Genomic DNA, 116,913 nt, shown 5'->3' with positions numbered 1-116,913 from the left:
AGCAAGCAGAATACTGAGAAAACAAAATAGACAAATACCAGGAGAATTCTGGAAGTTATTTTCTTATAAAATCAGGTGTCTTTCTCCACAGCTATTTCCTCCTTGAGCCTGCTGGCTGACAGGAGTTTTTGATATAAAAGCACATGATACAATCTATGCTGTTCCTTACAATCCCATCCCCACTACCCTCTCTCTATTCTAAGAAAAAATATTTGATGTCATATATTTGTGTAATCAGACCTAACCTTCAGAGTTTAACCCGAAATTAAAAATGTACTTTTATGTTGATTTCACAAATCCCTTACAAAGATTTTTAAAGTGAGATGAACTTGTGAGATGCAACTGAAAAATTCCACATATTATAAACTGGTTGGCATTCAGAGTTCAGTAAAAAAACACACAACCAACCATAAAAACAAAACAAACAGGCTGTGGGATGAAAAGGACACACTGCCCAACTGTTAAAATCTGGAAAAGAATGAGTTACAATGTACCAAGTAACAGCCTTCCCCATATCTTCAGTACTATAAATACTGATATGTATTCTATGGACTAACTGTTGTTAGACAACAAGAAAATAGAGACATTTATCTCCCTTTTTAAAAAAAATAATAATGGATTGTGAGTAGAGGCTTTTCTGTTTTTTTTCTGTTAACGAAGATTAAAGAAAGATTGGGTTAGAAAAGAGAAAAACTAAGAATCACTTTGTCACAATGAATTGCTTTTGTTCATCCTACGGAACTCTGCAATCACACTGGTGGAAACCAGGCATTTCAGCTCCACTCATATCAGGGTCTAAAAGGGACTCTGAAGAGATTCCTTCCTGCGAGACAATGGTGACCTCTGTTGTTCCCTGCTGCTGGTACCAGCCACAGTGCCTTCTGGCCTCCTGTCACACCCTGGTTCACTAAGGCGCTCTGACACAAGCTGGCAGTTACCGAGGCAGTACGTGCCCAAGCGATGCATTCTTGTTTCTGGCCAGGAAGGATGTGTCTATTCTGCTTTCCCTTCACTTGGGAAATTTTTCCTTGAGGCTTTCCTCTCAAGAAGCCTCTAGTCTAGCTACCAGGTTTTCCAGCTCATAGCTGTGAATCACTGCTGGAAAGAGCAGTTGAAAACATTTTAAACCACAGTGCTAATAATAGCACCTGCGATTTATTATGAGAAAAAGCTGCAGGTATCATTATAGAGAAGGAAGTTGGAAGAAAGAAGATTCCATTTCTAAAACTGAAGCTTAGATTTTTAACAAGGTGTTAGGTTGCATGAATCTTTGTCTCACCCTAAAATGCATTAAAAAAAAAAGGCATGCTTTCTCACTTCAGTGACCCAGACTTCATAATTCCAGGGGTATTTTCCTTAGCGCAAGAGAAACTTCAGTAATATTTTCTTTTTTTACCTTTTCAAATTACAGACATGAGGATATGAGCTGATGTCATTCGGAAACTGACCCCTCTCTCTCCTGGCAACCTCTCCCAGGCAAAGTTCCCTGCTTTTTCCTTGGATTTCTTCAGACTGATGATCTCCTCCATAATCATCTACTTACAGTCTCTGGAGTGTCTCTATCACAGTGACACATCACTAAAGAAGCTAAACAAATTTAAATCACTGGTAAGGAAGAAGGATGGAGAAAAATAAATGTTCTGTTAGGAAAGAAATCAATTTTTCACCCCCTAGAGCTACCAGTGGCTTAAAAAAAATGGGGAACAAAATTTATGTCAACCGCAAGATTTGTATTCAAATCTGAGCTTTAAATTCTGTTAGCTGATCTGGAATGCCTCACAGAGAGAGAATATTTTTAAACCAAAATTGGCTTCCAAATCCTCTAGAAATAATTTTTGGCTTTTTTTGATGCCATCAAACCTTCAGTGGGTTTGGATGCTGTGATTACTTTTCCTATACATTTAGAAATACATCAAGAGTAGAAAAAGGAGCTAGTCACAAAAGACTTTGGTGTGACTAAAAACATCTCCTGAACATGGGCAGCAAGAAGGAAAAGTTTTGCTCAGGATTACTGATGATGTTAGCCTGTAAAGAACTGAGCACTGCACTGTTTCCTTTCAGGTTTGTGCCAGTAGGGAGCTGGAGGAGCAAGGGGGAAAGGCTCTTCCTTTCTGCCTTGTCTAAAAATGGGCACAGGGTTTCCTTTGTCCAGTCACCTGGGACTTCACCTGATAGGGTTTTTTTACTGAAAGAGGGGAGCAATTTCACAAGTAGCTGCAATGGCACAGTGCAAAAGATCTGTCATACAACAGTTAACAGAAGTTCCTAATGTCCTTGACACATACCCTTGTTAATGCTCATTTATGCCTGAGAACCAAGAAATACCATTTTACAATGTATAAATCTATATGTATGTCGATTCTTGTTAACATGCAGAAAATATATACCAGCAGACTGATAAATCTGTTCCCCAGGGTACAGAGCAAAAATAAATGAAAAATAATAAATTCAAAGTATTTACAGCAGATGGAGCTATACATTTTGCTTTGATCATATGTTATATGATGTTCCAAAATAAAGTGTGGTTTGCCAAGGACTGTGGTAAGCCAGTGGTACTGTCTCACCAAGGAATGGAGTTAGTCGCAGAAGGCATCTCATAAATTGCTGCAATTAGCTCTCCTGGAAATAATCCTTGTAACATCAGTAGAAACAGCAACTCAAGAACAGACTACCACCACATATTGGTGTCATAATAGAGAGCACAGCTCAAGTCAAAGGCTTTGCTCTCTCCACTCGCCAGTTTGAAGGTTCTCCTGCTCCTGCTGGCTTTTGCTTACTGACTGGGTAAAATGAGCCCAGAAGAGAGGATGAAGATTTCAGTTTACACTACCAACAAGAATATGTGTGATGGCTACAGGTTATCCTTAGGAGGTCTGGGCTCCTGCACAACCCAAGTGCATACTCAGTGTGTACACATGTGGAGGGCTCCTTATCTGAAATGAACCACGTGCTTGTCTTTGTTGCTGACAAGATCCAGATGGATCCAGTGTGTTTCTAACACTGCATTGTGCATCATCTTCAAGCTACAATAATTGTGGTTACACAGCAAGGATAAGGAAGATTATTTTTGATTTTCTGTCAGAATTACTTTTATCCCAGAGTAGTTAAAAGAAAACCAGTCCAACAGTTCCTGTCTTACTATGTTTGAATTTGAACTAAACTTTGGATCTCATACCATTGTAAAAGTTTACTCTGCTTCCACACACACTTGCATCCTCCCCAGTACCCTTGCAAATTCCACTAAACACAGTGTCAGTAGCAAAAAAAAAAAAAAAGTAAAACATATAAAAAACCAAAACATATAAAAAACCAAACCAAAACCAAAAAGCAAAGTGTATTTAGAGATTTTAAAGTTTTGGTAATGAAAAGTGGTAGTTGCCTTATCCCTGGAAACATTTGGTCATACTGGACGGGTCTCTGATCAACCTGATTTGATGGAGGTGCTCATGGCAGAGCAAGTAGACTGGATAAGATTTGAAGGTCTCTTCCAGCCCAAACTGTTCTATGATTCCGGAAATCTACATTGCTAACAGGGCTGGACCCAACCCAAATATCCCAAATTCTCAACAGAAGCATGAATATTCTCTTGCTGTGTACACTTAGGTGTGGGGGAGGGTGATCCAATAGGCAAGTACAACTACTGCAGGAGTGGTTAGAAGCGCTTTGAAAACATGTGAGATGATTTGATTTTGTAGAAGGATTAGAGGAATATTTACAAGTCCTAAAGCATGATACCCATGAAACTTTTAGAAGGAAGCATTCCTATACCTTTCTCATATGCCATTTCTTTTCAGTGTGTTTATCCAATTTAGGTATCTATTTCAGGACACACATCATGGGGCTGATTCTGAACTATTGCAACTCTATTGTACTATATTTTCTTTTTCTCATATACTGCAAAGGGAATTAACGTGTAGGGGAAAATACATAGTAAATATGAAATGGTACTGCAGCTAGTAATTTACTAATCCCCAAGTCTAAACATGTATATAGAAACAGTCCAGATAAATAAATTGTAAGAACAGTAAAAAATTAAACACAACTGTTTTTGTAAGCTTTCCTGTGGCTTCCCTTTATAATGCCAGTTTCTATCCATTAATAAATTAGTAATTCTTCCCCTTTATAAAAATTTTAAATCCATTTGTTTGTTGACCAGAAGAAAAGTTTAGATTCTTCCTCCAAAATGAAAAGTCACTTTTTGGGTAAATGGGAAACAATGCACTTTATGAATTTGTAGTCTTTACTGTGGTCTTCTCTCCTAGAATATGCATTTAGTTTCTGGGCATGAAAATGTGTAATAGATACAAAATAATATATATAACAGATACAATATATAATTACCACAATTAATAAATGGAACAAGACAAACCCACAGGTAGCAGATTAGATACAGGAAGCCTGTCCATTTATTTCAAAACTGGAGATTCCGTAAAATAAATTGGAGCTATTCACTAGTAAATACTATTCTTATAACAGCATGACAGTTTCTAAAAACACTTTGTTTACCAGCTATACAGAAGAATTTAGTTCTTTCTCACAAAAATTAGCTTTGATCAACTAGTGCAAACATCCAATACAAGCCCCTGACAGAAAGTATTTAGAAGAAATGTATTTGATAGTACATGAAAATGCATTTCCTTCAGTATATCTGGACACCACTCAAATCCTCCCAGCATTTGTTCTCATTTTAAAAAAATCATCATTCCTCACCACTTGCCAAGGAGAAACATGTATTTTAAATATTACATTCCTTACTTACAGATTATTTATTTAGGATGAAGTCCCCCATTAACTCTTTAGCCATCTAGCACTTTACAGTTTAATCTAGAGAACTTTAACAAGAAAGGTAAAACAGTTTATTCAGCTTTTTACACAGCGGTATACAATAGCACAAGGTGGTATGCCTACTAAAATGTTTTGTTCAAGACAAAAGTACAAGTTGAATTTTTCATTACAGTAAAAATACTTATTTGACTTGTGTAACTTATTTGGCATTAAAATGTGACTGCATTGTTTCTTTCAAGAACTCAGCAGTATATATGTTGAAAGTTACTTGATTCACATCAGACCAGTCATTCTGAGATAAACAAGAGTGATTTTCTGTTACAGTCTTAATAATGGCCATGGACCAAGGACCCCCCTGTACAAACTAGTCCTTGGACACAGCAAATCTATTATGTGAATCAAAGAGATTCCAGGAAGGCCCAGTGGAATTAAGGAAACTATTGAGGAGTAAGATATTACCTGGCCTTAACACAGTAGTGATGACCAGGAACTAGTCTTTCTTGGAATGGTAGGTTATAGTATTTCTTACAAAGGTAAAATTCTTTTTATTGGTCCTTCTAACCTTTTCATGAAGAAAAAAATATTAATCACTTGGGGCCAATTTTATGTTCCAGAGACGCAAACTTAAGACATTTCCGCCCACTATGGAGAGAAGTAACATGGGTCTCATTTTCCAGTATCAGCAGTAGCAGCTGCTTGGAAAGGAATTGTCAAAAGTGCCACTAAGGTGGGAGGAGGTTTTCCATGTCTTACATTTAGTGGAGGAAAGAAATACTTTGATGTTCCACAATTTCAGTTAAAATAACCCTGGAATGACTATGGCACTTGAAAAAATAAGGATTAATTTTTCACCCTTTGTGAGCTCTGGAGTTGTGTGAAGCAATGAGCGAGCAAGATACTGCAGAGAACATGACTTTTCCAGATCATTGAATGCGCATGTATCCCATCCTCCTGCATGAACGGCTTCATGATCTTGGGCTGGAATGGCTGAGGACAAGCCACACTGTGTGTCCTGTTTCTATACAAACCTGGAACGTGAACGGTAAGTCGGGCAGCTGTAAATTTGTGTTATCAAGTGGTGTGCCAGGGGAAGCTATTTACCTGACAAAAACCTGCACAATGCAGAAATACAAAGGATTTTGTGGTTTTTACCTCCATTCAGATCTGCTACCTATTAGCTCAATGGAAACAGCAGGCAACCTATTGTCAGGGTATGAGCTTTCAGCTATAGCAGTTTGGGAACTTCCATGGCCATACCCCAGGCTGAAACCTCACCCTTGTTTTCCAGTTATTTGTTCCCTGCTGCTGTTCTCTTGAAGACAGAAGTAGATGTGAATTTCCTCTCTTTGGAGGGTTGATTCTGCAGAATTTAGGCAAACAAATGCTCTGTGTAAAAGGGAGGTAACTGAAGTGAGTGGTGTATGGTTGGTGTACATTGGATTTGCATGGGCATTGCATAGGCTTCAGCGACTTCCTGGCCTATGTGGTTGATGTTGATTTAAGTGCCCTCAGGGCCAGATCTTGTAGTGTGTGCTTAGCACACAGATGTGTTGCACTGACTTCCACAGAAGTAGAGGAACTGAACACATCACTGGATGCATTCACGTTTGTGCTTGGCAAGAAGGGACTCCCAAGTATTTAAAGCTAGCATAAGTGATAATGCACAATTATAATTATTATTGTGTTAGATGGCTGAATGTGATACCACATACACTGGCCAAATGAATCTCCTAAAGTTTGAATTCTTTGAGGATTAGTGCAGAGAACCCTAAAAACCCCCACTGGGTACAGCATGGTACCCTTGTAAACTCAGTGAAGCACTACTTGAATAAAGAAGTTACAGTCATACTGAACAGGAGTAAACTGGGAGTGTCCAGAAAATGTACAGGATTTAAGTGTGTTTAGATGCCAAATATCAACATGTAGAAATTTCAGCCTCAGGAAGTTTTAATGGAAGAAAGTAGCTCAATCACTCAGTATATCTTGCAACTTTAGCTGAAAGTTTAACATCACAAAATGACATATTGCTATGCAGCTTTAAGAATCACACAAATGTGTTCAATCATTTTCCCTGCTTTTCAGATCTGTTGTTTGTTAAAAGCTCTTCTCCTGTTTGCAGTTTCCAGTTTCAAATGGATGACACAACCAATGCATAGCTTAATGTTCATTCTCATGAGTCATAATTAATAAATAATCGTATCACATACATAGAATTTTACAGGTACTCTTAAAATGGTTTTACAATTCTATTAAATATATAGATAAAATAATCACTGCTATATAAAAAAATCATTTTAAAACAGCTGAACTCTCAAGCTTTGCATAAAATTCTGTAGACACATTCATTACAATCTAGAAACTCAATAAAAATACATTTTAGAGCTCAATCTCTCAAAAATATTCATGGCATTGAAAATTGATTGTCATTTTTTACTGTAGTCTGTGTTTGCCCTGCCTTTGCACTGATAATTTCCTACAATTTGGCAAAAGCTATATTCTGGTCAGTTTGTAGATTATGTGACTGTTTAACTCACTTCTTCAACTCTAAGTCATCTGCCCCATAAATGTTTAGTGGGGTTCTGTCTTTAATGGTGCATCTTTCCTTGCTCTTTCTATAAAATCACAATGAAACACTTTGCAGTTAAGTTACATGACTGCAATGACATTGAACCATCCTATTACATTTGCCACTCAGTCTTTAATGCTGCTTCTGTGAACACCAAACATCCTTTATCCAGTGATCCTCAAGGCACTTCCTGACACTTACACTTCACAATGCTCTGCTAACCACATTTGCTCAAAACCAGCAGGTTGTAGAAATAGTCTTAACAGATCAGTACCTCTGTGTATCCGAATTCAGCTGCCAAATCAATATATCATGTGTGGTCAGTTCAAGCTTAGCATTTTTCAACCCAAGCAAAAGTTCGGCAAAAACTTCTGTATTCAGACAGTGCACATATCTGTTGGAAAATGGGTAGACAATGGATTGCCCACCAGGGTTTAAACCCTCTACTATTGCCAGCCAGCCCCCTGGGCAGCAAGTTAAAATAGGCTTTGCCATAATAAATGTTTTATAATCAAGCTTTTAGGCAATAGCTCAGAATAGGCCACAAACCCCAAAACCAAGCAATGTTTTCAGAACAGGGCCCTTGCATTAAGGAATTGGATCTTGCACTGTGGAAGAAGAGATGCAGTCTCACAAGTCAGTTTAACTGGGGGAAGCTGCTGCTTATGTCAGTCTTTACAGTTCAAGGTAAAGGCAAAACTCTTGAAGAGTTCAGTTTTTTTAAGCACAACTGACAACATCAGTATAATCACTCTTAGTGCTTCACCCTGGGTCTTCTCACCCATGGAATGGCTGGGTAGGGTACACTGCTTCTGTTATAGCACACCCACAACAAAACAAAACCCAAAATTGAAAGCAATGTAATACCAAGTATCATGGAATGGCTTAGTATTTTTTTTTTATCTATTTTGGATGGAAGAAGCAATCTGTCTCTCAATGGGATAGGCTGGAAAATGTACCCCAATTGAAACACTGGTGGAGATGACCAATATAATTGTGGGATGCTGTTTGACATTTAAACTGCTCATTGCAATGTATCAGTCACTCTTCAGTGGCAGGTAACAAAAAAACCCTTGGGGTTTCTCCTTCTCAGACAAAAATACTATGTAATGCCATTTCTGGCATCACCACATTCCCGTTTACCTTTCATTCTTCATGGATGTCAGTTGCTTAGCTAAGACATCCAAAGAGCTCCTCATCCTGATTAATTTTCTTAGGAGGAAGGAAAGAAGAAGGGAGCATAATTGATTGAACAACTTTGATAGCTGTGAAGCCCTAAAAAGAGACTGTAATCCAACTCCAAGTAGCCTCTGCTGAAGATTAATAAACATGGAAGAACCAGAGTACAGATACAAAGGGTCAGAAAAAGTTATCATAAACCAAAGAAGCCTATGAAGAGTGGAACATAATGAAAAGCTGTCAACATTTTGCTCCAAACTAGTGTAGTACACTGGTGCTTGCAGCTATTAAATAGATGCTGTACCCCAGCCTGGTATTCCCTGGTTTTCAGGATAAACATAAAATGTTTCTTTTACTAAATTTTATTCTTTCAGAGGAAAAAGCATTAACCCTTAAACTTTCTATTTTAGTCTACTTCCAGAAAGCACCTTCAAAAATTCTTATTTAGGTTTGCTTTTGGAAGAAAGTATCACTGTCTTCTACAACAAGCACAAACAGGTTTGTGGACCACAAAATCAGCTGACTCAAAATCTTGACTGCTTTTGTGAACAAGATGAAAGAAATGTGGGATTTTTTTAAGCTGATTTAAACCAAATTAATTTGGGACATTTGCATCTCTTCCTCAAGAACAATGGATGTTATTTCTAGGTTCATGGGGTGAATCCAGCTCTAGTCAACAGTGGCAGGACAGAATAGGAAAAATTTCAGCTTTGTTGAAAGGTGTTCAGAATTTTGTCTTCAATGTTAAAATCTCCTGTTATTTCTTACTTCTATTGATTCCTAACTGCAGCTCAGGAGAAAAAATCTCAGGGGGACAAAAAGCTTATGAAGAAGAATGAAGTGTGACGGATGGTTAGAATTGCCCCAGCAGATAACATGACTACAGACAGGTTTTAAATACCTGCAAATAAATTGCTGTATATTTTGATGTATCTTGATCCCAGGTGCAATTAGTTAATCTGAAAAGTTAGCCAGGGTAGAGATACACCTTATGTACAACAAAATATGTAAAACTTATAGCCATTATTTAATTTTCACTCAGTGTAAAATTTTAAAACCCTTCATTTTAGGAAGCACATCGCAGTCACCTTCTGAATTTTCAGATAGAAGCAGCAATGTGATGTTGTCTCATAAAGCACACTATGAAACTAAAAATGTGCCAATGAGAAGTAGTGACTTCACTAAAAATCACATAGAGAGAAGTTACTGCTATGAAATTGAAGACTTCTCTTTTGTCCTATAAAGCATGGATTACACCTTCTCTGGCAAAAATCCTATATGAAATATCCTAAAGTGATCATTGATGTGGACAAAAATTGCAAGAGGCAGAAGTGGCTCAACTGTGCCCATGGATAAGCCACAGGAATCTCTTTAGTCACACTAGGAAGTCAATACTCATTGTCAGCATTTCTCTGTATTTAGTTTTACATCTATAATTTCTTTCTCAATTGAAATGGACACTTAAAAGATATTACTAATTCTTTTACCACACCCTAGAGCTTTAACAGTGGCCTCAGCAAAGCTGGTTACCTATTATTTTTCGTATCTGCAAAAGAGAGCAATCTTTATGCAATCACTTAATAAAAGCAGCAAAGAAATTGAAGCAAGAGCAGACTCAGAAGGACTGAGGTACTTCTAAAAAACTTCAGTTTCTGGCCTGAGATTTCCCATATCAAGTTTCCTAAGAAGTAGCTAGCATGTATGTTCTTCACACGTCTTCATACCCAAATTTTCCTGCCAATCAAACATACCAAAAGGTGCAGGATAAAAATTACTTAAAATTCTAAAAAAATCAAACTTCCCTACCCCAATAAACCCTCAACCTGATTTTGTTGCTCCACTGGATTTGCTGCTAGAACTGTAATCAGTTCCTGATGTGTGTTTCACTACCTGTAGCTCTGCTCTGCCTCCAACTACCTAAAATGGAAAATGTGAAGAAGCATTTCTAGCCTTGCCCTTGCAGGTGGTTAGATCCAGAGGTAAGTCAACAGCATCCCTCTTCCATAGCTATCAGGCCCTACATAAGAAAGTGAAGCCAGAAGAATAATTTTTGAAGACTAGAGCTCTGAATTGTTCATACTTCTACTGATAATTATCTGGTTTTATTTAGCATCTTATAAAGCAAGGCACAAATGTACAAAATCGCATCTACTAAATCAAATAATTTTTATATATATTTACACAATTACCATAATATAAAACGTGCTTTGACACTGTCATAGCACAACAGTAGCGGAATTGAGGACAACCTGATATAATAAACACAAATACCAGGTTCTGGATTTCTGTTTGTGCTTCACCTGAAGGAACATATTCATATGCAGATATGCAAAGCAATCCAGCCACCATCCCTTTATTTTCTACACCTCACACGGATCAAACTTTGTTGCTAAGAAGCTGTGGAAGGAGTAAAAGGCAGTAGACCAGCACCCAAAAGAAAATGACAAAGTAGAATAGCTCTGGCTGCTCAAAAATTGTGATCTCATGAGTTGGTGCTGGAGTCTCACTTGTTTCCAAGTCCGTTTTCTTCCTGAAAATAGGAGAGAATTCAGTAAGAGGCAAGGAAAAGAAGAAACCTTCAGTGTTAATAATTACTGTGAAGATCAGAGGGTGGTCTAAAAGACAGCAGTTTAATGAACCTTTTCAGTCTAGTTAGTTGGAGGGCCCCAGCTAGACTAGGAGGGGCATACTGGGCTTTAACAGTGTGTTCCTTCCAGAGTCAGCATATGTAAGAATCAATCTTCTGAAAACTCAGACAAATTCTCAGGTAGTTTAAGTAAGTGCCATTACAGTACCGCCCTCTGATGTAAGGAGATTTCCACTAGTCAAAAAGATGCCCTTTTATTTTCAGAACAGTAAACATAGCACTGGGCACCACATCTCACACTTCTACTGTTTTGCTTATACACTGGATCTGACTTGATATACTTTCACCAAATCATCTACGTTCAGAGCCTCTCATGCTAGGCACTAGATATTAAACAGAAAAAGCCCAAGGCTTCCAACCAAGAAACCTATCAGCAGTTGGGGGTTTGCAGGACAACTCCAAAATTTAAACTTCACAAATTTCCAGCTGTGGTTCATAAGGGCAAAGGCTGATGGATTCTGCCAGCACCACTGAGCTCTCACAAAGACAAGGAAAGGTCTTATTTAAAAAGGCACAAGATGGTACAATAATTTTCTAATTTTCTAGTACTGTAAGAAAAATATTCCGGTAAACTGGTTTTAATCTACTTTTGAAGAAAAATAGTGTTTTTCTGCTTGGGGACTCCTACTGAATATACACCTGAGTATTACACAAAATATCAGCACATTGTACAACTGATACATCTGAAGCAGCTATTTGTGTATTTTTTTTTTAGTAGAGAGAGAGAGGCCAGTGGATCCTGATAATATTTTGTGTGTTTTCTTCATCTAAATATAGCATCCATTTCACCTAGAATCTCTGAGAGTTACTAAGAGGCAAAACCTAAAGTGATCCTTGTTTCTTAAAGATATTTAGACCCTAATACCAAAGGGATGCATGTGTTCATGACCAGTCACCCTAAGTCTAAACTAAGCGCACATACAAATGACCAAAACTACAGATTCCCAACAGAGGCCAGTCCTCCACTGAAGTAATTGACTTTCCCTGGCACTGATCTCACTAAATATTGTTTTGACAGTCTTCCAAACCTGGAAAGAGTCATCACTGCCAGAGGGCCTAACATTTTAAGTTCTTCCACTCTTCTCTCAGCCTAAGATATTCACCAAGTGGGTAAAATGCTCAGAATCTTGCTTAGACAGCTGAATTTTTCAAGTCAATCAAAAGCACTTTAGTCAAGGGACAGATTGAGCAATAAGGAAATTTTGTATCTTACGCCTATGAGAAATGTGGACTCTGAGCCATTACAGAAGACAGTTGCTACCATTATAATTAATTTCCAGCTCCCTTTGTATCACTGCTAGTAGTACCTAGGAGTTAATGGCTTCCTTGCAAAAGTCAGTCTGAATAAGAAACACTCACCTGATGATTAATGGATTTTCACCTATATCTGTCATCTTCTGCTCGTTTACACCATAGGTTTCCTTAAACAAACCACAAACAGATTAGATAACAAAAATAAAATTCAATTCCCACCACAAAGGTTGTAATTGTGTATTTCATGCAAATTGTATCTAATGTTTGCTCAAATAAAATGAAAGTGTGCTTATAAACATATTTTCTGTCAGCACATCCAGCACTGCAGTCTGGTGCACACACAGAAAAGGGAAAAAGTTGTGAAATAAGATTTTTTTTGCTTTCAACTGCTTTCATCAGTTTAATAAAATTCCCCTTGTTCATATGTATTTCTAGTAGCTCTGACAGTATTGCAAAACTAAAGCATCTGTGTAAAACCTCTCTTTCACTGAGCACTGGTGGCAGCATTTTTTTTTTAATCCAAGATGGTCAGAATTTTATTTTTGTGTTGAAAAAAGGCCATATTCCTGCCCTTGCTCAGCATGCCCAGAATCCTGATGCTGTCCCTTCCTTCTGACTTTAAAAATCCAGACCTCAGCTGTATCGTGTGCTGTCAAGAAGCCAGTGTGAATCATGTCTGTCATTAGGGACGCAGTTTCACGTTACAACTAAAATTCTTTTAGGGTTAGTTGCTGCTACTGATAATATAATACACTGCTACTGTGAGGAAAAGGGAGAGAGCCCACTTTTTCAGAAACAGTGCTCTTCAGGAGACACCCAGCATTTTTACAGGGTTGAGACCAGGGCATCAACATTATAGAGATAATGCAAAAACTAAAAGAAACTGGAGCAGCAAACAAAAGCAGCTTCAAAGAGGCAAAATGTTGCAGCTATACAGGTATGATGAAGTAAGATTTAAAGTTACAACAGATTTAACTGTAGTATGAGGTACTCCTTTGTGAATTTGCTTAACGTTCAGTAAAGGTTAGTATGTTTTTAGGAGAGTTCAGTAAAACTTTGCAACTATTCTAATAATTTTTGTACTAAAATTATTAGAAGTCACAAGACTTTCTTACTGTTAGAGGCTTTTTTACAGTGTGTGAACTTCTGGAGTTTGAGAGAACCAGAGAAACAGCAATAAATAAACGTCCACACTTACCTCCTCAGAATCACTAGGAGAAAACCTTTTTCGGAGATGAATGTTGACATCACTGTCACTGCTACTGTATGTAAAAGCAAAGTTTTAAAATTCATAAAGTTAAGTTTAAAAGAGACACTGCAAATGGATGTGACAGGTTTAAGCTACACAAAACCACAAATATGCATTGCTGCATGTATTAGAATATGGACTGGAATTTATCAGTAACATGATAAAAATGGCTTTGGGAAATTCTGATGCACAATAAAAAATTCATATTCTCAAAAAGGAATATTTTCTAAAAAATTGTATCTGAGAGCATTTTTGCACCTTTGACATCACTGACATTTAACTGAGTGTATACCCAAGTTTTATGGCCATTGATATAAAAAATTGGACTGACAGGGAACAGTAAGCTTGAAGGGGACAACGGGTTTTTCTAAGCAAACTCTCAAATTCATTAGAGTGTTCAAGTGATAAGCATCAAAAAATTACAGTTCATGTCCCGCTAAAATAGATTACCTAAGAATAAATTAGAACATAAGAAAAACCAGAAGTAAATGGAGCAAAATTAACTGAGTGTCTCTTTACTGGGTCTGCCTGGGCTGCAGTGAGATTTCCCCAGAGCAGTGGGCTGGGGCTGGGCAAGATGCTTGGAGGGGACCCAGCCAGGAGATCTGACCCAAACTGACCAAAGGGCAGTGACACTCACACATGTACTTGTTCTTATATCTGTCTTCTGAAGCAACCACTACACCCTGCTTCCCAGGAAGTGGCTTCCCATGCTGATGGAAAGTAGAGAATAAATAAAATTTTTCTAAAAGTCTTCTTCTAATTTGCTTCCACACATGGCCTTTGCCTTTTCATTTAAATGCCTTTACCTTGACCCATGAGTTCTTTATCTTATTTTCTCTCCAACATCTCATTTACTTGTTCATAACAAGAAACAAACATCCAAAAAGTATCTACTGAAATCAGTTAGTGTCATGCTTCCCCATAGTGTAACAATGCACGTGGACTATTTCATCTACGTTACAAAATACTCTCTGTTAGAAAAGCAACTATAACACTTCCATGTTCAAAATGCACTGGGCTTCCGCTTGGGTTTTGTGTGGCAAAGTTTGTGGCACAGTCAAATCAAGTCCCACTGAATCACTTGACATATTTAAAAGAAACACAGGAAGAAGCAAATGAATCTCAAAACTTCTTCCTAAAACAAGACTACAATAAACATCCAATGGACAGGGCAATTTCAAAGGACAGGTTAAGTGTATTTGAGACAAAGTTAATGTGAAATACCTGGTAAATTCCTGGAATTCAGCATTTTCTTCCAGGTCATCTTGTGATAGAGTAGTAGCAGCAACATCTGAGATCTGCAAATCTTCTTCAATCATATTTTTCTCTTCCTCCTTTGGATTACTATTTTCTTCTAGTGTCTTTATGACTGTTGGTAAATCCTCTAAATGGTCTACTATGGCCTGTTGAAATTCAGAAATGTTTTGCTTTAGATGACATGACTGATTCCCCACCCTTCCAAATATCTTAGTGGTGCAGCCCACTCAGACACTCAATTGCAGATAGTATGAGACTGAAAGTCTCACCGAAAAAAAGAAATTAATTTATTTAAGATCTTTTGTGATACATGGAATCAGTTCAACGTACATACATACAGTTGGAAAGTCAGATCTTTCTATTACGAAGTCATGACATGACATGGCGCTTTGAAGCAATCCACTAGACTTTTAAAAATCTACCCCCAATTAGCCCTTCAACTTAACAGCAAACTGACTTCATTTCTGTAGTCAGAGTCAGGACCAAAACATGTTCTAGCAATGTGCATAAGCAACATGTAGAGCAGCATTAAATGGACACTCATTCCTGAAAAATGCTGTCAAAAATTACTGTGCTGGAAAACATGCAAGGCACTTCAAAACTGGTGTCTGCAAGAAGAGATGCAGGAGCAAACTGCCTAAATCAAATACCCCCAAAGTACCCACTTTCTCCTCCTCCAGTGCAGAGAAGCCTTCATTTCACCCATGTAACGTATCCTACTCAAATTGTTTTTGTAGGCAAACTTACTTGGATTGAGACAAAGTTATCATTGCCTGTATCCTTTCTTTAGAAGCAATACTAATTTCTATTAATCTCATAGCAGATTATTAGAAATACCCTGTCTCATGATCTGTTATGCCTAAGGATTATACAGAAACCTCTAACTATTTTAAAACATAATAAAAAGGCGCATTTTTGCTGTACTTTAGGGTAATCTTTTATGCTTAGGGATTACAGAAGCCTCAAATTATTTTAAAACATAATATAAATTCACATTTTTGTAGTGTCATTAGTATTAGGACTTATTTTCTCTTTAATTTCAGATGTTCTCAGGGATCTGCAATTCCATTCATTCCAGTAGGGGGCTGTGGCAAACAGCGTTATGGAACAGGAAATCAAGTACATTTTAAGTATTTCTCCCAAACATTGCAAAATGAAAGCAAATGAAAACTGCTGGAATCTGATGCTAAGTCAATGAAAGCAAATGAAAACTGCTGGAATCTGATGCTAAGTCTACATATATACACAAAGAAGTGCAGTTAATAAAATACCTCAGGATGTTGCGGAATAGTGGAATCTTCATGGTTGGTGGAATCTTCATGGTTGGTGGAATCTTCATCGTTGGTGGAATCTTCATAGTTGGTGGCCTTGTTGCCATCTTCTTCTATTTCTAACTCTTCTGCTAGTAATGGCACTTCTTTTTCATCCGAAGAATTCACGAGACTGCTTGTTTTTGTGGTTTCCTCCTCGCTGTTTTCAGTATCTGTTTCTGATGGAGGGGTACCTAGCTTATTCTCCAAGTCTGGCTCTGGAGCATCTTCCTTGTGGTCCTGTTCTGGTAAGTTCTTGTCATGTAAAACATCTGTTACTGTTTCAGAAGAAGCTCTTTCATTTCCTGTGTCATAACCTTCAATACAAGGCTCAAGGTAAGCATTCAGAACTGCTGATATGGGAACATTATAATGTGGATAATAAAAGAGATCATGGGGAATCACGGATACTTTTGAAGAACTGGATACTACTTCAGTTGCAGATTCAGCTTCATCACAGCTGTCCAGGTCCTCTGGAGTTTTAGGTATATCTGAGAGAGAGTCATCAGATGTTTCCTGCTGTGTAGATAGTTCTTGGCTTTTGAGATTAGAACCATTCAGTGAACAAGGGCTCGTTTCTGTTGTCTCAAGGACAGGTGATTCCTTTGTATGTTCATCTTGTGGAAGTGTCTGTATTTCCTCATTTAGAAGGTGGAGAACGTACTTCTGTGTATCTTCTTGTTTTGATGTATCTTCTGGTAAAAGAATTGAAGACTGGGGTTTGCTGTCTTCTACTTTATTAATAGAATCATCTGTAAGTATACCTGAAGTCCAGGATAATGGACTCAAAGAAGAAGTATTGGCTGAAAGGCTCTTGGTTTCATTGTCATATTCAGTAGGGGTTTCCTTAGTCAGTTCTTCAGAGTATTCTTCAAAAGAGTCAACAGAATTTTTCTGATCTGTCAGAACAGCTGGAGAAAGGTCATAATTTTGTTTCAGTGGATCACCAGAGATGCTCTCTTCACCTGACATGAATTTATCATTTAGAACTTCCCAAGAGGAATTGGATTCAAAACTGACAGGTCCTGCAATTGTCAGTGAGGTAGGCCTTTGAGGCTCCTCTTCAGGTGTTCCCTGTAAATCACCTAACACTTGACTCAGTTTCCCATTACAATTTTCAGAAGTGGTTTCTGATGGGATTCTCTCAGGGATATCATGAATATGGACCTTTGGAGGAGCTGGATGACTCCTCTCATGATTAACAGTATACATGTTTTCTTCATTTTCACTTAAAATCAAGATTTTGCCTTCCTTCTCTGATGGTGTGTCTTTGATGTGGACATATGTGGACTCAATTGGAAGCTCCTTGTCAGGATCTGTAAAGTCTTCCTGTAAGTGATGATACACCATTAGAAGAGAAATTCTAGCTCAGATACCATTTTACATTTCCCAAACACAATGGAAAGAATAAACACCTAGCCTTTCAGTCCATTAACTTATGAATGGCCAATCAATAACTCACTTATTTTGAAATTAGCAAAAATAATTTGGCAAGTCAAGTTCCTTGAACAAAGCTCAATGTCAAGAAGGCAATTGTACAGGAAGATCAGAATGCAGACAAGCCTACTCCTCAATTGTTAATGTATTTATCTTTCCCTGCTGCAACTATGGAGACAACTGACTTGGCTTTTTGACACAATCCCAAAACCTGGGAATAACAACTAATAGATTTATAACAACTCCAATAAATCCACTGTGAAATATATTGATATACCAGATTATTTCCTTCCAACAGACTCTATTAAAAGAAAGGTAGTTTTTAACTTTGTTCATAAAAATGTCAACAAGTCTTAATGTCAACAATCTTATTGCTCATCTAATCTAATAATAATTATTAGATTACTATAATAATTTTAATTCCAATTACTGTAGTAATGCCCACCAATTTTATCAGCTACAAAATATATGCCAACTGTAACCTTCAGTCAAGAAATGAGAGAAAATGCTTGTTTCTCCAAAAGGCCTTTGCCAATTCTTGACACTGTCAACGCTTACTTAATCCTCAATTTTTTTATTTTTGCATCAAAGTCCTGGTCATTTAAACTGCAGTTTATTGAGTGCTTTTTACTGTTGTATTGACAAGATTCAGCTTTTGGTGTCTTGTGTCTCATACCTACTAAATTCAGACTGATCATGGCCCTCAAACTTGAGAAGATAGAAGTAAAAATTAAATTCAAAGTCCAATGAATCATTATAGATAAAGGAATAAACTTCAGCCTTATTTAAAACTGATATAGCAAAGTAGTAGATTCCTATGAAACCAATTCTAACCTCTGAGAGTTACAATTGGATGTAAATGTATAAAAGCACAATTCTACCTAAAGCATTTTAGTAATCAACAATGAAAGCCCATTTCACTGGATTTAACAAAAATGTGAAAAAAATTAAATCCAGGTTTGTTGTTTATTTTAAATAGCTAAAAAGAAACCTAGAAAATAAATCTGACTTTATTACGTACACCAAGGCAAATTAAAGAAATTACACGACATAGCAGTAAACACATACCCCTTCCAGCTCTGGGAAGTGCTCCAGGAATTGTGCCACATATGTCACAATTGACTGTTCATCGGGTGACTCCACCATGATATCTGTGGAGACAGCAGCGAGGGGCTTGAGCACGCACAGCTTTGAAATGCTCTTGCAGAGGAACAGATTGCCAGACATTTATCCTGCCATTATGGGCACAGAAATAACAGCTACAAACACTTCTCGTTTTTTCTGACAGATAAGAGAGATGCTCTTCACTGCTGATGGCACTTGACAGAGTTCTCAACATCCCATTCACATTCATGTTTTCCTATTTCCAAACACATACTGAACCCCGATCAGGGTTCCCTTTTCATTCACTTTTATACTGCCATTCATGCTGTTGTCACTAGACAGTTGGCTGCTGTTGAGTGACAATACAGAGGTTTATTTTTAGCAGGATGGCCCAGTCTTCTAACAGGTGATGAAAATGCAATTTTGCTTTCAATCATGACACCAAGGCCTAGTGCCAGCCTCATAGAGTTCAGTAAAAAGAACGACAAGAAATCCATGTATACATATTTTATATACACATACCCACTTAGGTTTACAGGTATAAATACATGTGTGTATATATGCACTGTAAAGGGAAACTGGGAGATGCAGGTGCATTTGAATGGGTATCTCTCCATTTACCTGGTATGGGAGCCTTGTACAGCTCATCCTGGAAGGCCATTTAGTCTCTGCAGCCTAGGTGTTATAGAACAGTTCTAATGCACTGAGACACCCCTCAGCACAACAATTAACGCCCTCTAAGAGTGCAGATGTCACAAAGCATCTAAGCATGAACAGGACCAGTGTGCATAGCTAAAGCCATGGTAAGATCTTTGACCTCAAGGAGCTTACAAATGACTGGAAGCATACAATTACAAATATGACTGGAAGCATGCAATTACAAGCCACTGACCGTTTTTATTTTTCTTATCAAAAAGCTCAGCACACTGATCCCGTCAGCAGCCTAGTCACTGTGAGGTTTTTGGTATGTATCACAATGCAATGTTCATGAATTCATTGTAGACTGAGGGTTACCTAGCAAAGTTGATGTGTTTACCTTCGGGTTCCAGGAGCCGAGGGACACCCAGTTTATTCTGTGCTATGCTGAAAGCATCCTCCAGGTTTTCTCGTGCTGATTTCTCCAGTGCATGCTTCATGTCTACCAAAGTACAATCTATGGCTTTTATGACGGCTAAGAAAGCAAGGCCACTCCTCCAACTACTTGTGAAGTCCTGGACTGCAACGCCATACCTAAACAGAAGTACATCCATTTTACATGGGTGTTTGTTACAAAATCCAAAGTAAAGGCATCATCATTTTCAGACTCCTGAAAGTTAAAACATAACTTGCTGAGTAGCACTTGCTGAGTAGCACTTGTCATATTTGAGATATTTTTGGATTTCAACATCTAGAAATACATTCAGAAAACACGTGGGTTCACAAACTGAATTGGTGTGGCTAACAGCTGACACCAACCTGCTTGAAGGAAGTAGTTAGTGAAAACAAAGCCCTTAAGAATTCAGCAACCACATTTAGCATTCACAAAACCAAATGTCTCTGTGATTCCTGTTTCTGTTGTTCTCCATCATTTTAATGCCATAGCTTGGGAAAACTTCCAAGATTTAAATATTTAAACACATAAGCATAAATGATTCACATTCCTGTGTACTTGGCCTTCTATAGCAGAAAATCTGCCAAATGCAAATGGTGTCAGCATATGCATAAACCACAAGAGTGTTAGATGCCCAAGGTTTTGGAGGAAAAACAGCCATCACACATGCAATACAGTCCCAAAATAGAAAATTCTGCACAGATCATGAGATAACAGGATTACAATGATGCTATTATGTTTTAAATACTGCAGTTGCAAGAACAATTTTCTTATTAGATCTTTCCAATTTGCACTCTTTGACTGGGCTGAAAAGTCTGTGGCCTTAACTTCTCAGGTCCTCGCTTTCTTTGTACCACCTATTAATAACGACATCAGCATTATTTTGGACTAAAAGTGTACTTCCTCTATGGTCTGCACTGGCAGCAGTGAACTACAGATCTCAATGGGACAAGTTTATCTGCCCAACAAGTACCCTTAGCTTCACTGGAGGTAACCAAGGGATGGTTCACAGGACCAAGTATTCAAGATGTAAATTTTTGTCCTCAACACTAAAAAATTTGTGTTCGAAGGCAAGATATAAATCCAGAGACAAAAAAGCCAAATATTCAGCTAACCAACCTGTTTAAGTAACTTTGACACATGCCCTCTTTAATAAAAACTCTCTGCCAGTCACTACTTCAAATAACAATACATGTAAAATACACTCCAAGCATTTGCATGTGCATGAGACATCTTACACTACAGTTTTTTAACCTGTCAGTAACTCTGCCAGGATAAAGCATTACTACACAAAATGTTTTGGTGAAAAAAACCACTTTTTTATTAAAGAAGAGAGAGATGTCTTGTGCAGTAGAAATCCACTCAAATGTTACAAGTTCAAGAGAAGTGACTTAAGTTTCATCCCCTTCCCCTCTCTAACACTGAGGAAGGAAGGACTCTGGTAGGGGCTCTGTCCTTCAAGGTACTCTGTAGTGCACAGAGAAGCTTCCTCCAGCCTACTCCTTAATTCAAAAGGCTGCTGATAAAGTCTTTCAGTACATTTATTTTTTCAGTTCACTCCCTGGTCATACCTAACTTTTAATCAGCAAAAGATGTCAAAGAGACTGCATGAAAGCTGGGTTTGGGGAGTAGAGAATGATCCTGTTTTAAACAGAACCAAGCAGGTTAGTGCAAGTTAACATTTAACACTCAAACTGTGGAGCCAGCAGTGCCTTCAAGGTCAGATGGCTGCTGTAAACACACGGTCATAGTGAAACACCCCCCTGCAGCGACCCTGTGCTCCCCACCTTCAACAGCAGAAGAAGCCACAGCACATGGTAACACACCAATGGGGCAGGACAGAGAAAAGAGACTCAGCTTCAGAGGGGCAGGTGGCAAGACACTGTTTTGTTCAAGGGTTTGTTAGCTTACTTTCTGGTTTTCCTCTGAACCCAGATTAGAAGGGCCCTGATGGCTTTCCGCTGATCCTTCACTGTAATGGACATGTTTCTCTCCACGCTGGGAGTGCTGGGGGATGTGTCTGATTCTGGACCACTGGGCCCAGAAGACAGGCTGGAGGAGGAGGAGTTCCTGTTGAGATTGCCTGTAAGCTCCTTAATCTGTAATAAAAGGTGAAATACACAGTGTTCTGCTTTATCACTGGCTGCATCGTGTCCTTGTTTTCATGCAAACTTTAAAGAGATCAGTGCCACAGCTGAATTTTAAGTTTTAATTATAAACCTGTTCATTTTAACTTTCAGCTTGTATTTTACAAGCATGACAGCCAGCAGCAGCCCAGGCAACAGAAAGGGCAAGCTCCCAGTTCAGGCCAAACTGTGCAAATTAAACAAAAAGCAAAGAAACATGTCCTTGAAAGAAAAGTTAGTTTAACTGAAATTGTTCTCTTCACAGGAATTGCTTGAGTGAAATATTTTTCATCAAGAAATGGTGACCTGCAGCAGCACTCCTGTCCTTGATCAGCACTGACATTTGAGACTCTGCTGCTTTTGGGTCACCCCCACCCCCGTGCCCTCTGCTGCCAGAGTGGAAGGTTCTGGTCACACCAGCTCTGCCTGCGAGTCTGCCTTGCCAAACTGGTTCTGTGCAGCACTGTGCATCCTCAGGAGCTCAGCCAGGGAGAGAAGCCCCAGTGCAACTTTGAGACCGTGTTTTTAACCTTATAGCCATTTTTAAAATCAGACCAAGAGAATGAAAAGGCCTCACAGTCTTATGAGAGTTGCAGAACCCTCCCTCCATCTCCCTCTGTCCGTTAGAATTTGGGATTGTCTAGAAGGTAATTTTCAAACTATGGGTAGGTTAGAGAGCAGTTTTAATCTCAGCCTGGGGATAAATCAATTTTCAGGCTCAAATACGTGTTATCAGTTCCAGGTCCTTTGAGATCTTTCATATGACCATATATAACAGTTTGGAATTTTTGCTGTGTTGAGTAAGTCTCCAGAGAATAGTGATTCTAAATGGAATTTCCCACCACATTGGACCAAATCCAGTAAAGGTTATTGAAAATAAACTGTGACCTGGAACCATACCCAGGACATTGGTTCAGTTCCAGGGAATCTGGAACAGAACCCTGAGAAGGCACAGGAAAGAAGGGAGAGTAGTAATCTGAAGCTCTAATTCAGGTCCAAGTTAAATGAGGGTTTAAATTGTCTCCAATTTACATCAAAATAGGTCCAATGAAGTAAAATGAAAGCAGCTGCAAGTATAAAATTAGTGTATATTAGGAGGGGAAAAGCTCAGGTTTAGCATGATTAATTATGTTCTTTAGGATTAAAAACCAATTTAAAAATCAGTATTCAGCTGAAATAGATGGATACCATGAAGACTGATTACTTATGGTTAAAGTATTCAAATTTTATTACCTGAAAAAACAAGATTATATTCCATATTAGTCCAAGTACCAAAGAGGAATTTCCATCTGCTATTTCTGCTGCATCAATGCTAACAAGCTTTACCTGTAGGAGAGATCACAAATTCAGAGCCAAATTCAAAGCAGCAAGGTGTATGCAAAAAATGCACTGAGTCTGCTGGATATGTCACTCCTGCCACTGACAGGCCAGCAAAAAAGCAATGCTGCAATCTGTACTCATGAAAATTTGCCCTGATCACAATCACTCTTCTCCCGGAACTCCTATCTGAAATCCCCAGTATAGTCTGCAGAACAGAAGTGAACTCAGTTCTGTATTTTTGGGACTACAAATGCATTTCCTCCGTACAAAAATAGAGGAAGATGGGGTCCCCTCCAGTGGACCCCACTCCTAAAAAGTAGAGAGTAATTTCTCATACAAAAATCTAAAATCCTAGTAAGATCTGCTTCCTTCTTTTTTCTATGCATCTCCTTTCTCCTTCCTCGTCCTGCCTTACACAGCTTGTCACAGAGCTCTGATTAAATCAGTTAGCAACGGATAGGGTTGCCCAATCCAAGCAAACTCCAGACTTTCCCACACTGAGGTTTTTTCCAGCTGATAACACCAGGATGTTATTCTCTTAGACAACACAGATTTGGTTTTGGCAAAGGCCACGGAGGAGGGAGGAAACAAGGAAGCTGTCAGTACTGCACATGGCACCCAGCAGCCCATTTATCTCTGAGAAGTCACGGACACGGTGAATCACTCAGCAGGGCTCTACCCTGCTGCCCCAGCTCCACAGACACTGTCGGGTTCCACCCACTGGGGTTTAATGTCTAACCCTGAAGCTCTTGGCAGCCGAGGCATTTTGCCAACACTTTCATCACCACCCTTCACTAACCGGTTTGGTTAAGCTGAAAAAAGGAAAGCAAAATAACTCTTTATCTAGTGGTTTGCACAACATTTTCAGCTTTAGCAAGAAGACGCCTCTAGTTGTCATATGTGAAGGATCAGATTTCTTGCTAGCTCCAAGGTATTTGGCATGGGAAAACCTTTAGGACTTAGTACATTTGAATAACAGTTTCTCCAATATGGGGAGCAAGTCACATTTATCATTTCACTGTTTAGTGTGAGCTCCGTCCTCTTACTGCTGCTTATGTTTGTCACCCAGCCCAGAAGAGAGACTCAGATAGAAGATACTGACTGCTTACTCTTAAGGGAACAGGAAATCCAGAGGAAAGTAGTTTTTAGCACTGCTAATTAAAAAGCCACCTGCATTTAAGGCTCCTCCTCCCTGGCCTTGCTGATTGAGGACCTAGTGAGGTCCTGGCAACCAGATATGCTTCACCTGCAGCTCTGCCAAATGCTGGTACCAACAGAGAGAAATAATCTCATCTGCCAGTGGGCCTTAGCTGGATTTGGGTAAAAAACATCAACTGGGAAACTGTTAAGAAATATGGGAATATGTAAAATATTTCTTAGCAGTTCTACAGCAGGACGTGTAGACGTACACATTTAGGGCCAGATCAGCCCCTACTGATGGAGGTTCCATAGGGAAGCTGGAACACCTGGAAGTTACTGGACAACTTCTTGACCTTTCACATCCTCTCCTGGGGAAAAAGGCAAAGGGTGTTAAACCTCCCATACCTACAAAGTCACAAGAGATGTGCTGAGACCTCATATCATGCTCATTCCTGCACTGGGGTTTGCAGCAACTCTCCTGCAGCTGCTGCTGGGGAAGGAGCTAAGCTCAGTGCAGGGAAGCCTCAAAGGGACACCAGTTGCTGTTGGAACATCCCATACAAGGCAAGGTTTTGCACACACTGATCCTTCCTGAGCCATAAAGTTTAACCTTGAATCCTTTATAGGAAACAGCCCAATATCTGTTAATTCTTTCTGGAGGATCTAAGGATACCACATATATGAGTTGCTAAATGGTTGGCGCTTCTCTTGACCCCATTACTCTCAACAACACACAGGCCACTTCCACAGGGCTTTGGAACAAACCCATCACAGGAGAAATCGAAGGAATTAATCATTTCCAGCTACAGGGTCTGACCACTTACAACTGTAGGAAGTGATGCTGTGGTGGAATGACCCTGACTATGAGGGAAGTTTTATCCCTGTAAGGCTTTGATTCCTGGAATAATGCATTTATATCATGTTCCCAGTTTCACTTTCTCTTGCTTTTTATTCATGATCAGCTGCTGCAGCAATCAGTTTACCAGATAAATAAATGATTTCCATAAGCGAAAGTATTTCTGAGAAAAGAAAGTCATCTACCATCAGTGTAACTGAAGTAATGCCACTAAGACCCAGATCATAAAAATTACTTGCATTTCTTTTTATATTCTTTTAATATTGGGTTCCTGATCCTTTAATACCATTGAACTTTAACATATAAAATGAGCAAATAATCCTTGCTTTAGACTCTGTAGGTGTTCTTGTTGTGCATTTTTATGTGGCTTTTCAGCCTTGCTGCTAAGGTAAGTCACAGCCTCCTGAGCAGTACACTCCTCTTGCATATATGCAGCATATCAGATTAGCAACAATCACAACTTGCAGCATACACGAAGAGAAAATATTAAGCCCAGTCTTTGAAAATACTCACATTACTGTCCTCCAAGAACTTAAGTGCTTTGGCTATGTTGTTCAAACGAAAAATGCGATGGGTTGAAGATTTGTATTCGTGCATCTGGAAAAAAGAATTGCCACACTGCTTTTAAAGCTAATGGAATCATTCACTGCATCACACACAGATTAAAACACTACAAGCACTGAGGCAAAATAAAGCTAAGGAAATCTATCTATGGAAAATTATTGCCATCTTTTGTGAGCAGTAGAATGCTTCAACTACATGATTGTAGCAAAACAGGGTGAGCAACCAGCTTTCCTGCTCCCCAGATGTTACCACTCTCTTGGACCTGCCACATTGATTATTTATGTAATCACTCCCCAGTCATGTTCAGTCACAGGATCAGGTTTGCCTGAAAATTCATAATAAAAGATTTTCTTTTGTCTTGAATTATATGAAATTATCCTAATTAGGAAGCATGAGCAATTTTAATAGCAGGCACAGGCGGGCGGGAGGCAAAAACCTTCACTTTGGCAGAAATGAAAGATTTTGCATGCCTGTCTCCCTGCAATTCCACTTTGGCCCACTGTTTTTATCCCATATGTGCAGAAACAGCTAACAAGAAATGCAGCCAGCTGACATTACCCCCTTCTCTCACCTTCCCCTGACCTGTGAAAGCATAGCCTAGGGTTTATCATGATATATCTCCCCCTTCAACTCATTTCAAGCCTGGCCCTCAATGCAATCTGTGTGAATGCACAGAGAGACACTGCTACTTCTGCTGCAGCTCTGCCAACCTTCAAGAATATTAAAAAATATTCTTGACTCTGAATGTGCGAGCACAGATTCAGGGGGCAATCCTGCTGCAGGGGATGCAGCTGGTCAGTCACTACAGAGCATCACCAGGTGCATCTGCAGTGGTGAGACAGCTGCTCCTCTTACCCAAGCGTGGTAGCCACACACAGGAGAGCTCTGATGACAAGATTGATGGAGAAAGAAAACATTAAAATCAACTGGGCATTTATATTTGCATTGGGTGTTCCATTTCTGGTATGTGGAACTTTACACAGCTCTTACAAAGAAGGGAGGAGAGAAGTTTCTGATTAGTAAAGCTTTACCCTGCTGATTTAGACCATATTAGTAAGACTAATGAAGCCTGAGTCAGGATACCAGAATGAAACTCAGGTTTCATTAGTCTTACTAATATGATCTAAATCAATGAATTTAAGTCATTGATTCATCTAATCCATGAATGAAACTCAAACCTACAGCAGGCATCAGAAGAGCTACTGAGTGCCATAACCATCTTAGACAAAATAGAAACAGAACTTGGGGATTAAAAAAAAATGATACAGCAAATATGTGTTTTCTTGGTAACATAACTTGGGTAATCTCCAAATGGAATGTGTGAGCATTAAAGTATTAAAGCCTTAAAAACCCTCAGGGATAGGAACATTAACACTGATCACCCACCATTTACACCTCATTGTCATATTTCCTTGAAATCTACATTATAGCTCAGGACACCCTCCTGTAACATAAGGAAATGACAACAAAGTTGCTGAAATTCTTACTACATTATGCAAGAAATGGGCCCAAATTCACCATTATTCCTTGGATATCCAGGCACTGTTGCTTGTAACATACCCAGCTCCTAGGTATGCAGGTTTCCCCCTCTCTGTACATACCAGCTTTTGTCCTGACAGGACTTCCAGGAGTGCCATCAAGATTTTGCCATCTTGTATATCAATAAACAAGTCTTTCACTTTCAAAGGAGGCTTGCACTGTGAAGAAAAGAAACCAGGTAGTTTTTAAAACATTGCTTTTTGATAAAGCATCATAATTTCAGAGAGATGGAAGGAGAATTTTACATGATCCAAGAAGTAAATCATAGCCTGCTGTAAGAAAGAGCTGATTGTTCTTCACATCAGTGGCAATTCTGTCCTATGAATGTTGGAGCTAAAACTGAAATCAGACAAGGACTTACTCCAGATTTCCCATAACAGAATCTAACCCTAAATACCCTGCCTGAGAAATAACCACCCAGGGGTTGGGTGCTGATCCCTCCGACTAAGACACGTCCAGCAGAAGCAAATAGCACCTTGTGCAGAAATAAGCCCATGATCCAGCCAGCCACAATGTCCTTTCTCATGTCAAAGGCTTCTGGTGGTGCCATTCTGTCTCCCAGCATTTTCTAAGTACTTTAAAAAGCAGCTTCTTGTATTGTGTCTCTTTTCTCAGCAAACTCTTCCAAAGGGAACCATCTCCTCGCTTCCCGGCAGTGTTGTTGGATGTGTGCACTTCAAGGCACACAGCCAAGTCAGCTCAGCCCTTAGGGGTAGTCACAGCTGCAGCAATTGAGTCTGTTCAGGTGCCACTCACTCACGTGTCCCTCAAGAGCCCAATCTTTTCATCTTTGGTTGGGCAATACACTTCTGTTCGATTGAGCACTGCTCCTGGCAAACTGGGACCACACATTTTCATCACTGGTCTTTAATCTAGCCAAGAGACTAAACAATGCTCCATGAAAGAGAGCTAAGTGTCTTTCCTTTCAAAATTAAATAACTTATCTGAAAGACTAAAACCCAAACACTTTCTATTTTTTCAGTACTTAAGGCAAGAACAAACAGAGCTCAGAAATTCAGACTACTCCAAATTATCCCATGATCAGCAGAGCCAGATCCTCTCAAGAGATGACCCAATTACGATCACACCGAAAGTTTCCCGAAGAAGTGCAAGAAGACTTCACTGCTGCCTCTGAAAAAAAGAAGCCACTCTGTAAGAAGTGCCTCTGTGAGGATAAAGGCAGAAGACACCTTTCTCAGTGAGTCTCCTCAGGGAATCACCTGAAATTAGAGACAGCTTCAGGGAAGCTGTCATTGTTTACATGGTTATGTTTATCACGCCACTTCCAGGAAATACATTGATAAAGCAAAAAGCTTTCACCCTTTCTCCAGAAAAGCATTTTTATTTGTTGAATCATAGAGGGAAAAAAAAAACTTTATGCACTCAGAGAAAGCCGACCTGCCTGCAAAGGTTCTAAGACTTCATATGGCTGGCACACCAGAATTAACAGCACCCTTTTAGCCTTTTTCAGCCTTTTTCCTTCAGTAAATCAAAGACCTTCTTTGCAGTCACATATTTGACAACCCTTTCTGACAAGTTCCAAACCTGCAGTTAGTTTAAAGCCCTAGAGCCTGATTCACGAAAGCATCATGTAACACTGTCTTCGTTCTGAGAGGCCCTTGGGAGCAATTCCTAGTCAAAACATTTCCAACTAGCCTTATTCTGATTTTCCAGTGAGATTTAAGAGGATCCCTTTATGCCTTCAAAAACACTCACTGCAGAGTAGTGGACTTAAGCAACTATATATGTGATGCTTTTCTTCTAAAACCCCTTTACTGTGTCTGGAATGCAATCACTTCTCAAGAACTACTAAACTGAGAGTCAGCCCAAACCTAGCCCCACTCTGTACTTTTTGAAATTTAACTGCACATACTAAAGCATTGTGAAGCTCAATCACCAGTCTGAGTGGGTCAGGAAGCTGGCCTCATTCCTTGATCCTACACTAAGCATTGCTGCTGTCTCAGTAATATCAGGATTTTTTTTTTTCTCTTTTCAACCTCAACACCAAAAAAAATTCTCTGCATGACAAAGTACTCAGGAGAGGTAGTGCTTATCTACTGTCAATAAGAACAGTATCTTAGGTTTAAGAGGCATACTACGGTGTCATTAAGAAACAATTACAACTTAAAGATACGACGTCCAAACATTAGCTCTCTGATGTAAATTGATATGTGAAGATCCCATCCTATTGCCCCCAATAACATGACTGACAAGGAATTACTGTTTTCCATCTTCAGATCTGGGATGAAGACAGGTTCTGAAGAACAGCTTTCTTTAGCCATGATTCCTTAGATGTTCAAACTTCCAGTTCAGGGAAGAACACAGACATCATCATCTCAGAGCCTCAACCATATTTGATTTTAAGTGGGTGCATTCTATGGGAAAATTCTACCCTCATGGTAACAGGCAATGGCATTAAAGATTTAAATGCACCTGAGATGATGAAAGCCAGTCAAGCCTTCATTGTGCCTGGAAATGAAGTTTAATTAATCCAGAAACAGGCTTTGAGCTTCCACTCATTCTCCGCAAAATGTGCACAGATGTCAACTTTGTTTCCAAAATTTAACTACTTTAGAGGGGTTAACTGCAATCTGTCTATGACTATGTCCTTGTATCCCAATATCAAGACTGTTTGTCAGTTTTACCTTTCCCAAGTGCAGGTTTATCCATCTGGTAAAGGTCCTCTTCTGTACATTTTCGCGTTCGACTAGAAATATCAGAAACAAAAAACAGCAGTTAACTTTCCAGAAGAGGGAAAACAAAACTGATAGTAAATTTCAGAAACTGATGCACAAAAGAGTTAGAATTCATGAGAACTTGGTGAATAAAACAAATATATTCTAAATCAGGAGATATAAGGTCCAGTTTCAGTGTTTTATTCTATTTCTTTGACCAGACATGAGCTGTACGCTTGTAGATGCATTTAAAAGGCAGGAGGAAGGAATTTCTTAGTTTTGCAATCTTCAGTGTTCAGCTTCTGCAAGGTGAACGTTTATGTGCTGGGCGCAGCTCTCCAGTGTTGTCACTCTCTGAGCTTGACACTTCTATGTCAATTTATAAGATTATTGCTCTGACACCCTCATGCAAATTGGGCTGGTGTGGATTCCAATGTATTTGCATGCACAAAGCAACAGGACCAGCACAGCATTTTTGTCTTCATTCTTATGAATGGAAAAGCCTCATGAAATCCCATCTTCCCAGTCTCCTAACTAGTGCATTTAGAATCAAAATTCCAAGTCCCCAGGCTGAAGAACCATTTTATTTATACTGCAATACGACTAGGAGCGCTTGTCCTCGCCAAAACTGTGCTGTACAAACAGCTCTTGGGCCAGCTGAGGAGTTTTTAATCACATCTGCCATTTCCTGAATCCATTTCCATAGTGAACTATGGCAAGAGTGTAAGGGGAATCATATTACTGACCAGCTTTCATTTACCTTCTAATATAAAAGAGTAAACCATATAGTTAATATAAATGAAGTAGACTGTCAAAGCAATATTTCACTTTAAAGACAATTATTCTCAAGTGGTTACCAAGTTTCACTTGAATTAAGGAAATCTGGCAATTTATGGACAAAACCCATTAAAACTAGTTATATGCTAGTATTTCAATTTACTCATAGAGCATATCAAATATATTTTAAAACCACTTTGTGTTTCTTCAGTCCTACAAAAACAGCTAACCTATCTACTGGGAAATCACAGTCTGAAAAAGTCTGGGTTGCTTTTATTGGTCAGACTGATTACAGGCCAAGCAGTAGCTTCTGTAAATCAAATTTTAATATTGCTCTTTTTGATCATTTGAACCAAAGGGTCAGCAGCCTCTAATCATATGTATAACTGTTTTCCTTATTTTGATGCAGTGGAATAGAACTTTTCAACATGAAGTACATCTGTCACTGATGTCCATTCAGGCCTTTTAAGTCGTCTTATTCCATAAAACCTGATTTTCTCCAGGACTGGTTAAAAAAAGTCATTACCCTTTAAGTGCTTTAGAAAACATAGAAAATGCCAAACTAATTATTGCTGTTGGCTTTTCTTTTAAAATGTCTTAGAAGAATGTGCAAAGATTTGAAACAGCTCTCTCCAAGCGAAACTGTAAATTATATTAGGACTCTGGAGTGTCTGTAAAAAACACCCACAGCATTTACCACCTACAAATCTCAAAGTACAATAAACTGAGAGATGTGTCACATATTTCTTGGGCTTTGCTTTCTTCAGCACCTCAGCTTCAGAACTGGGTTTCCATGCACTCACTCCCACAGCCACAGCTGAGCAGCAGAAGTGCTGTGCGTCGCCCAGGGTGCAACGTTGACAATCGAGCTGTTAAAATTAACCTTTGACAGTGGGAGGAGGTTAAGCCAGAGCTGTTCCCAGATATACTTCTTTCTGTTCAAATACAGGTGTACAGAACAGGCAGAGGAGCTAGCAGTAGGCAGCAGGGCCACCCATTAACTTGTCTGAAATGCTGAGGAATGCTTGGATGGGCACTAGTGCCAGGCTTCAGAAAAGAAAAAGGAGACCTTATCAATGGGCTGGATGTACAGATTTCCAGTGTCAACCAAAATCAAAATGGAAACACAGAAAGGTTCACAGAAGCAAATACAGTGTTTTCTGGTCTCATCAGAGGCTTGGTTTTTTGTCATATTTTTCACCAGTCACTTTGGCAACCTTCACTTTCAGTGTAAATAAGGATGCAAAAGAGAGCTGTGTTTATTTACAGATCATCCATAAAACTGAGCACACACTGGCTCCTAATTTTGCTGCAGAATTTCTGCCATGATGCAAATCAGGAGCTGCACATATGCCTCAAAGGATGGGTGAGCCAAGCTGGTATTACTGCTTTGGGAAGCTCACACACCAAACATTAAAAAAAGGCACATTCAAGAAAGCACTTGCATACATAGACAGTATGTTTCTGAGATGAATTTGTCTCTATGGCAAACAGCTTCTTTCCAGGAAGACTGATGACCCCAGAATGGGCACTGTTTGATTCTGTAAAATTCTAAAGCGACAGTAACTGGAATGGGAAGAGGAAAGGAGAGGAAATGTGTTTATAAAATCCCTAAGGCACACAAACCCCTAATGCAGTCCATATGCTCGATGGCAGATTTAATGGGAAAAGTTCAGCACAGGTATTTACTGGTGTGTGCCTTTAACTGCTATTCTGCTCCAGCACTGTGGACCTCCCAGTTTCAGCACAGCCCTCCTCTCCACACAACTTTCATTTAAGACGATTGTAGAGACTCTGTAAACTTTATGCAGTTTCTATAAATTAAATAGAATATTTTTTTCTCCTTCACACCTAATATTATATGAAAGTGAAGAAAATCATTCAAGTCCAAAGTTCCTATACTTACGTGTACAGTTTGCTAAAACTGCACTGTGTTTACTGGGCAGCTGGAGAGCAATAACACTATTATAAAATAATAATTACACCCACCATATGGCTGGCCTGTAAACAAATCCTATACTGGAAAAAAGGATGCCTGCTGTGAGGGTTGAATTGAAAGATGTAATGCTGGAAGGTAAAAAGTCAGGAACTGCCTTTTTGATTCAGCTCAGCTCAGACATTGATATAAGAGAAAGATTTTAGAGACAAATTCTGACCACTCACAGAAGCTGGGTATTCCACACTCTTTCAACTACAAGATGCTTTCACAGGAGGGTGTAAGAGACACAGTGTTTGTGTCAAAGGGCATGGGTAGGGCACTGACAGGCATTAACTGCAATAATTTAGAGGGAAAGAAGCCACTGGAGAAGAAAAAGGTGTACTGTTAGGATTGTGTGTATCCTATTGTATAACCCACACAGCCCCACAGCTGTGTCCTGGAGGACAGCAGAATTTGGCAGAATTTGGCTCAGCCCCAGTAACTGCACCCTAGTCAGTATTCAATATTCACAAAGATGTACTGCTTCATAAAATCTAATTCCTCAAAGAATAAAAACTAATTCCTCAAAGAATAAAACTAAGCTAGTTCAAAAACCACTTGGGCAAAATTCAAGGTTAGGCCGCCAATGCACAAGGGAGTTCTGCTGCTTTCCTGTGTGGCACTATTTCCTTCCCCATCAGTCTAGAAATTCCACAGGCATTTGCTAATGCCATTTCTCCCCCTCCCAAATCTCCTCAAAGGTCACTACTGTTTGCATCACCTGCAGGAAGCCAATCCCTAAGAACCTCTATGTTCACCAGCAAATTGGAGATAGCAAATATTGATTTGCTTCTAAATACTATTTATTCTGTTGTTGTAGAACCAGTTATGAATAATCCTCTGAGGCACACCACCATGGGGCTGGGCACTCCAAGGAACTATGAAACATGGAAGCTGATTTGAGTAGAACACTTGTCAGTGTATAATTACAGTTTCAGGAAACTGCTTGATTTGCATGTATGGATATTACTCCCAAAGCAAAGCAGAAGGTCACTTAAATTTGCTTCCAAACCTATTAGCATTTCATCTAGGATATCATCATCAAATGATGTTAAAACCTTCACAACAGGCCAAGCTGGCTTGGCATTTACAACTTCCCTTCCAGACATCTTGCCAAATTCCAGTTTTGGAATAAGCACAAAATCCAGCTTCCTTCTTTCTACCACAAGCTCAGCCTCTATAGATACCCATGCTATTAACAAGAAGCAGGTTTTCAAGATGGAAATGCAGGTGTTGGCCATCTCACTGTGACAGAGGATGCTTTGACCACTCTTGGTTGCAGAGGCAATAACTTGCCAGGATAATGGCCCCATATTCACTTTGTAAGTACCCAGTGGCCACCACAGAACCAGTTCATAATGTGCCTGGCTCTGGATGTATCCCAGCATTTGCCAATGTCTTTGATCAGGGGAAAATGACACTTCTTATTACACAACAAAAATAGATGGGGAAATGCATGATAATTAAATACTACAGCCTAACTCCAAAGTGGAACGTGGTTCAGACACCCTAAGTCTTGGGAAATGCAAATTCCTCTCCTTCTGCCTTCCTCACCCCCAAACTCACGTTCATAGAGTGAAGCAATCAATCAGTCTCTAATGAACACACACTGAACAAGCCACTTTTGAACTCCAGGCCACTAAATAAAATGAGAACTGGATTTTAAAGTGGGTGTTCCTGCACTGTGACACAGCTTAGGTATTTCTGATTACTAGGCATCATACTAACAAATGTGAATACTCTTCTCTCTGCAAACAGTGTTCACAAAGGAAGCCAGACCGACATCTTAGAAAATAGATTTTACCTAAAAATGCTCATTTGAGATGATGATAGATGCAAGTAATTGCCTATGGGCCAATAAAGCCCATGCCATTAGGGAGAGTGCGTGGTCAGGCACTGGATGCAGGATGCTGATGACAGATCCCGGATACGGGCAGCCCTAGGGAAGGACGGATCCTGGTCTGGGAGACCTTCTACTGTTCAAATACAATACAGGGGACAAAGTTCAGGTGCACAGCCCAAGGACAGAGCACATGCAAGCAACACATCTGGCATGGGGAGGATGATTAAAGGTGTACTGTAACAAAAGGAAAAGGGGGGTGAGCGAGAGAGACTGGGTGTGGGGGTAGCAACTGACAGAAAAAAACTGGAGAGTTTAGGATGAAATGTGAAAAGTAGGGCAGGGAAAAGTGCAATTAAATTTTGTACTTTTGTTTCATGTCATCACAGAGTTACATTAAACACATTGAACTATGAATGCTCAGAGACATAATTTCTATTAAATGTTTTCAAAAGAGGATGAAAAAAGAGCTCAAAACACTCCTCTTGAGTATGTGGTGCAGTCCAGCAACACTGCTCTGTGAATACTCAGTACTAGCACATAAAAATATCCATATTTGTAGGAGTGTGAATTTTAAAGGCATAATCAAAATATAAGAAAAAATTTTAGCCAAATTGCCCACAAAATTAATTTTATAAGCTTATGAATTCCTGTGAATTCTATATTTTCCTTGTACTTAAGAAATCCCCAAACAGCTTAGAAGATTAATATAAATTTTCTGTTTGATCTATACAGGGGTTGAAGGCTTTGTTGTGTACCATATGCCAATTTGATGTAATCTGGAGCACATGAAATATTAAATCTTAAAAGCCCTGGTTTTCTAAAGCAAACATTAACTACACTATATAACATGAGTCTGCTCTCAAGTTACCTCTTATGATCAGGGCCTCTAAGCCCTCCAGATGAAGTTGTTAAGTTAATTGTTTATTGAAACTGACCCATTTATTAGGGTCCTTATTAAATTTCTATGGCAGGTGTTGAAAGCTTGAGGTTTTTTCATTCCATCGAAGTTGCAGAGTCCAAGTCTTATTGGTTCAAAATGCTTTCAAGCTCAGGTTGGTGCTGCAGAACACAAATATTGTAAGATCCCAAGCATTACGTTTTCATTAGCTGCAGCTAAACAGGTTTCTTTTGGACTTCAGTGTCTGGTTATAGCAAAATATTTACTGCTGCAATTGGTATATTAAGATTACATGCACCAGACAAATTCTACAAGATGAATATGAGATTTCTAAAAAACTCTTAGTGCTTCAATCCTCATAATGTCTGAGACAGATGTTTCTCTTGCCAAAGAATTAGATGAATTTACTTGTAAATTCTATTGGGCTTTGGAAGAGAAATCCTACATAAAATATTACTATTAGAGCTGATCAAAATAGCTTCCAATAAGAGGGATTTATATTCTCCCTTGAAAACTAATTTAGTAGTGGCAGATGGTAAAGATTCCCCTCCATGTACCCTTCAATCACAGAGCAAATATCTTTGTTCACATTACTCTTTATATACATGGGAAATGTTATTGAACAGAATAACAAAAATTCTCATTTACATACCAGGAATGTTATGAAACAAAATCTGACAAGGTTAAAAAAGAGAAATGCAATTCTGTTCTGAACACTGAATGAAACAGACACCAGTGCTTACTGTGAAGATTGCTGGACCCAAATAAAGTAGTAACTAGGTTAAATTCAGCAGGTTTGAAATTGATCTAAAAAGTGACTTAAGTGTTGATCCAGCAAGGGGTTTTCAGGCTGTGCAGGACACCTCTTGTGGTTTATTACACACTGTTCAAGGACCAAAATACCTCCTTCTGTGTATGAAATGAAACAGAATTTGCTGTTACCAGCAGGTGCCATTAGGAGAAATGCAACAACAACCAATAATGTTGTGGTTCAAGAGTTGTTCCCAGAGTTCATGATGTTCCAGTGCTGTTTGCTGCACTAGTACTGGCTTCTCCAAATGGTTCACCTCCTGGGACCACTGATGTTTCTTGAAGGGACTGAGGTCCCCAGCTTTGCAGTGGGCAAAACATCCCACCCCTGTCATTGCTGGCATATTGAACTCTGCTTTAAAGCACAATGCTTAACTTCAATTTCAACCTCTTGCACCTTTTCTACCTGCTTTAGTATATGCAGTCAGATTCTCTGTACTTGCTGAAAAGTAAAATCAGGAGCACCCCTCTGAAACTAATGAAATCACAATTGCCAGGTTCATCCAGGCACCCCTTAGCCCTATCTTCTTATCAGTTAGAGAAATGGCTCTTGAATAAAGTTCACATTGACACGGTTTTACCAGCTCAGACCTTTCCTTCCCACATGGAGAAGTATGTCCCACAGCCATATCAGCATCTGCACAAGTATTCTACGTATCACTCCTAAGTGATCCCTGGAAAGATCTCCATTCTTATCTTGTGGGATCTAAAACGAAAAATACATCATCCTCCAGAAACCATCCCACATCCAGCAAGTAAGGGCTAGTCACAGAGTCCAGTCCATTCCATCTCCACTTGGCATTTACCTTTACTTGTTATGGCAAACCTAGAAAGCTTAAACTGTGAAGCATTCCTTATTCTTCACATTTTTTCATTTCTAGAGAGGAAAACAAATCCTTTTGGCTGGTTAACTTTGTTGAGACATCAGAATCTGAAATGCAGTAAGATATTCTGCTATACATCACATCTGACAACAGTGCTAAAGCCTGAATAATTTGAGATGAGCAAAGAAGCCAAACAAAACCCACATTATGTGTCAGGGATATTTCTTGATGTTCAGAATCAGATGAGAACTAGCACGTGCCCAGAGTCCCACTGTTTCCTATATTTGTCAGTTAACAGGTTGGTGTTTAACTGGTTTTTTTTATGCATATGAAACCATTGCAATTAAATCTGTGAGTAGAATGAAGAAAACACAGGAGCAGGGGACTGGCAACACATCCACTTTCCACAGAAGAGTCCCAGGCAGTTTCCTGAGCTTCTTTAGACAAATCAGTCTTTGTCTCAGCCAGGATCTTTAAAGCACCACAGGATGATACAGAAAGGCTGAGAAGACAACTGCCAGAGGCATATCATCTTTGGAATTTGCCTTTACCTGTGGGAAACTTAAAAGAGAGTGGTTTTATTTTCTAAAATGAGGTAAGGAAAAGCAACCATGAATATGTCACAGAACTACCTTGCAAAAGTCCTGGAATCAGAAAGAATTGCTTGTTGGGGTGCTGGTGGCTTCTGAGTTTCTCTTTCTGCTTCCCCCATTGTCCCCAAACAACTCGAGATTACCCGACCAATACATCATCCAAAGCAAGGAATGCTTACAAAGCCTTCTGGACACCACAGCACTAGAAGAGGTTCAGAAGAAAACTTAGTTATCTATTTGCAGAACTGAAAGAGCAGTAGTAAAAGCCAGAAAGAGTAACCCAGTGCAGGGACCTCCAAAACCTAGTGGTGTGCTCAAGAAATGGAGTGGCCTTGTATGGATGTGCAGAATCCAGAGCCATGCTGCCTACTGCCCCTATCTCACTTATTCTTCCTTTTAATGTCTCTTATCAAAGCCAATAAACAGCACAGAAGAAATAGAGTGAGGAGAATGGTAATCAGGTGAATATTAGAGACATGCAGAAATACATGAACTCTAAGAGCAAAAGATTGAAGAGATTTATGGAGATTAATATTTACTAGAGAAAAATCCTCTGGCTTTGGAGGAATCAGCAGACGCTTTGTTCATTGTAGGCCAGACATGTGATCTGAACTAGAGGGTACAAGCCTTTTTTGGAGGGACAGAGAGGAACACAAAACCAAAAACAAGAAGTGAGAGGTGGGAGCTACACTATATAAGGTGCTGTATTGCAGTGCAAGGCAACCAGCATTCAAAAATGGATGAAGGCAGACCATAGGCTGCCAAAGTTAGATTAAAATGGATAAAAAGCTGAACTACAGTAGAAATCCTTTTTAAGATGCATTTTATAAAATGCAAGAGCCTAGCATACTCCAGCATGCTGTACCAGCACATACTCCTGAGGAGCTGCCATTTGACTTAAATGACCTGTTGGGAGGTATCCTGGGAGGCTTCAAGAGTTACTCCTGCTTTTCTAGAAGGGGTGGCTGCCACAGAAGAAGTTACAGGCAGACTAAGGATGGCAAAATTCTAAGTGTTAGCAAAGTCAATCATGCAGTCTCCCCCACCAGATCCCAAGCCTGGCCTCTCTAGCACTAACACAGGTTTTGTGAGCAGCACAGCAGAAAGCCTGGTCCTCTCTGCACCCTGGTGAGCACTGCTTTAGGTAGCACAGGGAACTGTGAGCTGAATGTCCTGAGTCAAGAGTGAGCAGAGAAATTACTTTTCTGAAATGAGCAGCAGTCCTTCCTTTGCTCCAGCAGGCTCTAAGACCAGGTTATAATGTATGAACATAGTTCAGAAATAATATTGGCACAGCTTACCAATTAATCAAAACTAGAAAGTGTCAGACAAAATCTTGGACTGGGTTTGGATTAAGGCCTGCAGTAACACTCAGAATCCCAGTTTTGCCTGAGTCTCACAGAATGTGGAAATGCAGCCCTCAAGTGACTCACTGATGCTCTTGAAGGAGCTCTACATTTTTAGCTATGTGCCTGAAGGCAGGTTTGAACAAATCTGCCAGGATGAAAACCCAAGGAAGAGCAATGTGTGTATGATCTCTCTTGTTCTGAGGATCCAACAATAAAATAGTACCATTTTATGCCATTAAATCAATGTCATCAAAAGCCACAGCACAGTGAGCTGTAGAAACTTCATGCATCTTCAACACTGACACTGACATGCCTCCTCACTTTGCTATCAAATAGCTCACCTGTAGCTTCCAGGACAGCCACCACCTCTCTACCTTGCTAATTTTTGCAACTGTTTTCCAAATTTCAAATGAGAGCATGGCAGGAACCATGAAAATTCACACTCTGTCCTTGATAGCCAAAACATGGAACATCCACTCAGAAGGAAAGGCAAACGTAAAAGAATTTGGATTTTAGTGCCAAGCAAATATCTGTGTTGTTTATGGACATTTCCAAAGACAAAATCTACCAGAGAGACATTCCTCATGTACAATTTTACCCATAGTCAGAAAATCTTCTTTCAAACAAAACCCCCATTACTACATAACTACACTGTGTGTTTGCACTGTACCTTCAACCTCCTCAGCTCTGTCATCCACTTTATCAGACTTTTTCATCCCTGGGGACAAGACACAGCAGTGTCTTCTGTTACAAAGAAGAAAATGGGAGCAGCAAGAACTTCAGGGACCAAATATCACGCAAGCAACAAGCCCTTCCTTTAATACAACCTGCAGTGCTCATGGGGCATCATCACATCTTTCCAAAAGCCAAGTTTAAAATTTAAAAAAAAAAGCTCATGGAAAGAACAGGTATTTTGTTGCTTTGATCTGTGTCCAGCATGCGTAACATTCCCTCCTGAGATGTGTTTAAGAGATGCACTTCAAAATGGGATGTAAGCCATCTATTTGTTATAGTAGCTTGTGCTCAGAAGAAGTTAATCTGATATTCCAGAGAAAGGCAGACCTTCCAATATAAGCCATAGTCCCTAGCAGAGGAATAAAGGCCTGTAGGCACGAGAGGGAGGGCAGCACGAGGGCAGGGTCAAGGCCCATTTTGGCAGCAGAGCTGGCCTACTGTGTAGAGCAGCCCTTGGTCCAAGAGCACTCACTTTTACAAACACTGTCACATGAGCTCACTCTTGCTCCCCTTGTTGCACTGCCTTGCATCTCACCCCAAGTCCTAACAACAGGATTATGGTTAGTGCATGCTCCTCCTGGTTTTTTATCCATTTGCCATATCAAATAAGGAATGTTATGCAATGGGAATAATGCAGAGCATGAGGGCTGACAGCATTCCTGCTGCTGGAGGAGTCAGAAGAGCTCTAATCAGTCAGCTTCTGTTCTGCCTCTTTTTCCTCTCTCTGACAGGCACACCTGGCAATTTCAGCCCAGAGGAATGCTGGTATGTGCTGGATATGGTTAATAGGTGATACCTCCACCTTCTCTAGGCCTCCAGTTACCTTTAGAGCTGGAACATGCATGCTCCCCAACAGGAATAAATCAGTACCTTAGCCTCCATTTTTCTTCAACCATAGGAAATGAGATGGATGGATGGATGGATGGATGGATGGATGGATGGATGGATGGATGGATGGATGGATGGATGGAGGAACAGCAGAAGAGGACACCAATGCTGCCAGGACCACACACTCCAGTTCCTTATGGCAATCCTTAAGGAGCTGAACAATCCAGTAAAATAGGAAAAGATACCAAAACCATAAGGAAGGCTGCGCTGCACACAGAACCTGCTGTCTGAACACCTTGTCACCAGCACTGAGATCAGGTGAGCTAGTACCAGCACAGGCATTGGCACTGTGGGTGAATGGGATGACAAAATCTCCTCACTCAGGCCCTGCCTGTGCTCAGACCTAGAGATTTCAAAGCTGTTTTAAGAGTGCTTGTACATGACTTGTACAAGATTATTTTATAAGAAGGCCAGGTATCTCACAGAGCTGTGCTAGAGCCAGGACAGAGCCATTCTGCCTTTGCATGTGCTTTCAGCTGAGAAGCTTTTGCTGATGGTCATGGTCCTGTGCAGCAATCAGTGCCTTGCCTGGCTCTTGCCATCCAACAACTGCTTCCTTGTGAGAGCCTGGCTTTGAGTTGAGAAGCTTAACTCTTGTGAGGAGTTTCTACTCTTTACAGCTGTATGAAATTACTTAAAAAAAAACAAAACAACAAAACATTTCAGGAATATGAGACATGACTCATGGATTTTGAGAGTCAAAGTTCACATATCCCCATTGTGTGTCATTTTGAGATCACGGAAAGACATTATTAAGTATTCCAATGACTCTGGCAGGCTTGAAGTGTGCATGGCAATGAACACCATCAAAGCACTTGCAGCACCCATAGCACAAGCAAAGGCAGACCAGAGAATTGAGTAATCATGACTAAAACATGATCATACAGTCAGTTCCCCTCAGGATTAGAAACACAATGAAATCTTCATAGGAAAAAAAAAAAGCAGGAATGCAACAACCTGATTGCAGCCTTTTGCTTGGCAACAGGGAAACACCAAGTCTTTAAGCAGATGCTACTTTGAAACTAAGGTATCATTAAAAAAAATAAAATGACTCTCAATGCAAAACAGCATTTAGATTCTGCTAGAAAATATTGCTAGGAAGGTCATGGATACCAGAGTATGACCTCTATCAAAAAAATCCTGTGTAAGGTATGTCAAGGAGAACGCTCAAAATCTTGAATGCCTGTGGGAATTCCTTTCAGGTCTTGGCTAAATTTTCCTGCTCTGTGCTTCTCATCTGTAAAAGTGCAATCATTCACCCTTTGAAGCCAACTTGAAATTGAACCCACAAACACTGACTGCAAAGCCAGGCCCTAATGTTTAGTAAATAAGGAATTCATAAGATTACTTTCATGATTCATCTATCCAACAACACCAAAACTGCTGATCAATAACATCATTTGCACAGCCAAGGAAGGAATGCCAACGGGACTGGATACAACAGTGTGCCTCTCCTGTGCTGGCTGTGTTTGCACCTGTATATTGACCCCAGTGCAGTGAAGTTGTAAAGACAGAAACACCCTTTACCTACCAACCCTGGAAGTTACTGATACTGGAAGTAACAGAGGAGAAAATGTTACAACTGAGCTTCATCACCAGGCCATTCCTCCCTTTCCCACCAACATGACATTCATAAGAAAGTCACCAGAAAAGTCAGGACAGGAATTTTGTTTTAGTTTAACTTCACAGACACTTTTCATGGTTACCCTTTAGTTTATTTTTTCCATTAATAATTTTGACTGCAATTTAGCTGCAAGCATGGCTTTGAAAATATACCTTCTCTATTTCAATTTATTTCTACAGCTGCAGAATTGCATTGTTTAACTTTTCTTTCTTAAGTGGATTTCCTTTGGCTTTGGCTCCCATTTAATAAAGTGACGAGTTTACTGAAAACAGCCTTGGCAGTTTCCGTGGATTAGGAGGGTAAAGCCCAACTTGATTGAAAAATAACTTTGCTCACACTATTGCCTACAGCTGGCTGACAGACCAGTAATTTCACTTTTTGGTTGTTTTCAAATGGTCAGCAACAGCCACACCAATAACAGGAACACTCCTCATTTTCTGTGGTGTGTGCAGAGTAGGTGAGAATCCTCTAAGTGGAGACACATTGTCAGAAGAGGGCTTTGCTGCTCTGCTAGAGATCAGCAGCTGATAAATGCAAAGAAAGCACGTATGGACCAAAGACAGCAACATAATTACTTACAATTCCATGCCAGATGAAACACGTGGGTGGCAATTAAGTACAAAAAGCTTGTCAGAAATCCCTAAGCACATAATTTAATCAGGATTTGATGCTATGACACCACAACATGCAGCACACCTCTGTAAGGTCTGCAGAGCCTTCGTTCCTCCCTCATCTCACATCCTGCAGCATTCTGGGCACAGCTGTGTCCCACAGAGGCTCTTCTGTGACAGCACCCACAGCTCAAGATAAGCATCAGGATTTAGCTTTTATTTGCCTTCTAAAACATACAGATTTAATCTGTAGATCATTTCATTATAAATAAAATAATAAATAATAGTTACTCTGCTCTTTCAACATTGAAAAGGTTTAATTTTATAGCTGTTTTTGTAGGGTGGTCACATTAAACCTCACATATGTAAGCAAGCAAAGACACTTTGACATTAACAGATGAGAAGAAAGGACCATGGGTCATTCAAATTCCCAAGACAAATTTTGTCTTCCTCTCCTACCTTGGCCAGAAAATTAAAAAATTGAGAGAACTGGTGGCATTTTTGAATGCCAGTATTGGCTCATATGTCTGCACTGGAAAAAACAATAATCAATTGATTTACTTCTATGACCATTAAACATAGGATTTTAAACCTTAATTATATAAATCCTTCCACGTAGACACTTTCAGCCAACTCTCTCCATTAAAAAAAATTTAAAATTACAATCAGGTGTAGAAGTACAACTATATAGCAAAGGACATATTTTTGTCACAGACAACATGAAGAGAAATAAAAACTTTGAGTTTATGGACAGATTAAAATTTTCAAAATAATGACAAAAAGTACTTAGACAAGTTCATAGTATTTACAATTTCAACAGAGATCTCCTTGCATAAAGGGCATAAACTTTGCCCACTAAGTGAGATACAGCAGTCTTCTAGAGAACTTCCCTGGCAAGGAAGCTGCCAAGGAGTTAAGAGATGAAATAATCTGGTTTCAGATGGAATTTCCAGTCAAAGGAAAAACCTTCTGCTGGTATAAACTGACCCTTTTCCTCTGGATTTTTAGACACTTATAAAATTGATCCATATAATTTCAGGGTCAAACATAAGAAATTATCACTGTACTGATTTTGCAAACAAGTTACATTTGATTGATTTGTCTGATGTCATACAAGAAGCCAAGTTACGTCTCAAGCCTTGCTCTTTTAAATTCCACTTTGCATGGTATGCCAGGATATGCTTAGAAAGCACTGATGTGATTTGAGTTGCTATGCAAGAGATGGATCTTTGAAATGCAGCTTGCGTGGGCCCTTTTCTTAATGAAATCCACTGAGATACTGAACTCCACAGTTAAAATAGGTTTTTCCATACAGGTTTGAAGCGAATGAATTTGGAGCAGAATGTACTTGCTATAAAAAGTAAGGGGAAGAAAAAGTCTTCAAACTTCACATTTGTCCCAAGAGTCACATAAAATTTCATGTCTCAGGGTTGTCTTCCAGGGAAACTAATGTTTCCCTGGAAACATGTTTCTAAATCCAGTTGCTCCACTCACATCTTGTACTAACAGTTTGCTCTTCAAGTACAGAGATGGGCTAATCAGTGCTGAGTTAGTGTCACTGAAACTTGCCCACTCGAGTTAAATCCCACAATTTCTCAGGATCCACCTATTTTTAATAACTTAATGTAATAACATTATGTAACAAACCTGACCTGTGGTTCAAGTTACTTCCAAAAGTCAATGCATGCAAGTCCTCATCTCATACTTTAGCAGTAGCCCTAAAACACTTTTAACCTCTGGCACAAAAATGGAGATGCACTACTAATTACTCTTAAGCCTGAGACAGCTGGTGCTCAGCCAGGTACCAGAGGCAGTCCAGGAAAGGGACTGTATCCTGACTTCCTTTCATGCCTGGCACATTGGAGCACCAATCACTTGTAGAAACAAGTCCCAGTTAAGCTGCACCAGTTAAGCTATGATGAATTACACATTTCTGAGGAGCTCCTGGGAACCAGGAGGAAATCTGTGAAGTCACCACGGTGTGTGGTTTCAGGAGGAGGAAATCTGTGAAGTCACCACGGTGTGTGTTTTCCCTCCTTATCCAGGCACTAATGTAAGCATTAGTCCCAGTTTCCTCATGGATAAAGCATAAATGCTGGTGAATATTTCACTTTTGGAGTGCAAGAAGAAGGAGCTGCCTATTCCCAGCACTCCTTCTGGTTACCCTGCATTGAACTTCTTGCCAATATCTACCTACAGCTAGGAGGCAGTGGGGGTCCTGGCATGTTTCCTAACAAGATCTCCAAGTTGCAGTGGGTTTGGCAGAGTGCTGTCTTGTGTCTCTGCCTAGGATGAGCTGTCTCTGAAAAAACGTCGATAGGTGAAACCAGCCTTTGCCCTGTCATCTTCAAGCTTTACCAGAACAGAGGTGCTGGAACACTTCATGCTAAGCTCTAGTGACTACTTACCTGCCAGATGGATATTTTGGTGACAAACAATTCTTTGATCTTTTGATACAAGAGTAGTGGTAAGAGTAAGATTATTTGATCTGAACAAACGAAGACTTAGGATTTGACAGAATAATTTTTTCTCTTTGTGTGAGGTGTCTCATGAGTGGCACTGAGAGACTAATTTGCTGTCTTTCCCAGCAAAAGAACTAAGGAACATCAAATGAAAACACCAGGACACAGGCTTAAAAACAAAAGTAAGGGAATTGCCTCTTCACACGGTTGCACTGTTGAAGTCCTCACAGCTAGATGCTGAGGATTCAACAACTTTAGTGAGAGCTTAAGGGGAGGCACAGTCACTGAAGGAAAATTCACCCAAGTTGTTCACCAGCAGACTCCCTCCTGGCTCTGTAAATCCCTGTTTTGCAAATGGTTGCAAACTAGATGAGGAACTGTGACAACTCTTGCCCTTTTCTCATACTAACTAGGTACCCCTTTGGCATTGTCAGAGACACTTGGCTGGAGAGACCTTTGTGTGAGTAGGTGCCTGCAGCACATTCCCTGTCAGGTACTGCAGAGGACGAGTCTCAGCTGTGGGACAGGTCAGAGAGAACCCAGGCTGAAGGCATGTTGACATGTCTAGGCTGAAGAAAAAGATCACTATGCATAAAAGGCCCTGGAAGGCAGAGAAACAGTGAGAAACCTTTGCTTTTTCATGCTTGTGGCAAGGCAAAAGCCTTGGGTTTGGTTTTCTTTTTCACTATTGCCTGCTCTGTCCAGTCTATAGTAGGACTTTCACCACTGCAGATAAATAGATGATTATTACCATACCTGACACCAATTTAAAGTCTTCTTTGCATGACCTTGTATGGTCCCACCCTTGGATGGGCTGCAATGTTAAAAAACAAATCAGGGAGAAGGAAGGACCTGGATAAAACAACCCTTTCGGCTTCCTCCTCCAAGAGCCTTTCACTCACTTCTACTGGTAAAAACTAATACATCTTGTTAAAGTCAACTGCTTAAAAAAATTACTTTATTAATTTAAAATATACTAACCTATTTCTAAAACAGCTGTCTTTGTTAAACCAGCTGTCTGTTAATAAAACAGCCATGAAAAAATTCTGCAGTGTCTTAGACAGTGTAGGTATCACAGAGCCCATGGATGGGACACAAGTATTGTCATCCCAAGCTGGACACACAGAAAAACCCCTAAGCATAAGAACCAAAGTAAATAAACAGGTCTCCTGTCACACCCTGAAGGTTGCCACCTCCCAGTGCTTGCCAAGGAAAGCACATTCCAGATACAGGCCCCTTCCTGACTGCCACAATTACTCCCAGAAACAGGTCTAATCCATCAGGCTCCAGATCTCTGTGGGAAATCAAAAGCCAGAAATAAAGTCAGGAAAGTAACACAAAATTATTCTCAGACAGGTCACCACAGAGAATATTTTTAAACCAGAAACAGTCTGTTCAATGTGGACTAGAAGCAAAGAGCAGTTTCTGTCTCTTACCCTCACAGTGAGCATTACTTCACTGATGCCAACATCTTCTGGAGATTTACTTCTCCATCTCCTTGCAGATATGTTTATCTCAGCCTGACCCCTAGTTCCTTCCTGGAGATCAGAAAATGACACTTCTGCCTGCTTTGCTTAGGGCTGTCCCTGCTTTCCCTTGGGCTGACTAGGTTGTATGAACACCCCTCTTCTTTCCCTCCCTTCATCAGGAGAGCATTTGTAGTGGAGCAGGTTTGCTGAGCAGCTAGGGATACAGAAAATGCTACTTTAAAGGTTTTCCTAACAATGCAACTGCTTGACAGACAAGGTCACCATTGTATTTACCTGCTTTAAAAAGGAAACGCTACAACATCGACTGAGTGTTTGTAAAGAAACCTGCTGCTTCCAGGCATGTCAGCATCTACTGTCCAATGTCCTTGCCTTGGGCCTGTAAGAGCATCCTGGCACTTCTGGAATAAGCTCTGGGCAGAGGAGTTATCAGTCAAAGACAGGAAGAAAGAATTTTAAGCAAAGAATTAAGAAGACTCTGATAAATTCAGTGGGTGTGGTGATATATGAGAATGTTCTTTCAATTCGAAGCATCTCATTGCTGCCTCTGTTCTTTTCTGAGAGGAAAAAAAAAAGGTGTTTCTTAACTGGTATTTTTTTTCAGGAATTGTGCCTGGAGCAAAAGAGAATACCACAGTTATCAAAGAGGACTCTGTGTTCTTACTGAGGAAGCAGCTCAGTCCCCAAGTGCTGTGACTGCTCATGACCTGTGCACAGGGTGCATATCCAAGCACTTTTCCCACAAAGCCACCTGTGCTGCACTCTCAAGGACACATTCCCTTCAGCCTATCTGCCACCCCTTCTCACAGGAACTTCTCACACTGTAGTCCTTAAACCTCAAATGATCTGCACTGGTCTGGACACACTCATCAGCAATTTCTTATGGCTTGGAGACTTTGTATTCACTTCAGACATAGAGGTGAGAAGGGAGAATTGTTTTGCATTAAGGAATGCTATTAGCAATCCCATTTTGGAGAAGACCTTTCTTTAAAAAGTTTATAGTTTCCCAAGTTGCAGCTTGGATCCATGAGAAGTTGATGGCCAATAATGGCAGACCTGAATTTTTGCCTTCAGTTTGGAAGCACCTACTCATGCTTACTTTTAAATGTGCTTCTGGTTCTTGCTCGAAATTGTACAATAATGTCCCTGAAACCAAGTTACACTGTCTGCAGTTGTCTGTACTGAAGAGGTTCACAGGTGCTCTAGCTAGCTCTGCACACCAGTGTGCTCATTCTGGGTGAATGCTCACTCCAGTGAAACCCTCTGCCCTGAACAGAGCTGCTGGTATGGGTGGTATCAGACATACCAGTCCTTGGAAATGGATCACTTTTGTCCTCTACTCTGCTGCTTTAGGAAAAAAAGAGAGTTCCTTTCTCATCAGGAAGTTCAGGCCCAGTGAGCCCCAATTCAAACCCACACATCCTCTGGGTGCCCGTTTGCAGGGGCACGTCCTTGTGCTCCACACGGCTCCTGTCGGTGTCCCACATCACCGTCCCAGATTTGTACCCTCCTGCCAATTCTTCTCAGAGCTGCAGAGGCGCTCACAGCCAGCCCAGTTCTGTGGGAATGATCCCCATTTGCTGAATCCCAGTGCAGGAGGTCCCAGGGTGCAGCAGTGCCAGGGCTGCAGCACCAGCCTGCCCCAGCCCCGCACCCCCGAGCCTGCAGGGCTGCCCCAGGGCCCCTCTGCCAGCCTGGGCCACGGGGGCACTGCCCTCCCTTCCTCCTGCCCTGCCCCATCCTGCAGGGAGGGGTTTTGCTCCATACCTCGCTGTCTGACATATGCACACTGGATAAGATGCTACTTTTTATGTCTTCGATAATCTCCTCGAGCTCCTTTAATTGCAGCCTGGAAGCTTTCTCCAGACTAGTGGCTGGCATTATTTTATCCTTTCCCTGAACAGTTCATCTGCCTTTACAATTTGCAGGCATTTCTCTAGGGGTGAATTTCACTTTTTCCTGGGGTATGAAGTCACATGTTCCACAGATTATCCCACCATCTATCCTCCTTCTGCTTCTTGAGTCAAGTCAGAGAAAAAAACCAATATGCATACTTCTCTCTCCCCAAAAAGTACATTCTGTCCCATTAAAAATTGATGCACCATGTACTTTGAACAGCAGAAATAAATCCTGCAGATTCACCAGCTTGTCATTCGCTCCCCCATGCTATCACTAGACAATAATATTGTGAAGTTAATTTTTCTGAGGTTAATATTTTTGTGAGGTTAATATATTTGTGAGGTTAATATTGTGAGGTTAAAATTGTTAATTTTCTTTTTTCTATGGTCCTCTCTGCACTCAGGCTCTGTACTTTTTCCACATACAAGCAAGCATTATTTGCCAAGGAGCCCCTTTTTCCAGGTAGTTTCTGCTGGATGTACAGCTCTTCTAGTTATTGTTATTTTGCTTTCCTGCACTATTCTTTACTTGTTAAATTGATTATTTGATTCTATTACACATACCAAGTCCCAGCAAATATAGTGTTTCAGAAAAGTTCAGAAAAAAGCTGGTTTCAGAAACACTTCAGCTAATTCCAAGACCAGCTTGTCTTCTGTCTCACTGGGCGCACACAGACCCTTGTGGGGCTTTCCAAATTCCTGCCCTCTGTAACCTGAGTTTCTTCCTCAAATTTGAATGCAAATTGCTCCATGTTGCTTTTGAGCAGCTCTTGTATTTCCTCATAAACACGTTACATCTCTTCTCCAGGTTTGATAATTTGACCTTCAGTAGGAACAATTTGAGGAGCAAGGAAAAAATGTAGGTGCAAATCACAGGCACTTTCATTTTTTCTTCATGCATATTAAAAGCAGATGGAAACGCAAGCACAGCAGACCAGTATTGTAAATAATTCAGGGACATGAAAGGTTCCTCTACAGAGCATCATTATATTTTAAACTGCTTTCAGTTTAAATGTTTTCAACAATTAAGAAACAGCTGTGCAGGCCACTTCCTTTTAAAAGCATCACTCTCATCAATAACACAGTGTTCCTCTGCTGAGTAAGTGCTATTTGTTAGGATTTCCAAAAGGACCACCGACTCCTGTTGTATAATTTGGGTATGACTCCTTAATAAGATTAATCAGCAGCTCAGAGCTTGTGGGAAGTGTGCAAGTGTGATACATCAAAAAGAACCATGCAACTGCAGAGTGAGGGAAAATTAATACTTTCCATGGCAAAAGGATTCTGGGTGAAAGGAAGGAAGAAAGAAAAGGAAGGATTTCTGCGCACTATTAAGTAAAGATCAGTCTGCAGATTTTATCTTTGGAGTAATGTCAGCACCTCAGATATTTTTGTAGCTCCTAAGATGACTATCCAACTCAATTCACTGAAGCATTAAGCTTCGTTAAATTTTGGTTAAAGTTACACTGAGCTGTCAATTTTTTTTTGAAAATGCAAAGTGTACTGAGTTTTACTGAATCATAATCCATTAGATCTGTTGATTTTTTTAAACTAGTTCATTCTCTCTACATATCAGAATGAACTTTTTTACTACAACCCCCCAAACCTCATACTGTTATGTGCAAAATATCCTTAAACTGTGACTAGGACGTAAGACCTGCAGCCACATCTGCAGAGACACACCTGAGACTCCTCTCCTGGCACAGAAGCAGGAGAAGGATAAGGAGGTGCCACAGGGAGACTGGTGGTGCTGCCAGGAAAGCACAGATATCCTGGTGCACCTCTGGAGCCAAAAGCCTTATCTGAAGATTCAGGTCACCTACACGTTAGGAGCCCAAGCGACGTACCTGTTGCCTAGCAAACCGTTGAAATTACTCACTGGGTATTTCTTTTGTAAGCTGCCAGTGTTTTCTGGATGTGCTTATTCAATTTTTTTAAATATAATTACTTTCATCATCTTCTATTCCTTTGTCAGTTTAGCTTTTATGCTGCATTCTGAAAAAGCAGAAGCTTTTTCAGAACTTGCTTAAAGCTTTCAGAAAAATGCACTCCTACCCTTTCAAAAAGGTCATTTTTAAATGTTTATTGATGTTCCAAGACTCATGACAAGAAATACAATTAGAGACACTGTGATTTCCCCCATATGCATTCAATTTCTTTATTCCCCATGGTAGCTTGGATCCCAATTGTGGGTTATTTTCCCAGAAAATCATTCAAAAAGATACTTTTAGTGCTAAGTTGAGGCTGTTTTCCCTAGCCAAGAGTTTGCCTCCTAAAACCTTTGCAAAGCAAAGTCAATCTTTTGTTCATTTTCATTATCTTTAGAGATAAACATACTAATAACAGAAGCAGCAAAGAACAACACTGTAATTCAACAGTACAGTAAATCCATCCTAAATTGTTGGAACCAATTTATTTTTAAACCCACATCATACAAAATGCCGAACTAATATAATCTTAACCTAGCAGCTTTGGAAGTTAACTTCCTATCTCCAAGTTTTGGATCACATCAGTTATTGTCTGGTGCTCTGCAGGTCGGTGCAGAGCTGTCAAACTCTTCATTGCACATTCTGGCAAATGCAGGAGAGCAGTGAAGGTGAGCCCAGGTGTGCTCTCGATTACCTCCACATTGTTTTCTTGTACAGCAACAACACATAACCAATGTTACAGCAATGGGCTAGGCAGTGTTACAATAACTCCTGGTTTTAACGAGCTGGGGCAGTAGGATACACTTCCCTCATTAATTAGGTTGTCACCCATCAGCCTGTGCATCACATCCTGGCAGGCAAAGGAGGTGATGCCTTGAGAGGATACCTGGAACAGAGGCTGGACAGTGTTAAAGGAATGAAGGGGGGATTTATTATAAGGTCTTCAGAGGATACACCCTGGGCAGTACAAGAGCCCAGCCAAGGCTGCATCCTGAGTCATGAGTTTTCACACTTCTATAAGTTTTGGTCCATTTACAAATCGGGGTTAATTGTCCAATTAGAGCTTCAGGTTATGAAGTCCCATCCTCCCAGATGGCTCTCCCCAATTCACCATTGTTTCCTTGTTTTCACTTTTTGGGCCTGAAGCTGCAAGGGTGTCCTTGGTTCTCAGGATGGAAAAGGATTGTTTTGCCTAGCTGAACTGTGAAGAGAACTTGCTAACACTTTATATGAAGTTCAGAGTTATACACTAATGCAGTACAGAATCTGGAAAATATGAAAGCTGAAACTTAAGGCATCAGACGGAAACACTTAATGACAAGTCTGTTCTTGGCTCATCTTGTGTTTTGGCACAGCCAGTTGCATCCAACCCAGGAGAGCCTCAGACTTCCTTTTACACCCACTAAGGGGACCTGAACGCACAGCAAGAAGAGCAGATTCTGCCCATCCCATTTTGCCCTCAATTCCTTCCCTATGAGGGCCTGGAAGGAAACTAAAGCCCTTATGCCTATAAATAGGGTGGCTGTGGAATGCCTGGATCAGAGCTTATTTGCAAGGGAAGGGATATTCTCACAATCTTCAAAAGAAAAAAAGTTTTGTTTGCTACTTTTAATGTGACTGTCATATTTGAATATGTTTATAACTCAGTCATGTAATTTGTTACAGCCTATTCTTGGAAAGAGAGGTTGTAGCTAAAATACTACTACTTCTTTAACCTAGAAGCGTTCATGTAGCTGGATTCAAATCTCCATCCTAGGAAGCAATCAAAAGCAGAAATGCTGAAATGGGGAAATGCCTGCCTACAGGAAGCTCCATCAGCCACATAACATGTATCTCATGACAGAGCTGCAAGTCTGCAATAACCACATCAGGTAGAAAAGACACAGAATGACAATTTGGTTTTTTCGTGGTCCCTTAGTGGTACATGACTAAACATGACGTGTAGTGCCATACCTGCTTTTCCCTTCCTTTATCACAGATTCACTGTTACCATACCCAATGAGAGCGTGCAGATGGCTCCTGTGCAAAGATTTGCCTAATGTCCTCCATCAGCTCAAATGGCTGGGAGTGGGGGATAGGGAAGAGCTGTCTAAATCCTTCTGTAATTCTATGGGAAACCAGATGCAGGATTTGATGCCAGCTAAAGTTAACCTGATGGACAAAAGGGTTTATTTTAACTTGGTCACTCGATCCAATTCACTGCACAGTCACACAAACACTTGTTCCTGTATGAGCCAAGGGGGAAAAGGGTGTGTTATAGCTTTGCCTGTCTTGGCAGCAGCACTGGCTTATTTCTATTTAAACTGTATGTTAAAGTATGTCTTAACAGCCCTTGAGCCATTTTATTTAGTCTCTTGAGTCACACATACATCACAGAGATTTTTGCTGCTGTCCAGACTGGAGACACTTCATAAACAAAGCAAGAGTCCTCATATAGGAGGGAAAATTATGGTATGTCTAACCAAATACTGAGTGATCCAATGGCTGCATACAATGGCTGTGTTTTCAGAAATAGCTGCAGTTTGGTAGTTAAAGCAAAGGATTGCTGAGGTATGCCACCAACATAAGAGAGGCAAACAAATGAATTTGTTTTCATGCCCTAGTCTCCCTACCTTCCATAAGCACTTTGTAAGGTCCCAGGATGAGAATTAACATTTTGATTGTGTCTATGAAAAAAACAGCTGACAAAACCTTTAGATTCTCAAGATTCTTAAAAGCATTCAAAAATGCAACATAGAGCTGTGACAAAAACCAGGAATGTGTGATGTCTGTCAACAGGCTGACTGTCCATTCTCTCCTGTGTATTAGCAGGGTCTGCACTACAAGAACATTCCTTAACAGTTTCTTCATTTTCTCTCTTCCTTTAGCTATCCAGTCACAAGCCATAGGAAAAAGTACACATACTGTTGACTTACAACACTTAAATTATATATTTTATTAGTTGCTTGTCCCAGTCCTACTCCCAGTGATGTGAATGGAGGACTTTGTTTTGCACAAGTGGTTGGAGACATAAGGATCAATAACTATTTTCCTCCCTGCCTGCTTTGCATTTATCATTCCTACCTCTCTGTTTTGCTGGTGCTGATTTCCCCATCCAGCCTTTGATCTTGGCTGTAATCTTGGCACAGGGTTATCTCTTCCTCTTCCCTTCCCTGCTCATTCTTTCCATCTCACAGCTGATAAAGTGGTGCAGCTCTGTAGAGGTAGTTCCTTTCCTTACCAGACAACAATTTGGAAAACCAGAGCAATCATAACCCACTTGTGATGCTGCTCTGTGATAGCTGTGGTTAGGGGAGCATTACCCATACCTAGTCACTCCAGCTATAACATTTCAGGCCAGCACAAGACAACACAACACCCCTCAGGCATCTCTGCATTATGCTGCCCAAAGGCAGCAGCTGATGCACCATCTCAGGAGGCCTGAGAGCAGCAGTCAGTCTTTGCTCATGCATTAAATATCAGAATCACAAGGGGCTGCTGCCTTTTAAATCCAGCTCACCATAAAAGGATCCTCTCTGTTGGTTATTTCATAGCTGAAGGAATGAATAATTAAAAGGCAGCAGGTATTCTTCACCAGAACTAAATCTTTAGACAGGAGCAGAACAACATCCAGCAGATCCAGACTTTCATATGTAAGAAAGAGCTCAGACAAGTCACAGGTCCCTCGGACACGGGCAGAGCAGGCTGGCAGCAGAGGTCTGACTGCAGAGCACACACCCACTGATCCTGAGACACTCTGGCTCTCAGCTGGGGAATGTGTCCGTCACACAGGCATCCCTGCCTTCTGCAGGACTCACACAACTGTCCTGTTTTCACCAGGCTGGTGGCACATTACAGGCAGATGAAGATTCCCTCCTTTCCAGTTCAATTTTACATTGCTCCAGGATGAAATGTGCCACCTGGTTAAACAAGAGCTGGGCTCAGGGTGTGAGATTTGACTGGCATTAGCTGCAAGATCCCATATCAGTGGAAATAAAACAAACTCATCTTGTTCCAGTGACTTAATGCTGCACAAACAGAAGCTAGTTAAATATAGACCACGGCTGAAGAATCATTTTCCATAGGTGAAGGCTACTACAATCCAAAGCTGCAAAGCTTGCTGCTAGCTGACATCCCTGGCAGCTTCTCCAAGGGGGCTTGGTGCTGCCAGCTGTGCTGGGGCACAGTGGGATGGACTGGGCACACATGGCATGACCCACACCTACCCAGGTAGGATGGGAGGTGCGACAAATGCTTCTCAGTGCAGAAATCTGTGTTACAGCCCCACGATGGAGGCTGGCTCTGCTGCCCACAGACACGTGTGAGGTCTGTAGTAGAGCTGGCAGCTGCACGCTCCTCCTTCACAGCCTGACAGCTCTGAAGTGCCAGTGGCACAGTCAGAAGTCCTCTGACCCTTAGTAGTGCAGGAAAAGTACTATGAATATACATCAGGCTAAGAGGTGAATCTATCATTTGAGGTAGGGATGCAAAATCAAGAAAAATAAGAAAACAACTTTTGATGACAAAGTCTCTTTGAATACTCAGCTTGCTAAACAGAACTAAAACACCTGAAGGCTGATCATGGCAGAGTCCAGTCTGCCTCCCCCTGGGAGTCCTCACTACTGTAGGACGAAGTGTTTCAGCAGCAGTTACCAATATTCTCCAAGAATGACCACATTGCAGTTGGCATTTGCTGCCTGTGGAGGGGCAGCCCAAAGGACAGGGGGCACAGGGCTCAGCTGCAGGTCTTGGCTTCTGGAAGGAAATTCCTGAGCACTTGCAGTACTGCATATCTTCCAAAAAGGGCAGGCAGTCCTGTAACACTAAGGATAGGTGGCATAAAAATCACTTTTATTTCCTCCTTCAGTTTTTCTTAAAAGCTGGGCTATTTTAGACAAAGAAAAGCCAGTGTTTTAACAACTGGTCAATACCCAATTACATTTTTCTTGCCTTTACATATTTATCTTTTTTCAGGTCTCCTATGGAAGTGCAAATAGGCACGTTTCAAGTAAAACTTTAGGATAAAAACACATGTTGCACAAGATGCAAGGGCTCAGAAAAATGCAAGTGTTCAGGAATGCACCATCTCACAGGCAAGTGCCCTTCCACAGCCTGTAAATGTCACCTGCAGTATGATAGCTCCTTGGAGAGACTGGCTGTGACTAACACTGAAACACTAACACAGAAGGCAATGACCTTCCCAAAGTAACCCAGAAGATGGCTTCACGTATTCACAGTCAAGGTGCGTTGTTGGGTTTTTTCAACTTCCAGATCTACTGGCATCTTTTGGTGCTCACAGTTATACCCACATCCAAACCAGCTGGACCACAAGTCACACAGCTGCTCCCAGCCTCTACCACTGCAAGGAGGTGGTCTCACCAAGGTGCAGACTGTGTTGTTTTCTGAATTCCACGAGCTTGACATTGGCATAGTCACCAGGTTTATCCCTGTGGATTTCGTCTCTCTCACTTGCTGTCGCCAGCCCTAATTTTCTGTTGTTCACACATTTGAGGAAGGCACACTCTGTGCTGATCAAAATGTCCAGCAACATGGACTCCAGCAGAGTATGCTGCTTCACTGCTTGGTGCCAGCTGGGTGTCAGCCCTTTGATCTCCTGGAATCCAGCTGAAGGTGGTCCCAGCAGATTTCAACCCATCTAACAATCTGTTCTACCAGGTTGTGACTGCAGTACCAGAAAGGCCATTTCCCACTGGCAGAATTTGGCAGTTTTGAACCTTTCCTGCATTGGCAAGGATGAAAATATGCAGATGGAAAGAGAAGCCATGGTATCTCTGAATTAAATTTTTGAAGTCCAAAACCATCTGAGACCTGGGATTACAAAGGTCAGCGTTGAACTGTACCACAAATTTATCAGTACGAGCCACCTTTGTGGCTGTTAGCTTCTGAAAAAGGATGGTGGTGTTCCCAGATGAAATTGAGATCCAGCACAAATTCAAGTGCATGTTATGCACAACTTGAAGGAATTGATAATTCCCAATGTCAGTGACTGCGTTTTAAGCACCCCTCCGAAACGAGAAAACATCTCTTTAGTTAGGCTTCCTCAACAATTAACAAGATCATGTTTTCCAGAAGATCACAGAACTTGTGAGAAGAGATCTTGCAGTTTTCAGTGAAGCCATTAAAAAGAAAGACTATCATACAATTCAGAACTGAAGTAAAAAATGGAAGCAAAACCACACTGAATGACTCCAGCGAGAACTGGATGTTCAGATGAAGAGATTATAATTTTGGGTGTACATACACAAATTAGCAATTAGGGGTAATTGCTTTCAGCTGCATTTTGCTGCTTAAAAAGTATTAATAACTTGTAATTAACATTAATTTAAAAACAGATGAAAGCCCATGTTGGTGCTGAGAGTAGACACGCCTGACAGAAAACAGCTACCTCATATGCAGCGCTGGTGGTTGTCAACTAGAATATTTCTTGTGTGTTCCCAAACCAAAATTACAACAACTTTAATCTCTCTGTCTTCCCAGGCAATTCCTGCCCACTAATCCCTCCCCTTAACCACGGTCAGATCTTTTACAAAAGTACCACAGAGGAAGAAGCTGATTGTGCTGCCAGGTTTCAGCCAGACACCGTCCTGGGTACGCGCCCGGTGGCACCGCGCCTGCCGTGCCCGTGTGAGCTGCACCTCTGAGCTCCAAGGGCAGCCCTGTCGGCCACACTGCCCTGCCATACTCCTCTACTGCCACCAGAAGGGACAAACCTAGCCAAGATTTAAGACTAAAATGAGTCTGCTGGAAGATTTCCTCATAATTTGCCCTGACAGCGTTTCCTGCCTGGAAGTGAAATCTGTCCAGCCCCAGGCAGCCCTGGTTGTGTTCCTCTGCACATCACCACAGAGGCAAGCCCATGCACAGGCCACAGGATGGCCAGGACAGCCCCTTGGCCAGGCACACCCAGGTGAACCTTTCCTTGTGCTTCCAGGGCAAACCAGGGAAGGGCCAGGGTGGTGCTGCAGAATTTGCTTGGCCATTACAGAGGTGTGGCTCCGTGGCTCCCCCGAGGTCCATGGCACAAGGCACCCTGCCTGGTCAGCACTTCAGCCAAGCCCACCTCATGAGTGCCCCTCCCATAAGTTATAACTCAAGAATATAACTTGGAAGTTATATTTTCAAAAGTTATTCCCGTACTTCACTCTGTAAAAGCACTTGCCTGTTACAGGCTTAAATGCATCAGGCTTGTAGACTTGTTCCAAAGAACTGTGCTCCCAGCATCTGGTTACCCAAGCCATAAAACCTTTGTGCAGAGTGGTTTAATTCACACTTTTCTGGACAGAATGCTGGGTCACACTTAAGTGTCCATTTGACACAGAATCTTATCTGGGTTAAATGGAAGTGGACTTGGTGTTCTCCACAGTAGCCAATAGCACATATTTGTCAACAAACAGGACAAAGGCCAAAAGGGACGGTTTCTCAGCTGAGATCCAGATTATGAAAGACCAGGCAAGGCAAAAAACCCCAAACCTCAAGACAGTGATGCACCTGTCCTACATGGCATGTCCATTCCTATTAACTATATTTCCTCCTCTTGACTACTGTTGAATTTCTAGCATTTTTCCCCCCACTCTAACCATTATTTCTGCTTGGTCAAATGGGCAGTCTTCAACCAACAGAAGCATTTCTCAAGTTACCCACCACTGCTTCCCTGAGCAGAATCACAAAATATTCTGCATTGGAAGGGACTGATGAGGATCACTGGGTCCAACTCTTCTCTGAATTGCCTGTTCAGGGATCAAATCTGTGACCTTGGCATTATTAGCACCATGCTCCAACCAAATGAGCTAATTCCAGGGTCAGGTACTGACCTTCCCCACTGGGGCTGGAGCTGTGACCAGAGTTCATTGCCCAATTCCTGTCACCATTCCAGCACATCTCTGGGTTCAGCACACATCACCTTCAACGGTGGAGCTGAGCAGATTGAGGTCCCTACAGTGTAACTGCTTGTGTAAGGGTCATGCGACTTAAAACAAAACAAAACAAAACAAAAAAAAAAAAAAAAAAAACCAAACCAAACCAAAACAAAACAAAAAAAAGAAAGAAAAGAAAAGCCCTAAAAATAATTATTTTTATGAAGCCTCAGCCCAGCCTCCATTCTTCCAAAAGTAGAGAAGCTCAGAGATCTCATTTCATCCCATTTTCCTGTAACTCCTATTTCTATAGTCTGAGGTCTGAGGCTCAGGAACCTTTTATCAATAAAAGGTTAGTTCCTTATAGTCCCTCCAAGGGGCTCAAACAGACTGAAAATAGAATTCAGTCACTTCTATCACCAAAACTTAACAGCAAACAGGTTCCACTGTAAACAGAATAGGGAATACACTATTCAGACATTTTTAAGCTCCTTGGAGCACAGGATGCCCTCCCCCCCCACACATCTGATTGTGATTTTCAGTTTAGCTCTGGGAAAAACATTTAAACTTTCCACATTCCCTCTATTCTACTGATTTTGCAAGGAACACCTCCTTACCTGTTGCAGACCATGAACAAAGTGCCCTTTTTGTGCTTCCTCGCCCTCCCCCACAGCATTTGGAGAAATGCTGCCAAGCTGTGACCCTCCTCAGACTCCACTGCCCGTTGCCCAGCAGCTGGAGAAGGCAAAGAGGAAGGTGTCCTCTGAGCAGGGGTGCAGGAAAACAGGAATTTCCCTTTAGGGATCGGCTGCAGAGAATTACCTGGTTGCTTAGAAACATGAGATTAACTACAGCTCAGTTTCCCTTTCCTTCACACATGCACTTAAGGAGAAGCTGTAAATCAGCTTGGTGGGAGACTCAGGACGGCTGGTCTGCGGGGTGAGACACAGGGTCACCACCCAGGGTCACCACCCAGGGTCACCACCCAGGGTCACACGGTGGGGAGGGCGTGTTTGCTGCTCCCCTTCCCAGGCTGCCTGAGCTCCCTTTGGTTTGCAGTGAAAAGTTTCTCATTGCATTTCAGCCGCCAGGATAAGGTTCAGTCATGGAGCTCTGCAGCCACATTGCCTGTGCCAGGATTTCAGCTTTGAGAACAAGCAGGGAGGGAACGCAGTTAGGGCAAAGCATCTGACAAGAAGAAGCAGATGGTATTTAAAGCAAATGATATTTTAAGTATAAAAAAAACCTTACATTAATTCCTGCACCTCTTAGTAATATTTTCTATATGAGCTGCCAAAGCACCAGTGATTGGCAGCCATAAACACACTCACTGCCTGTTTGCATCCTTCATACCTCAAGGAATTGGACAGAAAGGGTGATTAGCAACACAGAGACCCAACTGCTGCTTTGCTTACCCATCGTCACATAACACAGAAGAAGGAAAAAACAATCTAGATAAAAGAGACGTGGACTTAGTCTCATCCAGTTTATGGTCAAACCAGTTCAACGTGAAAAAGCACCACTGCTAACACAAACATGAGAGCATAGCCCACAGTGTGTGCTCAAGAGCTTTAATGAAGTCCCTGCAAGAAGAATACTCTTCCAGTCTGACATAACAGGAGAAAGGACAGATGAACTGGTATCTGCTTAATAAAGTATTAGAATCTGGAAAAAGATACTGGCGAGTGTGCCTAGTCCACATCCACAGACATCAGCTCCCAGACACAGAGTGGAAGGGATATGCTGTGCAGCACATTCCCAACAACCTTGTGGACAGGAGCCAGCAGTGTGGTTATCATGCTGGATAGTTACTACAAGCTGAGGGTTAATTATTAGCACAGCTTAAAGAGAGTTTGATCCAGCCTGCATAGCTACACACACAAAGCTTCTACCCTGAAGCACTTCCCTTCTCTTTACAGACAGGCTCAGCACAGTTTAGACACGTCCAAGGTGCCACACCATGCCAAGGTAGCAGTGACAGGGAAACTGTAGCCAGGCACCTCTTGAAGAGTCAGCACCTACAGGAATGGGTGTTGAGGGGCTTTTCACTGGTTGGGTTTCTTTGCAATACCACTTCAATGGTTCTTTAAAAATAGCATGACCACAATAAAGTTATGTTTTGAGTGTTACTTGTAAGTTCTGCACACAAAAATTCTCCCCTTGAGCTTGGAAATATTTTTTTTTTCAGGGAGAAAAGACCTTCTGCTCCACATACGCAGTGACCTCTCTGCAAGGACAGGTTTGCAAATATCAGCACTCTGATTTGTAGAGATAAGTGATATTTAATAGTGAACTCAAGCTGGTGGGATGGGGAAGGCCAAGGCAATGAAGCAACAATCAAAAACTGCAATCGTCTGACAAGTTTATTTTGTAGAGTAACAGAAACTCAGATTTGGAAGAGCTGCTCTTTTTCCACAGCAAAATGCTCTTTGGGCCTACATGAGCAATCATACCCAGGTTTTTTTTCACTTAACTGTCCTGTTAATTCAGCATTAACCTGATGGACTCAATTACAACAAATAGTTCTACCTGTGCATAAGCACTTGATATCCAATCTGCATTCAGTAAGAAAACCAGGAGAGTGGGTAAGCAGATCAGGTTGAGTTCAGAATAGACCCCTTGCAGTCTTCACCTGGGCTGGTGCAGATGTACAAACCTGGAGGTTTCTAAGGCAGACGCAACGAGCAAGTACCACATGCAGCTACTAGATGGAACACAGTCTTCTACCAACACCACAGAAGAAAAAGAAAAGGAGTTTACCCTACTGAAATGAAATAAAAATGAGGAGCCAGGCTGGCTAAACAAGGCAGTGTTTGTATAGGGTGGGGGGGCTCAGCTGACAACACTGCTCTTTTATGTGCTCTCATGCTGTGTTGGGTGCATAAACATGGGCTGACGTGACCAAGGGCTGCCTGTGAGCCAAGGGAGCAGCTTTCCCCTGGCAGAGAAGGATTAGTGTTTGCTGACCCTGTCAAAAGGAAATCGGGGCCACCTCTGTCTCCCCCCTGCCACCTCGGTAGCTGCAGGGCTTGCACTGCAGCCTGCAGGGTTTGCATCGCTGTTCCCAAACCTTTTTCTGTGTCTGCAGAGTTACAGCAGAGGCTGAAATTGAGCCTAGTTCTCTCACAGCAAAGGAGAGCGCTTTCCCAGCCTAGCATTTAGCATCTCACATTCTCATGTACTGCAACCAACCATCAAACCCAGGGAAAAGTCACTGCTGCAGGGGAAATCTACATGATCAGCTGAGAAGGTCCAGCTTCCAGTTAGGGCTTAAGAGAAATGCCACCCAGTGAGCCAAAACTGTAAAGAGAGTCCCGGGACTCCCATTAGACAGGGCAGCCAGGTTCAGGGATCACATCCAGCCCCTGCAAAGTGCCACAGCTCAGTGTTTGTCCTCAAGAGCCGCAGCTGTGAGAAAGGCACAGCTTTAATGAGGGCTAAGTCAACAGGAGGGACCTTCCAGGCGTGTAATAGCAGCAGCTAGGGTGGCTGCAGGCAGGAGCAGACTGCACTGATCAAGGGAACATTTGCTGAAGTAGTCTGGAAGTGAGCAGCTCAAACAATCTCCCTTCTGTTTACACCAGCGTCCTCCCAGACACGGGGCTTTTGTTAGTACCTCAAATATTGCTTTAGTAAATTAAAATCTATTTTCACTTTGCTCTGCCGGCCATTGCAAGAACAGAAAAGGTGAATTAAATCCCAACAGCGGTTTTAGGAATGAATGATCCCGGGACAGCGTCAGCAGCCTGGCAAGGGCTGAGGAAGCACTCGGGCATCTCCCAGCCTCCTCCCTGAAGTGCTCCTCAAGGACTTCCCATGCATAAATAAGCTGAGGTAGGATGAACTTTAAATAGGCCTCGCCCTATACAGTCAAATAAACTAGGGAAAACGTATATGTCATTTGTAATATTTGCATTTCAGGCAGTGAAACTTCTTGTTTTGATGCATTATACATGCTGGGATTACCAGCAAGCTGCAGACTGGATACGTATTTTATGTGTTCCTTTTTACCAAGAAGCACAGATGGTTGACTTTGTTCAGGGACTGGGCATGACTGGGAAAACTCAGGTTATGGCAGTACAGCTAAACAGTGCTCTCCTGCTTACAAGTGTAGTTTAATTTATCCATTTACTACCTCTCAAGGCCAAATTTCACATTTTGCATCTGCAGTCAGGCTGGGCCTTGGCAATGCTGTTACTTGTCTTTCTCAGTCAGTCACTGCTGCAACCTCACTTACTTGTAGCCAGGCTGTTGAAAATGTATTCATTGTATTGATTCAAGAGATTACCCTGTAAAAATGAAAGAACTTGATTTTTTTCTTAATGGTCACAAATTAGATTTTAAAAAAACAATATAAGCAAGACAATAAATAAACTGGGTTTATACAAATTAACATTGAATTTGTTTGTTTCATAGTCCAGTCTGGAAACACGACCACTTTTACTAGGCTAAGGTCATTGATTTCTGTTGCTCAGATAAGCATGCAACCAAAAAAAAAGTCTGATGTGAAGTGAGATCTTTTATTAGGCCAACAAACAGGATCAGGAAAAACAACAAAGTAACTTATCAACCAGCCTAAAAAAGGCATTACCTCTCCCTACAAACCTCGCCTTGCTTATACCATGGCACTAAATTCACCACTCAAATATTTCTCATACTAGCAATTACATTTTACATTTACTAGAAGTCCAAGAGCAGCCTCAGCTTACAATTGATTATGTTAACTAAACAAGATTTTCAGTGCAGGAGGGCAGAGGAAGCATGAGAGCAGTGGTACTGGAAAACACAGCTTGTGTCATTTGGCCAGCACAGGCTCTGAATCTGTGAGCTCCCCCACCCCCACAGGCTGCAATCCCAGCATCCGTGGAGAATCCCCAGCAGCAAAACGATGGGCCTGGGGAGCAAATTACCTTCCAGCTGACACTGCCCAGAATTACCATCTAGAGTGGGTGGGTGGGGCTGTATCCCGAATAACTGCTCCGAGAGACGAGCTGGCTCCCTGCAGGCGTGCAGGATTCCTTGGGGACTCCTGAGAGGAGGCAGCAGCAAGCTCCTGAAGTGGCTGAAAGTCATCTTTCCTTCCACACTCACTGCCATGGAACTGAATTAGGAGAGCATTTTCTGTGAGCCTGGAGGAATAATTGCATCCCATGGACCAGCAGATGGACAGGTAATGTACAGCTAAGGGGCCATGTAGGCATTTTCCCTGGAGCATCCTCGAAGTCTGGAGAGGCCTAATAAACTGCTTACAGGAGCCACTATAGGTATACAGCTATTAAGTATATAACCCTGCTTTGTCAGCTGTAAACATACCCACGCACATGTGCTGGTCACTTTCCAGCATCCTTGTTATTAGCAGCAGCTCAGGCATCCCCAGTGAGCTTCTTGTTGAGACAGAAAAGCAGGAAGATACTCTTGAAATTATTTCCTAGCCTATTTTTGTTTAGAGTAGCCACACAACTCCTCCTCCCTGCCTCGAGGCGATGTCAAAAGCAAAAACCGGAATTACAGACAAATGAGCCTCAGCCCCGGGGCTCCAGCAGGACAGGGCTCTGTGCTCAGCCTTTCCAGCCTAAGTGTTCCTCTGCCTGCCCCTCCCAGCACGGCCTCCAGCACCAGCAGCTGGGAATGAGCCCAGGAATTGATCCTGGTACCAAGCACATGCCTGGCCCAGCTCTCTGCATCCAGGGTCCCCTCCTCTGCCACCCTCGCTGCTTTCTCTGCATCCCCTTCTGTTGTCAGGACTTCAAGCGTGCAATGGAAGATTGACCCTGCTAACACCTTGTCTCAAGTAGAACACCAGCAGAGGAAAAAAGTATCCTTAATTCAGTTTACATTTAACTAGGAGCAGCTGAGGCAGAGCCCCCTTCATTCCTCAGGGGAACCATTACTCCAGCATCCAGGCTGGCTTTCAGGAGAGTTAACTCTCATTAACTTTTGGGGGTACTCATGTTGACACAGCCTAGGTTATTCCTTAGCTGCAGCAGACCAGAGTGGCAGGGCCACGTTTATGGCACCGTGGTGCTGTAAATAAACGCTGAACCTGTGTTTGAATGGTGGCAGGTGGGCAGCAGCTGTTGCTGCTGAATGCCCTGCAGATTGGTATTGCTCTCACAGGGGAAGGCACTGAATAGCCTGAAGATATCATTGTCTGCAACAAGCATTTTCTTTCATAAACACCACCTGAAAAAAAATCAACCAGCCAACCAACTGCAGAAGTTATATGTTGGAAACTTAGTAAAGAAGTTGTATGTTGGAAATAAATGATGAAAAGGCTTTCCTGTGCCTCTGCTCTGGGCATCAGGCTGTCAGATTTTATGGGAGGGCAAAAAAAGATGTTACATGATCAGAAAGAGCATGTTAGAGAAAGGAAAAGCAGGACACAGAATAAAATGCATAATTCATGGCTTGTGAAAGCCTTGAGGCAAGACCTTTTGGACTTGCTAATTGCTTTGCTGAGAAATAGGCCAGAAGCCATAGGAATGACTCCTACAGCTGGGCAAAATGATTGCATAAAGCATTGCAACATCCACCCAGGGGCTTCCACATCACCCCTCCTGCACAGGTGTGCTGCTGGCTCACCTGGCAACATGCCAGCCCAGGACACGTGTATGGGATGTCAGGCTGGTCCGAGGATCTAGGTGTAATTCTGGTGTGCAGTTCTGTGCATTCAGGTTTTTGAACTGCAGGCAGTACATTTATATCAACTGGCTCCAGTCACTCTGCAGCCCTTGCAGGACCCTCACTGTGTGCTCAGAGCCTTAGCATGCAACTCTGTGCACGGGAGACAGGCAGAGATGAGCAGTTCCCCCACTGCAGGAGCCAGATTTAGCCTCACTGAGCTCAATGGCAAAAAATTCAGTGGGTGCAAGATCAGATCCCAGTTGCAGGCAAAGAAATTGATATGACGAGTAGGAAGGATGAAGGCAAGCTTAATAGCTTATAGTTACTGAGGTTTGCCCAAGTATATGGTTTGGTGGATTTAAAAAATGAACAAAGCATCAAAATCTTTTAGCTTCCTATATTATAACTACCTCCTCCTCCACATTCCCAGTGAGCAGCTTTGGATTTTTTCATCCCAGCAGGCAAAATCATAGGATTTTGTCTACCTACATTTTCAAGTCTCTCTTACTGATTGTCTCTCATTTCCAGAAAACACTGCTCTAGCCAATTCTGTGATAATATTCTGCTGACCATCACCAGCCACCTCTCTTCTTTGTTAAACCTCACCAGAATTTTGCCTTAAGGACCTAAGAAAGGCTTTCCTATTGCTGTTTCAATTTTTTTACCAAATTCAGTAAGCAATTCGCTGTGTCTGAAGAAAGGTGGACTTGCCCCCAGAGCATAGGGATCAGGCACCTTCTCTACACCAGCTTGTCCAGCTTCCAGCCCCTTCAGTCCCCTTCCAGCCCCAGCATGTTCTTGCTGTCCTGTTTTAACTGTCTTCCCTCACAGCGTCCTTAGAGAAGTCTAACCTCTCAACTGATACTCTGAATACATTTACAGAAAAATCTCTATTTTTGCCCTTTCCTGCCCCTTTGGTATTATTTACTGTTGTACCAAAATGACCATAAAAACTCATTAATAAAACACAGTTCTGTATCTTCCATAAAGCAACTGATCTCCATGAGATTGCAGAAGCAAAACTACTGAAAGCACAAGAAAATAAAATCTGTCCCTTAATTGTACTTTGCTCAGTCATACTACATCAATTAATTTACAGAAGCAAATTAAATTTTTACTGCTAATATACTTATTTTATTACTTAGAGATGTTCCATCTATTTCTCAGTGCCAAGAGTGCTATAAAAAAAAGAACTTGACAGAAATGAAGAAAGAATAAGATGATGAAAGATCCCTGGTCTTGACAGGTTTCATGGGGAAACCATCAGTAGCAGCTTGTGGGTATGAATGAAGCTATCAGTTAGTGGTATAAAGTTTCAGAGCATATAAAACACCTTTTTTTTTTAATACTTCAAATTACTTAATGGTAAAAAGACAGATTGCTTTGCAATACTTTCTATTTAAGAACCTTAACTATTATTCCATAAATATAAACGGAGTCACAATAAAGGCAGGAGAATTTAAGTAGCAGTTCAGACATCAATGGTGAAGTACAGTGAAGCTGAGGATCCCCAGCCTTGCATCAGACTAAAACCCCACTCCTGGCTCTACAGGCTACTCTACTACAGGCTAGCTCTACTAACCTCTAAGCTACTTTATAACTGATGTGCAACATGATTCAAACCAAGCTGCAACATACTCAATGGGCAACCCTCTCCTAGACCTTTTATAAACCTGCCTGTAACATTTTATCTCTTAATGCTTCTGTCCCTTAGGTTTTGACATCCTCAGGGGGCGTACAAGGAATTCACAGTTTCCCCAAGTCCAGAGGTTCCAGCCCAAATAAGCCAATGAATGTCGAAGCATACAGAAGCAAAAGTGGCAACAACAGAAAAATGTCACTTAATCTGTGAGTTCCACCTGCAATAAATGTTGGTAGCTCCCACATTGGATGTAAGATGAACAAGCATTAGCAGTAAGTAATGTTTAGTGAGATGTATTTAGTTCTGTGACCTACCCATTTGGTCCAAGAGAGAAGGCAGTAAAAGCAGAATGGGTCCATTGCAATCACAACACAAAGAACAGGCTTTCACTTCATGCAAAGAATACCAGCACAGATGGTGAATCCACATTTTGCAGGAAAATCCATGTGCTTCCACATTAATGAGACATGGGTTAGAAGAACACAGCATTATACACTGTCGTCATTATGTCTAAAGTGATTTGTTGTCCAAGCTTAGGTGTCCAGATGGTACCAAAAATACTCCAAACTTTCTATAAGCACAAAGCTTTCACTGTAATTAAAAAATGTTTTCAGAAAATATACCGGTTTCTCTGAGTATTTCTAATTCACTTCGAAGTACTGAATTTGCCATGTATTTTGCAGGAGCTGCAGTACTTTAACAAGAAGGACAAATGTGCATTGGAAAACCTCAAAAGGTAGAGCTGGGCAGTGATAGCACAGGAGAAGGGAGATGGGCAGAACCATCACGTTCCAAAGTGCAGAAAAGAAGGAACCAAGAAGCCAGGAGCTATATGGTGCTTCCTTGGTGGATATACTAGCAAGGTCTTCAGAAAAGAACTGGTCTCTGGTCATGCAGGATGTCACAAAAGCAGAATTACAGAACTAAGTGTTTCACATTCAAACGGTTAAAATTAGCTCCAAGGAGGAGCAATGGCCCTCTCTGATTCAGATCTGGTTTAACCCCCTCTGTCCACAGGTTTATCCATACTGGAACAAAAGCAGCTGGATTTTGTAATTAAGATCCATTATTAGCACACTCTATTTTCTGATAGTAGCCTCAAAAATCTTTATAAAACTTGCAGTGAAATAATTGCTTTATTTTCACTTCATTCTAGCTGACTCCCACAGGTTAGACTGTATTTTTTCTCTTCAAAGTAAATTGTACAGCTTCTCTTTAAAAGCTCACCTTTGAAAAAACAGCCTAGAAAATACCAGGCTAAATTTGACAGTTTTCCCTTACATTTCAAAGCCAGAGAAGAATTTTTTCCTGGAAGAAACTGATGTCTTCTACTCAAGAAGCCTGAAAATCTGCTGCAGAAAAAAAAATTAGTGGAAAGAAAAAGAAATAAATAAACTGCCAGGACAGTATGTGGGTGGCAGGATTCAGTCTTTAATCTGACAGGTGTGTGTCAGCACTTCTTCAGAGTCAGATACCTATAAAGGGTCTGATTGTTTTCCTCTTGTTATTGTACTGTTTCCTCATGAAAGTCCTTGTTTTTTAGGTTAGCTTCCTGCCAGTCTCCTTGTCTGATGTCCAAAAAGTGAACAGATTAACAAAACGAAAACAGCTGATGCCTTTCTTCATCAACGTATTTGCTCTTCTAAGCGTCTCAAGCAAATTCATCTTGAAATTTAAAATCATGTTGTCAACCATGCAGTAGACAATGTGGTCCAAAGACAGATTCACAGACTGGTAACCAAGGAGCAGACAGAGGAGGTGGCTGCTCAGCTGATGGATATAAATAGTAAAATCCTAGTCAACAGGATATTATTGTTCTTTGGGGTTCCCAAAGAAGCCTTAAGTGATGGATCAGCTCCTACGCACACGCTGATCGCAAGCCAGTGCCCGTGAGCATGGGAAGAACCTGCCCAGGGAAGACTTGGGGCTATTTCAGGACTTAGCAGGCCTCAGCACTTCCCATGCTCTGGTGGAAAAGAGATCGAGCAGGTGGGAGGAAGGTGCCCAGCAAAGCACCTGTCATTTATTCATTCCTCATAGTTTTAATAACTCATCTCTAAGAACGAGACTAAAACAGTAATGCTTTCCTCTGCTCGTGCAATGAAACCAAGCCTAGATGGAGATGACCAAACAAATACCAAAGAGCTTGAGAAACTGGGAATAGAGAAAAAAGCAGGGAAGGAATCTTCCAGGAGAAGGTCAGAATGGCTTATGTATCAAGCTGTAACTCCACAAGTCACCAGCTGCAACTTGCTTCAAGGCAGCTTACACGCAGATCTCGCAGAGCTTCCATTATAAACCACTTCTAAAGGTTAGGCAATTAATTGCCTCATTCCTCTATGACCTTTGCAGTAAGAAAACACAGCATCTGATTGCTGTCTTATTTCTAATTTTGTTTTTATTAACTCTCTGATTTCTTTCTCTTGCAGAACATATACTGTGATCATCCAGGGCAGACACACATCCTTCCCTACCTTCACACAAGATAAAAATGCCTCATCCATGCCCTTGGCAAGCTCTTCCTTAGTCTTCCTCTCTACCCTACTGAGCTCTTTCAGACTTGTGCACAAGGCAGACAGGGTTTCAGGACAATGGATATGGCACTGCTCTCTGTTAAAATAACATTTGGATGATTCTGAGAACTGAAGAGCATGAATTGACAGCAAGTTCATGCTGGGACAAAATTTAATCTGATTCATTTATGCATGCGAGCAGAAAGCTTTTATTAGCATACATTTCTCAAAGAAAACAAATTATAGTTCCTGGAGATGTTCATCATTAATTACCCTCTTCCATCTAGCAGGAAGTTTTCTTCCTTCCCCAGCTTTACTTTATCTTCTTTCTAGAAACACATACTCAAAACAAAATAAACAAAACTTCTGTAACAAGCTCAGTGAACGGAAAGCATAGTACAAAGGGCCAGAGGGAGCACAGCTGATTTGGATCTTAACTGAGGTAACTCCAAAGCCCTTGAAGGAAAAAAGAGTTTTTACCTGAAGATGATAACTAGGAACTCATAGAGATGGTCAAAATGAGACATCAAAAAATACATCTTCACAAATAGGGAAAAAGTAGAACAAAGCAAGTTTATTCCATTCTACAAACATTTTGTTCTGCTTTCATTTAAAAAACCCCAAGTGGAGCCAAACTGAAATCTGATTGCAGTTAACCTTCACACCAACTGGTGTGCACTGCACAGAACACCAGCAAGCCCATGCAAAACCAGAGGGGAACCACCTGCCACCAAACATGAGAACACCACATACTGGCCTGAAAGATGGGTCTGTAGCTCCATGGCAATTATCAGCTTGCAAAGGTTTCTACAGAGAAGGCAGTTTATATGTCACGTGAATTGTTAGGGGACATTGTTAGCTTTTGCTGTAATACAGTGAAGGAGAGAAAAAGATGTGAAGAAAGGAATTTGGTCAGGTAGTTCCAGTGGTCACCTTGAAAAGAGAATACCAAGGTTCAAGGCCTGCTCCACCGAAATTTTCCATTTTCATACATAGAAATGCATGTCATTAGATTCTCTGGCTAACTTAAATCAATCCTCTGGCTTTCCTGCATCTTTTATCCTCAAGCCTAACTTAAGGGTGTCATCTAGAGAAAGACTTTAAAACCATGAGACACTCAAACACTAAAAAAATAGAAATAAGTCCCTGCTAGAATACAGTAGGAACACAGTTTCAGTCAAGACAAACACAAAGCAGTAAGAAAGAAAGCCTATGGGCATCAATATTATCTGAGTACCAGAACTCAAGTTTGGACCCTCTCTGTAAAACCAGAATTCCTAAATGCTACTTCCACTTCCATAACAACCCCTTCATTCTTTAAGGATGCTGCATGCAAGAATACACATGTGTAGCAGGACCAGAAAGCCAAGAAGAAGTGGGCAGCCCCCACCAATCTTTCTGTCACGGGGCCATCACATTAGCACATTGCGCTGTATTTTCCATGCAGCTCCTGTGTTTAGGCTCCAAAACTGATCATTAGTATGATAAATTAAATGAGTGGAAACTTTGGCTCAAAGAGCCCAGACTGCTGCAGCTCTGAAGTCAGTCACTCTTCCTAAGCTTTGGTTCATTAGTGAAATGAGAATATAAGAGGTCAAGTGAACATCCAGTTCATAATTAAGTGCCTAAATGACAAAGCTGTTTACTAGCTTGAGTGACGCAGCAAGGGGGTCTCATCAGCGCTTGCTGTGGGCATCCAGACTGCTTCTGCAACTGGCTTTCCTAATCAGCCCCTGCATAAAAGCAAAGGACTCACTGTGCATGAAAGGAGCTGAGATCCTGCATGAAAAAAACATTGCTCTAGAGCCATCTGTGGGATGGGCAATGAAATAATGCTTCCACCTTTCCCAAAATTAAAGGGTGTCAAGGACTTGAAAAGTACTAAGAACTGACCAGTTAAAACAAAATCTGAATGCAATTTGCTGTGTTAATTAGTTTCCACTTTTGAGACAGATGGATATCAACTTCCCAGGCCTCCTTAGCTACACTGGCATCTCTCAGCACCTGAGAACAGCCCCTCCTGGCTGGGTGGGGACAGGAAGCATGCACTGTCCTTCTCCTGCAGAAATGGGCTCCCATCACCAGGGTCAACCCATCCATCACTTCCTGACTTCACAGGAGTCACACTGGGGCAACCTTCAAATCCTTAAATTAAAATAAATTCATGATGACTGATACTGTCAGCTGCAGCTTAGACCAAGGATTTTACAGCATCCCTTAGCTGTGCTTGCAACCAGAAGATGGTGCTTCCTCTCTTCATACACACAGTTGTTAAATGAAAACCTCCTGTCTTCTTTAATCCTTCTGATAAGGATAAGGAAACACATCATGTTTTGAAGTTTTGAAAGGCCAACACTTAGTACGTCAAAAAGACTGTCTACCTCCACAAGAAGAAATGCAGTTTAGCCAGTAAAAATTCATACTCTGTCTTCTTTCCAATGTCAATAACCAAACAACTTCTCCAAGAAGACTTAGCACAAGTTCTTTTAACCAACATCCACTCCCTTAACAACTTTTTTCTCTATAATGGGAAGAAACAGAAAAGCTCAGGCAAGAGTCAAAAACTTCAAATCACCCTTTGTCCTGTATCCAGAGAGATCTTAAAAAAACCCCAAACAAACAAACAACCAAAAACCCAAACCAACAACAACCAAACAAAAAACAAACAAAAAAAAAAAAAAAAAAAAAAAAAAAACAACAAAAAAGAGAGTAACAGGAACGAAATGTTGTTCAGTGGCAATAATCATCAGGCCAGGAAGTCCCCTCAACAGCCTGAAACCTGAGGACAAGGAGAGGGACCAAACGTTTCCCAGCACTCTTTCCAGTTACTCTTGGAATTACTCAGGTTTTGTACCAGAAACAGGCCTAAGGAGTACCTTATCAAGAAGGGAGAGTCAATGGGAATTTTGTCTCTGAAAGATCATCTTCTCATTTGGGCAGGATTTTAATGTTTCACCAAGCTGAAGTATGACATGCAAATACCGGCCACAGTCCCTCCTGCACTATCTAGATTTCTGAGGAGCTCACTCCTCCCCAGGGCCTGCTTCTGTTTGCTTTGTTACCCTCCCTGGGCAAACAGCCAGACAGATTTATGTTTCATTCCTTGTATTTAAGACAATAAGTCTGAAGTGGACATTTCATACCATGTTATTTATAAATGCTATATCTTTATTAAGTTACAGCTGCAGTTCATGTTTATCATGAACATCAGTGAGAGCCAGAAAACTTTAATCATGTGTCAAGATGCAGTCACATGAAGGATCAGATTTTAAGTTATCTTCATTGGCTCTGCTTTCTTTTGTCACAGAGCCAGGTCTCTCTTGCCCTCAGTTTCTCACTGAGCCAAGAGAAGCCTAATCAGCCCTCAGTTGTGAACTGCCCTGCCTGCATACACCAAACACCCACTGACATACATTAGGGGGCTCTTCTAAAGGACTGACACAAAATGGCAAAGTGCTGCTATCTGGCCATGAGTGCAGAGCAGAAAGAGCCTGTGCACATAACTGCTCCCTCTGCTTTGGCTGCAGCTCAGAGCTTCAGCTGGAGTCCTGTGGAATGGACACTCCAGGCTGGGATGTGGCTCTCACAACACATGAATAACACATGGCCTCCCAGGTGTTTAGTGCACTGTTATGTGCATCTCTTGAAGAAAACTTAGGAAAAACAGGCTGGAAGAGTAAAAATGGATCTGGGGCATTCCTTGGGTATGGTTAAAGCATCTCTGACCTTAGCAGGGCTCAAGAGGAACTCAGACACATGGAACATCTAAACAGATGTGTTTCCTGGTAATGGACACTACAGAACAGCAGATTTGGACTCTACAAAATGCACTCATCTCCACAGTCTCAGTTATGATAAAATGAACATCCAAAAGGATGAATGCAATAAATATAAAAAGGACTGGTACAGAAATCTTTGTTTTTAAAATTAGCTCTGTGACAACATCTTTAATGAACATTTATTTTGTAAACAACTGGAGTTATATTACCATTATACTACAAAAAGAGGAAAAGCATAATGAAGTAAATCAACACTAGATTTGCTAGAAAGTCTAGAAAGGTCTCATTTCTGACTGCTAACAGTAAGAGATGCTAATATTAAAAGTATAAAAAACAAGGTAACTTATTCTTCACAAATACACTAGGTCTGAATTACCTGAATTGACCAACATCAGGAGTAACTTTCAAGATACTAAGGCATAAAATACATTTTCATTTATGTCTGAAATTAATTAGTGGAAAAGTAATAGAATCCCTCAAAGTATTACATTATTATAACAAATATGTTCTTGAATCATGCTATCAAATTGAGTAATAGGCACAGGATTAGAGTTATCTTTAAAATGTTTTTGATAACATCTATTCAGATTCAGTGGGATTTCTGGTTTTATAAAGAAATCCTCTGCATAAAGCTTACAGGTCCACAGGCATTCACTCTGTAACTATCCAGGCTGTTGCTATTACAACCATCCCCAGAAGATGCCAATTTAAACTTTTGTTCATGGCTATACATCTAAAATACAGCTAAAATACAGCTCAGCTCTTTGCACAGGAACATGCAGCAATTATAATGAAGTAAAATTCATCCTGCAATCCTCCACCTACAGTCCCTGTATTTAACTGGTTGGGGAGATACAAAAATAGCATAACAGGTACAGAGACATGTAGAAAAAGACACTTATTTCTTATAAGGTGCTGTGATGCCCTTCACCACCCCAGCACTAACACACATCTCACTGCCTGTCTGGTCATTTCTACCCCTGAATACATTTTTGAGATCATTTTGACTTCTACATGACAAGACAGATATTTGGCTCTTTCCCTTTAGACATATGCCCCTGAGAATCATCCTGAAACAACAGTAAGGTTCAACAACTTAGGACATAAACAAATAATGTCTAAATGGACACTGACAAGCCAAAATGCCCAAGGTTGCTTCTTCTAGTCCAAAAGAAGTCTGTCTTTAAAAGTTAAAAAGGAAATCAAGTCATCTCTTTGTAATATTTCCAAAATAAATGCTACACATACTTGAGAAGGCAAGTGACATAACCTTGAAATTGTCCTTAGGAGAAACAAAATTGTTTGAATTTCTGTCCAAGTCAAGTGGGCGAAACAAAAAACAAGCAGGAGAACTATGAAAATCCATTATATTTTTAAATAATCGCTAGTTTTAACACAGTGTTTGGAAGACTGTCATTTTTAAACTATGACTTCAGGCAAGTGACATGATCTGAGGTCTCAGCAGCTCTCCCAATGCTGAGACTGGTCAGCACTTGAACAACAGCTCACCCAGGAGAGACAGAGAAGGTGATGCTGGTAAGTGGCAGCACATTAACCCCATGCCTCGAGTCAGGTCCGTGCAGGTGCTAAACAGAGTCTCTGGTAGGACAAAGTGTCAGCACACAGGTGAGCTCATGTGACTGGGGAGCTACTGGGCATGATTTGAATTTGGTGTCATTTCATCCATTCAATGGGACAGAGAGCCCAGACTTCTAATTTGTTAGAGAAATTAGGCATTAACCTTGTTAAAATTGCATGCTGAAACATGCAATCTGCACTTTGTCTCACCTCTTATGCTCCTTTATTTCAGTGCCAGGGTTTCCTACATCTGGAGCAGGTTAAGTCTTCCCTCCATGGCTGAGATTCTGTCAGGTAAGAGACTGCCCTTACCAGACCATGCCCACTAGGACACTTGGGTTTCCAGCATTTACTTTGGCTTCTCATACCTGGATCTGAATTTTATTTTGGGGGTTCACATTTATAATTCTCAGTCCCATTTAACTTAACTTTTATATAGAATAGGATCATTTTTTAGTTGTACAGTGCTTTGCCTAAGGTTCTCCAGACAATTTAATCTTACCAAATGTCACCCGAACCTACAAAGATCTCCACTAAATGAACATGCCTCCAGGCAGAATGAAATCTTGCTGAGTATGGTGACAAGTTACAGAAGAGTTAAAGTAATGAACAGTTACAGCACCTTACTTTTGTCAGAATGAATGGATACATTAAAAAGGCTTCCTTCTACTTGTGAAATTTCCATGTATTTGAAAAGCATGTCAAACTACAGCAAACAAGTTGAATGCTGCTGTATCTTGTAATTAAAGGAAAATTATTACTCTCTGTATTTAAGTGCAAAAGTCATTAAAATAGGCCTCATACATAAATAAAAAGAAAAGTACAGAGAGAAACATTTTCAAGACTGACTATAGCACCTGCCTTTGGTCATCCATCAGTCAGTGATGCTTAACCCACTGCAAAGTAAAGATATATAGATATTCTCACTGCCAGAGTTAAATTGTGTGAGTTAGGCATTTGTATTACTTCTTGAGACAGAGGCTTCAGAATCTGTTACCTCATAAGATGCTCATGTTAATGACAATTATAGTTACTACTACCTAAGTCCAAAGCTTATGAAGGCTAGATCTCAAGGATCCAAACAGGAAGTCAAGTAAAATCAGAGAGTGCTGGGACTTAATGACTGAGTGATCCACCCAGAGATATAAACTATGGCAAGGATGGGGAACCAATGGGGCTGATATCGTTCAGGTTATTTCTTTCAGTCTGTCACCCTTCTTTTTCTCCATTATTTCTGTCAGTGCTACAGAAATAATGTAGCACTGTGTAGCCTTCCAAATAGGAGGCCATGTACACCTCAGCAGAACATGAGACTCAAGAAAATACTGAAATCTACAGAAACCAAGGAATAAACATGTACAGGTTTCTGTGAGTTCTGGATCAAACCCTGAGCCAATAGTGACATAACGAGCAGCAGGACCTTGATTTGTCCTCTGACAGCAGAAATGCAGAGTTCTACCATCCCAGCCCATCTACTTTATTAGAAATATACAAAATGAACATTCAAACCATAATTATTTTAAAGTTGTGGTAGCAGCACTTGTTTGCCAGAGATGATACATCTGACTGCACAATTATTTATCTCTATATATTTCATTCCAAGGAATGTAAGGAAAGATATGTACTGCTCAACACACATTTAGACTGTTGCAAAGCACACAACCAACACATCATCTAAATGAGGATGAGGATGTTGCTTCTTTCTAGCAAGTGCAATTCACCACACAAGGAAGTATATTTTTAATGATTCTAAACCAAGCTTCCAGTAGGGAAGATTTTAAAATATTCTTGTATTGTAACAAAATGTTCCCAATGGTGTTGTAATGGAAGAAAGAAAGAGGAAAAAAAACCATCTCCTGGCAGGAAATTAATTATTGAGCATTCCCCTGCTTGACAATGCGCTCCTACATTCTGTGCAGGCTTTCCATTTTCCCTCTCTATGTGGAGGAATTCACAATGGAGAATATACAAACAGAACAAGGAGCATGAGGGTATCAGTTTATTAAATGCACTTAGAAACTGAACACACCAGGAGGGAGGAACTTGGATGGTGCATCACCACACCTAGTATTTATTCCTTCTTTATATTCCTCTCTCCTCTTCTCCATTAGATTGTCATTTCTGCTTCTGTTCTCTGAAATCACCTCTCTTGAGAATGGAAGAATTGTGCCTGGCTTTTAGCATCACTTAGCTGACACAGTTTTGAAATGTCACTTCCTACTTTTAAAAAATAAAATAGAAAATCTCTTGATGGAAAGGAAAAATAGAAGCCCATCATTACACGCCTAAATATCAAGATGTAATTTCATTTTTAAACTCACTCTTTTTTCCACTCCCAAGTCCAGCCCATTTAGTAAATTTTGCCCCTTGCTGTCAGTTTTAATCTCCCTATGACAGAGCTGAAAAACCCATGGTGGCCATAATTTCACACATGACAGAACATATAGTTCCTGAAGCTACTTCTGCAGCCAGCACATGCACCTACAACATCTCAATTTGGTGGGATCATACCACTGCAAAAGCATCTTCATGAGAGCAGACACTTCCCAGTAACTGGCATCTTGGGATCTTCCTGGATGTGGAACAACCAAACTAGAGAGGGAAGATGCAACAGACTGAAACAACATATGCTATCTTCAAATAGAACTCATGTCAGCAACGCTCTATAGCTTAGCTAAGACATAATGAAGAAATTTGCAAGAGAAATAAACAATTTTCACTTTTTAAAACAGAGCCAGAAAGGGTATGGAGAACTACTACAGCAGATGTCTGGATGATTCCTGCAGAAACCTTAATATCAGCTAGGCTGCCTGGGAACCCTTTCTCACTTGAGTCATCAGCACTTGGGTTCTTCCAGCACTTCCAAGCTGGGCAGGACGGCTGGGACACAGCATGCACTGCCTCTGTCTGCCTTGCACACCTCGCACTCCTCTGGCTCTGTGCATCAGCCCAGAAGTGTTTGCATGTGTTCTTCATACCTGCAAATATTCAGCTGCTGCCTCCCATCCTCTCCTTACTCCTTCTTGGGTCTGTATTAACATGATGGGTCCCCTAGAGACCAGGAGGGACCTCCACATATGCAAAATGTCCCACCGCATGGGAGTCTTCTGGAATAAGACAAACCATCCCCTTGACACTCTAAACACAGCTGGTGTGACAAGAGAGTGCTGCAGGAGCTGGAGAAGCAGCAGCAGACGGGGACCTCCACTGCACAAGGTCCTTCATGTGGCTCTGGGCAGCAGGGCCTGGTGGGGGTCTGATGGTGCTGATGGAAATGCTGTGTCGTCCTCACCTAGTTTTTCATCCCTTGACTTTCTAGCACATCAAAGCTGTTATTGATTCTGCAACTGATAGAAAATGATACTAGCAATTATTTTAGATGGCATTGTTTTGAGAGGAGAGACTGAATTTTGAATTATAAAGCAGAAGAAAGTTTAATTACCACATATGAGCATAGAGCATATGCTGCTATTTTACAAGAAGCTGTTCTGAAGAGAAGCACCATGCTCTGCCACCAAGCTCCCAAGCGACAAAAATCACACTCTCACGAGTATCAGACTCGCCATCTGTAAAATGTTTTTCATCTCTAGAAGATAATGTGAGAACTGTGTGTTACAAATCATATCTTTTGTGACAGCTATTATCACTTGCTTTGGAGCAGCACCTTAGAACAAATGTTTTTTCTGCCCTATAAGAGCTCATGTGAGGCATGAAACTTCTTAAAAACCTATTTAGTAGTGCAAGCAAGGTGAAAATCAATATATGTTTCAAAATTTCTCTTGGATGATAAGAAGAGAACAGGAGGTCTTTTTCATGAACATAATGTCATTCAAAGGAATTTGCTCTGTAGGATGACATTCTTCTACACAACTACAGGAATTTTAGATAAGGCTGTGTGCATCTGCATTTTAAGTTCCAGAAAGGGAAATTAACCATTCTCTCACAAATGACTGAGAGGCAAAGCCAAAAATATACTGCTCTTTCTAGGAACAGATTACTTTTGTATTCCTTCTCAAAAATGCCCATGAATTAAGGATTAAACTTGGCTTAATGACTACAGTTTTGAGCAGCAAGAGATCAGAGGCAGGCCAGCCATGTTAACACAGAGAAAAGAAAGGGACTGAGAGAGAAGCCAGAAGCACAGAGCTACAATGTAACGAGAGACTGTCAAAACCCAAGGGTAATGCAACCTGGAATCAACGGCCCTGACTGACTGTGCTCAAAATCTGAATTTCAGAGGTTAGGATGATGCAGGTCAAAATGATGTGAAGTGACCCCATCAGTAGCTAACTGCATTAATATACCAGAGCTGAAAGAATGGCTAATTTGACTCTCTTTTCTGATAAATTATATATCTTCTATAATCAATCCAAACCAAAACTAATTTCCAGCATGTCTACTGCTCTGCCAGTAGACAGTGCCTTAATATAATTATGCACAGACAGGAAGAGATAATGACCTCTGAATCAAGTCTATTATTTTTATGGAACATGAAGACACATCGCAGTATTATGTGAGCTATTGATTAAGATCTGTATGTTACACTGAACAAGTCGTTCTCCCATAAACCACTGCTGGTTTTTTTCCTCTTCCATCGAGTCTTGCTGTCCTTTCCATTCACGAGGAGTTACCTGGTGAGGGGCAAATGTAACTTTGGAGGAACTACTACTACGGCTACATTGATACCGATCTACATTCAGATCGGTATTTGCATCCCTTCCGCCGGCACAGCCTGTGGCAGAATAGGAGAGCATCTCTCAGATGATTGATCCAAAAGCTCTGTCCATGTTTATTTAAGAGTAGCTTATTAGAAGATACATTGAATTGAGTCCTCTGATGGTTAGCGGCTTCACTTCAAATCGCGGAGCCGTGCCCTGACGGCGGCCGAGTGACCCCAGATGTCCGCGGGGAGCGGCGGGCGGGCTCTGCCCGCAGCCGGGGCGCCCCGGCCAGGCCCCGCGGGGACCCCGCGCCGCGGCTCCGCTCCCCCCGGCAGGGCGAGCCCCGGGCCCCCCAGACCTCCCCGAGCCCAGCCGGAGCCCGCAGCCCCCGCCCCGACGGCCCTCGGGGGAGGCTGTGAGCGGCAGCAGCGCCCGGGGAGACACGACGGTGCCACCCCCGCAGCATCCCCAGCGCGGCGGAGCCCCCGCGCCCCGTCCCCGTCCCTGCCCCGGGGCCGCTCGCCCCAGCGCCGGGATCTCCGCGGCCGGACGGGCAGGCGCCGCGTTCGGGGGAAACTTTGGCCCCGCCGACCTCCTCCCCCGGCCCGGCACCCGCGCCGCCCCCGCTCCACGGAGCTGCGGGAGCCCGCGCAGGCGGCCCGGGGGGCGGCGGGGGAGGACGGAGCGGCGGGGGAGCAGCAGGGGCCGGGGAGCGGGGCGGCGCGGGGGCGGAGGGAGGGGTTTCTGCGGGGGTGTTGGTTTACCTTGGAGGTTCTGCACTCGGATGTCGCTGATGTGCCCGATGAGCTCCTCGCGCTGGAACCAGTCCCACTCCTGCCCGGCCATAGGGACGCGGGGCCGGGGCCAGGGGGGCGGCGGGAGCCGGCGGCACCGCCACCGCCGCCTTCACCGGCACCGACGGCGGGCGCGGAGCGGAGCGGAGCGGGCGGGGGGGCGGCCCCTCTCCGCGCCGGCTGCGCCCCGCCCCGCGTCCCTCCTTCCCTCCCTCCTCCCTCCGCTGCCGCTCGCCGCCTCCCTCCTCTGCCCGCCCGGCCGGGGGCGGCGGGGCGGAGCGGGCGGGGGTCCGGCCGTGCCCCCGCCGCGGGCAGCGCCGCGCCCGCCGCCCCTTCCTGCCCTCAGCGGCGGCCGCCAGGCCCGGCCCCGCTCCGGCCGCCCCCTCGGGCTCCGGCGGGGACCCCGCGCCCGTCCCGCCGCAGCGCGCCCCATAAAAACGCGTTTATTGCCGCGGCAAGGGGACCCCGAGCGGCGCCGAGCGAGTGCCCGCGTCCTCCTGCCCTACCTGGGAGGAGGGCCGTCCCTAGAACAAGTGTCATGCACCCACGGCAGCAATGGAAGAACCAAAGTATGAGCAGCAGAGGGGTTTTCCTCGAGGGCATGAAATCAGTGCCACTATACATTAAAAACACTAACAGTTGCATTCTGATTCGGCTTGCTCTTGGTAGTCTGTTCAGGCTCTCAAATTTCCTTTGAGGTGAATTCTCACATGGACTGTCTTCATGTACACCGTTTTTCATCCAGCTTGGACAGTAATTGTTACAAAGGCCCTTCGGTGTCACTGAGATTTGTTCTCTACAAACCTGATGAACAGCTTGAGCGTTTCATTTGCATTTCATTGCAATATACCACTATTTGTACCTTCGTGCAGGTAAACAGCAAATTTTGGCATGATCCAGTCAGACCAGTATAGCATCAAGAGCTAGACTAGCAAAACATGTAAGCAAAATCTACAAAGTTAAATATAAACAAACTGGGATCTAGAAATTGTGGCTCTTTCAAGTCTAAAGTGTTTATGTGATCCCAAGCAAACACTCCACACAACCAGTTGTTTCACCCAGCTCAGGAATGCATCGCTCTTCCCACAGCCTGCTCTGGTGATTTTGCCATTACGACTCAAAATCAGATGGAGATGGTAAGAAGTCATCCCTTAAGCATCTAATAAGCATTCGTCACCACTATAACATGCGGCAGCTCTCCCAAAATGCAGTCTCCAGGAGTCTGAGGCAGTCTTCAGCTGTTTACATACCTAGACTGGAAAGTTTTGCACAGGTGTAAGGACACATGAATGCCATGACAAAGAGTTTATAAACCCAAATGTAAGGAGCAGAAAATACAGCTTGTGTTAAAGAAAAAGCATCTGAACTCAAATAGATTTGCACAAATCACAATGCCAGGCTTTGCCTTCATTTTACACTGGGAGGACCTGTTTTTTTTCCAGGCATTATCCAAGTGGGCTGAATGCATCAGTACTACATTTAGAGGTGGAGCTGGAAACTGAGCAAGTGTGGCTGTGGGAAAAACAGGTGAATGACTTCACAGCATCAGTGGAAATACTGTCTGCCAGAGGCGGCTGGAGATCCCTAATCCACGCTGCAGCTCAAAGCAGGGCTACTCCCAGAGCCAGATGGGGACAGCTGAGATTTTGTCCCATTGTGTATGAGCATCCTCCTGGAGCTGGGGTGTCACAAGCTCTCTAAATAGCCTTCTCCATTCTGCACTGGCCTGCTCATGAGACCTCTGAGTGGCCATTTAATATGGTCAGCACACCAGCTGGACAAAGGAAGGCTGAATGAGATGCAGGCAAATTAATGAGGAGAAGGAAACCAACCTCCAACCTTCAGCTGCAGAATCATAGACTCACAGATTTGGAATTGCTTGGGATGGAAAAGACCTTTAAGATCATCAAGCTCAGCCATGAAACTAATACTGTCAGGGCCACCACTAAGACACATCCCTAAGTGGCACATCTAAAAGTCAGTTAAATATCTCCAGGGATGGAGATTCCACTTTTTCCATGGGCAGACTTTTCCAATGCTTGGCAACTCTTGCAGTGAAAAAAATTTTCCTAATTTCCAATCTAAACCTCCCCTGGCAAAACCTGGGACTATTTCCTCTTCTCCTGTCACCTGTTCCTTGTGAGAAGAGAACAACCCTCCCCTGGCTTTCAGGTGGTTGTAGAGAGCAATAAGATCCTTCCTGAGCCTCCTTTCCTCCAGGCTAACCCTCCCAGCTCTCTCAGCAGCTCCTCAGAAGACTTGTGCTTCAGACCTGTCACCACCTTCTTTGCCCGTGTCTGGAAGTGCTCCAGCTCCACAATCTCCTCAATGTCTTCCTTGCAAGGAAGGCTCCAAACTGAAAAGGATTCAGGGTGCAGCTGCACCAGAGCCAAGTACAGGAGGACAGTCACTGCCCTGCTCCTGCTGGCCACACTCTTTCTGCTGTAACTCATCACTGCCGGCCCCAGCTGACCTGTGATGTTACAGCTGTGATTCATTGTTCCTGCAGATGTCCCTAGAGCTAATTACTGCCTTCACCCTCCTCCTTATCCTCCTGCAAGAACTGCCCACCTCCACTCTCATGGTGGTGGAGGGTGCAGCCCACGTCACTGACACCTCCCGGCCTGCCAGGTAGCTGCACTTGACCTGCACAGTCTGGGTCTCAGAGTCAGGCTGGGTTTAGGATGTAAATGATTAACGCTGTGAACACAGGGAAGTTAAAACTTCCGCTTAGAGAGAGGAGAAAGGCATGAAACCATTCTTGCCTGGGAAAGCACCTGCTCTGTGTTGCCCTGTACAACAGCAGAGGCTGGTGTGCTCAGGCAGCAGCACAGGCTGGGGCTGCCAGTTCTTCTTGTGCCAATGGAGGCAAAACCATCAGCACAGCAGCCTGCCCTGCTCTTGCCAGCGAGTCAGGCAGGACTTCAGCCTGGGATTCAGCCTGTCTGCCAGGTCTGATCACTCCAGTTTCTAGCCCAGCACATCAATATAAGCTGCATCAGCCTCATCTTATGAACACCACAGGCCATGAGGTGCTGTGGATGAAAAGCCTGATCCAGTTTCACTTAGCAGGTGTACAGGGAGGCAGCAGCCATGTCACCTGCCTTTGTCCATGCGAGACTTTCGGATGGCTCTCCAGCACCTTTCCCAAATCAGCTTTGTGCTTAGCAGAAGCCCTCATGTGTAGAACCTCCTTTGAGATAATTGTAAAAAACATTGCAATATATGCAGAACTGAGTGCTCCAAAGTAGAAAGGTAAGCCTCTAAAGTTGTAAGGACATTTAAAAGTTGTAAGATCAACAGGGCATCCTGTATAAACATTTTTCTTTAAGTTTTTTAATTCTTCCCTGCAACCTGGAGTCTGTGAATCAACTCAGCAAGAAAGTATGAAAACTGAAATTCTCATATAAAGCTAGAACACCAAATGGTATGTTAGTTATTGTAAACTCTATAAAGGCTTGTGGAAATTATCTGTGAAAATACTATATGCCTTCTAAGAAGTAACTGATTGTATGCAGTGAGGAGTAAAGAACTTCTCTTAAACAAAAAGTGATTTTAGATTTTATTAACAAAGTCCACTTGCCTTTTGATGTTAAAGGACTATTCTATAACTGAAAAAGCAGGTTGGATTTAATTAAGTCCCTTGGCTCAGACTTGTTACTTAGGGCAATGCTGTAAACACTTGGCAGAGACTCTGAACTATAATAGTTGGTTTATTAAAAAAAGAGTTTTGTCACATATGAGAAGGCAGAGACTCTGATATGCAGTTCATGGGGAGCCTACCACTCTTCTGCATTGCCTTTATCTTTTTTTTTAGTGTATGCAGAATAAGGATGTTAAAAAGCCTTTAGTTTCCCATCCTTTGCCTGTCTTACCAGTGAGTGATTTAATGAGTTGAATTCTCAGTTTGAGAAGAAAATTTACATTCAAAGATTGTATAATAGTAGGGACAAAGCCATCAAATTCTCTCAGTTTTGTGCCTGTCCAGATGGAGAATCCTTGTGATTCCTGCTGAAATAGCAGGGAAAGGTATCTGACACAAAGGAAGCTATTTCTGAATTTAAGGAAGATATTTATGCCATTGTAGCTAATTTGTTTAGCCTTTATAAACAGAGCTCTCCATATGAACAGTCGTTCTAGGAATGGATTCTTTTCCTGCTTTTGTTTAAAATAGTTCCAGACCAATGGTGACCAGAAAAAGGTGTTGTCTATCTTGAAATAGGTGAAAGTATCTTGCATTTCAACCCAAACCTCAGAGAAGTGTAATTTCCTATCCAACCATGCCTCAGCCATCCATCACTGCTCAGACCAAAGAGCTACAAAAACAACTTTCCACAGATCCTTTCTAGACCTCCCTCTGCCTACATTCCCAGAACATCCTTGTAGAGAGCCGTGGTCTGCAAGGTGTTCTCTGCCCATGACCAACAGTGCTTTGGGAAGGTGGTGGGCATTTGGGTCCTGCCCCTGCACTGCTGGGATTGTCCTCCAGTCTTTGCATGTGCTTCTGCCTTGTTAGAGGGGCTGCAGAGTATGTGAGGATCTCACTCAACTTTTAACCCTGTTTCTGAAGTCTTACAGAAAGAGGACTGAAAATGCGTGCTGTCTTACCCTAAAGCTGAATGAGAAAAAAGGAGGAAAGTTAAAATCTGTAACACAGCAAAGTAATCCACATACTTATTTAACTCTTGTATTTTACAGAGACATTGCAACCTGACTTGAGTGGTCACTCCATTTTAAGGCAATAACCATGCCACTGTAGGTCTCATCAAGATTTTCTTTTCCTTCCTTAGCCCATATCTGAAATACCAAGGAGGGCCAACACAGAGAAAAGACTCATTAGCTCTCTCACATGAATAGGTAAGCAAAGATTTATTTTCTGTTACCCTGTCTGACAGCAGCCACCCCATAGTCTGGCTCTTCTGCCCACACACATGTAAACAATGGGAGGGGTACCATGTAAAACAGACTTTCAAAGCAAAACACAAAAAAAGTCAGGAGAGGAAAAGACAGTCTAATTCAACCAAGTCAAGAGGAGATACTGAGATAATATAAATGAATAAAATGAATAGCAGCTGAGAAATAGAGGTGTTGTGCCCCACTAGACCCATCTTCCTCTTAGTCCCTTTCAGATGGTAAGAGGAGAGTTGATGACACTTGGCCCTGCCTCAGTGTACCCCTGAGCATATTTACAAACTCTGGATGTTGAGCAGCCTCCCTCTGCTGTGTGTCCTCCTTCCCTGACTCCCAGAAGTCCACCACCTAGGCCACACTGATGAGCCACAGTGATTTACAACAACTGGTGCCACATACTGGCAGCAAATAGACCATGGAAATTGCTGGAAGGTCTTTATGTGCTCTGTATGAGTTTCATCACCATCCATGAATAATGCCAGGAGTTACAGTGGCTTCTGATTTGGAAGGTGAATTTGTTTTCTTTGCTTGCTACCAAGGTAAATCTTGTTTGGACCAACTTAGTAACAAAATCATTTGGTTATTTCCAAGTCTGGATCTTTTGGGGTGATGGGGTGGGATCACAGGGACAGCTTTCATGGGCTAGAGCTGTAGAGGTGAGTTCCTTCTGATTCTTCATCAGGAGAGCTGGTGTGGTGGGAGCACAGTTGTGTGGGTCACTCTCTTTTGGTTTTTCATTTTCTTTGGTAAGTGTGGTTTATTTTAAGGTGTGATTTATTGAGAACATATGTGCTTTATTTGACAGAGGCAGTGGGAAAGGCTGTTCTCTGGCCTTCAGGCTAGTTTTCTTACATTCAGTTTGGTTTTCTGCCATTCTTCCAAGCAGATGAAAGTTGGAAGAAAAGGAGAGTAGTTATGTAAAACTCATTTGAATATTATGTACTTGTGGAGCCGATTTATTTTCTGTTGCCATGAGCCTTTCGTTCAAAATCTCCCCTTACTCAGGCAAAACCCTTCCTTGATTCAGAGAAGAATTGACACAGAAGTAGTTCTATCTAGGTTTTGGAAACTTGTTTGTTATTTTTCCCTTTTATTCTGCTTCTATTTTCCTTCCATTTCTGATGGGTGTGGGATGCACTTGTCTCATCCATGTGACATTATTGTGTAATTCTGCCCCTTTGAGCCTGACTTGCTCTTACTCATCTGTGACCAGCTGAATTCAGGACCTTCAGATTCCCTTCTGTGTGCTCCAGCACACTATGAAGGCTTGTTTCCCCATTAGATACTGAACAAAGGTTGCAATGTTTACCAGTAAAGGGATCATCTTTCCAGCTCTAGAGGGTGTGTACCACCCTAAAGGCCAGGAAAAAGACCAAAGAAGCAAAGCTTTCACCTTGAGAGAATCTGAGCATCTCCTAACATGAGTTTCATGGTTTCATTCTGTCTGGTCTCCATGCAAAGGTAGAGAGGCCAGCCTGGTGCAAGCAGTGCCTTACATAATAACCCAGGAAACGCAGGGAACAATCCTGTGTAGGGCTTCCTGCATGGAAGGAGAGAGGGACAGCAAGCAGTGGCTGGGTGTGTGGATGTCTCTGCAGATGGTGGTGGTGGCAGAGGGGTGCTGCAGAGCAGTGTAAGCTGGTGAAGCTGGGCTGGAAGAAGCAATCCAGCTGGATGCTGCTCAGGGGAGCCATCCCTGCACTACGTTCAGCTGCAAGTCACCCTGGCTAGCCTGGTTACCTTCTTCTGCCTGAACTACCTTGGCTAGAGAAACTTGTGGTTCATTCATTTTAGATCCCAGAGATACAAGTCAAGGCCTCTGCAATAGTACTTTCTGGCAAAGGCTATTTCTGGACATAACTACAAATATTTAATGTGGGGTAAATTATAAATCAGCCTTCTCCAACATCAACTAAAAGTGAATGCTTCAAGTGAAAATGGAGATTGCCTGGTCTGTTTTTTACCCCATCAATATTAGGATTGGAAGCATGGCATCAGGTAATTATTAGTGTTCAAACCCTGCAGTTGCTGTATAAACAATGCTAACATTGCTGACTTTTATACACAGCTTTCCATCTGCAGATTTCAAATCTCTTGTATATCACAATTTTCTGTAATTGCCTGGCATAACCTGTCTGAAACAAAATCTACAAGCCCTGAAATAATATTTCATATTACGGAAAACAACCAGTATATTTTTGCAATAAAATGTTTGTGGAGGAATGAATTATGTGTGATCTATTCTGCGTACTTCACCATAGTAACAAAATGAATTGGTTCCTTAGAAGCCAGCAAGCAAGAAGGCTTCTTTTGAACTGCCTGACCTCTTTCACAGCACTGGGGATGTCAAATATTCTTCAAATGCAACATTCAGCTAAACTGCCTGTCAATGTAGCACCCTTCTGAAGCAGTTCAACCTTTCCCTATTTGTTTGTTTCTGTTTGAAGAAGGGGTTTCAATTTTACATCCAATGTAAAGTCAGCTTGATTGTGAAAGAAATGTGAGAAGAGCTTCCCTCCCTGACCTTCCCAAACAATATTAGTTTGGAAAGTAACAAAAATATATAAATGCTTCAAGTGGAGGGGGTCTACCCTGTAGCTGATAAATAAACTGATAATTTTTTGAGGTAAGAAATGGATGATTCCGATGCATAACCTGCCAGACAGAGGCTTTTGCAGTATGAGATGCACTCACTAATGATTCCAAGCTCTTCCAGAGCAGGCATTTTCAAACCTTACTTATATTTCACTGAATATTTAATGTCGCAGTTCTGCCAGAAGCCTCTGAAAATAAGGAGAATTAAAACCCATCAGTCATTCCTTAGCAGAAGGAAGCTGATGATTTAGAAAGTTTCTCTTTATCATGTTTCAAAGTGTGACCTTGAGAAGTGCTAGGAACGTCCTCCTGGTGCCTGCAGAGGCAGTCTAGAAGTCATGGTTGTTGGTATTTCACCTGAGCACAGCTAACTGCAAGCATCTCTCAGGGTTTGCCATCCTCTAACCAATATGCCCTAAAAGACTAATCACCTACAAGTCATGGTAGAGATCACACCATGGAGCCTTTACTTAGGCAGGTTTTGATGTCCTTGCTGTGCTGTGGTCAGCAGGGCTGGTTTGGAGAGCAGCACTCAGCCAGGAAGTGTGTCCAGTGAGAGGTTCCTCCTGATCTATTCTTGTCCTCTTTTCCAAATGCATTTTCCAAAACAAGATCTGGATTTCAAACCCATCCTTTAAACAGAAAAATCTAGAATCTGGAGAGAAAAACCCAGCAATATCTTGTGGGTATGGAGTACCAAAAAGAACTTTCTGTGCTCAGTTTGTAGGTGTTGGTGCATGCATGAGGATAGAAATGCAGGCTGAAACGATGACTTGCCTGTGGTTCAGTACAGGGATTTTATTAGTGTTGCCTTCCCCCATGTCCAACCTCCCTCTGCATCACCCAGTCCCTCCTGTATCACAGAGCTGGGTTGAGGAGGTAGAAAGGGATGGATTTGTAGGTATTTATGCATTGTTTTCCCTCTTATAGTAACTTCTTTGCAAAAAATGAACAACAGTTAACAAGGAAGGCAGAAGTATGAGGCATCCTCACTCAAGTCAGCTTTGATGGAAATGTTTGTACTTTGCTTCTGAGGGAGGCTTAGGAATACATCTATTTATGTTGCAGCTCCCTGGACTTGAACTGGCAGATGATCATAGATACCACAGTACAAAATTCAGCAGGTCTAATTTGAGTAGAAATTTTGGAGATTGAAAACACCCTTTAATTCTCCCCTTCGAAGAGCCCAGAAAAGGCATTTGGTGCAATCTCCTACCTCTCAAAACCAACACAGTTGCAAGTGATGGGTTTGAATGGAAGCCCCTACAGCAATATTTATCTCCAGTACTGCAGAACTGTTGAGATAAAAATCTGACAAATTTCCCAATTTTGTTAAGTTCTAGTAAGAATGCCAAAAAGTGCAAAACTTGAAAATCAAAGATTTTCTTTCTTGTGCTTTTATACAAGTCAGTGGCTTATTCCATTTATCCAAAAGAAGAAGAACTATTATGGAACTATTATGGGAGCATTTTGAGATTCCAGGATGAGGTAAAATTGTGACCACATGTAGGCACACTAGAGAGTTCTGCCTTTTGTATTCAGTGGTTTTTTACCAGCAGTAAAAAAACTTACCAAACTTGTTGCATTTTATTGCACAAGTGATTTTAAAGTATGTATATGTCCAGGAGCTCTTTCCTATGATCATTGGTGAGAAACATCCCTGAAGTGTTTGATGTAGAGGCAAACTGTTCAGGGCTCTTCACATACACAGTTAATTTTCTTCCTAAGAAGAAAACACCAGGCCTTAAGGGGTTTTAAAATGCACTGGGGACAAGAAAGACAAAAACCAATGGCCAGAAGCCGAAGCCAAGATGAATCCAAATGAGGAGATTTTAATAGTGAGTCAGTCATCCAGAGAAATGACGATTTGCCAACTCTTAATTTCTTCAGAGAGAGCGTGCCTTTCTAGAAGATGTGCCATACTAACAGTACACTTTATTCAAAAGTGGGTTAATTGTGTGAAGTATAATGACTTGTAAAATAAAGGCTGTATCAGAGGATCTGCCTAATGGCCCTTTGCCTTTATTTTTGTGAGGTTTATCTTAAAAGAGTATTGCTTTTCTTTTCGTTTTTCCAGCTCTTGCACAGACTAGGTCAAAGTATTTTAATTCCATTCCTTACAGGTTTCTACCTTGGAAAATGAAGCCATTGAGCAAAGCAAAAGTCATAACAGCAACTGTGAAGTGATAAGAGTTTGCAGTTAGTGCTCAGCCAGTGGGAACTAATTCACTCATTCACAAAGCTACAAAGCTGCCGTCAGACGCATTTTTTTGGTCGCTATCACACGGATTGTGGTTAGATCCACTGACAAAGGTGAATGGTTTGATAGTCATAATTTAATCCTCTTCCATCAATTCAGCAAGACAGTCACTAAATCACACAGTCCATTTTTGTGAGGTTATCCTGAATTTATAGTCAATGCCACAACGTTTGAAAATGCATGTTGCTAGATGGTTGTTACAGCACAGTTCATGCCTGTGTGTCTACCCAACCTGAATGGCCTCTCTCTCTGCCAAAGGTGTGTATAAAATTGTCATGTATGTACCTGTGTGTACAGGTGTGTGGAATTAATCAATATGGGGGTAAACAGAAGAGTGTGGTTGGTGGAACATGAGCGTGTGAATGTCTGGTTTATTCAGCACTGTTTCTGCAAGTCGTACACATCTGTGCACCAGAAGCTCCTGTGCCTCCTGCTCCTCTTATGTAACTTCATAAAGACTCTTAACATTGATGTGGTATCTGCAAAGGGAGTCAGTGGTGCCCTGTTACCAGGTGGTACTTGTCAAGAGCTCATCTTCCCCATTCAGACGTGTGCTGAGAGTTAAAACACAAATAATGACACACCTACAGAATGCTATCAGCATCGTTCGCTCAATTTGCAGCAGCTGATTTTGAAAAGTCTGCATATTAGTTTGGCTTTGGCTGTGGCTTAGGGCATACATGATCATATGTAAGTCAATTTCTCTGAATTCATATTATCTTATTTATAGGACTGGATGCTCTTGGTTTACTGTGCCCTACTTCTCCCAGCTCTTGTGACCTGCTATATTCATGTTTCTTCATGTGGAGGTAGTTTCAGGAAAGCTATGTGGTTTCATTATTGCCTGTATAAACAGAAAGCAATGTTTGTATTTTGGCTGGTAAAAGTGAAGCAGCAGTGATCAGTTTTTATTTGTGCATGTTTTAAGGCAGGCCATCAAATGTACCCATGTTCAGTTCTCTTTTATGTCTTCTTTTCGAGTATCTCAGTTGGTACTACATGTGCTTAACCCCCCTGTGATCACTAGGAATGGTTTCAAAGTTCTTAACCTAAGGCTGTCAGTGCAGGGAAATGATGTAAACACTCCAGATTATGGAAAGGGTTACAAACCCACTACTAGAAATTCTCAGATTTCTTCTCACTGCTCTTGCAAAAGATATTTATGTAAAAGTCCCTTTCCCTGTCAGGAAGAAAATTTCAGGGAGTGATCAAGTATTGGTTTTGCTCCAATATTGGAGGAAACCTAAGAAAACATCCTGCAGTTGTATCCTAGAGGTGAAAGGACAATCAAACAAACAAACAAACAAGCAAGTAGTGCTTATTGCTCTGACGTCTCATAATTTCTGAGCTGATTTCAATTATTTTAGACCAGCTGCAGGCACAGGGATGCTCTGCCTTTCCTGAACAGCTGAACAGATGATATATCAGTTTTAAATCAGTTCCCAGCTGATAGGGAAAGGATTGCAATCTGCTTAATAGTGTCGTTGCTACAGAGTAGAAGTAGAAGTAGATGTCCTTTCTGAAGGGAAAATATTGGGAATGCTGCTGCTTCCTGAGCCAGAGGAGACAGTCCTGCAGGCACAGGTTCTGTCTGGGAGCACCTTGTCGTGTGTGCAGAGTTAACCCCACCCGAGCGGTCGTGAGTGCACAACTACAGCCACTGTCGGTTCCCACCTCGTGCATCTTATGGGCTGTAAAAGCCCCAGCTTCATTCCTGCCCTGCTCCTCAACTTCTGCCAGCGCCTTTCTCGAAAAGCTGGAGCGGTGGCACACAATGCACAATATAACACCTCTCTGCGTTCCTTCCCACAGCCCAGCCACTGAGCGCTGCTCAGGAGCCATTAGCGCCCGGCTCCAACAATGTAAATTCTATGGGAGCTCATTGTTTTTGTAAAGATCGCATGCAATCTGTTGCCAAGCAGCCTACACAAATATTTAAAGCCTGCCTCTTTCTTCACACAGTTTAAAAAAACCAAACCAAACCAAAACAAAAATAACAAGAGCTTTTACTTTGTAAAGGCTGAGGCGGAATTAACCTCTTCCTGCACAAGTACCAGGCACTGGCAGGATGAAATTATTGACATATGCATGCATTCCATGGGGGTCATGCTGGAGAAGACTTGGAGGCTGGTTTTGTATTTATATATGTATTGTTATGTATTTTACCAGTACCAGATAAGTCTCTCCAATTCCCTCTTTTCTTGGGAGGTAACAAATTTCTGGCTAACCCTAACTACCCAATTTCGACTGATCACCTCCTCATCCCAAATATCTCCAGAGTCCAGGCCCATCTAGGAAGAACAGCCACATCTGATCATGTTTTCTCTCTCCCTTCATTCCTGCTGTCATTCACATCTCAACACATGCTCAGTTGCTTTGCTGAAATCATCAGACAGGAACAATGTCCATTCTGTAAAAATGTTATAGGAGTGCCAGCTCTAGATTTCTGTGTAGGACCTTGGAAGTAGACACACACTTAAAAATACTTGTTATTATTTTTACTCCTATCACACTTCAGTCTCACCAATATGAGTTATCAGGCTGGGTTATCAGGCTGGGAACAGTGTCCAGGCACAGAGCTGTCTAGTCAGGCAAGAATTATCATCAGTATCACACTGGATAAACTTCATGAAAAAACAGACCAAGTACAAATATAAGCAATGGCTCGAATCCCAGCAGCACTTTTCCCTAGGAAAAGCCCTTCTTACAGTATGTACCTTTGTGTGTGCAACTGCAGTACTCAGGAGTCATTTCCCAGCCAAATGAAGCCTTTATCAGCGACTCCAGGGCCTGATTGCCAAGGAGACATCTATGATCTGTGCGGAGTGAGGATTATGAAGGCAATTAACATGCCCCTAAGATCTGCCTCAGAAGGTTGCCATTCACATATATATCTCATAAGAAAAAGACTGTTTTCAGGACATTTTCTCACCACCTCTTTCTTGCATTTGATTTCTGAGGTTCACTTATTATTCTGCTTTTTGAAACCAAAGTTTTATGTTCAGAGTAGAACCACATAAATGTGATCTGAGCTCCCTGAAGTTGTAAAATTTCATGATACATCTCATATAGGATCTAAATCAATTTCTCCAAACTGATGTTATAATTGCCTTAAACACCATTTAGTATGGCCTGACCTATTTTTGCTTGACAAACTTTAAAACTGGTTGGAAAGTATCCCCATTTTAGCAATGACCTTGTTACATATAATGAGGTCTCGATCCTATAATATCTATTAATTATAATAATTTCCTTCAAAGTGTCACTTATCCACATGTTCATAAGGACAAAAAATCCTGTAACTTGCCTAACTAAGGTGCAGCTGTAAGACCTTGTAGTTTCTTGTTGTGTCTTTCTATAAAAATGCAAATACAGCTAATTGTGGCAGGATGGGATTATCAGGGTGGTAGCATCAATTGTATGCATAAATGTTTTCTGCAGCCAGACATTAATGTGTAAAAGCACAAACAATTTTCAAGATTTGTCTTACTTTTAAATGTCTTTACTGACTGTTTTTTTTACTGATTTACTATATTCTTTCTATGAGAACTAGACCAGTAGACAAGTTTTTCTTTTGTTGCCAGTTTGCTTCACCTGTGGTTCTCATGCATTGCCAATGAGATCTGCAGTACACGCAAATGAAAAGGATCATTTAAACTCCGAAGGAGCAACTGAAAGTAACCAAGTAAGACTGATTTAGAATAATTTGTATTGGAAGTGACCTTTAAAGGTCATTTAGTCCAAACTCTCTGCAATGAGCAGGGACAACTTCAACTAGATCAGGTTGCTCAGAGTCTAGTCCAATTTAGCCTTGACTGTTTCCAGGAATAGGGCATCCACACACCTCTCTGGGCAGCCGGTGCCAGTGTTTCACCACACTCGTTGAAAAAATTTCTTCTTTACAACTAGTCCAAATCTACCTTTTTTGGGTTGGAAACCATTACTCATTGTCCTATTGCAACAGGCCCTACTGAAAATCTTGTGCCTCACCATAAAGGTCCTTTCTGGCCTTAAAACCTGCCTCCCCTTAAGAAATGGCTTGCCCTGCAGTTGGGGGAATGCCTGTGTGTCCGGCGGCTCCTGGTCCATCTGACCGGCACGGGCAACGTGAACCGCAGCAGAGCAGCAGGTGCGAGTCGCGATGGTTGATACGGAGAATGTCCTTTACTGCCCTCCGAGGGCCGGGGCTCGGCGGAGCCGCCTGCGGTGCGCGCTGGGCGGGCAGGGCTGAGCACCGGGCAGGGCTGAGCGCCGGGCAGGGCTGAGCGCCGGGCAGGGCTGAGCGCCGGGCAGGGCTGAGCACCGGGCATCGCTGAGCGCCGGGCAGGGCTGAGCACCGGGCATCGCTGAGCACCGGGCGGGCAGGGCTGAGCGCCGGGCAGGGCTGAACACCGGGCAGGGCTGAGCGCCGGGCATCGCTGAGCGCCGGGCATGGCTGAGCGCCGGGCGGGCATCCCTGAGCGCCGGGCGGGCATCCCTGAGCACCGGGCATCGCTGAGCGCCGGGCAGGGCTGAGCACCGGGCATGGCTGAGCGCCGGGCAGGGCTGAGCACCGGGCATCGCTGAGCGCCGGGCATCGCTGAGCGCCGGGCAGGGCTGAGCACCGGGCATCGCTGAGCGCCGGGCATCGCTGAGCGCCGGGCAGGGCTGAGCACCGGGCATGGCTGAGCACCGGGCATGGCTGAGCGCCGGGCATCGCTGAGCACCGGGCAGGGCTGAGCACCGGGCGGGCAGGGCTGAGCGCCGGGCAGCGCTGAGCGCCGGGCATCGCTGAGCACCGGGCAGGGCTGAGCACCGGACATCGCTGAGCGCCGGGCAGGGCTGAGCGCCGGGCATCGCTGAGCACCGGGCAGGGCTGAGCGCCGGGCAGGGCTGAGTACCGGGCATCGCTGAGCGCCGGGCAGCGCTGCCCTCTCCTGGCGCCCGGCCGCATCTCGGGAGGAGCCGGGCTCTGGGATGGTGGGACCGCGGCCGCGACCACGACAGCTCCGCCACGGCGCAGAACAGAATGAGGTTTCCTGGACATGACCCAATTTACGGGTCACTCTAAAGGGGTGAGAAGGACTCTGGCAATAAAGATGGTTTCAGTGCTTCCCTGCCTTAGGAGACCGGTCCCATCCCTGGTCCCCTCTCCACCTTCTCACACTCCCCAGCGGGACATGCCGGGGTGTCTGCAGCCTGCTGTCCTGCACGGAGGAAGGCAGTAAATGGGAGAGCTTTTCATTAGTTAGAGCCCCTAATTTGGGGATTGTGTAAAGCTTATTCCCATTCCTGTAGTTAACCTGAAACCTCTAACACATGCGCTGCCAGTCTCAGTGGAAAACAAATCAAATGTTGAGTGTTGCAATGCTCCACGGAGACGTCGGGGAAAATTTGTCAGCCCTGGACCCTAGAGATACACTGGGCCTTTTTGTTATTTCAACTTTGAGCAGTCGTTTGTGACTGAGTCAAGAGAGCATAAAACTGCCACATTTTCCAGGCACTTTGCATAGGCACCTTTGCCTGTTCGAGATGCTGGGAAGCCAGAGCAGGGTGCTGATCAGTCCCTGCTGCTCATCCTCTGAAGTGCAGGACTTCAATTTTTACCACATCTTTTTTACCACATCTCTCCCTTTTCTCATCTGTCTCCATTCCTGGGGAACTCCTGAGGGTAATGCTGCACACCTACAAAACACTCATTGACTTTCTCTCCAGCCAAGCCCGTGTTCAAGGTTCCTACCCTGGCTGGGGCAACTTTCCCCTACAATACAGGGAATAAAACAAAGAGAGAGAGGAAAGTCCTTCAAGCCTTTCTCTGAAAAGGCTTTTTTTTTTTTTGCCTTTCACAGGAGGATGAGCAGCCAGAGCATTCAAGAAAGATCAGAGGAGAAAGGGGGGAAAATTCCAAATGTGGTACATGGCTCTTGTGAGCACCTCACAGCCCTAACCTGCGGAGTTGTAAAAGAAATGTTGTCCATTCCCTCTGTTTTTATTTTCCTTCTCAGGAAACTTTGCATAGCTGGAGGAGGAAAAGAAAAATAACTGTCTTAGATATTATTTCAGTACTTTAATTTCTGTTTCAAAGAATCCAATTTATTAGCAGCAGTACCTGAGATTATGCTCACCAAACAAATTCTCAAAGGAAGCCTCACCATCTAGGTGTATTTTTCATTATACAATAAACTCTGAACTCCACCAAAGGTGTTTTCTCGTAATGTTAAACTCAGTGCCTGACAATTATTGTCCAGCTCCATTTGGTGCCAGAAGTGCATTCAGTGGAGAAGTAATAAATCCTTTCATGCTGTTTAATAAAATGAGAAAATGTGTTGCTCACACTTGGATGCTAGACTTTATTACACAAACACAGCTAAAAAAATAAATGGAGTATTTCCTGTTTAGAAGTGCCTACAAGTCACATGATGTTGATTTTCTCCAGGTGTTGCAACTCTAAATGAAATTTTCACTTAAGTTATTCTTCAAGAAGTGAGCTATTTCAAAATGCAATAATCAACATGTTGTTAAAGGTGCAAAAACCATTGTAAAAACCCCCAAAACATTCAATGTGCTGTAATGAAATTAGATGTGGAACACTGCGGTTGCCAAATTATTTGAGATATTTGTGAGACACTTTGCCATTCACTTCAGTGCTTTTCTGAGCTCCTACTGAGAGAAAAAAGAAAAACCAAGGAAAAATCCTAAGAGGTCTGAGAAACCCTTTCAACTCCTCCTGATTTTGTCTCTTTGTAGGGAGCTGATATAAATAAATACCTTCAAGGTGAAAGTGCTAACTGAAAATCACTCCTTAAGTGAGATTGTCTGTTCTTTTCCACTAATTTAAATGAAAGAAAAACTCAGCCACACATTGTCTTTTAATAGATGAATCCTTTGGTTTTGGATGTGAACCTCATCCAGTGATGCTTTGAGGAATGTGATGAGTATCTGTCATGCATGCCTTATTCCTCCTCTCTCTTGCCTTCCATTTACAGGCTTGTGTGGGCGAGTCTCTCCCCTTTGGGGACTTGGTGGGGAGCGTTTAGAGGTGCTCAATAGTCTGTCTTTCTGTGGGAGACATGGAGCAAGAAGCACTGAGCATTAGGATGGGTCTAACATCTTGCTGGAGTTCCTCCCACAGCTTCTGAACAACCACCAGAGTGAAGACCCCTGCCCAGAGTAGCTCTATGCACAGTGTAAATTCCCTGCACCCCTGAGAAGGATGGATCTCACCCCAAAACTTCAGAGACATCTAGAAAAATTCTGACTCCCAACCATCTGTAATTCCCATCCACAACAATTTTTTGATATTCCACTATATGAACTTAGCATTGCCTCTTTTGTAATTAATAGCTGCAGTTGTATCTCCCTTCTGTTAATCTCTTGCTCAAGTCTTTCCCAGTTTAAAATGGCTGAGCACACTTACACTACTGGGGTTAATTACTCCTGTTGGTGTTTCTTATAGAAAAAAGCAGATCCCTATCTTTGGGTGGCTCACACCTTTTCTGTAGACTACTGTTAACCTGAATATCCATAACAGGCACTGACACTGCACCTCTATAAATGTCAAAGAACAACATCTCCTTTGACACCATCCAAAAGCTCTTGTACCTGCAAGAATGCCTCAAACAGCCACGATTTCATACGCAATGAAACCGGTCAGAAGTGACTGCAAATGATGTGAATCACTTAATGATGTGAACTTTGCAACAGGCCCTCAGAACACATGAGTTTCCTTTCCAGCTTGACCAGCTGATGGCTCTGCAGCCACCACAAGAGGTGGGATCACCCTGTCTTCCCACCCCTCTGTTTGTGGGACAGCACCTGCAGTCATATGAGTCAAGGAACACACCCATCTGAAAATTACTGGGCTTTTTGGAAGGTTGTTTTTTGTCTAGATCAGTTTGCTGATGCAGTTGGCCAAACAATGTGGTTGGTTGCTGTGCTGGGGAAGCATGGCAGGGAGAAGAGGTGGGACGTGCCTTTTTAATAACAGCACAGTCTTTAGAAGGCTGGAAGGGCTTGTTAAACCATCTCACAGGGTTTTGCAAGCCTAGTGTGGTGTGCATCTCCCTGGGGTCCTTTTTTCCCAGAGGCCCCAGTTCAGCATTGCAGTTAAATGACTGAATTTCAAGCTCATGAGTAGTTCCCAAGGCATTTCATATTTAATTTCAATTTAATTGTGTTCTTAACTCAGATTTATTGATAAGCATAGATTTACTCATATGTGCAGAGCTAGGTATGTGTTCATGTTCTTCTCAGGAGGAATATCACAATTGCTCATATGGAAAGTAATTGATTTTTCCTAATGGGTGATTCCAGTTATGAATTTATTTGGCTCATTAGTTGAGAGTTGATTTATTCACTCTTGTTCTTTACTGACAGCAGCAAGTTTCCTTCCACCTGGGTGTAACTCCAGGACTCAGAACTTTCCACTTAACTCCCTCTGCAGATTTAGTCAAACTCTCTCTTATCAGAGTTGGTCTTACAAGAGGGTTTTTGCTGCTTAAAAATTTCCAAACTCAGCAGGATCAAATGTAGGCTTTTAAATCTGCATTTGAGCTCCTCCATACACTTTGGGGGCTGTGAGCTTCCCACGTCATTTCCAGTGAGAGATAAAAAAGAGAACCTCTGAGTCTCTCCCTGTGACTCTGGGAAGCAGGAGGAGCACTTTGCAGCAGTCCTTTTTCCTGTTGGGCAGTGGGGTCATGGCACAATGCAGAGAACACCTCTGTAGCCTTGTGAGGTCAGACGAGCACGAGTGACGTGGAGAACGGTGATAATAATAGAAAAAGAAAGGTGAAAATAGTTGGGATTTATAAGGGGTTTCAAAGACACTCCAGGAATACTAAATATTGGTATTACACAATTAAGTGAAACCTTCTGCTGGTCTAAAATATATATTAAAAAAATGGGTCTGTCTGAATTGAAGTGTGATGCCATGCTGCTTACATTATATATGAATAGTAATTGGAAACAGGACATCTGCAGAAATTAACCATTAGCTGTTGAGCACTAAAATCTCTAATTGAGTTTGTAAGCCCTTAATGGCACAGTTAACCTTAAACATGGCTCAGTGCACACACTACCTGGTTAACACTGGTTAATAACTCTAACAGCTGATAATATTTCACACCCATGAGAGCACCAGATTAGCAAGAGACTTGGTGGAATGAGCTCAGCTCACCGCTCTTTTGGACCACAGACATAACAGCTTAACCTTTCTGAGCTTAACCCTTCTGCTGTAACTGGTCTTTTTGGGCTTTCTTCCTTCCAGACCTGCACGTGATGAGAGCACCCCTGCACGTGTGGCTTGGTGAACTGCAGACAGCACTGTGTCCTTGCAGCACTTCCTGGCATAGCAGCAGATGGAAGCTGCAGGGATACGATGGATAAATCCACCTCAGGTGGGCTGGAAGAGTGGCTGTGACTTGGAGTGTCCTTGAAAGGGAGCAATGCTGTAAATTACACAAGAAGGGCAAATCCTACCCCAAAGTAGCAACGGGAACAGGAGAGATCAAAGCTGTGAGGAACAGCTCAGCTGGGGATTCCTTCATAAATCCCACATCCCACATCCTCTACCACTGAACCCTGCGCCCAGGAAACCCTAGGACTGTGCAGCCCAGGCAGGCCAGCTCAGGGAGGACAATTTCAAAACGTGGGTGGCTTAAAGCGATTAGTGAAAGGGGCAGAACTGAGAAGCAGGTGGAAGAAGTGTTGTTGAAAAAGCACACAATTCTTTGTCAGCAGTGAAAAGTAAACTTGACAAGTGGATCCAAAGCACTATCAGCTTTAGGTGTCTTAATTCAGAGGCTTGTAAATAAAAATTCCTTGTTACTGCAAACTTCTAGCACATATTAAAGCAAATTAATTCTGCAGCTGGTTCAGAAGAAGCATGTGCGTGTGTGTATCTGTGTATTTATGTATATTTTTTTCTTTTTAAAGAAGCAAAACCCCTAAATGTGGATTGAATAAATTTTTGAAGAGACCCACAAATCTCTGCTGTTGTTATGTGTGCCACAGCTCCTCTGAGGCTGGCATTTACCTGGAGGAAACCAGGTGAATTCTGCACCTTGGGCTGTCCTGAGGCCATCCCTGCAGAGCCCAGGCAGAGCTGTCAAATGCTGCCCTGGCCCAGTGATGGTGGAAGGAGGAGCAGTGCAGAAAAGTGTGTGTGCAGACCTGCTCCTCTGCAGCAGGGTGTGCTGGGTTGGCAGCAGCTGAGAGGTCCTGTCCTGTCCCCTGTCCTGTCCCCTGTGCTGTCCCCTGTGCTGTCCCCTGTCCCCTGTGCTGTCCCCTCCTGTGCTGTCCCCTGTGCTGTCCCCTGTCCCCCCCTGTCCTGTCCCATCCTGCCCTGTCCCCTGTCCCCCCTGTGCTGTCCCCTGTCCCCTGTGCTGTCCCCTGTCCCCTGTGCTGTCCCCTCCTGTGCTGTCCCCCGTGCTCCCCAGGCAGGGAGCAGCCCCAGATCTTCACCTTTCTACAGCAGCTGCTCTTTAATGCCTGAGACCTGCAGTGTGTGACTGAAGCCAGGAAATGAAAATCACCTTCTTTTCCCAATTTACTCACTTGCCTTAAAAAATCGTGCTTGTTCTTAGGAGCCCTTCTTTTATATAATTTTCATTAACAGTACTTAACATGACAATGACTTTGACGATAATTGCCCATTTTTCTGGCTGCTTTTGTGGTACATGAAAATTCACAATAAGTGGGTATAGATTGAACCTTTGAGCTAGCAGATGTCTCTGAAAACTATGTTTCCTGTGCACTCATGATGGAAATTCTCTAGCGTTCTTTGTACTTATCCAGAAGTTTTGCTGACCAGAATAAATGAAACAAAACCCGCGGCTCTGCGCAATATGGGGTTTGGATTTAAAGTAGATCTTTCTCCCATGCAGAGATTGAGCCCCTCTGAGGCTGCTGTTTTGTCACCTTTTACAGCCTCGTCTCCTAGGCACCCTCGGAGTTTACTGCAGCTGACAGGGCTTCCTGTGGTCCTTCACCCACGCGCTGCCTCAGGGACCTGCAGAGTTGATCACTTTGCAGCCATTACCCTTTTCCTATTTTCCCATGTGTTTTGTGGTGATTTTCTAGACTAGCTGGGGTATCTGGGCCTTCTTTGTGCCTTTGTTAGATGTTTTGTTTTTCTTTCTTTTTCCCCAATGGCAGCTATTTTATTACATCCCAGCCTGTGTCTCCAGGCCTTGTGCTCTGGGATTCTTGTTTGGTTTTCTCATGGAGCAGCCCTTTTCCCTTACTATTTCCCTCATGCCTTGTATTGCATTTTTATTACAGCAGAGGCTGTGTCTACAGGTCCTTCAGGCTATTTGTTCTGAGACTTTTATTGGATTCTCAATAAATATGTTTGCCATTGGGGGTCCTTAGCTGGTTTCCTTACCTATTTTTATTGAAGCTGTGCTTCCAGACAAAATGTTAACCAGCTATTTCAACAGCAATCTGGTTTCTCTTCTGAGCCCTTGCAGAGTTTCTTACATGTTTGCATTGGCTGAGCTACATGTCCTGCTTTTTTTTTTTTTTTTTTGATGTTTCCCTCATGCTTAAGACCTTTTGTTGATGCAGTCTGGGGGCTTTTCTGCAGCCCTCTCCATTTTACCTGGCAGCACAACTGCACCTTTGTGGCAGGCAGGCAGCAGGTGGAATGAAAACAGTTCTCTGCAAAGCTGAGAAATCCTAGGATTTGGGTAAACAAAGACAAGCAGGTCACATTCCTGCAAAAAGCTGCTGTTTGCTACATTGCCCTGATGTTTTTTGCTTGGGTAATCAGTGCTTCACTGAGGTACGTGAGGGTGCATCCTCTTCCTTAGGAGAGAGGGATTTGGTGCCCTGTGATGGTGGGTTTGCTGTCCAGGGGAAGGTCCTGTGAGGAAAGCCTGACAAGCCCCTGCAGGCACATCCCCAGAGTCCCACAGCTGGAGGCTCTCAGCGGGCGCTGCCAGGAGGATTTTGATCCAAATTTTTGCAGAAGTTCCACTCTGAGTCTTGGTTCATTCCCATTTCCATGGTTATTTGTGATATCAGTACATACAAGTTAGGGGGCAGGGGCATTCCCTGGGGACAGTCTGTGGGCAGGATGATGTGGCAGCCTGGATACCAGGGCAGGACTGGCAGCTTTCCCTGCCCAGAGACAACAGCTGCAGCCCTGTCCCAGTCCGTTCAGGAATGGGGCTGTGGAACAAGTGCCTGGTGTTCACATCAGAGAAACCACTGCTGGGCTGGGGGGTTACCCTGCACCCATCAGCTCTGGAGAGATTTAGGCTCAAAAAGTGTTGTCTCATGCCTTCATGGCCTCAATGAAATCAACAGCAAAGCACTGATGGGTAGTACTGGAGAGGGAGAAAAGCCTCTCTCCAGTCTAAGCCTTCATCTTTTAAAGCAGTTTTGGTGTATTTTATTGGTTTTCTATTTTTAACTTGGGTGGAAAGGCCCATGTGGTCGATGTATATGTTCATGTTTGTGCATCTCTAACTGCTCTTCTCAGTAACTTTTGAACTTAGGGACCAGTTTCAACCAGATTTGACTGGGAAGGAGAAATCACAAAGATAGGATGCTCCTGCAATTTCTGTCTTAAATGAACAGCTGGACAGAGGAGAGAGTATCCACACAGGAAAGAGCCAGTCTAAATACTTGAACTGCAGGAAAAGTTTAGATCACAGTTAATGCTTTATTAGACATAAAAATCCACCAATCATTCAAGTTGACTTTCCTGGATGAAGATCATATCCTGTGTGCAGTAAAAGGTAATTCTGATTGAGCTTTTTCTGGTGCTATGGACATTCATAAAGCTTTCTCTCACAAACACATGCTGCAGTTTTTAAAAAAGAATCAACTACAAGATGTAAATTCATTTGAAACCAAGATTTGCTCCCTATAGATAGATGTAGATATTTGCTTAGAGGTAGTTATAAAACTGTTCTGTGGCATTTATTTTGTCAGTACTCTAGAAAATATCAGTAGGTATTTTTCGTTTAATGTGACACACACATTAAGAGCCCTATTTTTTAGAGGGAGTGTTTGTATTTTGGGACCAGAGGATTTGTTTGAGAACAATAAGACATTGATGGCAAAGAAATGAAGACAGTCCATATCCAACAAGCCCACTGTCTTACCTTGGAAGACCATTTCTCCTTCAGCATGAAGCTGTTTTCCAGGCATAGAGAAAGGTGGAACTATCTATTTTACCTCAGAAAAGGAAAACTGGGACACAGTGAGACTGATAGCCTTGACTTGTCTGGAGTGTACAGGTGATCTGACTGAATCATTCCCAGGTCAGCAGTGAGACTGGAAAGATCCTGCGAGTCACATCCACACAGACAAAGCTACTGGGGCTTTACTAGTAGGGAAGAAGCCAATTTAAAAACCCCGTTTATTTGTCTATTTTGGACACAAGAACTAAAACTTGAACTGAACAAAAGCAATGAAAACAGAAGCTGTTAATTCTTATTTTTTTTATCCACTGTGTTCAGATCAACAGGGAGAACTTTGTGATGTGCTGTTGGAGACTTGCTTGGCCCAGTAAATCAGTGGTTCTTCAACGTTTTGCCAGAAACCTGCTCCTGCAGAAGCCATGGGAATTGCCTTTTAACTCCTTCAAGAGTCAGAAACCAGGTCTGTTTTGCCCATGGCTGGGGGAGATGCAGGCTGCAGTGCAGCACAGGGGGCAGGAGGATTTGGCATCCAGGGGCCACATCAGGCATCTCCCTAGAGCACGAACTGCCCATCTCCTTGGGGCAGCATTGCCTCCTAAGGGATGCTGGCCTTGGGGAACTCTCCCATGCCAAAAACTGGATTTCTTGTGCAGGCTCCATCACACCAGCTTGTCATTCTGAGGCCCTTGAACTGCCAGGTACCCCCTTCAAGGCAGCCCATGGCTTTGGAGATAGTGACACAATCCTAGAAGGGGATCTTCTCTCAAGTATTCCTGATTATTTCCAGGAACATAAAGAGCTTGGCTTGGGTCACTTCAGGTTCTGCAAGAGAACTTTCTAGCCCCATCTGCAACAGGAAGTTAAGAGCAGCCTTAATCATGCCAAAGCCAAATTATTTGCTGCTGGAGCGGACTGTTTGTCCACATCCAGCTTCGTTTGTCCAGCCGTGACCTGTGCTGAAACATGCTGAGATTTGCCCTCTCCATGTGTCAGAAGGATGGGTGGGAGCTGAGGCTGGAGCTGGGAAGAGCCACGAACCTCAGCCTGGTGATGACACTGGATTTCTTAGGCCAACAAAAGCCTGAAACATCTACTCTGAGTACATGCAAAAGCTCAGCTTTCTTAGTGTCAGAATCTGGGGGAAGCACAAAATGACAGCGATACCATGACTGTCTCTGGGGCATGGTGCTCGTGGGACAGCCACTGATGGCCCTGGTGTCAATGTGGGGCACCCAGTATCTCACAGTAAAAAAATCAGAACATTTTCCTGCATTTCTTGGACTCTTCTATTGCAAACTCTGTTTCCTTTTTTAAATTTTCTTTTGTTGCAAACCTGCAATTGTCTGATAGAAAATGCACCGCACCACAATGGTTGGTGTTCCATTCGTGGGACTGAAATGCCTGAATGTTTTACAGCAACAATAAAACCTGAGTACCATTGTGACTGAATAAAATTTGGGACACAATAACAGTAGCAATTTAAATTTTTTCTTAAATGAAAGCAAGTAGCTGTATTGTTAAGGGCACAACTCCAATTTAGGAGTTATTTTGAGCAAACAAAAGGCTCACTCTCTTAGCCAAAACAGTGGATACTTGCTCCCTCTTAACAAAAGCATAATCTTGTATTACTGTATCACTAAATGTATCATGAAGCAAAGCCCTTAAAACCTGGTTTTGACATCAGAGGCCAACATGCTTGCCTGAATTTGGGATTCTGAGATGCACTTACAGTACTACTTTTTTAGTGATCATTCCCACTGCATGTCATGGGTGTGGATAACCTGTTGGGTGGTCCATGGCCTGGCTGTGTTGACACCAACAGCATCATGTAGCTGGGCCAGAGGGAGGACTGGTCACAGCTGTTCCCAAAGGCACTGGGGAGCAGCCTCCCCACTTCAGAGTGCTTCTAGCACTTGGGGGTTATTGTCTATCAGGAATTATTGTTGTCTGGTTTCAGACAAAGACCTATCAAAGACACAGGTTTCATGCTCTACAGTGCAGCTGGCCAGAAGGACTTGAGCTATGATGAACTTTTAAATTGGTTTCTGCCTTTTTGAAGTGTTTGTCCCAAAAGCTCATTTTCTTTTCACTGTTGATTTCTTGCAAAAGGACACTTCAGATGGTGTGAATTAGAATAACTCTGGAGAGATTTAGGCTCAAAAAGTGTTGTCTCATGCCTTCATGACTTCAATGAAATCAACAGCAAAGCTCAAATGTATTTTAGTGAGAGAAGGAGCAGCCTAACACTTCCCTCACTGGGGAACAGGAAAGTAATTCTGAAAGAACTCTTAAGTTTTGCTTACTGAAGTAAATTTGACATGAACTACTGAATAAGCAGAGTCCTATGACTAAAGGCATCCTGAAATGTGATAAGGGAGACAGAAGAGAACTTACTGCTTTTCAAAAGAGCACACTGGAACTACACAAGCAGAAAATGTATTACTTGATAATGGACATGCTTTTTGGCAGGAATACCTCAGGAGTCTACAAGGTCATTTATGTTCTGCAATAGTTGCTTCATAATGAAGAGGGGGAAGAAAAGAGTAATTAGATCCCCATGCTTCAGGAAGGCAACAGATCCCTCTTTACTGGCAGATTTCAGATTCTTTTATCCTCTTGTGAGTCCCTAATATCCTCACATTTCTTCCATATTAAGATTCTTCTCCTCATCCCTTCCACATTTTTTCTTATGGGGCAATGCACACAAAACTTTTATCTGCTTTTGTCTGAGCTAAGCAACTTGATTTCATTTTTTGTACTACTGACAGCTGTGCGTGACACTCCATGGTTTTGGAGCGCACGGAAAATGAGGACTCCATCCCACAGATTATCTGTGACACTCTCAAGAATTAAAGTAAACACTGTTTTGCTTTGCTATTTCAAACAAAGGAAGAAATAGCAGCTGGTTTTGGCTGGTTGAAACAGAAGAGGTTTTTCACGATGTAATGGAATTTAAACACAAATGTTGCAGGCTGTGGCATAAAAGGGGCAGAGGAAATGGTGTCTGCCCCCTTCCCTTGGGAAGCATGCACAGCCTCATGTGCATGCACACACCAGTGCCCCAAAAGAGTTTCCCATAGCAACAGTGCAAATTGGAGATGTAAACTAGGAGCTCAATGGCATCCAAGGTCAGACAAGGAGCCTTCAGAGGGTCCTATCAGACAAATTCTCCAAACAAAAATACTTTAAAAATCAGATCATCTCTTATTCTGCAGATTTCAATCCACCCCCAGCTGCTCTCTTTTGTCAGCCTTTTGCTGAGTGAATGCCCAGCACATGGGGGTTGCACCTGTCTGGAAGGCACCTGGGCTCCCAGGCAGGTGACCAAGTGCAGACCTCAGGGACTTCCCTGCCTGTGGAACTGCCCAGCTTTTCTTACTGTGCCTGCCTGCCAGGCTCCCCACGGCTGAGATCTGACACAAATGGGCTTTAAACCAGAAGTGATCCTTTTTCTGCCAGCTGCTGGCACTCCCACCTGCACTCCTCTGAGCAGAGAGACAACAGCATGGCATGCTTCTCTGGCTGTGACTTCTGTCAGCTTTTAGGTGTCAGAAGGTAAGTTCTGGCTTTCTTCTCTCTCCAACATCAAAAAATTTGCACAAATGCGAGAGCTGTCTGAGCTCTAACACAACTGGTGTGCATTTTTATGGAACCCAAGATTTTCCTCAATATAGGCAAAGAAATCCAGGGCAATGTGACATCCAGATTGCAATAACATGGTACTTGTTTTCATGGTAGCTCCCCCGAGTTACCAGCTTGATCCAACACAGCTCTCCAGGATGCTGACTTCCATTTTCCAAGGTGGGAAGAAAGTGGTACCAAAGAAAACACATTTCTCCTCCTGCTCATCACAAATCTTTTCCTCTCGGTGCTGTTTTTGTCATGATAGATTGAGCCCTTTTTGCAGTCCTGGAGGAATCACCTAGCAGAGCACACATCAGCCATTCCCCTCCTGCAGGACCCATCTGCCAGCCCACAGGGTCAGGCACTCTGCCATGTGAGGTGAGCACAGGGCAGCAGTGCCAAACACACCACTAAATATTGTCTGCTTCTTTCTAATTGCTGCATTTAGCTCTTTCCACAGCAAAACCAAGGGGATTGACTAGTGGTTAAAATGCTGTAAAAATAACTCAGACAAGGCGTGGCTTCTACCAAGGACAAATACAAACCATTTGTCACTGTCTGAAAGGGCACTGCACAAGAGCAAGAAGAGCTTTTCTCACAATGTGGCCCCACAGAGACAGCTGTGGCCAAGATTGCTGATTCTGGGATGAAACCTTGTGTTTTGGGACTGCTCTGAAGCCAAAGGAGATACCCAGATTCCCCAGCCACCCTTCCAGCACAGCAGGCAGGCACTAGCAGTGGTTAACTACTTTGGTACAGAAATTTACCCTTACTCTCCATCAGACCTTTCCCTGTAGCTTTCCTGAAGCTTTGCCAGGTGCTCCTGGAGAGGCATTGCCCAGCACAGTCCAAGGCAGCTGGAGACAGCCCAGGAGGCAGAGACACCGGGTGTGGGTGCCCCCAGCATGGCCAGAAGCTGATTTTGGTTGTTTTCTGCCTTCAGCACAGCACTGTCAAGGTGGTTTTGGAGGGAAAATGGGTGTGACTGCTGGTTACCAGGATCCCTGGGTGGGGGTTAGTTCTGCCAAACATCTGATGGAGACCATACTCACAGGTTCCCTGCCAGCCTGCCTGCACACAGGGCTGGGGCCAGCTGCTGTGCAGCCTCTGGCTCCTCTGCAGGGAATTGTGTATTCCCCTGTGCTAGGAGCACTTTGTCCCTGCCAGTGCCATAACTGGAGCTGGAGAGCCAGGCACAGCAAGACAGTGACAACGTGGAAGAAGATCAGTTCGGAATTTCTTACCATAAGCAACGTGAGTCTTGCTTGGAAGTGTTACTAGAAAGTAACTCCAGATGTGATTATCAGCAGAAGGCACTTGGCTTTTCTGGTCAGTGGACTGAGGTGTGGGCAGCAGATCTCTGGCATGGCTGTGCCCAGACTGGATCCTCACTGCCTGAGATGCTGCCTTGCTGCCTCCTCTACCCTTGGAAACCCAGCAAGGCTTCAGGGGTTGTGAATTTCATGAGATCCACAGGCAGGTCTGACTGCAGAGCCCTGCTCATGCCCTTTTGGCAGATCAGCTCCTGGAGGTCTCACCTCAGCTGTACAGGATGGATGGATGGATGGATGGATGGATGGATGGATGGATGGATGGATGGATGGGAGCTGGCAGCAGCAGCACCAGGAGGCAGCTGCCCTGCCCAGTGCTGCCATGGCTGTGCCTGGGTCTGTGCCTCTGCTTCAACCCTGCTGCTCATGGGTCTCCTGCAAGTCAGGTACCCACAGCTGGCCATGGAAGTTTCCCCCAGTCCCTCTCCACTTATTTAAAGCCAGATTCCCAAAGTGTGAAATTGCCATTGCACTGTGAAATGAAGGAAAGACAAGGGCAGGAGTGCTGGCAGTGACTTCCTGGGGAGAGGGGGGTTTTCCCCGGTTCCCCCTGTGACCAGAGACAGCCATGATCCAGCCAGAAGCAGAACAGGAATCCCAGGCCTGTCTGGTGCCTACACAAAGGCTGTGTTGTGTCCTCAGGCTGTCACCTCTGTGCCACCCTCCCACTGGACCAGCCCTGTGCTCAGAGTCATGCCTAGCTCTCTCCTTCCTGCCCATTCCCACTCCCACTCCCACTCCCACTCCCACTCCCACTCCCACTCCCACTCCCACTCCCACTCCCAGTCCCTGCCAGGTCCCTCCTCTTCCTCCTGGAACAGCATTTTCATCTACAGCTCACTCTGCTTTCCTCTTCTCATTTTTTAGAAAACTGCCACTTCATTTGTCATTTATGGCTTTTTGTTTTCTGTACATAAATGATATTATTCCTTGCTCTTAACCTTACTGCTGCATCTTTCCTTCATTTCCATTTTCTCGTTTAGCCTTGGAAATGTGGGGTTTGAATGATTTTTGGTTTTTGTTGAATTTGATTTTAGTTTTCTGGGACTAAATTGCCACCCTGTGTAAATTGAGCACCAATGCCAAAGCCATCAGCCATATTTCTCACCATCATCTCATGTTTTCAAGAGTAGCAAGAAGGGCTGAGATAGAGAGGAGCCTACACTGGTTTTATTTACTAACTTCTTGCCTAAAATCTGCATTCACCGAGACAAGCCTGGCACTAAAAATTTTGGTCATCATGGGTGTCATTTATATATATATATATATATATATATATGTATCCACAGGCATGCAAAAAAAGGCTGTTGCATAGGAATAATTGCACTAATAAAAGCACACTTCTGCCAATGCCTTAGTTCTCCATTGGAAAAATGAATTGTTGAAAAGATACAGCTCTGCTGGTGTGTACCAAGCCCTGACACTGAATGTTTTGCCAGTATTGTATTAAAAAAAAAATTACACTCAGCACTTTGGGCACTCTGCAAAAATTTTATCTGCTATAGATGAGAAGGTGTGAGTAAATCACCATTTACTTCATCCCTGGTGAGCTGTGATGGTCAAGCTGAAAGCAGTGAAGCAACTGTGTCAGCATGTTTGGCTCCCTCAGTCCCCCAGGCTCACTTTGCACAGCTGAGGAGCTGAGAGTCCTTCTCCAGAGGCTGGAGGCTGCCTGATGATGCTCAGCTCTTCCCCAGCCCTGGCTCAGTTCAGGCCCCACAGTGACCACATGAGCCAGGCAAGGTGAGTGCATTTGCCGTCCTTTGAAGAAGAAGGAAAAGAAAGTGGCTGTGTGTGTCTTCTCCCCCTCTGCACTGGCTCAGAAGAAAGATCCTTGAGGGCCTGATGCATTAGGAGGAAGCACTTGGTGCTGGTTCCCCCAGGCACCAGGGGCTGCAGGCGAAGGGCTTGGTGCAGAACATTCCATTGATTTCAGACTGATGGCAAGGTGAGCTTCTCCTCCAGAGCCTTGCTCCTTCTCTCGCCTTCTTTTCGCTTCTCTCTGCTCCAACAGAGCCCCCTAATTACTGTGTGGAGGAGAACACTTTCCTCCCTCTGGCAGAAATCTCGATCAGATGACTACAGAAAACAATTTTTAGAAGTTTGCAGCATTTCCCTCCTCTGCACAGTATCTCTTTATGAAGAAACACACAACCTGGTGCAGAATGAAAACCCTTCTGTGGGTACCAGCATGATCTGCAGAGTAAACACAAACTCTGCCAGCTGCCATGGACCAAACTCATTCCTGCTGCAGCTTCAGTGACATCTTTGGAATTACTCAGGGAGGAAATCTGAAGCTTACAGCCACACAACCAAATGGCTGTTCACAAGGATGTGTTACTAATTACAATTATCAAATGTTAACAGCACTAGAGAAATACTGAGAGTGCCCAATATATAAAAATATTTTTGTAGCAGCTAAAGTCATAAATGAATGGGCTAATTTCAATTTAAAAGCAGAAGCCAAGGGTCTGTAAGCTTGCTGAGAGGCCTCTTGTGGTCTAACACAAATGAAGTAGGGGCTGCTGGCACTTGGAAAATGACAGATGAAGAAGAAAGGTAATTGCTGGTCCTGACCTGTCAGAGCTGCTCCTTTGTGCACCAAGTCCAACTTCCCCTTACACTTCCAAGTTATCTACAGCAAATTTTCTTCCAAACTAAACAAAATCAGAGGCTTTTAGGAACTTAGAAATGTCTGCTTAATTTCAGTGTCGATAAGCCCCTGCTCCAACTCATTCTTAATGTATCAAAATTAAATGTTTTAAACATATTTATCTAGTTGCTATGGCTTTGCCTGGTGTGTCAGACACTTTATCCATCAAATATGACAATTGAATAATATTTTTACTCTTAGATATGGATCACAGATCCTTCTCATCATACTATTCCCTTCCCCCCTTTCCTGAGTTTTGAACTCACTGGAAAATCTGTTCCATAATACGGTGGGTAAATGAATTACAGTCACAGATGGCCTCTGGAGATTTCATACATGCTGCAATTCATTTATTCAGGAATGGAGAAAAAAAAAAAAAGAGACCCTTGTCTTATGAGGGTATTATCAGAGACAGCAGATCAGACACTGTAATGCTGCCTTGCACTCTGGATTTGACCCATTTCCTAAGCCTTTATGACTCAGCATTTACTATTCCTGGATTTGAAAGTTTTTAAAATGAACGTCAAAATGATAATGAAACGATGAAATGATAAAATGCAAGGAACTGTGGCCGTTACAATTTATTTTTACAGTCCTGAGTGAAACCATTGTATGCTGTTGTAGAGAGGTGCTCAAGAACAGCAATCTTCAGCCCTGGCAGTGGTATTTCAGCTAAAAGAACTTAATGCACAGATGACTGCTGAGATTTAGTCAAACCTTGCAGCGGGCCTTGAGATCCTCGTAAGGAAAATGCTAGAAGAATAAGAAATATGATATAGAAGCCAATATATAATGTTACTGCTGGGGTGTCTTGTTCATTGTAAGTCATAAAGCCTATTTGCAGGCAAGCATTAGGGTCAGGCCCCAAGACTCACTTCTGCCTCTGAATTCAGGCCAGTGACTATGGGAGAAAGGGATGGGGGGTTGATGTATCAGCCATCGGGGAAAAATTAATCCTGCAATAAATGCAAAGAACTTGCCTCAAGAGTGGATCAGACAAACTCATTCCTGTTTGTGCAATGATACAAAAATACTACTATGTGGTCAAATGCAGCATGGTGATTTAACCATCTGCACTGACACACTATTGCAGGGCCAGGCTGCCACAGGCTGGAAGAAGGGACCATTTATGTTTTCTTGATATTTACTCTGCTCTCGTGAGACCCCACCTGGAGCTCTGTGTCCAGGACTGTGTTCTGGAGTGAGTCTAGAGGAGGGGCACAAAGATGATCTGAGGGCTGGAGCACCTCTCCTGTGAGGCTGAGGGAGCTGGGGTTGTTCAGCTGGAGAAGAGAAGGCTCCAGGGAGACCTTTTGGCACTTTCCATAACCTAAAGGGGACTTATAAAAAAAGAGGGAAAGGGACTTTTTATATGGAGTGTTAGCAATAGAATAAAAGGTAAAGTTTTTAAATGGAATGAGGGTAGATTAGATATTAGGAAGAAATTCTTTACTCTGAGGGTGGTGGGGCACAGGAACAGGTTTCCCAGAGAAGCTGTGGATGCCCCATCCCTGAAAGTATTCAAGGCCAGGCCAGATGGGGTTTTGAGCAGCCTGGCCTCACGGAAGGTGTGTCTGCTCACGGCAGGAGCAGGGCGTGGATTGGGATGATCTTTAGAAGTCCCTTCCAACCCAAACCATCCTATAACTCCAGGAGTATTTAGCTCTTTCTGAGGGCTATTTCACACTTCCATCTCACCCTGCAATTAGGCCTCAGAGCTGACACAGCCCACTGGGTGCCCTAATGAAGGTATTTGTCCAAATGCCAGACAAACCAGCCAACACAGCCGGTGGAACAGCACCGGCCAAGAGCCCTCGCTCTGTGCCTGACAATGCCTTGGGTTGGAAAGAAACCTCTCAAAACCTCCTTCCAGCATGTCCCCATGGGACTCCTGACCCCCTCCCCACCTCTGTCCTGGGGATGAAGGGTCCTGTGCGGAGCTGGGTACCACCTACATCCATCCCTCTGGACAGAGACAGCACCTGCTGCTGGAGATGCAGAGTGCCCACAGGAATGGAGATGCAGAGTGCCCACAGGAATGCCCTCACTCATCATCCCCTTCAGTGGGAATTTAGGGAAGCAGGGGGTTAAAGTGTGGGCTGAATCCTGCCCGGGCTGCCATCCCCCTCCTTGTAAAGAAGCAGCAATTTAACAGACTCGTTGCCCTGAGGTTCAATGGATGGCTCTGGCTGCAGTGCCTGGGGACCCTCTGACAGGGTGTTGTGAAAGGGCAAAGGGGGACTAATAGCTGCTGTGTTTTCCAGCAGCCTCAGCCAGAGATAGCTCTGTATATGGCTGACAAGCAGTCAACGTCTGCTCCCTGTCTCTGTTTGCACTTCATCGAGTTATCTCCTTGCAAGCAAAGAAATCCCAGCTGATTGAACAGCACATTCATCATCTGGATTTCCCCCATATCTTTTCCTGTATCAATGGTGCCATAAAAAGCCCACCAGAAAAGTCGACGGAAATCTGCTCTATCTTCCATTAAAAGCTTTTGCAGAGATCTGAAGTAAGGAAAAAAATCAAAACAAACCCAAAACTTTTTTTCCTCCCTGAGATGTCAATCAAAGAACATTAAACAAAAAGATTAGTTCTGCTCTTATTTGTTTGTAAAACAAAAAGCATGAACTATTTAGCAGTATTGTAATGAAAAGCAGATGGGAATAATGCTGCCTTTCAAGGCCGCTGGTAAGCACCTCCTTTTCATGCTGCAGCAGCAGCAGGACGAGGCAGGCAGCCCATTAGGACAATTTATGGACTGGACTTCCACAGAGGGAGTTCTAGCAAGAGGTCCACAGCTCGTACAGAGCAACCCTGATAACATCTGTTAGGGTTATTCATTGAAGAGGATTATATTACAATCCCTCTTAATACTACGAGTGCTACAGTAAAACTGGATGAGCCTTCAGTTTCATTTGCTCCAGCAATATGTGTTTATCTGAGCATTTTTCTGAAGTTGGAAACCTGGGCTGCATTCATGGTATGTCACAGAATGAAGTTTAGAAAGCTTGAAATATTAGCCTAGGAAAAAACCTCAGTCTCTGCTTTTAATCTCTCATGGCTGTGGTGCTCAGCTTCTATGTGCAGCATCAACACACCATCAGCCTTTTTCCATGGAAAGCCACTCCCCATTAACTCTCCAGGGCTGAGATTGATTTTATTTAAATAGTTCTCACTCGCTAACCTTGCTCCATCCTTTATTTAAGACTTTGCTAATGATGTATTTTTTTCCCCTTAATTTACCTAAGCATATAATGAACGCTCACATCCGAAATGACCTCATTATACCAGCAAGGACTTTGTGTGGATACGATTTAGTGTGCAGACATAAGGCAGAGAACTCTCTAAATGGAGAGTTTTTAAACATTCTGTAAAATCCCTGTTGACTACAAGCCAGGTTCTTACTGTGTAAATTGACTTAGTTCCAACAGCTTCAATGAAGCTACACTGATTTACTCCACTTGAGGGTCTTACCCTATTATTCTTATTTATTGAACTTGCCACCTTTTGCTGCTACAACCTAAACTTCCATCCTCTAGCAGCAGGGTTGCTATCTAAAACAGGTGTTTCTGCAGTAATATATGACTTCAGAGATTTATAACTACCTGGAGTATTTCATTGTCCTCTAAAAGTGTTTATAATAATTCTTGTTGACTGTCCCAGCTCCCACCAATCAGCTGTAAAGTTGTTTGCAGGCTGAACCTGATCAACAAAATATTAATTCCCCATACAAGCATGAGCTGTTTTATCTGTTATAGACACTTTTCTTCCCTGCTGGACAAAGGCCTTTCTTGGTCTCTGTACAGTGTCTGGGACAAAATGAAGCCCCAAGTATTTTTGCTGGTTCCAGAAGAAGAGGCCTGATATACACAAAGCAGGCTGGCTCCACAAAAAACAAACTGCAAGATGAAAAATGCATTGCAAAGTAAAAACAAAAACCTGTAAAACCAGGAATTTCTTTTTGCACCAACTCTAGCCCTAACAGGAACGTGCCTGTCCCACTGTGGCACTCTGCTCTCCCTACAGCCCTGGCCTTGTTTTACCCTGCTCTCTCCTAGGAGGAATTTGAGCTGCTGCTCCAACCTTGACCCAGCTGTGATCAGCTAAGAGTCTGCATTTGTACTTTGGGGGCTTAGCAGGAGACAGCTCATAGGCAGGCACAAGATCACACGGTTCAAATGCCTGAGAGAAGTCAAAGACCTGCACGAAGCCCCTGTGTTCATAAAAGCAACAGGGAACCTAACCCACAGGTTCACCAAAAAATTGTAGTGGTTTTCTACTTGTCCAGAAATAACTGCCTGTGGAGCCCTTTGATATCAGGGATACTGGCAGACCTTTTCTCACAAAGACTAAGGAAAGAAAGCAGCAATTCCCTGCTAATGAGAGTTGTGCATCCATACACACACGCTGCAGTGATTGCTCTTCAGGGAGATCAGCAGTGCTGACACTAACAAACTGTTAGCTCACTTCATGTGATTGGTGTTAACTTCAAACCCAAGGTTCACAAAAAAACTCCCCTTTGTCTTACCAGGCTTGGGATTGAGGAGAAACCCCAGAGAGTGTCAGGGGCCAATGCCATAAGAAATCACACTGAATCAGAATATGATTTAGCAAATTCACATTTTCTTCAGGTCCAGTAGAATTCTATTTAAAGAACTTACAGAAAAGCTGATGTCTTCTGTGGAATCTCAAAGGACTAGAATGAAATAGCTACATTTAGCAGAGCTATCTTGTAGTGATACCTGAGCAGAGAGGCAGGAAGCAGCAAATTTTATCCTTGCTTCACTTCTTCTGGTTGTTTCTAGGTCAGCCCAAATACTCTGATGGTATGAAAAAAGCACAGCAAAAATGTGTAGCCACCACCCAAAATAACCTAAAAGTCCTTAAAAAGAAATGCATATGTGTTTATTTACTGAATATAACTGCTACATCAAATACAGCTATATTTTCATTCCAAAAAAGGACACATGCAATAAAATACTCTGATTTTATAATCCAATTCAACACAGTTCATTGGCAACACTGAAGCATCACAGAACAGGCAAGGGCTTGGGGTGATGAATTTCCAGTCTCTTCATCCTACTTGCAAACAGCAAAGTCACATCATATTTTATTTGTCATCGAGGGATAAATTTTGTGGCTGGATCACAGAAGGTTCCAGCTGCCCCTTAACTCCCCTATGAGTCTTGAAGAATCAGATATTTTTTTTTTACTTGGGAAATATTATGCTTTGACAAGGATGAGAAATAGACAGTATTTTCCAAGCAGAGAGCAGAAATCCTTCCATGTTATACCACAGCTGAGGTACAAAGCAAGGGCCTCTGCTTCACAGGTGCAAAGAAGCCAAGGCTGTGAGTTACTTTAACTATTGCTCTGAAGAATGAAATCAGGCCATTTTCTGCAATATTTCACTGCAGCTTTCTATTATTTTCATCTGCTCATGGGGCTTAAATCAATTTAATCTGGCATTTCAGCTATGGGATAAATCCACAATACACAGGAGGAGCCCACAGCTCGGAAAAGAACACAAAAAGTTGTCCTGAAATACTCAAATCATAGCCTCTTAACTACTTAATAGGGCCTGTACTTCATTAGAAAAGGTCCTTATTCTATCATAGCTATTCTCACACCACAGGCTCTTATTTTTAATATTTCCCGTGAAGGTTCATGGGACTAATTTTTAAATAAGTTCTAAACAGTGTAAAAAAACAACACTCATGGCCCAAAATGGTACCATTTCTAGCAGAAACTCTCCTGACTTTCATCTGGGGCTTTGAGGCAGTGTGACATAATGCTGTCCAGCCTTTCAAAACAATGACCTGATTTCTTTCTGTACCTCTTGCGTGGCATAACACTCAGGATGACTTAGCTCCAACAATTTACATAAAACATAAAGTCAGTCTTTTGATGCAGTTGCATTTTTATAGAATTTCACAGAGTCAGTATACAGAAGCTTACAGCTTTTTGAGCTAATTCTAGCAAACAGGAAGATTTATCTATGAAAACAAAAAGTTCCAAAAGTACATGGAAATCTGTAGAGCAAAATATATATCTCTGTATAATTTCCCAACACAAGCAATAGGCAGTTTAGAAAAATATGATTGTTACAGTCTTTCTGAACCAGAAAAGAAAGGATTTAAAAAATAAGTTCAGCTT

General features: G+C 42.5%; 1 protein-coding gene across 1 annotated transcript; it reads right to left on the bottom strand.

Moving 5' to 3' along the window:
• Positions 1 to 10,774: 10,774 nt before the first annotated feature.
• On the bottom strand, positions 10,775 to 80,302 carry CLMN (calmin; the record flags this gene model as incomplete). The annotated part of the gene is made up of 13 exons (XM_084208018.1): positions 10,775 to 11,060; positions 12,537 to 12,598; positions 13,630 to 13,693; positions 14,908 to 15,086; positions 16,212 to 17,579; positions 18,756 to 18,838; positions 19,828 to 20,021; positions 21,793 to 21,980; positions 23,241 to 23,333; positions 25,837 to 25,920; positions 27,489 to 27,584; positions 30,072 to 30,133; positions 80,221 to 80,302. 13 exons carry the CDS (start codon positions 80,300 to 80,302, stop codon positions 10,907 to 10,909), a joined length of 2,709 nt encoding a protein of 902 aa, XP_084064144.1. The 3' UTR covers positions 10,775 to 10,906.
• Between the last annotated feature and the right edge of the window lie 36,611 nt (positions 80,303 to 116,913).

Source organism: Fringilla coelebs (assembly GCF_963513975.1).
Source record: "Fringilla coelebs genome assembly, chromosome: 6".
Lineage (NCBI taxonomy): Eukaryota > Metazoa > Chordata > Aves > Passeriformes > Fringillidae > Fringilla > Fringilla coelebs.
The sequence above is the reverse complement of the archived record's forward strand: the minus strand, read 5'-3'. Positions and strand labels throughout refer to the sequence as shown.